Genomic DNA, 119,191 nt, shown 5'->3' on the forward strand with positions numbered 1-119,191 from the left:
ACCAAGAAGGCCCTTGGGCTTGGTTCCAAGTAACTTCACTTCTCCCAATGAGCAAACCGCCAGGAAGGCCTTGGAGTTGGATCTCAGTGTCCAGGCTGAAGGACAGGGGTGGAATCACTCCTTCAGATATACAAGGCCAAGGGCATTTAGGGCTTCAAATGTCAGCACCAACACTTTGAATGGTTCATGGAAATATACTGGGAGTCAACATAGGTCTTTTAGGACTGGTGTTATATGGTCCTGGTGGCCACACCTAGTCACCAGTCTAGCAGCTGCATTCTGGAGTAATTGTAATATCCAAATCACCTTCAAAGGTAGCCCCATGTAGAAGCTCATTGCAGCAGTCAAAGCGGGAGATAACCAAGGCATGTACCATTCTAGCAAGCAAGTTCACAGACTTGTTTTGATTTTCCTCTTCCCTCCCTGTCCCTTTTTCCTTGTGTGCGGTGTACTTTTTCTTTATTGTTGTTGTTGTTACCCTGAGGGTAGGGGCTGCTTTGTTTTAACTGACTATGCATGCTGCTCTGGCAGCCTTTCTGACTACAGTACTTTAGAGTGGGGCACAAATGTTCACACACACACAATATTTTGGATGAAGGCTGTATAGAATTTTAATAAATAAACCTATGAAAGGCATATATATGTCTGATCTGTTATACGTTGGCGGTCAAAAAACCAAAACCAACAACCCAGATCGAGAGAATAGCTTGAATTCCTGTCAGACCTCGCGCTCGCCCACCGCCACCTCTGAAGAGACATCGCCACCTCTCTGGGCGAGGCTCTCTTCCTACCTCGCCCGCCTCCAGCCCATCACCTCACCCTCCAGCCGCCTGAGCAGCCGACGCCGTCGACGAAGACGACAACACCGTCACGGCCGGCTCCGCTGTCACCACCAAACCTCCCCTCCCACTCTCTCTCTCTCTTTCGCTCGCGCCCTCCCTTCCTCCTTTCTGTGAGGCTGCCCTTCGCATCAATCAGCAGAGCGAGGCTTCGGATTGGTCCACGCGCCGGGGCACACACCCACTCCTCCCCCTCAATTCCCCTCCCCCGTGTTACCTCAGCCGGAGCGGCCCCCGCCTCCTCTCCCGTGGTCTTGCTTCGCTTTCTTTCCCCCCTCAGCCATTTTAAACAGCGTGAGGCGGGCAGCGGACCGGCTTCAGTTGCGGGAGAGGAGAGATTCGGTTACGGCAGCCGGGGACAGGAAAGAGTTCTCGCTCGTTCCCCGCCCCACATCACGGTGAGATTCGCCTGACGGCGCCCGCTTCTTAAGGGGGGGGGGGGGAGATCGCTTCCCGCCCATTTTTATTTGGGAGAGATTATTCACCTGCCCACCCTATATATAGGGTACATATATATATATGCCGGAAAGGGGTCGCCTCTGCCTTCCGCCGCATGAGGTGAGTGATGCTGCGTGGCCCTTGCGAAAGACAGTTTGCTTCCTTCCCTCCAGCCGTCGCCAAAGGGGATGAAAGCTTTTTCCCCGGTCGGGTAGAAGCAGGAAGCGGGGATCTCACTTCACCTTTTCGTTGAAAGCTGGCTTTCGGGTCGCATTCCTCTGACCTCGCCTTTATTAACACGCCACCTGCGTTGCCCAGCTTCCCTTTTCTCTGAGCCACCCATTTCCCCCTCAGCCTCACTGACCCCCTGCCCTCCCCTCAGCGTGGGTTGTAGCGGTAGATCAATCAGCTCAAGGCCATCCGATTAATCGGCAGGGGTAGGAACCCCTCCTCAGGTGGCGCTACTTTTGCCTAGACAGGTGTACATCCTCAAAGCCGCTTGCCGGTAGGATGTAGGGGTGTGTGTATGGAAACCTCTTTGTGAATTTGCATGGCTGTGATGCAGCCTAGAAAAGTAAGGATTGCATTCCTCCTCCTCACACTTTTGCTTCTGGCCATACCGCTATATTCCCAAATGGTTGTCCATGAGAAGAAATGTGGTCCTCTGGCAGGGAAAGGGCATGCTGCCTGCCTCCCTAAGCCAGGGTTTCTTTAATCAAGTGAGAGCCCTAAAATTTGTGTTTGTATGTTTAATGTTAATCCATTCAACAGAATTTATATTCTGCTTGGGCATTGAAACCTCAAATATATGTTGTTATTAATGCCATTTTTGTTTGCCTGTTCACCTTCTGAATGTTTTTTTTTTAAAAAAATCAATAAAAAATACAATAACATCAATAAAACATTACAGAAACTCAGTATACATGGCGGCCCTCACACTTGAGTCGTGTGTGTGTGTAACACATACATTTTATACACATTTCATAGATTAATCAGGTAAGTTAAAATTCATACAAATACTCAACTAGTAGTGCAATCTTCTATATGTCTGCTTATTGAGTTCAGGGGGGCTTACTTTTGGTAGGTGGGTAGAGGATTCCAGTACAGTGGTACCTCAGGTTACAAACACCTCAGGTTACAGACTCTGCTAACCTGGAAGTAGTACCTCGGGTTCAGAACTTTGCCCCAGGACGACAACAGAAATCGCACCATGGTGGCAGCGGGAGTCCCCATTAGCTAAAGTGGTACCTCAGGTTAAGAACGGTTTCAGGTTAAGAACAGACCTCCGGAACGAATTAAGTTCGTAACCAGAGGTACCACTGTATTTGGTTTCCATGCAGTACAATTCTAAGTTAACTGGCAGTGTAAAATTGCTGCCTTTGCTGTTTATATGTATGAGTTTTGACTGATTTAGGCTAAAATTTTCTCCCAATTACCAAGGAGTCTACACTACTGAACTGAGAGGGCCTTATTTCTAAATAGGCATGTATGGATTCTGCTACAAATCAATCTCTTATATCTACATATAATTGCTTATGAGGAAAAAACAATGGGTTCTCTTTCTTTTCTTATTTAGATGATGCATTCCTGGGCTGCAATAGGTATCCCAGAAGAGGTCTTCTGTTTTCTCTTGCACAGGCTAAAATTTTTCTTCAGGGAGAACTTCTAGAGGGGTTGCCATGGTAGTCTTATAGCAAAAACAACAGGGTCTTCAGGTAACTTGAAGATGACCAGATCTATTGTGGCATAAGTTTCCATAGTTGATGAAAGCTTATGTGACAATATATGTGTGTGTCATTATGATGCCACAAGACAAGAGGGTGTTGCTAATTAGAGTGCTTGTTTTTAAAATGTTTAATAAATCTGATTGTGGAAGCACCTTTTAGCCAATCAGAATGCTTTGTGCAGTACAATCCTCTCTGCATGTTTACTCAGAAATAAATCCCACTTTGTTCATGTATGTTTAGGGGTTGCATGTAAGTATGTTTCAGGTTACAGCCTTGGCTAATGTAATCACTTAATTGACTAAGGGTGCAGTCCTAAGATCTTGCAGCTGAGGAAGTCTCTGTACTTGATGCCTGTGTAGAGCAGATGTTCATCCTGAAAATGAAGCATGTTGAAGGAGGTATTGAATGTATCAGACCCCCTTGTTCCCTAACATGCCTCCAAAAAGGCCTAAAACTGTGTTAGTTAGCCCTGGAGCGGGTGTATTTAGTCCTCCTATTAGTGTCAAAATGAGGAAATAAAACGGAGAAGGGGAGGGCGTATAACAGAAGGTAAAAAGGTAAAGGACTCCTGGACAGTTAAGTCCAGTCAAATTTGAGTATGGGGTGTGGCGCACATCTCTGCTTTGAGGCCGAGGGAGTTGCCATTTTTCCTCAGACAGCTTTCTGGATCATGTGGCCATATAACAGAACAGGAAGGTTAGGAGAGCCTGGCTCTGATCTTCCTTTGCACAACGGCTTTGTAGAGTAGGCCAGTGGTGTCTTAACTATCAGGTAATTGCTGCCATTGCACCTGCCAATTATTTCTTTCAGCTCCCAGGCATGGTGAATTTTGAGAAAACGAAGCAATTGCTTTCAGAGGGATCCTGAGGTAGCACACTCTGCACTTCTCAGTCAGTACCCAACTTATCTGACTCCCAGGGAACAAAGAAGTCTGCTTTTATCTACCCCCACACTTTCACCCAGTAGAATACGCTCAGTGGTTACGCATGTAGGAGATTTCTAGAATTCTTGAGGTTGGTGTAAACACAATTTGGAATCCAGAAAGCAGGCTTCTGGTCTCATGAGTAACACACCATAGGTCGTCAGTTGCAGTGGTTTTGATTATTGATAATGGACCCTGGCGTGAGGGACTAGTAGTCTGGCATGGAAAGGACAAAGGGCTGCATATCACAGCCCATTTTTAAGGGCTCTAGCACCCAGGTTGGATTGAGTGACAGTTGGTATTTTTTAGTATACAGGTTAGATTTGGCGGGTAACTAGTGTGATACTTTGTCAGGAGATAGGGAGATGGCATAAACCCCAGAGGACGGCAAAGGTTATTGCTTGTGAAAATCAACACTAGATTTTTGTATCTTCCTGCCAGTCAAAACATTCTGTGCGTTGTGGATTCAGGAGTTGGTGAGAGTATGTGTTGGCCTTGCTTGGCCAAAAGGAAATGTATAGAATCATAGAACTGTAGAGTTGAAGGGATCCCAGGGGTCATCTAATCCAACCTCCTGCAATGCAGGAATCTCAACTAGATCATGCACGACAGAGGACTTTTATCTACAAGAAAACTGAGAAATGCCGCACACACATCATGTTTCACCCTGGATAGAGGAAGTTATAAGGGCTAGGTAATGGTGGTTCCTGTGCCATTTATTTCCCTTCCCCAAAATAATAATCTAATAGTCATAACATACTTTGAGACCATCTTAAGATAAGCAGATAATAGCTAAAATGATCTTCCCTTTATCCTGATAATGATCTTGCTTAGAAGAGAAAGCTACACTGTGCTTGAGTTGATGGGCTCATCTGTGAGCTCACTTTCTTTCTGTTGCATCAGAAAGGATGGGTTGTGTGGATGTGGGTGAGGTTGTTTGTGGGGTTGTCATAGGATTTTTCACTTTCAGCAGCACAAATACTTGTATCAACGGTGTGCAGCACTTAAGTTCTCAGAAGGGAGATAAATTGCTGCTATATTATTTTTTAATTGCCTCTTTTGTATATTGTTTGTCACATTAGGCTACATTTAGGTAAGGAGACTTAACCACAACATAATTTCCTATATATCTATTCATCTGTAAACTGATTGAGTTCAATGGAATTTACTTCCAGACAAGAGTGCAATCCTGGGTACACTTAATTCTTGGGAGTACAGCCCATTGAAGACAAAGGGGCTTAACCACAAGTAGACATTCGTAAATTTGTGTGTAAGATATTTATGAATAACACCAATATATATATGTTTTATTATGAATTTGAAGAATTATAACTAACATGGGATATATTTGCAACATTAGGATTGTAATCTGTTTTAAAAGCAATTTAGCTTGTATGGGACAATCTAATTCTTATCGCTGTCTTGGTCAGTGAAATGAATCCCAGGCTATTTGGTAACCTAAGTTGAGAAATTATTTGATACCATGTGTTTTCCCTAGCTAAACTATGCAGAACTTTCATTTCTTGGAAATTGGTAATCATGCTATGATGATCACTTTATATTTATGGACTTTCGAGGAAAGCAAAGTTGGACAACACTGTTAGGAAAGTGGGAGATGTAGAAGCAGAAGAGTAGGAGAGAAAGAAAAGCAGAAATGAAGATTTAGACGACAGTATAAGAGAACAAAAAAAATAGAAGGAGAGGAATAGGAAGGGACGACATAGGTGTGTGGTTCTGAAAAAGTATCACAGTGGAGTATGAGCAGTGTTAGAAGCAGATATAATTATTATTTTTTGCCAAATGGTGCCTTAAACCTAGGTTACAGGCTCACAAACTGAATGTTTAGGCGCCTTTTTTTTTTTTTTACAAGATTACAAAGCTGAAAATGAATTGTGTATATTATCAGTTCCATCTAAAATCTGACGCATGCCAAGGCACAGCAGCAAAAAAATCGCTACTGTGCACCAGCCAGCCAGATGGTGGAGATGTCAGGCACCATCTTGGCACCCAGGCATCTTTACTTGGTAGCAAGTGGTCGGTCAATAGCCAGCTGGAAAGGGGCTAATTTTGAACGCTGAGTATGAGGTGGTCACCTGGGATGAAGTTCATGTGGACAACAGTGAAAAGAAGTGTAGAATTGGCAGAGGAGTGGGGAGGAAAGCATCTGTAAAGTTGATGAAGTGTGGTCAAATGGGGATTGGATCCTGCAAGTTGGAGAAGCATATGCATGCCGATCAGGGCTAGTGGCTCAGATTTCAAGATGTAATCTGAGGCAGCTTATTTCAGGGTATTCCAGATAGCCTTCTTATCTGTAATGGGGTGCTGCAGTGGTAGGGTGAATATATGTGGGCCCATGTTATTTAAGAATATTTTTGTTAATATTAGAGAGATCTATAGAATAGGCTTAACAAAACTCAGCAGCAGATGTTTATTTCATATTTATTTTACTTATAGAATTTCTTACCCACTCACCAGTATAGGGTCCCAGGGCAGGTTACAGCTGCATAGCATGCAATTATAAAAACAGATAAAACTGTTAAATTTATATTATTCTGTTCCATTTGGAACAGTTTTACTTTTGTAATTCTAACAGTTTGCAAGAGGTGGGTCTTGCAAAGAAACAAAAGCAAACCCTTAATTGTCAGTATGTGTTGTGTAGCCATTGTGAGAAATGCACTTTGACTTGCATAGCATTTGGAATGTTGCCTTTATTAGGGCCTCAGGTACGGGTGTGTGTGTAGGTATATGTGGCTTATCACTGCATATGTTCATCACTGTTGCTACACTCTGCTGTAATTGTCATTTCACTTCCTCCTGTCTGCCCCTTTTTTTAGTTCTAGCAGCCTTTTGCATTACCAAATGTTTATATTTTGTTGCTTTTGAGAAAGAGATGTTATATTTATTGTCAGTAATGTACCTTAAAGAGTTATATTCTGGATTACAAACAACCCTGTGAGCTGATTCTGGCCTTTGTCCAGCTAGAGTATCTCCTTCCCAGGAGCTGAATGAGAAGTAAGCAGTTCTTTGTGATTCTTTCCCTGAATCAGTAGCATCTTTCTGGCTTCAGACCAGATGGTTTCCTTTGGTCATTGGTTTTCAGTAGCATAATCTCCTCCCTCTCACGCCCCCTTTGTAGACGCAGCTCAGGAGGCTGGGCTCAGGATGTGGCCTGATGCTGATGTAGCAAGGGAGGGGGGAGGCAGAAAGAGAGAAAGAAGACCAAGAAAATGTGATTCACTGCTTAGCAGCTTCCAAGGTTGCATATTACATCTTGTCTATTATGATAAGAGTGGACACTAAAGTGTTATCTTCCGATTGAGGTAAAAGGCTACATCAGCTATGTTTTGTGTTCTCATATGAACTAATTGATGCATGTGGCTTTCCTTGGTTGGGTAAAAAGTAAGCTTTCTATTTAGTATATACAGTATATATTGGGAAAGCAGTCACTGATACGGCAGCAATTAGCCAATTTGTAGATATAAAGCAATTATTTGAACACCACAGGGTTTAATAGCATTGTCTCATGCAGTACTGAAGAGCAGGACATTATTTATTTTTTACCTTTCACACTATCACTCTTTTGTCACCTTCCAAAATAGGCACGTTAGTATAAGGATATGAAGCTTTGTTATGTCCCAACATAGAGGGATGACAGCAGGATATAAATAGTCAGTTAACTTTTATTCATCAGTGCTACATTCCTAATTAAAGTACCACTGTAGAAGAATGGCAATTAAAACAGCCTTTGTGGTCATCTTTATTTGGAAACTGTCTATCAGACATAATACTGTTTATTTGTACTCTTATGCAATCTATACAACTTTCCCATACTTAATTGTTGATTGAAACCTTAATGGGGATGCTTTCATTGTTATCAATGGACTGTTGTATTGACTTCTCATTTGTATCACCCCCAAATCTAAGAAAAAACTATTGAATGACAAAAATATTAATTACAAAACAGTGTAAGCTATCAAACACTAAAATAGTGTTCCTTATTATTGAAGAATAGCAATCTTAATTAAATGTATTTGGAATCATGATATATATTTGGCTGAAAAGACATAGAAAATAGAAGCATTTGCTCTTGGTTTGAGCAGGTTAATATGTAATGTAATGTAATATAATATGTAATGTAACAGCTCTTGCCAACCTAGCAGTTTGAAAGCATACCACCACAAGTAGATAAATAGGTACTGGTGTGGTGGGAAGGTAAATGGCCTTTTTGTGTTCTCTGACTTCCGTCACTGTTCTGTTGCACAAGAAGTGGTTTAGTTGTGCTAGCCACATGACCCGGAAAGCTGTCTGCGGACAAATGCTGGCTCCCTCGGCCTGAAAACAGAGATGAGCACTGTACCCCATAGTAAAATTCAACTGGACTTAACTGTCCAGGGATCCTTTACCTTTTACCTATGTAATGTGATTATATATTATTACTGGGAGGCGGGGTGCAGAAGGCAACCAACTCTTGTTGCAGGAGAACATGCAGAATAGAACCTTTTAACAAAATTAAAGCTGTTTAAAACTGAAATTTTATACATGAGACCTGCAAGTATAGGGCGGTATGCAGCAACAGTAGCAGCAGCAGCAGCAGCAGCAACAACAACAACAACATCATGGTGTCATCTTGGAATTAAGGCTCACTGAGTTTTGTGGAGTTTGCTCCGACATAAGTGGGAGCAGCTTAAATGGCTGAAGTATTTGTTTAGTTTTTCATGTTATATTTGTTTATTTTTGACGTAGGATTTTGTTTCTAGTGTGACTGGCTTTTCATGGAAAGGAAATATGAGCATAGGAGTCACTTCCTACAAGGGTACTGGATTAACAATAGCTTCATAATGTCCTTGTATTTTAAATGGTGGAGGTGATTTGCTTTTGAGTAGTCATAACTACCATATTTTTTGCTCTATAAGACTCACTTTTTCCCTCCTAAAGAGTAAGGGTGTGTGTGCGTCTTATGGGGCGAATGCAGGCTGCGCAGCTATCACAGAAGCCAGAACAGCAAGAAGGATTGCTGCTTTCAGTGCGCAGCGATCCCTCTTGCTGTTCTGGCTTCTGAGATTCAGAATATTTTTTTTCTTGTTTTCCTCCTCCAAAAACTAGGTGCGTCTTGTGGTCTGGTGCATCTTAAAGAGCGAAAAAATACGGTATTTTGTAGTTGTACAAGCATTATGCTTCCTAGAATGGTTGTACAGTAGTGACTAGCCCTCCTCCTTTTCTCGGACATGCTGATTCTGCTAACGTGAAATATGCAAACACCAATACTTATCTGACCAGATTGTTTTTCCCCTTGCCCTTTTTGAAGCCTAGTCATTCACATCTCTAGGCCATAAGCATGACAGGGCAGAGTCTTAAAGAATGTTTAAAGAACAGGTAGATATTCAGTTATATGATTGTTCAAGGAAGGATGCGCACTTAATATTCTCATGTGCAGTTTCTCTGGGAAAGGATTTAAATAAATGGAAAAGCAGATAAGTAACATTTTATAGATGTTTACTGTCTTGCTTTCTAGAGCTCTTAATCCACCATTCTTAGGGGTTTGGATTTGTCCATATACAGTTGCCCTTTTGGGTTGTCACACATTTTTAGAGTTGAGGCAAAGACTGGTCTGGAACAAAAAGTTTTTTCCTTTTATGATTTCTTGCTCAGTGGAACAATTTCTTAATTTCTTCTTGCAGTGGTTTTTTTAAAAGCAACAATTGGTGTAGCAATAAAATTGCTAGCACATTTGTAAAGCTAAGCAGGGTCCAGTATGGTTTCACATTGGATGATGGTGTTGTTGAGATTTCTGCATTGCAGGGGGTTGGACTATGAGTTTTAGAATCCCTTCCACCTCTATAATTCTATTATTTTAGCACCTTTGGTAAATGGTTTTATAATTTCAGAATAGAAGAGTAGAAGAGTCTTGTAACAGATGCCTCAGTATAGCATTCTCTTCCATGTGCAGAAGATGCATGCATAGAGTACCCATAAATAGATTCCATACTAGTGATGTTAAATTCTTGAGAATAGTCTTTTGGAGAATATTCTCGATTAATGAGAATATTAGAGAATTTTCATTTAAAATAGGAAAATATTCATTTTAATGCATTGAAAATGATATAATTTTAATGCATTGAAAATTATATAATTAGTTAATATACATGTAATATTCATGGGTAATCTTGTTCAGATGGCAGCCAAAACCTGTACAGATGCTTTTATTCAGTGGGGCAATGCAGTGAATTCACATTCTTTGATTTTTTGCGCCAAACTTGAAATTGAAAATTCAACGTGAATGACTCATGTTAATCACTAAGCCTGCCACTAACTGTATATTTAGTAAAAGAACTACAGTGAAAATATATAAGCACAAGCCTATTTGTCACTTGACTTGCAAGTATCAAATTAAAAAGTAAAACATGTTTTATAGTTAAAGTTAAACCATTCTAAGGTGATGGCACCAGTAATTGTCATGTTAAGGTTTGGTATAAGGAAATTCAGTAGTTAAATCATATTTTATTCTTCCATCAGAAAATTTACATGTTAAAGGACAAGTCAATAAATGCAATGTTAAGGTTTGATACAAGTAAGTTCTGTAATAGGCTATCTTGTGCTTCTAATAGTTCTAATACTTAATAACTGTTTTGGTGACTAAAACACAGCTTGATAAACAAAACTACAGTCATACCTCATGTTAAGTTTGCTTCAGGTTGCACGTTTTCAGGTTGTGTCCCACAGCGACCCAGAAGTACCAGAAAGGGTTACTTCTGGTTTCGCCGCTCACGCATGCACAGATGCGCAAAATGACGTCATGCGCAGAAGCGGCGACCCGTGTGTGCGCAGACGTGGGTTGCGTTCTTTTCAGGTTGCGAACGGGCCTCCGGAACGGATCCTGTTCGCAGCCAGAGGTACCACTGTATATGCATACATATAAAAAAGAAGCCATTAATATTAATGTAGAGAAAGAATGACACAATATTTCCATCTTTTCAACAAATTTTCTGAAGCTAGAACATTCTCCTACCTCTTGTTTACAGTTCTCAACATCTGGAGGTTCTTCTGATACTAGGTAAATAGCTAGAGAGGGAACCAAACTATGCAGATTAGGACTACTTCATAGTAAGAATCTTGTTTTCTTTATCTTGTTATGGTAAACATGACCATTTGGCAATTATGCCAAAGAGGGCAACGGTTCCCTCATAATCCTTGTACAGTAGTTTAATGTTGATGTTACAACTGTTACAAACTTACAATAACCTTTTGATCACATGTCTTATTTTTCAAAATTCAACAAATGAAATATGGAGACAATGTTGTGCTTGCACCGGCTATCTAAAGAGCACAAGAGGCTTGTGCTAATCCAATGCTGACTTTAGCCTGAAATTAGTGAAAGTTCCTTATTTTGTGTTTGGAGGAGTTGTAATTGGATTGGTAATCTAGAATGTCCCAATTGAGTTGATGGAAATTTGCTTTTTTAATAACCTACATAATGTGGTTACTTGGTCATCAACTATTGTACAGCTATATATCTTCTTAAGAATATGCTTCATCACTTCCGTAGTCAAGAGGTTATTCTAGGACATCACTGATAAACTTGTGTGCTTTTCCTACAGGAAGTACATTGCTATTGAGCAAGTCCTGTGAAAGCTGTTTTCTGATACGTTGCAACTTAAAATTGCTTATGAGTAATGTCCCTTTCTGCAGGAAGTCTGCTACTGCACCATTTCGGTCAACCCTAACAATTTTGCAATCCTATTTCCTATTGATCTACAATTAGGATTTTATTCAACATGCACAAACTTATCTTTTGTATTTCCCAGTAGTAATTTTAAGCATGCAAGTTGCTACCCCCAATTAAATGTTGTGGCTTGTTCTGAACCAACAAGAAAAAATGTTTTGGAAGGGGTGAAGGGGACAAAGATTACTTTTTCTGTTTCCATTCTGAACACCCCATTAGCCAACCATACTGAGAGCTAGCTTTATATACTGGGACACTGGTAAGCAAGCTACAGAACTAGGTTATTAGGCTGCATCTTGTTCTTTCACAAAAACAGAAGTATCATGTACAGACCATGCTCCAGTTGTTTTGTGCCAAGAACAGGGACTTAAGATAAGGAAATGGTCAAGACATACTGCCCACCTGAACATTTAAGGTAATTTTATACTTGGTTAAAACTGCAAGTAGGAATGACTGAATAAATCTGAGAAGTAAAAAACAATTTGATTGGAGAAAAATTTGAGGGATTGTGTTAAGTGTTTCTGTTCATCATTGCAACAATGAGGGTTCCAATTGCCACCAAGGAAAACTTTGGACAGCTCTATCAGTTCCCATTGATGATATAAGCTTTGCAGAATTGTTCCACTGACAACTCCACTGGCACTTGCAGGAACCAAATGTGTGGAACCTACTACTGATTATTTGATAGTGCTCTGCGACTTCTTTTCCTAACCAGTATGTTGATCCTTCGACTGACACTCCCCTTGATCTGACTCTTTGTGAATGTCTCCAATGATCAGTGTGAACTGCAAGCAGGTGTGTGTGGAAAGCATGATCAGCCAACCACTCCCTCTGCTCTCCCCACCACCATATACACACACCTCACACAGACAGAACTGCCAGGCTGTGTGAACATAGTTAATAGTCTACATTGCAATCATATTGGGTGACCTGCCCATTTTCTCCTTTAGCTTCAAATGTTGAAAGCTAATGTTCCAAATACATAGCTGATTTTAGACTATGTGTGTAGTCTATAAATGAATACATCAGAAAGTGACTTTCTTTTAAGCATGTTTCCGATTCCCCTGGGGATTCTTTCTTAATGAGCAGAGATAGTTTTGTTTTTGTTTTTTTGTAAAAATGCTAATCTTTAGTGATAAGAAGTTGAGGAAGCTCTGTGGCTCCTAGTACAACTTCCTATTCTGCTATCCCAAATCTTGATTTTGCCATAGTTAAAAACGTTGTGGCAAGATGCAATTCAGACTGATGGAATACAGCAGTGTTAACATGGAGAGCCTACAATTTCAAAAGCCCTAGAGGATGACCACCTATGTGATGGATGGACAGTCTAAAACTAACAGTGGGGCTTATGCCGATGAAAGAAGCAAACAGCAGAAATGCAGTGTATCTTAATTTACATTTATGAAAATAACACCGAAGGCAGAATAATTAAAATAGTACTCAAGGTTATTTGCCAATTGCCCTTTGCTCCCAGTTACGTAAAAGTGGGCAGCTTGTATCAATGAAGCAAGAAGGCACATACAATTTGTTTTCCTTTGTACCCAGAGGAGTGTGTGCTAATGATCATACGTCAGTGTGATATGTTATAGCTTGCAGCACTATAAAAACATGACTCTTAAGGCTAGATTTATAAAATGTTACTGTCCGGGGGAGGGGGGGAGGCGTTTATGAGCCTGCTATTGTGGCAGAGGGTTTGGAAGAAGAGAGATAAGGAGCACCATGACTCTTCCAGCAGCTCACTACAGTTCTACACTTGAGTGTGGAAAGGAGGGCTTTTCCCGCAACTTACTTAGTTTCTATTCTGGTGCAAGAGCACAAAATTCCTCTGCCTGTTCACTCGCCAGTGTGGAATTTGTTGTTGCCTATAGTTTCCAAGCAAGTGTTTAAACACAGCTGTTGAAAACCTTGCTAGGTTTATCTAAACTTGCCAGCTAAAACAGTTAACTTTATCCTGTAATTTCTTTGATCCTTGGACTCAATGAAATTGTGCTTTTTGCCAAAATGATTGCTGTCTGCAACCATGTAAAAAAAAAATGTGGCTGACAACTTCAGCAATGGCAGTCCCATTTTTTGCAGCCTAGACCTACTGATTTGTCTCCCTATATTTACAGGATCCGAAAGGGATATTGTGCTTTTTGGGAAAAGAAGAATATTTGCTCCCTAAATTTTAATAGAATTTTTAAAAGCAATACAGACTATAAACAAATAAAAGGGCACTGTAGCTAGCATGATTAAAAATTATTAAAAGCCTACTAGAAAGAAAATGTCTTAACTGCTTGTCTGAAAGATAAGGGGCCAGATTTCATTCTCCACTAACAGTACACTAATATTTTATCACATCCTTTACAGTTCATACACTAGTGACTAGCTATTCAAGATGAACATCATCTTAAGGGTCAACCATGGTTATTAGTCTCTGCTGCAAGACAGATGACTCCTCATTGTAAATAAGCTTTTGGGGATTTATAATACATCATGAGAACATTTGTGGCTATGTAGGAAAGTGCTTAACCATTTGCAGAATATTTATATTACAACAAAACAGCAGTTTCAAAAATGGTCAGTTCAGTTTGACCTTTCAGAAACATCACCATTGCCACGACAAGTATTGACTCATTTCCCCAGAATCGGAAGTAATAGGTCATAATGCTTACTTAAAAAGAAAAACGTATTGTCTTAGTAGGCGTGTTCTTGTAGCCTTATAAGTTTCCTAATGCATATACAGACTAGCAGACAGACTTGGAAGGCTTCGCTTGGTGAGTAGCTGCAGTTTGTGTGCATATTCGTAGTTTGACTTGGATGTGCAAACACCTCTGGTTCAATAGCATTAAATATTCTGATCTTAAACCATTTGTTTTCTTTTTTAAGCTGCTAGCCATTTATGTGTGCAAACGGAACAGTGCTTTAAAAAGTCACATATTTAATTTTTTACCTGCCCTTGATAACGTTACAAATATTTTGTCGTGGACATAAAAGTTTGAACTTCTACAGCTTTGTAAACCTTTACAACTTTGAACAAAAGTACCTTTTAATTATGCAGTGCCTTTCAAAGCCTTCTTTGATAGAAAATAACAAGTATATTTCTGTATGAATGTTGTAATCTCTGGTATCTTTTCTTTCACATTAAACCTTGGAGTGGAGGAAAAAAGCAGTTATGGAAAATGTAATCTTGTCTTCTGCTTATTCCATGTGACGCATTTTAAAAATTAATGATACTGTAACAAGAGGGCCTTCTCATTCTTGTGACCTGTTTTTGCCTCTACTGTACAGGTCATGATTAGTGGGGAGAAAGCTTAACCATGTGTCCCAGTTTTGGCAACATGCTAAGCAAAACCTTGGCTTGGCACAACAGTAAAAAGGACCAGGAGGGAGCAAAGCAACTGCAAACTCCCCTTAGTGAACCTGTGCTATCCTGGTAAACCATAGTTTGGCTTACATTGTTGGGCAAACCAGGATTTGACAGAAATAAAGCTGTGGCTGAATTTTAGGACATTGTCACCTGAACAGAAATAAACAATGTCCTAGAATTGCTGAGTTGTAGTTTCACATCTGTCTAAATTCCACAATGAAAAGTGCACCCAGGGTATGATTTTTTTTGTCTGATCACTTTTAAAGAACCTATATTGGAGATCGAACAAGGATTGTTGTTGTTGTTGTTTAGTCGTTTAGTCGTGTCCGACTCTTCGAGACCCCATGGACCAGGGCACGCCAGGCACTCCTGTCTTCCACTGCCTCCCGCAGTTTGGTCAGGCTCATGTTTGTAGCTTCGAGAACACTATCCAACCATCTCATCCTCTGTCGTCCCCTTCTCCTAGTGCCCCCCATCTTTCCCAACATCAGGGTCTTTTCCAGGGAGTCTTCTCTTCTCATGAGGTGGCCAAAGTATTGGAGCCTCAACTTCACGATCTGTCCTTCCAGTGAGCACTCAGGTCTGATTTCCTTAAGAATGGATGCGTTTGATCTTCTTGCAGTCCATGGGACTCTCAAGAGTCTCCTCCAGCACCATAATTCAAAAGCATCAATTCTTCGGCGATCAGCCTTCTTTATGGTCCAGCTCTCACTTCCATACATCACTACTGGGAAAACCATGGCTTTAACTATACGGACCTTTGTTGGCAAGGTGATGTCTCTACTTTTTAAGATGTTGTCTAGATTTGCCATCGCCTTTCTCCCAAGGAGCAGGCGTCTTTTAATTTCGTGACTGCTGTCACCATCTGCAGTGATCATGGAGCCCAAGAACATAAAATCTCTCACTGCCTCCATTTCTTCCCCTTCTATTTGCCAGGAGGTGATGGGACCAGTGGCCATGATCTTCGTTTTTTTGATGTTGAGCTTCAGACCATATTTTGCGCTCTCCTCTTTCACCCTCATTAAAAGGTTCTTTAATTCCTCCTCACTTTCTGCCATCAAGGTTGTGTCATCTGCATATCTGAGGTTGTTGATATTTCTTCCGGCGATCTTAATTCCGGCTTGGGATTCATCCAGCCCAGCCTTTCGCATGATGAATTCTGCATATAAGTTAAATAAGCAGGGGGACAATATACAGCCTTGTCGTACTCCTTTCCCAATTTTGAACCAATCAGTTGTTCCATATCCAGTTCTAACTGTAGCTTCTTGTCCCACATAGAGATTTCTCAGGAGACAGATGAGGTGATCAGGCACTCCCATTTCTTTAAGAACTTGCCATAGTTTGCTGTGGTCGACACAGTCAAAGGCTTTTGCATAGTCAATGAAGCAGAAGTAGATGTCTTTCTGGAACTCTCTAGCTTTCTCCATAATCCAGCGCATGTTTGCAATTTGGTCTCTGGTTCCTCTGCCTCTTCTAAATCCAGCTTGCACTTCTGGGAGTTCTCGGTCCACATATTGCTTAAGCCTGCCTTGTAGAATTTTAAGCATAACCTTGCTAGCGTGTGAAATGAGTGCAATTGTGCGGTAGTTGGAGCATTCTTTGGCACTTCCCTTCTTTGGGATTGGGATGTAGACTGATCTTCTCCAATCCTCTGGCTACTGCTGAGTTTTCCAAATTTGCTGGCATATTGAGTGTAGCACCTTAACAGCATCATCTTTTAAAATTTTAAATAATTCAGCTGGAATATCATCACTTCCACTGGCCTTGTTATTGGCGATGCTTTCTAAGGCCCATTTGACTTCACTTTCCAGGATGTCTGGCTCAAGGTCAGCCACCACACTACCTGGGGTATATGAGACATCAATTTCTTTCTGGTATAGTTCCTCTGTGTATTCTTGCCACCTCTTCTTGATGTCTTCTGCTTCTGTTAGGTCCTTTCCACTTTTGTCTTTTATTATGGAAATCTTTGTACAAAATGTTCCTTTCATATCTCCAATTTTCTTGAACAGATCTCTGGTTTTTCCCATTCTATTGTTTTCCTCTATTTCTTTGCATTGCTCGTTTAAGAAGGCCTTCTTGTCTCTCCTTGCTATTTTTTGGAAATCTGCATTCAATTTCCTGTATCTTTCACTATCTCCCTCGCATTTTGCTTGCCTTCTCTCCCCCGCTATTTGTAAGGCCTCGTTGGATAGCCACTTTGCTTTCTTGCATTTCCTTTTCATTGGGATGGTTTTAGTTGCTGCCTCTTGTATAATGTTACGAGCCTCCATCCATAGTTCTTCAGGCACTCTGTCCACCAAATCTAAATCCTTAAACCTGTTCCTCACTTCCACTGTGTATTCATAAGGGATTTGACTTAGATTGTATCTTACCGGCCCAGTGGTTTTTCCTACTTTCTTCAGTTTAAGCTTGAATTTTGCTATAAGAAGCTGATGATCTGAGCCACAGTCAGCTCCAGGTCTTGTTTTTGCTGACTGTATAGAGCTCCATCTTTGGCTGCAGAGAATATAATCAGTCTGATTTCGATGCTGCCCATCTGGTGATGTCCATGTGTAGAGTCGTCTCTTGTGTTGTTGGAAAAGAGTGTTTGTGATGACCAGCTTGTTCTCTTGACAGAACTCTATTAGCCTTTGCCCTGCTTCGTTTTGAACTCCAAGGCCAAACTTGCCAGTTGTTCCTTTTATCTCTTGACTCCCTACTTTAGCATTCCAATCCCCTATTATGAGCAGAACATCCTTCTTTGGTGTCACTTCTATAAGGTCTTGTAAGTCTTCATAGAATTGGTCAATTTTCAGTTTCTTCAGCACCAGTAGTTGGATTAGAAGCTGCTTTTAGTTTCAACAGCTCAATCATATATGTGACTACTCAGAAATATTATTGAGTTCAGTGGGGCTTACTTCCAAGTTACATGAGCATAAGAGTAAAGACTTACTATGGTCATTAATGCCAGTGGAGATTTAATGTTGTGCCATAGATACCAAGGGGAAGAGGTGCTGGTGTATTTGAGTCAGAATACTCCCAGTAGCCAGATAATAACATCTGAATTTGATCTCTGTCATCCAATTTAAACTAGACACAAACAGAGTTATAATAGTCCCAGTTTTGCTCACTCAGTCTTCAGTTTTATAATACCATAGCATCCCTGACTACTGACTGCATATATTACGATAGAAGAGTTCATTATTTATAACATAAATAAATTATCCTCTCACAATCCCATTTCAAAGGCAGTTACACTATTAAGAAACTCTATTTTTGGTTCCTAATATGTTTTCTACAAATGATTGCTTTTTAAAAAACCAATTTAGCAGTCCGGAAAGGAGTGAGTGTGTGTGTGTGTGTGTGTGTGTGTGTGTGTGTAATACTGTATATCAGCTAGGCCTGGGCAATATATCCATATATCTGCCAGGACTGGTATTAGGGGTAGATCTCAATGACAGTTTCACTCAGTGGTATATCTCTGGTGAACCCACCTCTGCCTGAGTCTCTTTGTTACCAGCGCCCTGCACGCTGAGGGAAAAACAAGCTGCAGCCGGGCATTGGAGGCAGAGGGACTCGGGAGCAGTAGCAGTTTTACCAGCGATATACCGCTGAGTGACGCCATCATCGCGGTCTGCCCTCATACTGCTGCAGAGGGAGAAACAAGCTGCATCAGCGAGGTGTGATACAGCTTGTTCCTTCCTCTGCTTCAACAAGCCCCCAGTCCCTCTGGCAGATGCACACTGGTTGTGGTTGCTTAGCCAGGGGTGAGAAGACTCCTGCCCTCCAGCTGAGCCTCACCAGTCCCTCTGTCTCAAGGCAGCAGCAGATGCTGCCTCAGCTCCCACTGCTGCCTTTGGACGGATCGGGGGAGGCACGAACAGGCTGCTTCCTCCTCCCTCCCTGTGAGGGAGAGGCAGCCCACCTGCATCTCTTGCCCTTCCCAAGGCAGTGGAGGTTGCTGCCCCAGCTGCCTCCATCGCCTTGGAACAGGCAGAGGAGGTAAAAACGGGCTGCTTCTTCATCCAGGGAGGGAGAGGTAGCCCGTTCGCTCTCCCACTCTGCCCATGCCAAGGCAGTGCATGAGGCAGGCAAACAAACAGAGTGTTAGCACACTTGCCTCATCCATTGCTTTGATATGGGCTTCTTTCTGACATTGTGATATAGATTGCAGTGTTTAGCTGGTGGTATATTACGATGTTGGAAAACAGTTACTGCCCAGCCCTAATACCAGCCACTGAACTGCCTCAACATGAGCCAGTAACATTCTTGTTGCAGTTGTGGTTGTTTTCTAGTATTGCAGGCAGATTCACTGCAAAAATTTGTGTCTGCATTGATGCATCTTTCTTATAGGATTGATGGTTCTGAAGCATAATCAACCCTGGTACTACCTTGGTGATACAGTCATACCTTGGATATCAAACACCTTTGCTCCCAAAGAAATTGGTTCCCAAACAATCAAAACCTGGAATTGAGTGTTCTGGTTTTCAAACAATTTTTGGAAACGGAATATCTGGCGTGGCTTCCGGATGCTCCTGTAACCAATTGGAAGCCATGCCTTGGTTTTCGAATGGTTCCGGGAGTCGAACAGACTTCCAGAACACATTCTGTTCAAGAACCAAGGTATGACTGTACTGCTATCTTATTTTAGGGATGAGAGATTAGGAGTTTGTTGATGTACCCTCCACTCCACTTCCAAAGATGCCCTGATAGAGATGACACATGGTCAGTAGTAATAATAATAATAATTTATTATTTATACCCCACCCATCTGGCTGGGTTTCCCCAGTTACTTCTCTGTGACATCAAACCGGGATATATATATATATATAAATAAATAAAAATATATAAAACTTACCCATTTTCTCCCCAGCAGGGAAATGGGGGTGAGAGGTGGGAAACTTGAATGTACTTGTAAGTAATACTCTATATTGTCAAAAATAGAAAATGTACTCAAAAGTAGTTGAAAACACAAATAACTTTTTACAATTAACAAGGAAACTCTTACAATTTTGTAATATTAAAAATGCTGTCCTTCGATGTCAGAAGTGGAACATGCAAAAGATAAGGTCATGTAGCAGGTAACCATGCAACATAGATGGGGAAACTTTTTCAGCCTGAGGACCACATTCCCCCTGTGGTTGGTGATGCCAGAGACAAAAGTGAGCAGAACTAATGTAAATTTTACTGCATTTGACTCCCCCGGGTCTGAGGTTTCCTACCCCTGCTGTAAAAGAAACACTAATGTGCCCATTGTCAGTTCAGTATGTACATTTTTCTCAGAAACAAGTCCCACTGAGGTCAGTGGTGCTTACTTCTAAATAACTGTGCATAGGATGGCAGTCTGAATGACTGGAGAAAATAAATAGGACGTATTTGAAACAGTGCCCCCCTTTTCTGGTTGCAATTTTAATATCCTACCCATTATATAACATGCTTTGGAAACGCCTTCAAGAGAGCACAGCTGCAATTTTCCTTGCATGCAGTCCCTTCTCACCTGTGGGTACAGGGCTAGTACTTGAATACAAGGCTGTCTTAATTTCTAATTATGCATATGTAAGAAAACTTTCTTTTGTAGTGGATAAATGTATGGGCTAGGTTGTCTGTCTCACTGATTTTACTATGTGAAGCAAATGTTGTCACAGAGTATACTTCTGCTAGTGTGCTTTCCATTTGCTTTATACCATCTGTGCAGCACATGCAGATTTAATTGCACACTTATTCAATGGTGGTCCTAATTAAACGTTTTGAAATTTCAGTCTTTATGGAAGGCTAGTGGCCTAATTCACACAATCAAATCCTAGTTCAATAAGGCAGGGTATGCACAAACTTTAAGCACTAGAACACAGTCCCCTTGATCTTCCTTTTGTGCGAGCACAGAAACAAAAGCTACAGTTTACTATAGTTTCCCTTGACATGCGATCAGGCACTATGATTAATAGGTTCCAAACAAGCAACGATTCAGAAATCAAATGTTTTGATTGCCTGAATGGCATCTCATTGTTGGGCAACATGATCATCTTGTGTTCTCAGTTCTTCTGTTCCAAGAAGCCTTTTGTGATATTGTAGAATTGTAAGAGGTTCAGAAAAGAGCAACCAAAATGATCAAGGGGATGGAGCAACTCCCGTATGAAGAAAAGTTGCAGCATTTGGGACTTCTCTTAGTTTAGAGATCAGGCAAGTAAGAGGTGATATGATAGAAGTTTATAAAATAACTATGCACGGCATGGAGAAAGTAGATAGAGAAATGTTTTTCTCCCTCTCATAGCACTAGAATTCAAGGACATTCTGTGAAGCTGAATGTTGGAAGGTTTAGGACAAATAAAAAGAAGCACTTCTTCACTCAGTACATAGTCAAACTTTGGAATTCCCTCCCCCAGGAGGCAGTGATGGTCACTAACTTGGAAGCTTTAAAAGAGGATTAGATAAATTAATGGAGAAGGCTATCAATGGCTACTAGCTATGAGGTAGCAATACCAATTGCTGAGGAGGGGAAAATGCTATTGTGCTCATGTTCTGCTCACTGGTTTCCCACAGACATCCGGTTGGCCACTATGACAGCAGGATACTGGACTAGATAGGCCATTGGCCTGATTTGACAGACTATTCTTAAGTTCTGGTGTTGCCTTTTTTAAAAACAAAAAACTATCATTTTGTTGAAAAGCAAAATTTGTTTATGATAAATAGCCATATAAAACTTGAAAATTAACAGTCTGTGTAACTTTAAATCTAGAGTTACAAACAGTCATCCCCATCTTACTGTGGACTGAGCAACTTCTGAAGAGTTCTCATTTCTCCTGGAAAAACTGTAAGTTTGAATTTTGGTATACCAATACTTATTGTTGAATATGTTTCATTAACATATCTGTTTTTTATGTACTGTTTTTAAAGTGTTCTGATTGAATTTCCTGTTTAGAAATATATCCTAAATGTAGCCTGTATCTTTCTGCTGTCATATATTGAATGTCTACAGCAGTATTTGATTGGGTGTGTGGTTACTGTCAACCTTTGAATTGGGATGACTAGCAACTTTTTCAAAACAGGCCTTCTAGGTGTTTAAAACATCTGGATCTGAAAGTTTCTCAGGTGCAATTTACCATGCAGTTTTCATGGTAACACTTCAGGTACTGCTTGGAAAAAAGATGAAATAAGATATTTGTGTGACTATTAGAATTACCCAAACTTTTAATAGGTTATGTGGCATTAACTCCACAGTCAGTTGGATATAAGCTTTTTTCATATCACACTCTGTTTTTAACTGGTGGAGTACTCTGAAGTGCACAAACTTTTAATGAGATTATGTGTTTAAAAGCTTTGAAGTGCACTTTTCTTGATGCCAGTGGGTTGACCTTAAATAATATGGAAACAATTAAAACACTGTTTAATGGTGAGACTTTTCCTCATCATTTCAAAAAAACAATAAATGGGGCACCTTTGGGCCATGCTACTTTCTACATTAAGATACCATACTTTTCTGTGTATTTGACGAGGGTTTTTTTACTCCCAAATAAAGTAAAAAATGGGGGGTCATCTTATACCTGGGTAGTGCAGAGGGGGGATGGGTGACTGGTTGCATCCGCGAGCAGGATCTAGCGATTGGGTGGGTGAATGGTGTCTGCTGCAAGGGCTGCTTTGGATTGGCTGCTGCTTTGTCAAATGGGCAGGTTATTAGTGGATGTGGCAAGGGCTGCTTTGGATTGGCTGCCACTTCGGCAATTTGGCTTGCGTTGCTTGCGATTGTTAGCGTTTGCCGGCTGGGTGAGTGATATTCAGTTTGGCATCCCCCCCCCAGTTGCTCAACAACCATGGGCATTCCCCCCGAAAAAGCTCAACAACTCTAAGCCATCTCCCCCCATTTTCTTAAATTTGAGCACCCCAACAACTCTAAGCCATCTCCCCCCATTTTCTTAAATTTGAGCACCCCAAATACATGGGGGCACCTTATAGACAGAAAAGTACAGTATATTTTCATTGTATAGCTTTTTCAGTCTGTCAGGGAGGTGCTTCTTAATAACTACTCTTAAACTTTGCACAGTGCAGTTTCCATCAGCCTTAGTATTGAATGATTATTTATGTTGCTTAGGTAGCCTGCGTTGATTTCAGATCTTTTATTGTGGAATTGGTGCTATTAATTCATTATGAATAGAGATGACAGCACTGAGCCTTTTGCAAACTGCATATTGACCAGCATTGGCCAGTTCTGAGCATCTTAAATGTATATTGCATGAAACTGAATCCTGAGGGAGCTCCTCCCACAGCCCAAAAAAGTTACTTTAGGAGGAGAAGATTGGAAGTAATGGTGGGTGATAGCGGGCCCCTAACCAATCTGCTGCTTCTGCTGCATCTCCTCCATGGAGCCCAAGTGCATGTTTTACATTTTGGACCCAGGTGAGGGAGACAGGGTGGGAAGTGATGGGAAGCACAGAAGCAGCTAAGAAATTGTGCACGCACGCACGCATGCACACACGTGCGCGCGCACACACACTCACACACTTTCTCCAGTCAAAATCTCCCTATTCCAAAGAAGCTTTTCCTGGAGGGGAAGGAGAAGGGAGTTCAGATGCACACATTTATGTATAAATGTAAAGTTAGGCTCTGAATTGGTGTTGCATGCTTTGTCTGTTGTCAGACTTCGAACACAAATTTTCCAGATCTTTTCTTAAATTATGTCATATTGTATCACTGTTCCTCACTAGAGCTTTAACTAGCATTAACATTTCTGCCCATGTGTTTTTGTGTTATGTGCAACTTACTTCTACTGGAGTGTTTAATTAACTGGGGGGGGGGGCGGGCATCAAAACAGGTTTTAAGGAAAGAGCTAATGCAAATTAATGTAATTTACTTGAAAGTCTTGGGACTACCATTTTGTTTTTGGCAAACACAATATATTTTTAGAAGTCCTATTTGGAGCTGTCAAAATATACTTCATTGGAGAGCCATGACTATCACATTTTAAAATGGGAAAACAAAATGAGCATGCCATTATGTGAAAAATAACTAAATTTGCAGATAGCCATGCTAGTTTATCAAGAGAAATGTAAAAGCAACAGTAGTAGCTTTTATTCAGAACAATTCAAATATCAGCAAATACAAAGCAAGCTTTCATTTTTAAAGAATTCACCTTCAGCTAGACGCTAAGCTTAAAAAAAAGAAAGGGATAGGATAGGAGAAAATGAACTTTTGGAGCATGATGGGGGGAATTAAGGTGTCTATAACATCAAAATGTAGCATGTCAATTGTTATATAAAGCTACATTAGATCATGCTCAAAATCTACAAAACACTGTGTTCCACCTTGCTACAGCATGCAGACTTGTGGGGGGAAGGTGTTTTAATCATGCCCTCAGACAGAGGCTTTTAGATAAATGGAAATTATTCATGCAGTACATAGTTAAACTATGGAATTTACTCCCACAGGAGGAAAGATTAAAAGAGGATTAGATAAATTAATGGAGAAGACTATCTATCAATGGCTACTAGCTATGATAGCTGTGTTCTGCCTCCACAGTTGGAGGCAGCAATACTTCTGAATGGCCACTGCTAGAAACAACAGGAGAGGAGAGTGCTTTTGTGTTTGAATCTTGCTTGCTGGTTTCTCACAGGTATCTGGTTAGCCACTGTGAGAACAGGATGTTGGACTAGATGGGCCGCTGGACTTGATGGGTCATGGGCCTGACCCAACAGGCTTAAACTGGTTCTCTTAAACTAGTATACAAGCCACCAGGTGATCCATGTTAAAGGTTGCAGAAAAGTTGAGGATATCTGTAGTTTGCACTTTACTCATTTTTTGTTTTGATCAGAGCCATATTTATCAATAAGGCCAACAAGGCCATGGCTTAAAGCATCATAATACAGTGCTGTTTTTACAGTGTCAATATGGAATATGAAAAAGTGCAAGTTGAAACTCCCAGAAATTTTCAAGTCATCCACACAAGCACAAAGGTGTTCAGAACTGCTGCCGTAGAACCATATTTTTTCCTCCCCACTCCCCCAGCCTTTTTTTTTTTTTGCTGAACATCTAGCAGCTCAGTGAAAGTCCTGGGAAACTGGAAAGCTTTCCCACTTCCTTGTGATATTTTGGTTGACTCTGATAAAAGTTATTGTACCACAGTTGCTTTGGGATTTAACTAAATTAGATTTAAATTCATGGGAAATGTCTTTTTTGGAATATTGGTAATGTGAAGCATTTTCACCTATGGATGTAAATCATATATTTATGTTTCTATAAAAGCTAGACACTCTGTAGGAATTACTATTCCAATTTGAGAAAATGGAAACTACGGGATTTCTTACAAGTCATATGGCTGTTACATATGAAGCACATCTTTTTATTTATTTTTGATGGTATACATGGCTGGCTTCTTTGCTAAATTTCCTCAAAGGAATTGAGGCCTTGACAGATAAAGTTTTACTGTGATTATAAATATGAACCAGAAATTTATCATGTTGCACTATATAATTAAATAACATTTATCAGCTGAGTAATACATGCTACTAGTCTGTAGCTGCTGCTGTACCTTAGAGCAAATTCAATTATCATGATTAAATAATGGGTGCTGCAGAATCTTAATTATTGACATGCTAGTCAGTCATTTAAAATCTATTTTTAAAGCACAGCGTGTTTCATCCTGAAACATCAAATATGTTTATACATCACTTTGAATACTGGGGTATAGCTGTCTGAATTCCTTGTTCCTGAGGAATTTCCTGTCCTGTGGTTCCTCTGCATTAATGCTTCATCAATCTGTCCAAAATAGTCCTTATTCTGAAGCACGCTGCAACCCTCCATTAAGTGTGTAAAGAGATGATCCTCGCTTCTTGCTCCCTCATATCAGAATGTTTTGGGCCCATTTCACAAAACAGTGTTCTGTGCAGCTTCCAGCATTTCCCCTGGAAATTGTGAGGAATATTTAAGAAAGCCCTAGTGAAATGGGAGTGAATGTTGTTCAGTCAGCGCCTATCATTCCTCTATCCATCACTCACTTTCTCCGTTTGCAAATTTAAACCCTAACTCCCATATAGAATCAAAGACCTATGAAGATGGAAAGCACCCTGAGGGTTATCCAGTCCAATCCCCTGCAATATGTCCGTATTGTGCACAAGACCACTGAGGCTGATCTGATTGCATATAAGGATAGGTTTTATGAAACCATGGTTAAACTGCAGTGCTGTTATTTGAACAGAAGAAGCTCCTTCCACATAAGAAGCCAAAATCACATACAATATCTATATTGGCTCATGCCTGAATATTAGGATATGTTTAAGACCTTGTTTCTATCAAACTGTTTGCCAGTCTTAAAGCAAGGTCAGAAGGGAGGCTATGGAAGCATTTTGCAATAAGCAATTGCAACACTTCAGTATTTTGGCCTGCCAAGGAATCTGAATGTACGCAAGTCCAGTAAACAGTGAATTAATGTAGCTTCTGAGTCATAAACAGCACTGCTAAATCCTCTCCTGCTCAAGTAAAAATATTTAAAGAAAAAGCTATGAACTTTTGAACACAATGATGCAATACTTATTTGCTAAACTGGATTAAAAGTATAACATTTTAAGAGTGCTTCTCAAAAATATTTGAGATGGGGTAGATGGAACAAATATTTATTTCAATTTTATTCTCCTTAAAATCAGTTATGTGATGTATATAAGTATGAAACCAGTTTTTTCAACCTCCAGTATCTAGCTGCATTTTATGATGAAACCAATAAAGGATTGAAGCTAACAAACTGTTACTAATTTTGCCTCCTGTTATCTGATTACCTATGATCTTCAACCACCAATAATCTGCTGCTGGCTTCCAGTATTTCTAACATTGCAGTGATTACTCTAAAACTGAACCACCTAAACCTTCATTCTGCTTTTGTCTGCGGCTGCTTCCACTTTTGTCGTGCAAAAAACTAAGGCACTTCGAATCACTGAAGGACAGGAGACAGAAAGCCATCCATTATGAACCCTAAGCTAGGACTACGCATCTTTCTCTTGCTTCCTGTGTACTTGTTGATAAATCTGTACAGTGCCCTTATATTCATTCCATGGTATTTTCTTACAAATGCTAAGAAGAAAAAAGCTATGGCGAAGCGATTAAAAGCTAAACCCGTCTCGGACAATCCTGGAAGCCCATACAGAGCCATTTCACATCTTGAGTCATTAGCCACTATAGACTTGCCTGGAGCAGACACTTTGGACAAATTGTTTGACCATGCTGTTGCAAAATTTGGGGAAAAAGATTGTCTTGGAACAAGAGAGATCCTGAGTGAAGAGAATGAAATGCAGCCCCATGGAAAAGTATTTAAGAAGGTAATAACTTTGGTAAATGTTTAAACACCATTAATAAGGTATTTTTAAAAGGTTGATAATGTCTTAAATATCTTACTTGCAATGAATTGGGATCATTTTTTAAAGCACTTGGTATGTTTAGAGGGTCTTGAAATCTATGCACTTTATTATTTGTTATACTATTCAAATAGTAAGTTCAGGTTTTTAAAAAAACATACTTTTTTGTTAAATTAGTAATAAATAGGTCAATGCTCATTTCAAAAGGCATCACCCACTGTTAAGTTACTTTGTCAAGCAAACATAGATATGAAGTTTAATACTTGTTCCAAGTATTGGAACTATGTGCTTCAGTCGGAAGATATTTACTTTGTATATATTTCAGTGGCATTTCTATTGCCATGTGGATTGTTGGCTGCTAATCAAGGGAGAGGATTCTAAAGTACTTCAGAGAACAATGTTATTGAACAAGCTGTATTGATATAGTACGAAAACATCGTATTTGCACAGACACCTTACTGGGCAGGTTTCTTGGCACTACAAACACAGCTGGCCTATTTTGAAAGTTACCTGCATTTCTTTTAGACCAACATTGTGGCTGACTTTCTTAATGATGAATAAAATATTTAGTTTTTAGGCATTCTTGTTCTAGCAAATACTGTCTCGTGTTATATTGATCAAGTCATTCAACAGTATATTTTACTTATTTATTTAGGAGCCTACTAACCAAAGTTCTTGTATATTAAACAAGTGTTTTACTCTTTAACCAGCTGATCTTAGGAAACTATAGGTGGCTGAACTATGAGGAAACTAACCAGAAACTGAACAACTTTGGGAGAGGATTAGTTTCACTTGGGCTAAAACCAAAGAGCACAGTTGCTATTTTCTGTGAAACCCGAACTGAATGGATGATTGCAGCACAAACCTGTTTCCGATACAGCTTTCCTCGTGAGTATTGATGCGTTATCTGGCATATATGAGCAAGTTTGTGGAAAAATAGGACTCTGATCCCCAGGCTCCTTGTTCCCTCCTTTCCTGGTCCTATATTTCCCCCCTCACTGCAATGTTATCTCCTAGTTATCAAAACAGGTATGTAACTTTAAAATACAATGCCAGAGTTTACTGTCCATGATGTTTCTGTGTAAAACTCAAATGTACACAAGGGTAAGCACAGTCATCATTTGGAAGTCTCTTGATTTGCATGAATAGTCACTGTATTTTTCTTACAAACTTCAGAATTTTGCATTGGTATGTCAGGTTTATTCTACTTTGGGATAGTGGTGGGTTTTTTTTGCAGTAGATGTGAAACATAAAATGAACATGAAAAACCAGAATGCTTTTACTCATTCCTCAATGCAAAATAATTGATGATGGCTAAGGAAATACAGATTTGGTTTTAGCTTTTTTTTTTTTTAAAGCAATCTCCCCCTTTCTGTTAAACAGTTGTTACTTTATATGCGACCCTTGGAGAAGATGCAGTAACCTATGGACTGAACGAATCTGGAGCATCTTATCTAATCACTAGCACAGACCTTTTAGAAGGCAAACTCAAGGTAAGTCTTGATGAGATATCTTGATATCTTGATGAGATATCTCCCTCGACTGTCCTCGGGTCCAGTATTGGACCACTTCGACCGGATATCCCCAGCCGATGTGGACAGACTCCTCCGAACTGGAAAGCCCACCACCTGTCCTCTTGACCCGTGCCCGTCTTGGCTGATTAGAGCGTGTCCAGACAAGGTGTGGGCCCTCCTGGGGGATATCATCAATTTGTCCCTTGGCACGGGGACATTCCCAGGGGAACTGAAGGAGGCAGTGGTGCGCCAGCTCTTAAAGAAAACATCATTAGATCCTTTAGATCTATCCAATTACCGCCCGGTTTCGAATCTTCCATTCCTGGGTAAGGTGATTGAGAGAGCGGTTGCTGAACAGCTTGGTGGGTTTCTGGATGAAACATCGGCTCTGGATCCATTCCAGTCCGGCTTCCGCGCTGGTCATGGGACCGAGACGGCTCTGGTTGCCCTAACAGATGATCTTCGTAGACAGCTGGATCGAGGCGGGTCGGGGCTGCTGATTCTTCTAGATCTGTCAGCAGCTTTCGACATGGTTGATCATGAACTTCTGGACCACCGCCTTGCCGACGTGGGGATCCAGGGCACAGTCCTTCAATGGCTGCGCTCGTTTCTCTCTGGTCGGGGACAGAGGGTGGCGCTTGGGGGGGAATTGTCATCGCGCCACTCCTTGGTGTGTGGAGTACCTCAAGGTGCGATACTCTCCCCGATGCTTTTCAACATCTTTATGCGCCCCCTCGCCCAGCTTTTTCGGAGTTTTGGGCTGGGTTGCCATCAGTATGCTGATGACACCCAACTCTATCTGTTGATGGATGGCCATCCTGACTCGGCCCCAGACACACTGACCAGATGTTTGGAAGCTGTGGCTGGATGGTTACGTGGGAGCCGGTTGAAGCTAAATCCTTCGAAGACAGAGGTTCTGTGGCTGGGACGGGGCGATATGGGATTGGGGGGGCAACTCCCATCTCTTGCAGGGGCGCAATTAGTGCCAGCACCGTCCATTAAGAGTTTGGGTGTAATCTTCGACACCTCCCTTTCCATGGAGGCACAGATTGCAGCTATAACAAAGACGGTATTTTTCCACTCGCTCTACGTGGGGCTGCCCTTGAGACTGACCCAGAAACTCCAGCGGGTGCAGAATGCTGCAGCGAGACTCCTTACGAGGTCTTCGCTGCGAGATCACATTCACCCGGTGCTATACCAGCTGCACTGGCTCCCGGTGGAGTACAGGATCAGGTTTAAGGTCCTGGTTTTAACCTTTAAAGCCCTATACGGCCTAGGACCCTCGTACCTATGGGACCACCTCTCCTGGTATGCCCCACAGAGAAACTTACGGTCTTCAAATAAAAACATCTTGAAGGTCCCAGGCCACAGAGAAGTTAGGCTGGCCTCAACTAGAGCCAGGGCTTTTTCGGCTGTGGCTCCGATCTGGTGGAACACTCTGTCACAAGAGACCAGGGCCCTGCAGGACTTGACATCTTTCCTCAGGGCCTGCAAGACAGAGCTGTTCCACCAGGCCTTTGGCCAGGGAACAGCCTGACTCCCTCCCTCGGCAATCTTCGCGGAGCTCTGGCCCAATGGTTGCCAGTGGCTTGAATTAATTAATTTTATAATGAATAATTTTAGAGTGTTGTTTATGCTGTACTTTTGTACTGTTTTATTGTTGTTAGCCGCCCTGAGCCCGGCTTCGGCTGGGGAGGGCGGGATATAAATAAAAATTATTATTATTATTATTATTATTATTATTATTATTATTATTATTATTTGGTATAAATAATATTAATCTTGCAAACGATATGGGTTGGGTTGCTGTTAAGTTTCATGGAAAACTAATTCAACATTAGGCTGAAATTCTGGAGATCGTGTGGACTAACTTGTGGCTATGTGTATTTTGTAGTGGGGATGCAAAGTATTGTCTTGGCTTATAAATCAGTGGGACTCTCAATAAATTCCCTTCATTGAAATTATTTGAAAATTCTAAACAAACAAGTAGTATATTGACCACCATGATTTGGGCACAAAGCTGGAAAGCCAAAGTGGAAACAATATTGATAGCTTCTCTACCTTTTGTGCAATGTTCATCTGAAGGTTTTCATAGTTCTAGTATGAACTAATATATAAAAATATGCTTCCATTTGGACTGGATGTTTAATGGGTGCAGGTAAGGGGAGTAGATTTTTAAAGCACTGATACTAGCCCAAACCATCATAAGGATAGAGGTATCAAAATAAACAGGCAATATGTTAAGATCCTTTTCTGTACACTGTGTAATCAACCTTCAAATATTTCTTCATCAGAATGTTTTGTCAGAAATCCCCTGCCTCAGACATATCATTTATGTGGACAAGAAGACTATCAATAAGTCAGACTATCCTGAAACACTAGAGATCCTTAGCATGCAAGCAGTAGAAGAACTGGGAGCCAAATCAGAAAACTGTAAGTGGACCATGTGAAAGGCTGTCACAGCTGCTTAAAGTTATAAAACACTTCTTTCACTATAGTAAGCAAAGTTGTAAATATATGTTAATCATAGGGAAGAAGTATGAAACTGTAAGCTGTTTAAAATATAAGCTTCTCCCTCAGTATTGTATGCACATGTGTATTTATTTAAAATGTTTCTAGCCCATCCTTCATCTATATTGGGATAGGAAACTCTTTTCAGCCCAGGAGACACATTACCTTATGGGCAACTTTTTTGGGAGCCACATAACTGTGGTGGTGGGTCCAGTTGCAAAAGTGGGCAAAGCAATGGTGTGACTCTTACCCTTGTACAGTATCTTACATTCTAGCCATGAGATTTCTGTAACTACCACACATCTCTTCAGCCTCCTTTCAGGCAAATGGCATTATCACAGTTCAGTAACACATTTCAGCCCAGGATAAATGAGTAAAGGAAGGTTTGGCCTGTGGGATGGGTGTGTTCTGGAGAGTGTCCCAGGGGCCAGATAGAGAAGGCCACATTTGGCCCTTGGGCTTGCAGTTGGTTCCCCAACATTGATCTCTATAGATATGAAGGTGAAGTACAATATATACTGTACAGTACATAATAGAAACAAGCCATACAATAATCTTATAAAACCCTGCATCTGAATAAATAGAAGCAGATATAATCAAAGTACAGTAGCAGGTAAGATCAAACTATTAAATTCTTAAAATGCTGTGTCAAGTAAGTCCTTACATGCTGCTGAAATAATAACAATGTCACCACCAGTTGCACTGCTAAAGAGGGGGCATTCCACAGGCACTCTAGATTGGCAATTCTCATTCCAGTGAGTAGAGTATTAAAATTTTGATAATCCAATATTCCAGGGATGGGGTCCCATTTGGTCCACCAGGCTGACAAATTTTCCAAAAACCATGCTCACCTCTCCCACATTGATGTCATATGTGAAGTTGGATGTAGGACAGGCAGATATGTGGCTGGATCAGCTGCAGAAAGCAGGACTGAATTCCCTGTGCAGGGATTTTAATTCTGCTTGGTCGCTGTCTCCCTCAGTTCCTACGTCTAAAGCTTTGGTAGGTGGACAGAATAATTACCCCAGGGTATATTCCATACTTGTCCTGTTCTGGTCCCACATATGAGCCCACAAGGCAAGGCAAGATTGGTTCTCACAGCACCAAGGAAGACTAGTGAACAATTTGTTCTGACAAGGGTTGGAAGTGAATTGAAACCTCTTGTGCCTTTGCCTCCAATCCACCTCTGTTCTTTCCTTCTTGAGGACTAGAGTTTTCTTAAAATACTAACTCTCTGGCCTGAAGACAGACACATCTCCTGCAGTTCATGGCTTATCACTTTGTGTAGTCCTTGTGGCACTAAAGTGGTGAGGTAGTGGGAGAAGCGTATAGGCCCTCAGGCCCAGGAAATACACCTATAAGAATACTGGATTTGGTTTTATTTCAGTCTTGCTGCTATAGGAGCTAGTTCAATGGGCTCCTGCCTGCAAGCCTCAAATTAAGTGGTCCTAGCATCAGGCTCAAAGCCAGGAATCTGGTCTGGTTCCTTTGCTAGTGACACTGTAGCCTCTGACCTGGTGCGCTGGTCACTGCTGGATTCCAGGTTCATAGCACCACTCGCATTCATTTTAAAACTTGCCTCATAACAGTCACCTTCAGTGGGAGAGCTTTATCCTGTTCCTCTGTGCCTGCATTGGAGCAAAGCATCAGGAAAACAGCTGAACCTTCCAGATGTCAGCCATAAGTTGATAGTTCTTTCAAGTCCACCTGAAGCCTTGGCAGAGGGGCAAACAAAGCACCCAGTCAACCAGCTAATTTGTCAATAAAGATTAAGCCTATTTTTCACCCATAGCCAGAACCATGCATCCTGTTCAGCAGGAATAGATATAATCAAAACGACACCAGCAGGGTATGGATCCCGTTCCTGAGAACTATTTGAGCCCTTCTCCAAGCGGGATACTTTTGATTTAACATCAACATAAAAATGGCATGTAGATGTGTCACATATCTTAGTCTTTCACTACTTTCTTCCCAGTGAGATTAAAGTTGCTTTGGAAATTTCCATTGCTAGAAAGAAGCCCTTCCAATTAGTTCTAAGCTAAGAGACAGAAACTTCTGGGACTTTTTGACCTTTTATAGGAATGCAGATAAGAGTATTCTAGTTTTGGTTTCCCACACAGAGAAAGTACTTACAGTCAAATTTCTTCATAAATTTTGTTTATACCTTGTTTTTCAGCTAAGATTGGCATCAAATATAAAATACAGTTTAATTCATTTTCTGTGATGTACTGATCTGTAATGCTTGTTGCCCCTGATCTTTTTTCTAGTAAATATCTCTCCAAGTCGACCTACTGCCACAGATATGGCCTTAGTAATGTACACCAGTGGCTCCACTGGGAAACCTAAAGGAGTGATGATGATGCATAAAAACTTGATAGCTGGAATGACAGGACAGTGTGAACGGATACCAGGGTTGGGGTAAGCATTTCCTGTTTTTCAAAGATGTATGTCAAAAACTCAAACTCCATTTTTAAAGACAACACTGTCTTTCTGTAATCATTTATGGTGCAATCCTGCTTTCTCCCCATGGAGGATCAGGGCACAGCAGCATACCTGTCAACAGCATGGCAACCAGAGGAATTGGGCCGATTAATGCCTTTTTGGTGCTTCCTCTCACCTGTCACTTAGCAATGATTAAAGTTCATGTGGGTGGGTGGCACTTGCTGTTAACTGCAGCTACTGATGGACAAGCAAGGAGGGAGGGTAGAAAGGATTAGGTTGGCCCATTCTAAACCCTCTTCCTATCACTTTCCATTCCTTTCTCTATGTGTTTTTACATCCTGCCCCCAGCAGATGTACTCTGGCTGAATCATTAGCATGAGACTTAGCTGACAAGGACTAGAATGGGTTAAACAGAACAGTGTTCAAAAGAAGAGATAAATTAGTCTGTCTAGATAAAAGCTATGTGCTTTTCCTAGGAAATGTTATTTATTGATCCTAGGTTCATACTTTGGCTATTTACTTGCTTCTTACTGGATTATAACCTTACACCTTGGACAGGATCATTCTAAGGCTTTACTACAGCAACAGTAGTAATAGAGTATTTAACTCTGATATTGCTAAAGTTAAGGGGGAGACATAGGAGTGGAAAACAAACAAACCCTTTATAAAACAGAGGTCTGAAATGTTTGAATACTAGTCTGAGGATTTTGTAATAGACTTTTTGGGCATCATATATGGGGCCCCACCAAACTGCTAGATATGTGGGGAGAAGACCAGACAAAGGAAACCTAAGTGCTGGTGGCTGATACTTCACCAGTATTTTGGAAATTGGGTACATCTTGGAACTGACATGAATGCACCAAAGGGAAGGTTTATTTTTTTTTATTGCCTGGAAGACTATTGGTGAGGAAGTGGGAGAATAGAAACAGACTTTAAATGGAAACCTGTGGTAGCCTTAAGAAGGGCAATAATAAAACAACAGTGGAAACCTATTTTAACCTGATGTCTCCAAGCTGGAGAGAATACTCTGCTTGAAAATAATTGACAAGTCCAGGAAGTTGAATAGTAGGTTCAAAATTCTTTCCATTGGTGAGATGTTTTTAAAGCTTTCATCTGTTAAGTAATCTAATTTGCCTGGCTATATGTTAGAGAACATAGATCCAAGAAGCCCTCAATTATGAAAAAGGAATGTAGAATAAAAACTGTTTTCTGTGCTTTATAAAAAGAGGATTAGACAAATTCATGGAGGGCAAAGCTATTGGAGGTTAGTCTCCACAATGGCTATGTTATACCTCCACTGTCAGAGGCAGTATGCCTCTGAACAAGAATTGCTGGGAATCACTGGTGGAGGAAGTGCTACTGCACTAAAGTGCTGTATGCAGGCTTCCCATGGATATTTGGTTGGCTACTTTGAGAACAGAGTCCTGGACTGGATGGGCCTTTGACCTGATCCAGCAGGGCTCTTTTTAAGTTCAGATAACCTGCATGCTATACTGAATCACATAATTTTTCTCCTTTAGACCCAAGGACACATACATTGGCTATTTGCCTCTGGCTCATGTATTAGAACTGACAGCAGAAATTTCCTGTATTACTTACGGCTGCAGGATTGGATATTCCTCTCCTCTCACACTATCAGACCAGGTAAGCAAATGTATTGACCTATCCTGTTGGTTGTTCAGAAAGAAAGAAATGTATTAACATTCAGTTGAATTAACACAACAGTTGTGAATAGCATGGAGATGATTAGCAATCCTAGACTCGCCACACTGAAAGGTTCAAAGTGCAGTAGTGGCTAGTGTAGGAAAGTGTAACATCCAAAAAGGCACTTAGGAAACCTTGCTCGGGAAACTGGTTTTAGAAAAATCTAGTTGAACAGCATGATCCACCCCTCACCACCCATAGTCATCTTTAGGATCAGCTTTACAACTAAATAAAAAGAATTGTACCCATCCATAGCACTCTTAACAGCCTGCCCACATATATGTGTATATAATAGAGTGTCTTGAGCAGGCAAGCCCATCAGTTGCTTACCCTGACATACTATAATATGTTGAACATGCAATAAATACAGTGGTGCCTCGCAAGACGAAATTAATTCGTTCCGCAATTCTCTTCGTCTTGCGAGTTTTTCGTCTTGCGATGCACGGTTTCCCATAGGAATGCATTGAAAATCAATTAATGCGTTCCTAGGGAAACCGCCTTCAGACCAGGTCCGGGGACAGTCTGTCCCCCGACCTCTTCTGAAGGCTGGGGGGGGGGGGACAAGGGCTTTTTTCCCACTGCCAGCCTTCAGACGGCTGTTCTGAAGGCTGGCGGTGGGAAGAAAAGCCCTTCTTCCCACCTCCCGCCCTGCAAGCTCCGGGGACAGGAGGTCTTTGCTGCCGACCGCCAGCATTTTAAAAGCCCCTGCTGTCCCGGGGCGATTTTAAAATGCTGGCGGGCGGGAGCGAAGTCTCCGCTGCCCCGGGGAGATTTTAAAATGCTGGGGGTCAGCAGCGAACGCTTCGCTCCCGCCCGCCAGCATTTTAAGATCGCCCGGGGCAGCGGAGAAGTCTCCGCTGTCCCGGGAAGGCAGGCGGGGGGAGCAAAGACTTTTGCCACCGCCTGCCTTCAGAAGAGGTCCAGGACCTCGTTCCGATGCCCGGCGGCAGGGTGCGAGGTTCCCGCCCCACCGCCCGGCATCGGGGCATCGTTCCGATGCCCGGCGGCGGGGGGAGAGGTTCCCGCCCCACAGCCCCGCTTCGGAGCAGCGTTCCGAAGCGGGGCGGCTGGGGCAGGTGTTCCCTGGACCTCTTTTGAAGCAAGCGGCTGCGGAGAGAAGCGATCTCCCCGCAGCCGCTTGCTTCAAAAGGGGTCCGGGACCTCTTTTGAAGGAAGCGGCTGCGGAGAAAAGCGATCTCCCCGCAGCCGCTTGCTTCAAAAGGGGTCCGGGACCTCTTTTGAAGCAAGCGGCTGCGGAGAAAAGCGATCTCCCCGCAGCCGCTTGCTTCAAAAGGGGTCCGGGACCTCTTTTGAAAGAAGCGGCTGCGGAGAAAAGCGATCTCCCCGCAGCCGCTTGCTTCAAAAGGGGTCCGGGACCTCTTTTGAAGGAAGCGGCTGCGGAGAAAAGCGATCTCCCCGCAGCCGCTTGCTTCAAAAGGGGCCCGGGACCTCTTTTGAAGCAAGCGGCTGCGGAGAAAAGCGATCTCCCCGCAGCCGCTTGCTTCAAAAGGGGTCCGGGACCTCTTTTGAAAGAAGCGGCTGCGGAGAGAAGCGATCTCCCCGCAGCCGCTTGCTTCAAAAGGGGTCCGGGACCTCTTTTGAAGGAAGCGGCTGCGGAGAAAAGCGATCTCCCCGCAGCCGCTTGCTTCAAAAGGGGTCCGGGACCTCTTTTGAAGCAAGCGGCTGCGGAGAAAAGCGATCTCCCCGCAGCCGCTTGCTTCAAAAGGGGTCCGGGACCTCTTTTGAAAGAAGCGGCTGCGGAGAAAAGCGATCTCCCCGCAGCCGCTTGCTTCAAAAGGGGTCCGGGACCTCTTTTGAAGGAAGCGGCTGCGGAGAAAAGCGATCTCCCCGCAGCCGCTTGCTTCAAAAGGGGTCCGGGACCTCTTTTGAAGCAAGCGGCTGCGGAGAAAAGCGATCTCCCCGCAGCCGCTTGCTTCAAAAGGGGTCCGGGACCTCTTTTGAAAGAAGCGGCTGCGGAGAAAAGCGATCTCCCCGCAGCCGCTTGCTTCAAAAGGGGTCCGGGACCTCTTTTGAAGGAAGCGGCTGCGGAGAAAAGCGATCTCCCCGCAGCCGCTTGCTTCAAAAGGGGTCCGGGACCTCTTTTGAAGCAAGCGGCTGCGGAGAAAAGCGATCTCCCCGCAGCCGCTTGCTTCAAAAGGGGTCCGGGACCTCTTTTGAAAGAAGCGGCTGCGGAGAAAAGCGATCTCCCCGCAGCCGCTTGCTTCAAAAGGGGTCCGGGACCTCTTTTGAAGCAAGCGGCTGCGGAGAAAAGCGATCTCCCCGCAGCCGCTTGCTTCAAAAGGGGTCCGGGACCTCTTTTGAAGCAAGCGGCTGCGTAGAGAAGCGCAGCCGCTTGCTTCAAAAGAGGTCCGGGGGCAGCGGGAAGCGCTTCCCGCTGCCCCCGGACCTCTTTTGAAGCAAGGGGCGGTGGGGAGAAGCGATCTCCCCGCCGCCCCTTGCTTCAAAAGAGAAGACCCGCTGTCCCCGGGGCAAGCTTCGTTTTGCGAAGCAAGCCCATAGGGAAATTCGTCTTGCGAGGCAACTCGAAAACGAAAAAACCTTTCGTTTTGCGAGTTTTTCGTCTCGCGAGGCGTTCGTCTTGCGGGGTACCACTGTAATATTTATCTTGCTCACTAACTGAATAGCATGCACAGATCTGTGATGCCAAGAAAAGTTTTGCAGCTCCCTTATTGTGTGAATAAATGGATTTAAGCTAGGTTTCAAAGAGCACCACTCCCCAGTATTTTGCCTCATTACTTAGTTGCATCAAGGCCTGCAGATAACTACATACAACTTTGCTATTTCTTTTAGGATCGAAAAGTGTATTGTTAGTGGGGTTCCTTGTGTTTTTGAGGTTCATTCTCTTTCACTGAATGGAATAAAGTAATTGTTTTTTGAATGTGGCAGACTTAGGGCTATTAATGTACTTTTAACTGAGATTCTCATACTCTTTTCTTGCAGTCAAGTAAAATTAAAAAGGGAAGCAAAGGAGATTGTTCTATTTTGAAACCAACATTGATGGCAGCTGTGCCCGTAAGTATTGGTTGGGACAAGTGGCTAGTAAAATACTTTTATTTTCCATATATATTTTTTTTAAAAAAAATTATTAAGTTTTCCAATTTAACAATCTAATAAAGGCCACGTTAAAGATATTCCGAATTTTAAAATAATCAAACAGTCCAAATATTAAGCCAAATCATAAATCTTTGTTTGACTTCCAATGCTCTGAGGTCGGAGGATTGCCATCATCTCACATTTGCGCTGCTTTCTTAATTAGTCCAGGTGGTTCCCATAAATCAATCCGATGTTAATCCTTCGTTCATTTTCACAGCCTCTGAGTTCGTCCAGCAAGCAAGTTATATCAAAACAGTATGTTTCTGTGTGGGTGTTTATTTTCTCCCATGTTTTTCACTTTCGCTTCTTCATGCCAGTTGTTACCCAATACAATACATCCCAAAATGGAGCAAATCTGGCTTTCTGCCAATTGTTACAGGCATATGTCAAACCTTTCCGTTTCGTCTCATACCAGAACAGAACAGATAAGCCTGTATTTTGGCTAGAAGCCTCAATTCCCATCTTCCGCTCTTAACAGCCCCATTAGAATTAATTGCAACTTCGTAAATCTTTTCCACACAGTTAATAATTAGCTCAAAATTATATCAATATTACAATACAGTCCAGTCTCACTTGCATACATAATCAATCGATATTCAGACTTTCCAGGGGGATTTGCCAAGTAAAATAGCAAATACGCAGTATATCAAAAAGAAACAAAGGTGGCTCCCTCTCCCCCCACTTTCCGTTCCGACATACCAGTTTCATAGTAAAGATAATCTCTCTTCCACTCGAATCATTTAGCTCCTCAGTGGCTGAATCAGTTGGCAGAGTAGTTTATCTCCCCTCACTCAGAGCATGCTCGTTAATTAAGTCCGAATTATCATCTTAAAAAACAGGAGTTTCTTAGCTCATGGTGGCAACTTTGGAGAGTTGCCAAAGAGACACACAGTGTTTTCCACCCAGCGCCCCCTCATTCCTACCAGATTGGGGGGCAGGTGTTGGGCGATCTGCGGATGAAGCTGCCCCCCCCCCCGGCCCTGGGGTGGTTGGGAGGATGGTTACTTCCACCTCATCCTCAAAATATCCTGCGCAAAACGGCAGAGATGTAATCAACAGCCTCCACCATGGCAAGCCAAACCAGAAGTCTCCTTTTATTTTCCATATCATTCACTCCCAACAGCCTCAACACTAAGAAGTAGAGTGAATCTGTATGGTAACTTTTTATTTTAATTTAGTAGTTAAAAGGTACAGTGACATATCTTCCCCAATAAGTGTGTACATAGGATTGCAATCCAATATATATATTATACATTTTAGAATTATATTTGGTCCTTGAGTCTGGGATATTTGAGTGCATGATTGAGTGCAAATAATCCATGCTATTACTATAGATATCTTAGCAGCTAATAATTTACATAGCTGACTTGCTGTTGAATATAGGCAACCTAACTTATCTTCATTCCCTGCCACCACAAAATATTGTGATTTTAACCAGCAATTGAGGCTGCAAAACTATGTCCACTTTCCGAAGAGTAGGTGCCGTTGTATTTTACTGGGATTTGCTTTTGAATAGATATGTACATGACTGCACTGTGAAAGACCTAGTGCAAGCTATGGCAGAAAGTCCAACTTGCAGAAAAAGAACTTACTTCATTAAGTTTCATGAGCGTCCCATAAGTCTGACCCATATAAAGTAGCATGCTCAGAAAATAAAAGTCAGTGCTGGGGCAATTGGAAAACTCCTTTATGAGTTGTTGTTTTTTTAACAAAAAGAAAAGAATGGGGTGGTTAGAACTGCAGACCTTGAAGGTTGTCCTCAGATACTATAGTGATGCAAATTAGACACTGTTGTAACTATTTCTTAAACATTAGAAACCAATGTGCTATACTAAAATCTTGTTGAAATAGCATAGCTCAGAGGGAAAGGGAGGAAAGCTCAATTTTTCCATTGTGCATTTCAGCTTGTGCCTACGCAGAATGGCTCCCGGCTAACATTGACCATAAATAGATTAACTAGACTGTACACTAAGCATTGCACAACTAAGGAAAAACTAAGCTGTTTAAAATGAATGAGATTCCTGTTTCCTGTTGCCTTTTTAGATTGCCAGACTGTACTAGTATAAGCAGGAATGGTATTTTTTCTCGACACTCACCTTTATAAAAAAATATTTCTATAGGAAATCATGGACCGAATTTATAAGAACGTCATGAGCAAAGTTCAAGAGATGAACTATATCCAGAAAACACTATTCAAGATAGGATATGACTATAAATTGGAACAAATAAAAAGGGGTTATGATGCACCTTTATGTAATTTGTAAGTATATTTCATATATGTGCCAGTTAATATGTTAAAGCTACAAGTAATTATATAGCTACGAGTAATTATATAGGGAGCAACAATTGAGTAAATGCATTTCTACTAATTTTGTATTCTAAAGAACCAGTGCAAGAAGCACCCCAGATATGGTCCTGCTGCTGTACATCCTCAAGTGTATCTGAATAATTCTTATGTAGGGGTTAATCTATTGCACTTTAGGCTACTACTCCAATATCATCTAGGTTGCGAAACCTTTTTAACCTTTCTACCAGATGAAACATTTTTAGTGCTAGCACTCAACAAAGGGCATAGAGTGGAAGTTAAAACCATAAAGTTTTCTCCTGACATTTCAGTGGGGTTTGGATGAATGCATTGCAGTCAGAATGTGCACATTTGGATTTGAACTGCACAGTCTAAAGCTGGTTTGAAACACAGCCATTATTATTGGGTGTCATGTAAATATGCCTCCATTTAGTTTCTTAAAAATGGGACGGCTAGCCACTGCTGTAACAATAGGGCATAATCCAGATCACATTGTTTGTCAGGAAGGAGATCTTGGAATTGCACATACTTGTTTATTAATGCTTGTTTCTTTTCCTTTAAGACTCTTATTTAACAAGGTGAAAGCACTCCTAGGAGGGAATGTACGCATGATGCTTTCAGGAGGAGCGCCCCTTTCACCTCAAACACAAAGATTCATGAACATTTGTTTCTGCTGTCCTGTTGGCCAAGGATATGGGTTAACAGAAACCTGTGGAGCAGGGACAATTACTGAAGGTAACAATTTAGGGTTACATCATCTCTGTTTCTAGGAGGTCGGTATGGGTTTCTGCTAAATACCGTATTTTTTGCTCTATAAGATGCACTTTTTCCCTCCTAAAAAGTAAGGGGAAATGTGTGTGCATCTTATGGAGGGAATGCAGGCTGCGCAGCTATCGCTGAAGCCAGAACAGCAAGAGGGATTGCTGTACAGCGATCCCTCTTGCTGTTCTGGCTTCTGGGATTCAGAATATTTTTTTCCTTGTTTTCCTCCTCCAAAAACTAGGTGTGTCTTATGGTCGGGTTCATCTTATAGAGCGAAAAATACGGTGATTGAATTAACTTTTCGCTGGTTGTTTTTTATCTAGTCTCTATACAATGCTTCCAAAGAATCTGTTTGTTGAGCATTCATCTGATTTGTTATCTTAAATGTATGGGTAGGTTACACAATGTTGCATCAAGCAGTTGTTATCTGATGATTTTCAGTCATTTTCCCATTGCTTTCTTTACTACAAAAGTCTTGTTTTGTTTTATTTTGGAAGTGGGTTTGTTGCACAAGACCACCAAATCCACTTTAATTGCATTAGTTGAATTTGCCTGTTTCTGCTTGAATATCATCCACAAAACAGCAACAGTCTGGAAGCACCTAGAATTTTAAAATGGAAAAACTCTTTTGGCTGTTGTCTTAAATCTTTTCTGATTTTCCTCTAGTTTCTGACTACAGCACTGGCAGAGTAGGGGCTCCTCTAATCTGCTGTGAGATTAAACTGAGAGACTGGCAAGAAGGTAAGAGAGCACTGCATGTCCAGTACAAATTACAGCAGCACTTTCCATTTTTCAGTTACTAATATAATGCACGTATAAACCCTGAAAAACTTACCAGTCAAACTTACAGACCAATCCTATGCATATTTGTTCAGAAGATAATTCCAGTTAAGTTGAATAGGGCTTGCTTAGTACAAGATGGCTGTGTTAGCTGCAATTGTATGCTCACTTACTGGAAATAAACCCCATAATTTTTTTTTTTTTGGGGGGGGGGGTCCTTAATTCTGAGTAACCATGCATAGGCCAGAGTTGGTGTCATCTTCATGCCTGTCATGTAACAGGCTCAATTGGCTTGGCATTAAAAGGGGGGGGGGAGAGCATTGTAGGCATTGGTCATTCCTAATAAAGGATGGCATTTTGTTGTCCCTGTGAATTTGGTATCTTGATACAGTTAATCATTGATGTTCACTTCTTCAGTACAGCATTTTATTTTTATATAGCTTTACTGCTTATTTTTATAGCCTGCTTTATAGCTGCTTTGCTTTATTTCTCATTGATTGCAGGAAAGCAAGAACTATAATTGTTCTTGCTAATTATTTTATATTACTTTTTCAGGAGGCTATACGAACAGAGACCAACCAAACCCTAGGGGAGAGATTATAATTGGTGGACCTAATGTCTCAAAGGGATACTTCAAAAATGAAGAGAAAACAGCAGAAGATTTCATTGTTGATGAAAATGGTCAACAATGGTTTTGCACTGGAGACATTGGAGAGTTTCATCCTGATGGCTGTCTGCAAATCATAGGTGCCTTATCTTTTTCTCTGATTGGACTGAAGTTTGATACTTAAACATTTAATATCCAATGTGTGTTATACTGGAGAAGATCTGTAGAAATCAGTGGACTTAAATAGCTTCCATTTATTTCAGTGAATCTACTCTGAATATGATTTGGTTGGATTTCAGTCACCCATTGTATTATGTCTTCCTGTTATACAGGAGTGTGCTATATTAGAGCCCTAACCAAATTCTGTCTTGCCGTACATCTTAACAGAAATTGTTTTAATCTTGACTTTAAATTTTATGTATACATTTTTTACTTTGGCATCGAACTCATAGTAGAGTCCCTGTTGCAAAGGCAAATCCCTTGTCACTTTGAATAACAAAATGAAACATCTGATTGTATATTGAGCTTTCTCCTAACACATGGTGTAAATGGAAATATTTATCTGGGTGTTTGCTTCACAAATACAGTAGGACATAGTTCTGAGTAAAGATGTATAGGATCAAATTGCATGCTCTCTCTAAAGCACCATTTCACCCAATTATTTCCCCAGATCGCAAAAAAGATTTGGTGAAGTTGCAGGCAGGAGAATATGTATCGCTGGGCAAAGTTGAGGCAGCTCTGAAAAACTGTCCACTTATTGACAATATATGTGCTTATGCCAAAAGGTAGGTTTGTATGAATTTGTGTGCTCATAAATTTGATTTGCTGGTCTCTGGGAGGCTTTTAAAAAACCCAAATTACTTTGAAAAGCAAAGTAGCATATTTAATTAAAACGAGCCTTGTTCTTTACTATCTAAAGGCTTTCTTGCATGACTATAGAATTGCAGGAGTGGAAATTAGACACAGGGCTGCTTCAACAGGTTTGGAGCTGACACACATGCCTTTCCCTAGCTCAGGTTACAGGTACATTAAGTTGGCACAGAGAAACAGCAGCTGTTAACTCTCTCATAGCTCTGGAAAGAATTGCTGTATTCCAAATAGGTAGCACCTGAATGTCTCCAGCATTTTACAAGTAAAAAGCAACCCTCTTTTTCTTCATCTTTAGTCTTTATATAGAAATGAGATAATTAACAGCAACAGACTTTTCCTATAAGTAGTAGAAAAACATGGGGATGTATTTTCCTTTTTTTTCCTTTTTGAGAGCCAGTGTAGTGTAGTGGTTAAGAGCAGTAGTCTCGTAATCTGGGGAACCGGGTTCGCGTCTCTGCTCCTCCACATGCAACTGCTGGGTGACCTTGGGCCAGTCACACTTCTTTCAAGTCTCTCCGCCCCACTCACCTCACAGAGTGTTTGTTGTGGGGGAGGAAGGGAAAGGAGAATGTTAGCCGCTTTGAGACTCCTGAAGGGGAGTGAAAGGCGGGATATCAAATCCAAACTCTTCTTCTTCTCTTCTGTTCTTACTAACACTTCTGTGTTGGAATTGTGTTGAATCATACATGCGCTCCTTTGTTTCTTTTCAAGACTATTAATCAAACGTTGTGATAAATGAGTTGTCTCCAGTGGTTTATATCCAACTAAATTTTACTTAGAGCTGACCTATTGAAATTAATGAACCTTTTAGTTGTTGCCATTAATTTCAGTGTGTCTACTCTGAGAAGGACTAGCCTTGGATACAACCCACACTATAGATTTGAAGGATTGGAGTACTTTTCTAGCTAAAGCACATAGAAGCATATATTTTTTGCAAGCAAAGAAGTATGATTATGGGTCCTGAATGAATTTCTCTTGCATTCTTTTCTAGTGACCAGTCTTATGTCATCAGTTTTGTGGTTCCTAATCAGAAGAAATTAACTGCTCTTGCTGAACAGAAAGGTGCAACTGGCAGCTGGGTGGACATCTGTAACAATCCAACAATGGAATCTGAAGTCCTGAAAGAGATTAAGCAGATGGCTAACAAAAGTAAGCAAACAGCTATTTCTGGGTATCAGAATACTGTTGTAATGATACAAAAGTCAGACCTGCCAACAAAATGATGAGACTATAGCAGGAGTGGAGGACCCTCTTTGGCGCAAGCACCACATTGAGCCCCACAAGCTTTCTAACTGGCCCTCAAGACTCTTCCATGCCACTGCCTCTCACCCCAGGCCATATATAGCCTTATTGCCTAACCCCACTCATGCTTGGGGTGTCAGCCATGCCTTCATTTTGGGTTTATTTTTAAAATACACCCCTAGAAACCTGTTTTCCCCAAACATAGTGACATTTTCCTCTTGTTTCCATGCTGGTTCTGTTTCTTTGGGTGGCAGGTGAGAAAAGGTCTGGAGAAACACTTTTTGGTTACTTGCCATAGAAAGTGGGGGATATTGTGTGACTCTGATTGAAATGCTGCCTTTTAGGGATCCAATTTTCTCCTCCTCCCTTTCATTTTAAAAGAAGTTGTACCGAAATAGCCCATGGGAATTCTGTATTCAGCTGTCCAGGACTGCCATCCTTCCCATTCCCAAGATTCCAGCTCCTGGATGCATGCTAAATACACAGCTTACTTGCAACATTGCTGTGCTTCCTTTTACTTGAAACTTGCTGCGTGGTATTTAATGCTATGAACTGTGCCAAGCAGTGTAAGCCTAGTACTCGAGCACTGCAGCATAGCTGAATGTGTTGTGGGCATAGCAAGAACTGTACTGCAGAGAGAATTCAAATTAAGAGTTTTAGGAAATGGGATCTGATTAAAACCCGAAAGCATTAGGAATAAAGGCAAAAATGGACCCTGACCTGGGTTCTCTCTCAAAATGTAGTGACTGGATATGCCATAACTGTTCAATAGATTTAAATATATTGATTACCGGGGTTGGGGAACGGTCAGTTAAAGTTAACTGGGCTGTGTAAGGGTAGAAAAAGCAGAATTGCTTCTTGGGATACAGACAGCCCTTGGGAACATCCTAATTCATTACTCTCCTGCCATCTAGTGGCTATACGTACGCCATTTTTTTTTCCTTTAAAAAAACAAAACACCCGCAAAACATTTAGGCTTTATTTAATTCAATTCATTTATTTTGCCTCATATTTTTAGCAAAATTCTCACAGCAGTTACCAATTCAAGTTTATATTAACATACTATAAACAGTAGAGAAAATAGTGTAAAACACCAGTTTATACAGTAATGTGTTGACAAAAAACAACAATGAAACGTAATGAAAGAACAGTATGGCCATTCCTACCCACAGAATAACAAAATTAGTATGTTCATATGGGAACAGGCAGTCTTTTAATAAGTACTTTCTTAACAAAAACTGGTACATTTTAAGCAGGAGCTTTTAAATTAATTTCTTCCATGTTGGCAGTTAACTCATCATAGCTTGCTTGTTCCTACAGCAATACAAACAAGTTGTTAACCAATTGCTTTCCAGAAGTCCCACTTTAATTCATTGTAAGCCAAAACTGGAATTCCTTCTTGAAGAAGCACAACACACCGAAATTAATGTTTATTACATTCTGGCAAAATCAGTAGCCTTAATTTTATTTCAAAATTTGTTTAAATGTCTTGTTATATTATAATGATAATTTAAAATTAAATATACTTATTGAGTTACATTTCTGCTCACACTTCAGAAAAGCAGCACATGAAGATCTGCTTTCTTAAATTAATTTATACCATACTTTTCTATATTACCTTGAATTGATCCTGTAAACAAATTAGCAACCAGTTAAGATGTCTAAGGATTGGCATAATTTGATCTGATCTGCTTGCCCTGGGCAAAAGCTTGGAAGTACAGTCATACCTCGGGTTAAAGTAGCTTCAGGTTGAGCATTTTCGGGTTGTGCTCCGCTGCGACCCGGAAGTAACGGAACACGTTACTTCCGGGTTTCGCCACTCACGCAGATGCTCAAAATGATGTCATGCGCAGAGGCGGCAAATCGCGACACACGCAGACGTGGGTTGCGTTCTGCTCTGGATGCGAACGGGGCTCCGGAACGGATCCCGTTTGCATCCAGAGGTACCACTGTAAACAAAATGCTTTGGAGGTTTCTGTATTGAGTAACCAATATGCATATTTACATTTTTAAAAAATTAATAAACTAAAATTCATATAGTCTAGTCAGTTCCCTGGTGCTCCTTGGAAGATTATCGGTGAGGGGTTCTTCAGTGAAATTAGCAGCAATGAGTGATGTTCACTTTAAAAAAAAAGAAACCTACTGCAATGTGCAGCTGCAGGAATGTCTTGGACATATTCTTAGTCACATGTGAGTAAAGCCCAACAGACTTGACCTGAAAATGCAGAATCTGCTTCAATGCATGAGGTTTCCATGGCAGACATTCAGGAGAGCAGTGATGAACAAACATCTGTGGTAAGAGTTCCCTGAAGCTTGAAAATCAGTGTTGTTTCCTGTGTTAATCTAGGTAGTAAAAGCTCTCTCTTTACTAGACTTCACACAGTTGAATATTTTGTGCAGGCCATGTTCATGAGCACATATCAGTTGAGTATTAAACCACTGTCATGTTTCCTAATCTCCATTTTTCACTCTCCCAAATTGATCCTGCAGTGAAACTTGAAAGATTTGAAATACCAGTCAAAGTGCGGTTAAGCCCAGAGCCCTGGACACCAGAGACTGGGCTAGTCACAGATGCTTTCAAATTGAAAAGGAAAGAGCTGAAGAATCATTACCTCAACGACATTGAGCGAATGTATGGCGGTAAATAATCTCCAGACATCGGGAGTCAAGATGTTGTGCAGGATTCCTTCTAAAACAAAGCAACAAATGTCATTCCCCAAACGCTGGCTATAATTATAAATGGAGAAGTGGCATTTTGTGAAATGGATGAAAGCTACACTTCATTTTCAAGAAGGAACAATACTGGCTTCCTGAACTGTACTTTCAAGATGCTGTCCAAATGACTGACCCACTGCCGTAGTTTCATTTGATCACTCCCAGTAAAGAATGGATGTGTCCATATGAAACTCCCTCACTGGGTAAACCATTGTTTTTATCTTTTTATATTCTGGCTTCCCTTACTCATAAGGAATTAAATCATCTTTAATAATTTCACCATGATGATTTTCAAGTGGAGGAAAAAATGAGCTTGTATTTAATTTATGTGTTGTATATGGAAAAACTGAAGAAAGAGTAAGCAGAATGAAGCTTATACTTTCCAGAGTGCTGCTCATAAATCTGCAATCTCAGGTCCTTTGGTAGAGAAAGTAGTTTCTTTTAATTTGACTGTCATTATGTAGAGCTAAAAGACAGAAAAAGATGTTTCTCTCTTGAATGCTACTTTCACACAGCCAAAAACAGACCCACAATGATCCTAGCATGCATCTGCTTTGCACCATGCATGTGTTTGGTAAACACACAGCAATTTAGTTTATTAAAATGTAACTGATCAGATTTTTTTGGAACAGAAATGTTACCACAGGGTACTGTGGGGTTTTTTTGATAGTTAAGTGAATACACATTGAGTGCAGTTGGCCATAGTTTAGGCTCCTAAAAAGCACACTTTAGCTGTGTGGAAATACTCTGGAAGAAGAGACACCTGTGGTACTTTTTATGGTATTAAAGACCCAGTTTCATTTTGCCCTACACTGAATAACTGTAAAACTAGCTTCTGCCCTTTATTGATCACAGACCACATCATTCGGTTCATAAATTTAATGTGGACGGGGCAAAGAATGCACTACTGGTGAGATATTACGCTTGCCAGTTTTTCAGTGTTTTTAGTGTCTAAAAGGGAAACAAGTACACTTCAGAGCTGATCTGTAATCCATATTCAGATGCATCCTATCTGCTCCTTAAGGGTTGTGTCCTATACTATCACAAGGAGACTCTCCCTATTCAAACACCAAAGGATCTAAAAATCCTTTTCTAAATGATGACAAGTTTGTGATCTTTACCACCTCCAACACTACGCTGACTTCCAATGATAATGCAGCATCCATAAGTTTTCAGATTATTAGCACACTCCCTTTGAAATCAATGGGACTAAACAAGTTTGATGGCTACAGTAGTCTCTGTTTTCTTAAGCATACACTTTTACTTACCAAGTATGGTGAATTGGGATCTCTGCCTGCTCTTCCAAGCACATCAACACCAGAAATTAAGTCCTATGGGTTTTTATGTTATTTTTTCCCCTCTGAAAGGGCATTTCTATTTCTTTTAATACACCACACAAGTCATATGTAAAAGCTTAATTTTGTATTTGTGAGTGATGAATTTGGTCTTTGGAAGTTTTTGTTCGAGGATGTGTTTAAAGGGAAAATACTGTATTTAAAACTTCTGTTTTGTGAAAACGTTTGTTTAAAAACTGGAATTCTTGGTGTGTTGAGAAGAGAGTAAGGCAGCAACTCTCCTGTATTTTGTGTTTTGTGTACTGCATTCAGCTGTCTCTTACTTTTTCCCACCCCCTTGAGTTCGTGCTCTGGACTTTTATATCCTTGCTAGCAGTTCACACTTGAATTAGAAATGCTGTAAGATGTGGCAATTCTTGATGCTGTTCTATTTTGCACTTTTTTCTTAATACCTTTTTATACATTGCTTCCAGTTTTGTACAGCTGTGACCCTTGATTGCAATGTGTCATACTTTGACTTGGCTCTAAAAATATTTATAAGATAGATTTCTTTTATTCATAATATTTAAGTGTGTATATTATGGTCAAAAGAAAACAATCCAGTATTGTTTCTAAATGATGAAGGGATTTTTGTATGAAATGTTGTTCCTGTACTCAAGATTTGGGCAAGATTTCCTTCTATGAAGTGTATGTGTGGGTCAGTCAACCTTCAGAGCAACAACAAATCACAAGTTTCAGTTATTGTCAAACCTATTGAGCCATTGTTCTGGCCAGAACTTGCTGTTCTGTCTTTAAGGACCAATTTTAATTTTTGAGGCACAAGGATAGTTTAGACAATTTTTCAACCATCCTTCTCCCATCAAACCAGCACACTGCCAATTGAACTTGTCGAGTCCAATCTGAGGGCTGCTAATGTATGACGAGTCCTACATTGGGACCAGAAAAACGCCTCTTGGTAGTTCCTCACTAAACACATACACTTGTTTACATAAACAGGAAATCCTTCCCCTATTGATTAAGGATCCCCTCCCCTGAGCTCATTGTTGAAGTCTACTATATTCAGTATGTGATAAAAATTGCTCTTTCTTAGACACAAATTTGCTATATTGATTTCGTCAAACACGACAAATCTTTAAACAACAAATGTATGGAGTTAATAGCTGTTGTGTGCTTTTAAATCTTAACAGCAGCTTGTGGTGTTTGTTTAGAATGCACTGAGTATATCTCTGACCTATATAGTCTCTTTGCTCTGGTGTTAATGTGGCCTTTATTGACTAACCTCATTTTTGGTATTCATGAAGATCTATTTTTAAAAGTTCCCACTGTGAAAGTCTCGCAGTTTTCTTCCACAGCTTAAGACTCATCATAGTTGTTTTTTGTTTTTGTTTTTGTTTTTGTTTTAAAGTCAAGTCCATATAAGATTCACATGACTTTCTATTCCATAAAATACATTTACAGCACAATCCTTTACATTTCTATCCAGGAGTAAGTCCCATTGAGTTCAATGGAACTTACCCGCAGGAAAGTGAATATAGCCTTAACTAGGTTATGCAGCCCCTGCAGCTTACATCCTATGTAATTACTATAGACAAACTAGTGAGGGAACACATTCTGTGGAACTCATTTGTTTTCAGTTTTCTAACCTCCATAATTTGAATCCCTGCATACCAATACACTTTCCCAGCAGCTACAGATGGACTGTTACATAATTTTTAGATACCGCCTACATTTTCATATCTTTGTCTTGGAATGAAAAATATTCTAGGGCTTTAGCAAGAAACTGCAGAGAGATAAACAAGAGTGTGGGGTTTTTTTCCTTTTAGGGAACCTGAAGTAGGCAGAGCCCAGGCGATGGTACTACAAATAGAGGCCCCCCTGTATCCAATGCCTCTAAGGCTATGATTTGCATGAAACAGTAAGCCAAGCTTTAGCAAAGTACTTTTTCCTGCTGTGCCAAACTAAACCAAGATTTGGTTTTACCATGTCAGCTGAATTGATGTTTAAGTTCTCTCACTAACCACAAGCTAAAGTCAGGGTTGTTCTTGGGTATAGCTTGCTGTTACCGCAAGAGCTTAAATACAAGTCCCCCAGTTGGGACAACACACTAAGCCAAGCCTTGGCTTAGCTTGGCCTATATAGAAAATAGTAGATGGGAACAAAGCAGCCACATGCTTCTCTGCAGGAGGCTGCACATTTACGTAGTCTTGCGAAACTTGTTTGGCTTACTATGTTGCGCAAACCAGGTCAGTCGCTGATTGGAAGGCTCCTTTTTGTCGCTGGAAAAAGTATGAAATAAGCCCTAAAATCTTCCTAAATTGATGCTGGGATAGCTGGGAAGTAAGAGTAGACATCAATAAATTTGTCAGTTGAGTTGCAGATTTGTGGCTGATTTGTCTGTTCTTTGCTCTTTCTTTGCTTTTTTTATTAGATTCTCCTTTTAAAAAAATACACCACTCTTCAGCCAGAGGCTTCTAGAGCATAATAGAAAGTTTTCAAGAGTGAAAACTAGCTCTAAGTGGTTCTTCAAGAACTAGCTTGTAAAAAAACACCTTGATATCAATTAATTAGGCACTAAGTCACCAAATTTCAGATCAATTTTCTTTCCCATGTGTGAAAATATAACTGGAATATGCACGTCTTTAAGGAACTAGCATTTGCATGTTTCAAGGCAAGGTTTTGTGGAGAGCACATACTGGCTTTTACTCAGATCAGTCAGTAAAATGTGGCTATTACAGAGAATAAAGCTTGAGAGAGGCCCTGGTTGGTGTTACTGAGATGACATCTTAATAGTTCATATTTAATTAAAAAAATTTAACTATGGGGCTGCCTTTGAAAAGGAGGAAAGAAAGAAAGAACATAATCAAAGACCCTTGCTTGCCTTTAATTGCCAGCTATGACAAAAAATATTAACTTTCAGCTATGTCATTGTGTTCCCTATAATTAGATTTGCACTGCCTCAGTGCTTGAACAGGAAATAAGCCAAAGCAAACCACCTTATACATTCAAAGATTTGCCAAAACAAATGAAACTGCTTAGTATTGTCTGAAAACACATTATTCTGGCTATAGACATGTGAGTTACTAAGAAATGTTGGCTGATCATTTTATGGGTGGTTTCTGGCTACTGCGAAGAAAACCGCATGCATTCACAAAACGTTATAAAACAAGACAAGTTACTCTCTGAGGTCCCATTAGAAGTTGCTGAAGACAAAGATGTATGCTTGCACCACATGGTAATTCTAGCTGTGAACCAAAATTTAAATAAGAGTATCTTGGTGGCATAACAGAAGTTGGGGATTAGCATCACTGGACACCTATGAAGGCTCCACCATTGTAGGGTTATACACTACTGATCACTGGAGCTTGCATATTTTCCTCAATTAGAGGAGAAGGTAAAGTAACGTCTACATGCCTTATTTGCTCTCTCGGTACTGTTGATTAGGCCCACGGGGAAGTAAATATATGGACAGTGAACAGGCTGGAGGCCACCAAGGAGACCCCCCCCCCAAAAAAACCCCCCAACAACCTGGACCAGCACTACTGAGTGGCACAGGTAGGGCAAAGTGGGGTTAGTAGGTTTGCCTATGCCATATCCTCCTTCTGCAGGGGCTGTGGTTGTGATAGTTCCAGCCTTGTTCTGAAGCAGGGAACCTTATGCACTCCTGGAGGTGCTCTGTATTTTAGAACCCAGATTTTCCAGGATTCTTTAATTTGGGAAACTTCCCCGTGTACAGAAGCATCCTCACTTCAGATTACTTTGCACAAGTTGAAGGACAATAAGAATAGCAGTGGGGGATGGAGTTAGCACCTTAATCCCTGTCAGGGGTCAGCAAACTTTTTCAGCAGGGGGCCGGTTCACTGTCCCTCAGACCTTGTGGGGGGGCAGACTATATTTTTTGAGGGGGAGAATGAACAAATTCCTTATCCCCACAAATAACCCAGGGATGCATTTTAAATAAAAGGACACATTCTACTCATGTAAAAACACGCTGATTCCTGGACCGTCCATGGGCTGAATTGAGAAGGTGATTAGGCCGGATCCGGTCCCCGGGCCTTAGTTTGCCTACCCATGCTGTAGACCCTGCTCATGTGTTTACTTGAATACCTAAAGAGTTTTTGCCACCTTGCACTAGTCTGGCACTAGCACACTGAGGATTTGAGGTGGGGGTATTAAACACCTGTTTCCATGATGTGATGATCAGCTTATGTGAGCATTGGGACCAAGAGACCGAGCACAAATCAGCAAACCTCTGGGTTTCTGCCACAAACCAGGAGACCTTAAGACTAGCTACTCTCAGCCCCAGGTTTGCAATATGGGGATATTGCCACCTAACTTGCGGAATTATTGTGGGGATTTCAACTACCTAATGCATATGGAACTGAAGTTGACACTCCCACGGAACCAAGATGCCCCAGTGTAGCCACTGCTATTATAGCATATAAACTCAGAACTGAATTCTTAACGTTACTGTGATTATGCCAGCCTTTATTGGTCCTTCTTATTGCAAAAGAAAATACAATAGTATTTGTGGAGAAGAAATTCAGAGGCCTTTGGAAGTGGAGAATATAGTGCTAATGAGGGCATTTGTTTTAATATTGTGGGAGAAAAAAAGTTAACTCCTGGCTACATGCTGAAGTCCAAAACCTGATCACCCTACCCACCCAGCAACCGATACTCTTAGTTTGGATCCAAAGATAAGGATGTTCATGGAAGGAAAGTTTCCTGCCCCCTCCTCTTCATCCTGCCACCCCCTGTGACCCCCACAAATCTCTGAAGGGTTAGGGGACCCTCCTGAACAATATGTGATGGAGGCACAGACCCAGCCAATGTGGCAGGTGGTGGTGGCAGCACAACAGGCCCCACAACAGTTTCTGGGTCAGCATAGGTATGCCAGGTCCCACTGGCTGACACTATTTGCAAATGTTTTTGTTGGCATGGCTGAGCAGCAAGACATCTAATGTCATTTTCTACAACAAAATGGTGCTTACTCACAAGTATATTTGTGTATCATAAAGACAGCAGAAGCAAAGTCCCAATTTATTCCTACAACCATGATGGTGCTGTGATTTAAGTGAGTTCTTAAACTCAAAACCACCTGTTCATATATGTCTTTTTTATTTATAGTATTTTTCAGCCATCCATTTGGCCCAAAGGCATACAGAGCTCCACAAGCTGCCCCTTGTTAAGAACAGGTGCCAATGCAGTTGTGGTCTGAGCCTTTTTTGGTCATTCTGCTGCATTGCTCTGTGCATGGAGGAACTGTGAGTTGGCTGATGGAGAACAGATCTAGCCGCTTTCAGCTCAGCAAGTCCCAACCTCCAAATTTCTCCCATATATTAACAAAAGGGAAACTAAAGGAAAGAGAAAGCAAGATCTAGAATTAGCAGTGCATGTCACAGGTTTCTGCTAGTTAATGCCTTCACACAAACAGCTCTTGACACCTTACCTTAGCCCTCCATATGTTGTGCACTACAACTCTCATTAGCTGCAGAGCCAGCACATCTGTGCTGGCCTGAGGTGGGGGGTCTGTTATGCCAAACATCTGTAAGGCACTAGGTTAGGGAAGGCTTGCTCAGGCTGTAGACCTGATTCCTCAGATTTGAGTGGTAATTTGTAAAATGGGAACAAGAGAGATGTGCAACCCATACTTATAAGGAAGTGGGTTCAAAAGGCCTTACCTTCTTTTGTGAAATATTGGGGCTCAATACCCAATACTGTGGGTTCAGCCTGGATGTCCAATAAGATCCAGACTCCAACTGTCAGTCAAACAGGATGTTTATTTAGACATTGCAAGACTGGTGCAACACAACCTCAACCAGCAAATAGTTTGGGGGGGGGGTCACACCAAATATGAAAAAGCACAAGCATTTATACACTTACAAGCAAAGGGAATCAAAGGGGCAGTTATGTTCATATAGAGCAGTACTGTATTTATATCAGCTTATACTGGTTTAATCACAACTTGGTTATCTTTCCCAACTTTGTCCTCATGTTAGAAACTCAGCTAGGTGCCAAATGGCTCCTTATACCAGGGTTACAGTTGCCAAAATGGAATGTCTCATTGCCATTTGGGGGCAGAACGGCTCTAAAGTCTTGTTCAAATGATGGACTGACTGTGATTGATTCTTGCTTAAACATCTGTCTAGTTCAGATGACAACCTGGAGCTAGATTAAGAGCTTTGAGAACGTAAAGAAGAAAAGTCACTTGATTCAGGCATGGTCCACATATATATTGGCCTGTTCCAACCTCTTTTTCTTAATGGTTTCATGGACCATTCATAATGTAGGGATATTCTTCACAACTGTGAGCAGGACAGTGTGTGGGGTAAGTGAAAACAAGTTACAACAGTTAATTTTAATGTTGTTGACTGCTCCTGCTCAGGCTGCACAGAAAAAAAGCATTTTGGTTCCTGAAATTCATTCTGATCGTGCAGATAAAATATAACTGATAGAATTCTACAGGTCGTGGGGTTACTGTGTTAAACCAGTCAAGATCCAAGGATCCCCTGGCCTGGTATGCACTTCCAGATAGTCAGGCACAATTTTGCCACCCAGGCATCTTCACTTGGTCACAAGTGGCCAATAGCTAGGTGCAAAATGTGTCTGGCGCCTGGCTCATTTCGAAATCTGGTGATCAATAAAATGACTCCAGGCAGCCCGCAAGCAGGGATGCAGGATCTGTGGCCCTCCAGAAGTTGCTGAACTACAGCTCCTATCACCCCCAACCTCAGGCTATGCTGGCTGGTGATGATGGGAGAGCCACAGGTTTCCCACTGCTGACTTAAAAGCAGTAGCCCTCACCTACTGTATATCTGCCACAAACTGGTGTTCAGCCTTGCTGTGCCATAAAGGTAAAGGTAAAGGGACCCCTGACCATTAGGTCCAGTCGTGACCGACTCTGGGGTTGCGGCACTCATCTTGCTTTATTGTCCGAGGGAGCCGACGTACAGCTTCCGGATCATGTGGCCAACATGACTAAGGGGCTTCTGGCGAACCAGAGCAGCACACGGAAACACCGTTTACCTTCCCACTGGAGCGGTACCTAGTTATCTACTTGCACTTTGACATGCTTTCGAACTGCTAGGTTGTCAGGAGCAGGGACCAAGCAACGGCAGCTCACCCTGCTGCGGGCATTCGAATTGCCGACCTTCTGATTGGCAAGTCCTAGGCTCTGTGGTTTAACCCTCAGCGCCATCCACATGCCATAGTGAGTGGTAAACTGCTAACTTGTCCCATAACTAATAGTCAAGGACAGATAGTCATCTATTTAGTAATATGAAGGAGAACTTCCTTTCGTCTCTCCAGTAGCTACAGCAAGTAGTTTGAGGGAAGCTCTTCCCAAAGCCTTACAAGGCAAAAGTTTACGGGTGAAACAAGGATTCGATCCAGCTTGGTGATTGTGAGTCTTAAACATTCCAGATGAATTAACACAGAGGATAGCTCTGGGTTTTAAAATGTCCTATCTATGTCACGCGACCTTTATTATTTACTGCATGTATGCATAGCCTACACAAAAGCATCTAGGTGACTTCGTTAAAAGCAAAGTGCAATAGCAATGCATTTCCTCCCAAAACAAAAACAAATCACAAACAGCCAACAACAAAAATCCCTTTTAAAACTCAAATCTGGATAAATTGCCAAAACCACATTCAAAGATCTTACAACCCCAATAAATATTTCGCCACCACCTGAGGTGGGCGGGGGGTGGAGAGAATAACAGTGTTTAGTTTTTTACAGTTACCTTGAGAATTGCAGCACACATACACCAGGAAAAAGAAAGGCGGGGAAAAGACTCCTGCTTCCCTGGATTCTAATGTATGTCTTAATTTGGACAGTTTGACGGGAGGAGAGAGAGTATTGTGCTTCAAACAAAGAGTAAAGGTAGCCGTGTTGACAGCTAAGAAAAATTCCAAAATCCCTACTAGGTCAGTACTTTTATTAGACCAACCAAAGTATCACAAAATATTGTGTGTATTTCCCCACTAGTGTGGCTAATAACCGCTTGGGCGGCAAGGGAGATTTAGATTGTAGAAAATGGTGAAATGCAATGGTTCCTCTGCATTGCCAGTCCACGTTGCCCCCCCCCCCATTAAAAAAAATGTCCAAAGATGGAAGAGTATCCTGTGGTGATGCTTGGCAGTTGAGACTTGAAGTGCATGAAACTTCAAGCCTGCCTTCCACATGCACCAGGAAACAGTGTCAGAGCACAAATTCTACATGGGGAAGATCCCTTTGGATAGGGCTGCCATATTTCAGTCATTCCTGACACCCACAAAATTGTTAAGAGTCCATCCAGATCTGGAGGGCCACAGGCTCCCCAACACTGGTGTAGGCCAGTGTTTCCCAACCTCCGGATGGTGGCATGCAGGTGAGTTGCAAAACTCACACAAGTGAGTCATGAGCTTTATAAACAAACCCTAAATAAGCATGGTTTGTAATCCTTGACTGGTATGATGGGCTTTTTTGTTCATGTACTGTATTATAATGCTGCATTAGCACTTGCAAATGAATGTCACAACCCCCAAATCTTGCATTTCGACCCTTGAAAACCGCTGTCTGGTGGCTGGCAGCAGGGAAGATCCAAGGTCCAAAATGTAATGTGATAATAAACTGATGGGTCACCATACCAAGTAAATTGGGACTTATGGGTTGTCATAGCAAAAAACTTGGGAGCCCCTAGTGCAAACATTGCTTGGCCTGACAGACAAATAGTCTGAACTGCAGCTGCCTATGGGTGTCCCTGTGTCCCATCTGGTTTTGGCCCTTCCGAAACCACAGCAACTGCAAGCCTCACTTGCAGAGATCATGGGTGCCACCCCTCACTCCCAGGTCCTTGGTCATACAGCTTGTTCCATTTTCCAGAGAGTGGTTCTGAGGCTGGTGGAAGTTGTGGTCCAAATCATCTGGAAGGCACCAGCTTGGAAAAGGTTGCACAGAAATTTTCTCAAGCATCATTGTGCACATTTATGCAAAGCAACAAGAAGAGACCCAATAAGGATGCCCTTGCCCCTCGCTTTTCATCTGCACCACCAGAATTAAAGCAAAGTTTTAGACTTAGAAAAACGATGATGACTGCTAAACCTTTTTTTAAAAAAAAACAAACTGATGGATCCATACCCCCAACACACCTTCGCTGAGGGTGATAGGTAAGGGGGGGGACTCAGATCTCAAAGCAGCAGCACCCCCCAAAAATTCAAAGGCACCTTCCCATATTTCAGTTCATGGGCGAGTGGGCGGGGTGGGGGTGGGGGCAGACCACTGGCAATATCATAAGGCAGCCAGACTCCAGGATTGCCAGTTAAGGAACAAAGAAGCTTTTTAGAGGCGGAGAGACTCTCCCCCACCCTGCCCATCCCCCTTGGAGAGTTCTGGGTGGCAGGCGGCCGAGAGAGGGGGAGAGGCAGGCGCCCCCTGCTTTCTCCCGCAAGGGGGTGGGGTAGGGTAGGCTGCAGACGCCTTTGTCCCTCCAGCGCCAGGCGAGAAGCAGATGGCCGAGGCGTGAGAGGCCAGCAGGCAACGGCTGTGTTGCTGCTGGGTGGGCGGTGCGCGCCTGCAAGGAAAGGGGCGCGGAGCAAGGAGGCCAAAAGGGACCAGAGGCTAGCGAGCGTGCCAAGGCGGCGGATGCAGGGGCCGATGAACTGCAGCGAAAGCCTCCGAATCCAGGTCCTCCTGAGTCGGCTCTGGCAGGAGCTGCACGGCGGCGGCGGCGGCGGCGGCGGCGCTGCTCCCAATGCCATCCGCAGAGGCAGCAGCCCCCTCGACGACTCACTCCCGGCGCCAAGCCAGGCGACAGCGGCGGGCAGCAAAGCGGGCGCAGACGACGCTTACCTGTACATCTTGCTCATCATGATATTCTACGGCTGCCTGGCCGGGGGCCTGATCCTGGCCTACACGCGCTCCAGGAAGCTGGAGTCCAAGCACGACCCTTACCACTTGTACATCGAGAGCGACTGGACGGCGAGAGCGGGAAGCCTGGGAAGGGGCGCGGGAGGACCTGGAGCGAAGCTGGCAGTGGCGGCCGGGGAGCCTAGCCTGGGCGAGGGGATGCCAGCGGCTGCCGGCGGGGAGAGGGGGAGCAGCGGCGACGACAGCGAGCATCTGTGAGAGAGGAGAAAGGCTCCGGAGGAGGATCGGATCGGCCCACCCCAAATCTGAAGAAGTTCTTTTGGGGGTGGGGGATGCGGTCCGCTCAAAGGCTGGAATTCTGAACTGCGCCTCTCAGCTCGGCGGGGGCAAAGAAACAACAACAAAAATTAACCAAGCAATTAGTTCTGCCGCTTCATTTGCCCCACGAGGAAGCCGCGTGCAAGCTTTGAATGGGGAGGCAGATGGCGCTAGGCAAAAAGACGGTTCGGTGCTCAGCGTTGTAATTAGTCTTAAGCGGAGGGAGCGTTGTGCTGTGCAGGTATATATAGGTATTTACACCAGCGGTACAGAACCTGTCCCCCCCCCCCCGGATGTTCCCACTAAGACTTCCAGCTCCTATGATTCTTCCGGCGTAGCCATGTGCTTTAAATGCATCTGGAGGAAACTTAGGTTCTCCATCTCCAGGTTAGACTGTGCTGACTGCAAAACAAATCAGTGGACACATATGCCAGAGGCCATGTGGTGGTGGAGTTAACCGTGGGATGCTCTCCCTTAGAGAACACAAGTCACCAGGACTGGGATCCATCTCTGGCTCTGTTTGGAAGACAGACAGGTTTATTGGTTCCCTTGGGAGCTCGCAGGATGTAAAAGTCTGCCTGCACACCATACATTTAAAGCACATTCCGCCTCCCACAACCCAAAAGAATCCTGGGAACTGTAATTTGTTAAGGGTGTGAAGATAAGATTATTTCAGAGTGGTGGGCACTGGAATGTACTTTATATTGTCCAGGCAGCCCTGTGATGGGGAACATTTCATATAAAGTATGTGTAGCTGTTTTGCTGCTTAACATCCATTTTTTTTTCTTTGATGATGGGTTTTGAGTTAAAAGGTGCCCACCACACTGGAAAGGAGAGGATAATTTATCTTAAAAATATCATGTTACAATGAGTTTTGGCTGTGAACACACAAACCCTGCCATTCAAGCAAATACTTTTCTGGGGCCCTGAGTTCCAAGCTTCTCTCTCCCCCCACCCCCAACCGCCCCCTGCAACCCTCAGCAGCTGCACAGCCCATCAATAGTCCTAAGAGGAGGGGTGCTGGCCAGGGAAACAAAGAGAGCAAGCCATGCCGGTTGGAAGGGGTGTGTGGGTGTGTGCTGAGGCTGGAGACCTGGTATGACACCGCTTTGGATTTTAACAGCACAAACCTTTTGTTCCCTTTAATTGCCCCCAGAGGAAGAGAGGACCCCCTGCCCCAGAAATGAACACCAATGCCTCTACTTTTCAGTAGGGGTGGTGTGCTACCTCCAGTCTTGCATGCTCTGCCATTTTCTCTTCAGCTGGAAAGTGTTCTGGATCTCTTGACACAGCCTTAAACAACCTGGTGTCCTCCAGGTGTTTTGGACTACAACACCTATCAAGAACAGTCAGTAGAACCAGCTTGGGAAAGGCTGCACTGCATCAATAATACCATTAGGTATCAGGCAAGATTTTTTTAGGTGTCATATTTTAAAAAAACAACCCCCAAACCCCCTTTCTTATGCTTTTTATAGTGTTTGTATTAAATATCGCAAACCTCCCTGGAAATTATGAATTAAAGGGCAGCAAAGTAACGTTTTAAATTTAATTAAAAAAAATGCTAGGTCCTGTTGCCAGCATCTATATGGATTGTCTTCTCCCCAGTCTAGATTGCCATATTTCAAAAAGTAAAAACCAGGACACCCCAAAATTGCTTTTTTTAATACCAGTGGGAAGATTTTTAAACAAATGAACTTGCCTTCAAATGCAATGTAACTGAGGTATGAATGTCTTCTGCTGACTTCTGTGACTTTCTTAGTGTCTACAGTCTCTCTCAATGTGTTCAATGGGGTATGTGTGTGTGTGTATAGAGAGAAGAGTAAACCCCATTGAACTCAGTGGAACTAACCTCTAGGTAGACATTTATAGAATTGCACTCTAAGGCTGTAGTCCTAAACACTTATTAATTAACACATTGAGACTTACCTTTGAATAACGTGTATAGGATTGCACTATAAGTTAGTTGTGCTGAAGACCCATTAAAATCAATTGTGACTTAGCAAATTTGTTTGAACAAGATTTAAGTGCAACTAACTTAATCTGGTTCCAGTTCAATGATAATAAATGACAGTTGTAATTTGTGGTTACTGGGAAGCAAAAACATTTGGCTGATAGCAGGGACCTGTTATAGTCTCTCTTAGGTATTTTACTGGTTGACCTTAAACTTCAGCCTAAGTCCACTATCAACAGAATTTTGCAGCTCCACAGTGATAATAAACTACTACGGTATTTATTATCCTTGTAAATGATAGTCATTTTCAGTAACAGGGAATTTTCTGTTCCTTTGATAAAGGTCCAATACATGTCAAACACTGTAGTGCATTTAGAAATAAAGAAAGCGAGTGCTTGTTTGTTCCTGTCGAGAGAATAATAATCTGAAATGGATTAATATTTTGCCTGTTGTGTTCATGGACTTTGGAGCAATTTTATACCCATGTATAGACTTTGATACACCTCATGTGTAGACCTTGATACACCTAGCAACTGCATGTATTTGTGAGATGGGAGTATTTGTATTTCCAGTGTTTTGTTTTTTCTACCTTGATTTAGATTAATATACCATTCCTGTGACTTTTTCTAATTACTGTATTTGTGACAAGTTACTGCAATGATTAGCTTTCTACTACATTTCCGAGAGGCAGACTTCACGTGCCCCTAATTTTGTTGTCCTGGTTCACTCTTTTCCCACCTGCATTTGGGACTTGATGTCCCGCATAAAAACATAAGAGCCTGCTGGATCAGGCCAAGCCCCGTCTAGTCCAGCATCCTGTTCTCACAGTGACCAACCAGATGCCTGTGGGGAACCCACATGCAGGATTCATGCACAAGAGCACTCTTTCCTCCCATGGTTTCCAGTAACTTGCATTCAAAAGCATCGCTGTGGAGGCAGAGCATAGCTATTGTGGCTAGTAGCCACTGGATAACCTTGTTGAATTTGTTTAGCCCTTGTCTGGCATCAAGAGAATAGGGGCAGGAGTAGCTGTGAGTGAGCAAGTGACTAAGCCCCAGTTCCCTCTACTGTTAAAAGAGAGTACTAGACATCAAGGTTTCAAGAATGACATTTTGCCAGGGTGGGTAATCTGATTTTCCTGTCCGTAGGCCATATTTCCACATACATTACAACAGCCACATGCATCGTAACATAGTTCTAAGGCCGAGCTATAATGAAGTGGGGCAGGCAGGAAGAAGGTGGCATAAAATGGGGCAATGGCAAAAGCAAAATAGGCAGAATTTAGGAGAGGAAGGTAGAGCTGGGCTGGGGGAAGATTTAGGACAAATGAGGAAGCAGGTGGTGTAAAGAAGGATGAGCCATGGCAAAAGAAGGCAAAGAAAAAGCAAATAAGCTGGAGAGACCCTTCCATGAATGTAGCACCTCTTTATAGTCATGTTTCAGTTCACATTCCCACAATTTGGTGAGACTCTTGCATATGTAAAAGCTTCTGGATGGAAAGATTTCTCTAATACAGTGTCTTTCAGAAAGAACATTTTTGAAAGGCAAATTATATAGTCCTGAGATTTGGAGGAATCTCTCCATATGGATATGTAATTGATTTTTTTTATAATTTTGCATTGTAAAAACCAAATAAAAATGATTTCAAAAGAAAGGCAAATTATATTAATGGGCCTCACACCATTCTTCAGTTGCATATCCTTTGAAGCTTCTGTAAAGTAAAAAATAATTTAATTCCAATGCCATACATTTATGGTTGAAAGTATGCATAAGGTTTATGTACATTTTTTAAAAAAAGGTTTATGTACATTTTACCGTACCGCATACCCAGGGGCATTCTACTTTATCACATAGGACTCCTGCTAATACAAAGACAAATGCCTGCACAATGAAACATCAGGAAGAATAAATCACATGCAAATGCACATGTCTTTGTCAAATGTTTTTGAGTTAGCAGTAAAGCATTATGCGGTAAATATTCTTTTTTTAATAGCCTACAAATTGAACAAAAACAAAACAAAACACTGTTACAATGCTGTGATTGGGGTCTTACTATAGACTAAGAACTAGATAAAATTTCACAGTTGTCTGAGGTGTCACTCATCATCTTGAGCCAAACAGTCCAATTCTACACATAGAATTATTCTGAAGGCTGCACAAAATATTGATTAATCACAAGAGGAGGCTTTGTCTTTCAGATGGTTCAGACAGGCCATCCACAGACAATGTTTTTCTCCCCACTATATAAGGCTTAAGGCACTTGAGGGGGGCTCTTTCTCAGGAGAGGCTGCCCAACACTATTTACTGCATAACATGGGATTCCATCACATCTATGAACAGAGGCTTACTGCCTTTCAGCAAATGTGTGTCTTTTGCCACAACCTCGTCCACATTAAGCAATTCATCTCATACGGCGGAGATGGAAAAATGCCGCCTTTGCAGTAGCTGCAACCTGCGCCTCCATGGAGAGGGAGGCGTCGAAGGTTACACCCAAACTCAAAGGGCCCCACACATTTGTACCATCAAACACACCCAAGTACAACTTCACGTGGGAAGAAAACCCAATTGGCCTAGGGTTCTACCTTGTGTGGAGCCCAAAATGAGTATGCAGATACTCATATAGGGCTCATTCACACAAACCACCAGGTGGCTGGCATTTGTGGCATCATCAAGAGGGATGGCTAACTTGCGTGACCCAGTGAAATAGCTTTACGTGTTTTCAATACATAGAGGCCAAAGGATGACACCCACCTACACCCATGTGCTAATGAACCCCTAGAGCGTGGGTATGGCAGTAGCATGAGACAAGAATTCTTCAACATTTTCAGCCCCCAAAACCATAAAAATCTATTTTTACTGCTTCTGAGGCAACCTCCCATCCATACAGTCTAGGGAACCTCCTACTAACAGTGCTTCAGTCCTACCTGGATTGAGCTTCAGTTTGTTGGCTCTCACCCAGTTCGTTACTGAGGGAAGACAATGGTCAAGTACAACCACTGCCTCACTGGCAGGTGTGAAGGCAGTATGCTGAGCTTGGTTGCTGGCAATGTACTCCGGAGTTTCATGTAGATGTTAAACAGCATGGGGGATAAAATTGAACCCTGAGAACCCCACACTGAAGGCTCCAAGGTGAAGAACTTCCCAAGCATCACCCTCTGGAAACCACCACTCAAGTACAACGGGAACCACCACAAAGCAGTGCCACCCACCCCCAATTTGTGTTGGCATGCAGCCAAGGAAACGGGGGCAATTGGCAGGCCCCCAGCTGGCTTCAGCCCACCGGCCGGTGTACCGGGGCGAACTCCAGTCCTTGGTGCAGCATGAATCTGCGACCTGAGCTTCAGAAGCTAGGGCATGCTACTCAGCAGAGTAAACACCGCACAAACAGAAGAGGCGGGAGAGGTTGTGTGAGGATATTTACAAGCAGTTTATTCAGCGTACATCAGGACAAAAGGAAACATGTCTAATCTCCTTCGTGTCCAAAGCAAAAAAGCAAAAGCAATACACAAATGGAAGTTCCCAGCATACTGTGCTGGAGTGTAAACTGACATGTGACACACAACAATCATGCCTGTTCCTTAAGGTGGAACAGAATATTCCAACAATTTGGACAGCTGCTCCAGGATACCATGAGGTCAAGAATTAACAAGGAGACATTTTCCGTCTCTCTCCTAACAGTGGTCATCATACAGGGTGACCAAAACAGTTCCTATGACAAAACTGGGCCTAAATCTCAATCGAAATGTATACAGAAAATCAGTTTCTTCCAAGAGCACCTGGATCTGATCTGTGGCCACCCACTCCAGGGCCTTGCCTAAGGGGAGATTAGGAACTGGCCAATAGTTTTTCTGAGTCCTTAGATTTTCCGAGTTCAGTGAGGGTTTCTTAAGGAGTGGCTTTCTTAAGGAGTGGCCTCCTTCAAGCAGGCAGGGACCACCCTCTCTTGCAAGGAGACATTAATCACCTCCCTGGCCCAGCCACCTGGCCCCTCCCTGCTAGTTTTTATCAGCCAAGATGAACTAAGGTCCAGAATGCAAATGGCCGTCCTGATCAATCCAAGCACCTTGTCCACATTCTCGATCCTTACCAACTGAAACTCATCCAACACAACAGGACTAGACAGTGCTCTGGACACTCCTTGGTCACCTCTGCTGTAACAGCGGAGTTAAGATCCTGGTGGATGCAAGCAGTTTTATTATTTGCAAAGCTAAGTGTCTATGATGTATTCCAGCTCAAGTATTTTCATGGGGAACCTATATTTAAAGGTAGATGCAAAATGTAACCAAGTTTTAATATGCTTGGAGCAATCACCATTGGGCATTACTCTGCTACAAAAGAGTCAAAATCTCTCTTCCAACCCCCCCCCCCTTTTATAAAAATAATATATATTTTTTTATGTAGCCAGTAAAATGGTTACATACAAACTCAACATATCATTGATAAAACAGCACAAAGCAACATAGTGTAACAAAAGCAGTTCCAAAGCAGCTCAAAAAAATAGCCTCGGGGTGTTGAGGTCTTCCTAATATCTCTCCAATAGCTTCCTTTACTAGAAATACATGGAAGCCCAGAGACAATTATCATTCTCCTTCACACAATCTTATCCCAGCTGTACTTATTTGCACCAAGATTTTCAGATTCTAGGAAGACTTAAAGTTGGTCAGGATCTGCATCCTCACCTTGTTGTTACAGCTATTTTTATTTCTCACCAAAACAAATACAACTTGTGACAGATAGTGCTTGTATACAATGTGTATGAATGAGTCATCAATGCAAGTAAACCATAACAGTATTTTCCTATATTGATTTAAATACCGAAGCCCCAGACAGCATTCTTAAATAAGTAAGTTTGATTTTTGCTGTTCTGAAGTTGGTAATTCCTGGCAAGAGGAAGTTTCTTTCAAAGAGAAGGTACTTTCTCATATCCAGAGTACGACCATCTTGAAAGCCAATTATCTTGTCCAGAGGAAGTATAGCCAACTGCTGCTCTCCACTAATTAGGGCAGTCCTGGAAGCGGAAACAGTCACTCGCAATCTTCCACACTGTGTTGTTGTTTGTGGTTTGTGCTGTTAACAAGAAGTTCTGATTGAAGTACTGCTGCTTGCTCCCATCAAATTTGACAGACCCACATGTCACAACAAGGATGGTGTTATGGTTCAGAGTGGCTTGCTCTACAGAAAGAAACAGAACAGAAGATATTAAGGCATGCCAGTATACCACAAGCCTACTTTTATACAGAATTTCTATCAAGCATTTCAAAGTTATTGCTTCTTCCTCCTCTTTCTAACTAAAACACCTGTAAAATGCAACCAACAATACAGTCAGTATTATAGAAGCTTGCAGTGCAACCATGAAACAGGTATGCGTATGTGTGTGAAACTCAAGAAGTATTAGTAAGTTCATCTTGTTATTATACTGTTTAACCCTAGGATGGCTAACCTGTGGCCCTCCATGTATTGTTGGACTCTCATTTCCCAGCATAGCCAAAAGTCAGGGATGATGAGAGAGAGAGTCATTGGTGCCACAACTTACCCACCAATGGTTTAGTCCAAAGTGCCACTTTACAATGTTCTATGGGTGTCTAGAAAGCAGCTTCTACCAAGTCAGAATATTGGTCCACCTAGCTCAGTGTTGTCTACACTGAGTGGCAGCAGCTCTCCGGGATTTCAGACAGGGAGTCTATCCCAGTACCATCTTGAGAGGCTGGATCTGGAACCTTCGGTGTGCAAAGCAAATGCTCTGCCACTGAGGTATGCCTCTTCTCTAACTTGCCAACTAGCAAACTCCCCACCACCACCATTATTCGTTATTTCATTTTCAATATGTATATATCCAATAACAATACTTTTGTTGATAGTTTAGAAGTAAAAATTAAAACCATAAAATACAAAAATTCAACATGAAAACAGAATCTACAAAAAGAGCAATAATTTCAGTGCTATTTTTCGCCATCCTGACTATGTTTTGCTTGTTACTATGCTATGCATACTTGTTTTATAGAAGTGAGTCATGGGCAACTTACACCTGCTAGGAGCAAAGCCCCAATGTCTTTCACTTGTGCTGCATCAGGTAGATTTTGGGCATCACATGGCAGGACAGAGTCTCAAACAAAGATGTGCTCTCCCAAGCCCACATTCCTCGCATGTTCACATTTCTGTTTCAGAAACATCCACACTAGTTTAGTCAGGTACACAGAATGGAAGATGGCAGGATCCCTAAGGATGTGCTCCAGGTGGAGCTGGCTTCACGGACTAGGCCTGCTGGCAGCCTGACTCTATGTTACAAAGATGTCTGCAAATGTGACATGGAGGCTGGGATTGCCACTGTATGACAATCCCTTACAGACAATTGCAATGCCTGGAGACAGACAGTCAGGCTGTGTGTCCACAGCAGTGACCAGAGGATGAATGACCACTGAAAGGAGCACAAAGAGAAGAAATGCCACGGTGCACCTGCAGCAGCAAAACCAAACATCTTCATCTGCCCTACTGGACTCTACAGCCAAAGCAGGCGCTGTAACTCTCCAGTGGTTTGACTTTACCCCCAAAGGTGAGCTCTTCAATTATCTCCCTAGACAGATGGATGCTAACATTGTAAACTGCCCTGTGACCCTCAGATGAAGGACAGTATAGAAATTTTAAAAATAAAAAATATGAAATAAGTTGGGCAAAGGACTGTTCAAAGAAGCGACTTACGGGAAATTCAAATTAATCTTTAAGGCTTCTAAAAACAATTATATTCAGGTTATGTCCACACCAGCACTCTTTGTACAGTTCATAGGATTTTGCTCTGACCTGTCCAGCAGCCTTGTAAGGTGGCATAGGAACTGATGTTCTAAAAAGCATACTGTCCAACAAGACAATGACTTATCCCCAACAACAGCATACAAATCGATATGGCTAATTTGACACAACAACACCCTTCCACATACATACAACCAAACCATGCTGCAACCAACTGAACACAACCAACCAAGCTCTGGACTCTCCAATCTCTCACAATGCCAATATAAATCAATAACTATATAAATAAAGGACCTACCCATGAAATGCTGACACTGAAACCCTGCACAATAGAATGAAAAGACCACTATCCCCCCAACCCTCTCCCTCCTTCTTTTTCTCCCCTGTTCCCCCTAAGTCTGTGACAATAGTGTCTCATACCGAATGTAAGCAAACTGTGAAAAAGACTCTATGAGTTGAAAGTGGAGACACTATATGTACTTTTCCTTTGTTTTTTTCCTTTGTTTGTTTTATATCACAAAAAATATTTAATAAGCACGTTTTTAAAGCATGTTGTCACACTTTTTGCAATAGTTTTCTGCTTGAGCTACAAAGATCAGCACAAATAGGAACAAAGCTGCTCCTTGCAACCTTTTCCAAAAGACCATCAGGGACACTATGGATGCTTTTCAATTTCTACAATTTTTTGGAAGAATATGCAGAAACGTCACAAGAACAGATTGGGTAGACATAATTTAACCACATAATTCAGAAACGCAAAGAAACAGCTGAAATTTCTGAAACTGGAATGATTGCAAGTTACATAATGTGAAAAGGTTAAATAATTCTGCTTACATATTTAGAATCAAGCTATCTTCCCTGATTTGTGGGCTACACTGTTTGACAAGGCATCTTACCATGAACAGGCTGGCAATCAAATGTGGTAACTTGAAAATCACTTGAAGGCAACATTTCAAAGAATTCTGCAAGTGCTGCTTGCCCGGATACTGCATTCCCATTCCAAACCAGGGTCGCTTTGTCCAGGTAGAGTTTGGTCAACACCTGAGAAACATTAGGCAGCATTACATGAACTCCAAGGGGAAACTGTGCTTTAATTACAGCACCCCTTCCCATATAGGTTGCTGCATCCAGATACAGTATTTACATTTTCCCCTTTCCTTTAGGGTTTTTTATTTTTATTTTAAATCTGAAAGGCTTTTTAAAGAAGTCCCCCAACAAAATGCACAGAGTTGCATTAAAGTCTTGTAATTAACACACCCAAATCAAAGCACCAAGTATAGGATGTGGGAGGCCTTGCTTGGCAGTAGTACACTGGAAAGGAACTAGGTATCTTAGCTGATCACATTCTAAGTATGAGCAAACAGCATGATGCACCTGCTAAAACAGTAAGAGAAACAACCTAACATTAAGAACTGTTTTAACAGTGAAATAGACTGTTTTGGGAGGCAATGAGTCTCCTTTGCTGGAGGTGTGTAAGCCATGTGTTAGGGATGCAAGAAGTTGCACCCTGCATTGCAAAATCCTACAGTGAGCTGGGACTTGGCTTCCAAAGTCCCTTCCAATTCTTTGGTTCTATGTCTACAGAAAGGTGAGCCTCACTGAGTTCAAAGGGAGAAACACTCAGATTAAGTAGCTACCATTTCATGTCAACTAACTGGAACTGCTCAGTCATTGCTTCCACACTTCTGTGTACCTGTTTGCACTATTTATAACACAATCCCATACATGTCTATTTAAACACCACTGCGTTCAATAGGACTTACAGGCAAGTGGTATAGGATTGTAGCCTTTGGATGCAGTCCTTTACAGATATTCTCACAGAGTAAACTCCCACTGAACATATTTTTGAGTAAGCATACAGAGGATCAAGCTGTTAAGAGACAGAAACAAATGACATGTGTTTGAAGGCTGTGTCCATGACAACATGGAATGATCTAATAATCTCAGCATGTACAAATGTGTATATTAGCACAAATAATATCAGCACATACAACATCAGAACTCAGATATGTACTTTGTGAAATGCAGTAAATAATTCTTCCAAAATAACCAAACCCCACACCAAACACAAAAGCTGTTGGGAATCTACATACCCGTCTCCTTTTATCCATGGTTTCATAGTAAATATTTGCAAATTCTTCAGCAGCTCTGCAAGCTTGATCCACATAGGTTTTAAAGTTCTAAACATAAAAACACAGCTCAATGAAACCATTTTCGAAGGGTGTCAACAGTAAGGTAAAGATGTCAGATGCAGAGAAGGGAACTCCATTTTGTAAAGTTTTAATTGATTTCCTTTTTGTTACATACAAGAACTAGGGAATACATACAAGAACTGTTTAGGGAAGCTTTTAATGTTTAATAGGTTATTGTATTTTAGTTTTGGTTGGAAGCCGCCCAGAGTGGCTGGGGAATAAATAATATATTATATTATTATTATTATTATTATTGATAATGGATAGAAATCTCTTCCATAGTTTTGCTTTGTTGTAACCCCTTCCCCAAAGCCATACAACTTTATATAAGTGACTGGCAGAAATGACCTATGACTATGATTTTGTCGACCATAATTACATGAAACAGTCCCAGACAGTATCAGCATAAACAGAGGAAGAGAAGCAGCAGTGAAGTTATGCCTTCAACTATGTGCTAGGAGAAAGGCAGCAAAGGGATTGTTTCTTGGGGGGGGGGGGGGATGTGCTCCTACACCAGGGGTCTGCAACCTGCGGCTCCGGAGCCGCATGTGGCTCTTTTACACCTTTGCCGCGGCTCCGGGGCAGATACTAGCGAGGGGAGGAGGCGCATTGTGCGCCCCGACACTCCCCACTGTGGCGGGCGCTGTACTGGCTGTGACGTCGCATGGGGGCGGTGCATGCGTTAGTCACGCACCGTCCCGACGTCACCTTCCCGCCCGCTGTCAGATCGGACATTAAGGTAAGAAACAATATATGCAGTGTTATATTTGTTCTAAATGTCGCAATGGTTTTGCGGCTCCCAGTTGTTTTTTTCCTTCGGAAACGGGTCCAAGTGGCTCTTTTTGTCTTAAAGGTTGCTGACCCCTGTCCTACACCATGAACTTTGTAGTGGGCCCTTCTCCCGTGATGGTCACCTAGGACCACATACTTGTTTGTTCCACCCCTCCCCATTCCATTCACATAAGAAGCCTGTAAGATTTGGCTGAGAGAGAAGGAGAGCACACTAGTGGCCCGATATCTCCCAGTGCCCTCACAGCTGAAACTCTTGAACAAAGCAACCTCCAAGGAGCCGACCTCATTTGCCATTGCCTCTGCAGCACCGGAAGCCTGGCAATACATTCCTTGGAAGCCGGTTCTTCCGCCCGTTGGTCCTGCCGCCCGAGGAGGTGGCCTCACATTGCCTCATGGGCCGGCCCTCCACTTAGGAAGTCGCATGTGTCCCTCCCTCCCTCCCAAATTTATCAACACAACGAACCCGGTTAGGCAGGCAGAGGCTAGGCCACCCTAAGAGCTACGCGGCAGGGCGACCTGAACCCACGTCCTCCGTCTCGGGGACGACACTCTAACCACTGCCCCGCGCTACCTCCTCAGCTTCCACTCTTACCACAGATGTAGTAGCCATGTGGGCGACGTCCCGCGAGGACTGAGGTAGAGAAGTGAGAGGCCAGGCTCGCCTTAGGGGCAACCTGCTCCTCTGGAGGAAGCACGCACAGGGATTGGCTGGAAGAGAAGCGCGAACAGTCAAGACGGACCCAGGAGACGGCGAGACAGGTAGGCGGAAACGGAAGCGCGGTCTCCGAGGAAGGAGTTAATTCCGCTATAGAGGTCCCGAGGCCTAGAGCGGCACCGCTCTAGGAAGAGATCCTGGCAAAGGGGTGGCTTCATGCGTCGGCCAGAACTTCCGGCCGCCTGTCGCTATGACGACGAATGACAAGGCCTTCCGCTGCGTTTGGGCTCCCCCCCCGGTGTTCCGGTTTAGCGTAACTCTTTCTCCCGCCCCCTCCACCACGTGCCTTTCCTGCTGCTTAGCTCTGCAGGTTCCACTAGCTTCACTCCAGAAAGGCAGTCTGGCGTAGTGGTTAGGGCGAGGGTGGCGAGTGCGCGGCCCTCCAGGCGCTGCTGGACAGCAGCTCGCATAATCGCTGCCCGTTGGCGATGTTGGCTGGGCTGATGGGAACTGGAGCCCAGCCACATTTGGAGCGCCAAATGTTGGCAAACCATGCATTAAAAAGAAACACACACGTACAAAGAATCCTGGGAACTGTAGCTCACCACCTAAAGATCTGCAGTTCCCAGAACGTGGGAAACTATAAAGTTACCGGGATTCTTTGGAGAGGAATGTTCCTAAATGTAGCGCGTGTGCTCAGTCTAATCCTTAGCCGACCGTGTGCGGCATGAGGCTTTTTTACTCTGTGAGTGAGCCCGTCGCTTCCTCTTTCCGCCGAACTTCACCTCGCATGGCTGTTGTTGTGAGGATAAAAAGGAAAGAGAAGGAACCAAGTGTGCTGTCTTTCGCTCCTCAGAGGAAGGTGGCATGCAAATGTAACACATGAAATTACACTCCTGGTCACCTATTGCCACCACAAAATGTATAGCGACAAACTTCTACTGGGCCTCAGCTGAATGTCCAGGACCTTTGTAGGAAGACTGAGCAATATGTTATTTCGGCGTCCACAACTCTTTAGCGGCTCATACAATATCTCCCTTTTATCTTTTAAATTCCAAAGAGCTAAATCTGCCTGCAGATATGGAAAATTCCACCTTCTTTTTCTGTTATGGTGCTAAGTGGGGATGCAGCAACGTGTAAAATTACAGTAGAAAACAAATCTATCCCAAACATCCTTTGGTGGGCATAAATTAGTTGGTTCTTGAATTCATTTTTAAAAATATTAAAAATTTATTATGACCATTTCATTCCTTTCCCAACTTTTTCTGTTTCTAACTGTCTTTTAAGAACCAATAGGGGGCATAGGAGTGCTTTGCATTGGTAGAAACTGAAAAATGAACTGCTTTTGCTTTAGGATAAATAATTACAGTAGAGACGTGAGCTCCAGTGAAACTGATGTTAACTCAACATAACTGCTGATTTTCCAAACCAGCTAATAAAAATAAGTGGGTAAAAAACTAACCAAAAAGGTCTGGATGACCCAGAGACGGGGTGGGTGGCAATTTCTAAGAGGGTGTTTATTTTACCTCAAATTCTGGTTACCAAGATTTCCAGCTGTTCAGCAGGCCCCTAGGGTGAACATGTGTCTTACTTGTGTCTTACAGAGGACAGTCCTCTATTATGAAGGGTTATAAGAGGATGAGATGGTTGGACAGTGTTCTCGAAGCTACGAACAGGAGTCTGACCAAACTGCGTGAGGCAGTGGAAGACAGAAGTGCCTGGCGTGCTCTGGTCCATGGGGTCACGAAGAGTCGGACACAACTAAACGACTAAACAACAACAACAAGAGGACAGTCCTCCGTCTGAAGGGTTGTCCAGGGCAAGTCCACTTTAAAGAATAAGAATCCTAATAATAATAATAAATTTTATTTATATCCCGCTCTCCCCAGCTGAGCCAGGCTCAGAGTGGCTAACATTAACATAAAATCAGACAGTCAACTAAAATACATCCTAAAATCAGATCAGGATCAGAATACAATCCAATTAGATGGCAACCTGCAGATTAGGGTTGGGGACCTTAAATGCTCACCAGGCCCAACTGTTTGTGCTTTGAAGTTAGCAGCACCCAGACAGCAGACCAAGAGGGCAAACAGAACACCTGGTCACAGGTGAGATACCTGGTGATAATCAGATTCTCACGTTTCTATTATGATAGCAAATTTTCTGATAATGCATGCATACCTATAAGTTAACATATGCAAATTTTATGCAAAATGGTGCCTTTCGTCTTCTTTGCTGTGATGCAGTTCCTCCTCAGTCTTTTTCCCTGCAACAGTGCTAAAGTGGCTACCGTATTCTTTGATCTTCAGCAACAACAAAAAACGCTTTTCAGAGCATGGATAGCTATTTATTATACAACAAATGAACATGGAACTTTACAGCGTGAGTGACATACAAAACAAACAAGAAGCTACTTTCATTCAGTTGGAGTTTTCAGCCTAAACTTTGGCTCTGTACATATTACCGTTTACTCTGGCTGCAGTGCACTCCAACCACTGGTGTTCTGAAGCTGTGTACACATGACATTAGCCACAATCCATATTTGTCCTGTAGTTTCTTGAAAAATACAGCATTTTCTGTCAAACCAGATTCCATCCGATTTGAAAATGTAAGTCACATTCACTTTGCAGTTAAACTGATGTATGTACATTTCAGGCAACCATAGCCCATGCACAGATGGCAGCTTCACTGAATAGGAGTTTGCAGCGGCAGGAGGGGTGTGTGTGGCAGGCATGGGGAGGCAAGTCAGGTAAAGCACATCAGGTGAATACATTTCTGCCCTACTTGGGCATGTGCAGCAACATGCAAATATGAATTGAAAAGCAGCATGGGGCGCGGAGGGGGTGACCTTGTTGCATTTTAAGTCACTAATGTACTGTATACATAGCCTTTGACAGAGGGGAAGACAAGAGCTGACTCGGATACTGGCAGATTTTCGAGACTTAGTATGAACATCTCGGCCAATATGAGTGGGGCTACCAGCTTCGGTGCTTGTTGCCATAGCATCTTATTTTAAGAAGTATTTTATAGTTGGCCCAGACATGCACGTGCTTACAGGTGCACGTTTTTTAATTTTTTACTTTTAAAACAAAAATGTGCTTATTTCCAAGTAAATGTATTTAGCATTAGCCCAGCAGAAGTAACCCCTGTTTTATTTGTCTACTCTTGGGTGTGTGGTTATTTCGGTGTGTTTAAATGCAAAACTGCACATCTTAATGCAGGGTTCTTTCTTAAAGTAGTGTTTAGGGATGTGGGAACCTGAGGGGGTGGGAAGAAGAGAAAGGTGAATTAGAGAATCAGAGAAGTTGGAAGGACCACCAGGGTCATCTAGTCCAGTCTCCTGCAATGCTGTCTAAAGGGGGACCACCCATAAGTTCAGAGTCTAACTCTGCTTCTGGGAAAGAAGAACAGCAGGAGCAAGGAAGAGCAGGACAGACTTTTGGAAATTCAGTCATACACACCACTTGTTTTCTACTGCAGATTAAGCCACCATTCAAGACAGAGCATCAGGGTTTAGCTGAAAAGTTGGCAATCCATTACTGATCATGAGAGTTATTGGCAACCTCTGTTGCTGTTTAAAACCACGATTTTCCTCTCAGTGGTGCAGGAGGTTACCATGGGGGGTGGTTTGTTTGTAAGGAGCTGATTGCAGAAAAGGAGGGTGAGGGGAGACCTGGACATGGATGTGAAGGTGAAAATAGGTGCAAAGCGTGAGTGCAGAACAGAAGAGAGAAGTGGCTTCAGAAATGGGGTTGGGATGGTGAAAAATGAGCTTAGTAGGAAAGGGAAGCTCTAGGAGGTTAATGTGGGGGAAATTGTCAGGGATTGGTGGGCAGAATGAGCAAGGGTCCAGGCCCTAGCACTGAGATATTTTTGTTTGTGTGCAGCAAAATAAGAATGGGAAAAACAGGGTAAAAAACAACAACTTTTATTTATCTCACTTCTCAATGGTCTCTGCGACAAAGGGAGCCATCTCTCTACACAAAGGAATAATAGAATCTCATGCTGGAAGACACTTATTAGATCATAGCCTGTCTCCCCGCCAGTCGGGCAGGATTGTTCCTGACAACAGATTAATAGTACCATCCACCAACAAGTGTTGCAAGCAAACAGATGATCTTTTCTTTTGCTTGCTATTCTTGTAGAGAGAATATTGTCATTTTAACAAGATTTTGTTGTTGTTGTTGTTACTACCAATGAAATACTGTTCCTTAAAAATAAAATCCTGCAGATACCTCCTCCTGGATTGTTCCTAAGTGAGGTTCTGTCTTCTTCTCAAGTCTGTGTTTCCTTCCTCTGAGTTTGCAAGAAGTTGGGAAGGAGACCTGGCTTCCAAGCTACTTCAATGGAGCCTTCTCATCCCCCAGACAGACTAATGCCTGTTAAAGGAGTCAACAGTGGAAATGTCCATCCCATGTGCTTGCGCGCGCGTGCACACACACACACACACAAACACACACAGACCCACACCCCAAACTTTCTGTTTACCAGGGCTGTTTCTGAAGCAAGTGATATATTTTTATTTTCAGATGATCCATTTCAACCAAACTTTAGATGTTTTTAAAAAAAATGTTTGATTGGATGTACTCTTTTATAATTTTACCACCTGCTGTTTTTAAAGTCTGTTTTTGTTGCTAATTTTTAATGAACCACATCTACTCTTTTGCAGAGCTTTTCTCTGTCTCAATTTGACTCAAGAAAATCACACTTTTATAGTTCAAATCGGGGAAGATAAATACAGTAAATGGACAAAAGTACAAAGATTCACAAAATGTTTAGGGGTATGCGTCCCCCTGCGCCCCCCCAGAAAAAGAACACTGCTCTCATGTAAACCTCTCTCTCCACCTGTGTGTGGTTATATACATCTAGCCATTGTTGTTGTTCTTGTTTCTCTCTGAACTTTCTGTAATATTCACAGTTAGCACCATATTCACAGCCATGAATGATACATTAACTAGGATTAAATATATCAGATATATGTCTTTAAGAAGGGTGCAGAATAAATAGTACACCCCTGTTGGCATTCTCTGTTGATGTTTTATCGTGTTTTTAATATTATGTTGGGAGCCGCCCAAATCCAGCCAGATGGGCAGGGTATAAATAAATTATTCTTATTATTCTTATTAACCATTTATATTATATATATTCTTTACAAACTTAATAAGAGGATTCCACTTATCTTTAAGATTTTCTCTTTTTTGTATACCAGCTCTCTGATTAACTGACAGGGCACACATATCTTTTGAAAAGTAAATCTAATTGAGTCCAGTGGGTCTTACTTCCAGGTAGTAATGGACAAATTTATGAATTGGTATGGCGTTTCCTCAGCCCAGTTCCTAGTTTTTTTAACCTTAAATTAAACCCCCCGTATTTCCACATATATATATATTTTAAAAGAAACCTCATGAAAATTCAATAGCATTTTACTGCAATTTTCTCCAAATATTCACATTTTTAAATGTAATATACACATTTTTGCAAAGCAATTTCTCCTAGTAAAATGCACTTTCTTTATGTTTTGTTGTACATTACTTTCTCCAGTATAAACATTTTAATGGAGGAGTTCACTGTAAGATTTGGAGAAGTGTGAATTTTGAAGGATGGCTGTTTCTTTTCAGTTCACATACTGTTTTGAGAAAGTGCAAATTAGGTAGGTCTGCCTTTAAATGGAAACTGAATCCCCCCATTCCCCGTTTGATACCAGCACTTCCCTTAAACAGGGTTGAGAAGATTGGGAAGGAGAACAAAGCATCATGATTGAGACATTGGTTGCCACCACTTTGGTACGTGGTGAATAGGCCGTTCCTATAGTGTGGGAGCAAAAGCTCACTTTTCAGATTTCATTATTCTATATGAATTAAAACCAGGTGGATATAGGGAAGCCTGCTCTTGCAGCATCAACCTGCTTAATGCAGCCCTGGGTGCATACAGTCCTACAGGGACTCTGACCTCTGCACTGTTCCGCCTCGAATTCTTCTCGTTCCAGAGGTATAGGAATGCAACAATGTTTAGTAAACAGCTTCTCCAGCAAACAAGGCCCAGGAAGTGTATCAGTATGCTGCAGGACTCAGTGAATAGGCACTTTCAGACTGTCATTATTTTGCAGGAGGGATTCAAGCACGTGCTGGAAATTTAGGTTGGTGCAAGTGAAGTGGATTAAAGGGCTCTGTTGCAACACCCCTATACAGTGGTACCTCGGGTTTCATATGCTTCAGGTTTCATACGCTTCAGGTTACAGACTCCGCTAACCCAGAAATAGTACCTCGGGTTAAGAACTTTGCTTCAGGATGAGAACAGAAATTGTGCTCCGGCGGTGCAGTGGCAGCAGCGGGAGGCCCCATTAGCTAAAGTGGTGCTTCAGGTTAAGAACAATTTCAGGTTAAGAGTGGACCTCCGGAATGAATTAAGTACTTAACCCGAGGTATCACTGTACCTGACTTTTTGCAGTTAGGAAAGTGGTGAGGAAATGCAATAAAAAGTGTGGGATAACTGATGGGAAGATGTATAATAACCTCTGTGAAAACAAATTGGGATGAATGCTCATTGTCATATATCCTCCCTGCATACTAATTAGAATGAATGCTCAGGAAAAGTGGACACAGTATAACTTCTGTGCAAGTTTTGTACAAGCAAATCAGCATGAATGTCCTGTGACCCTGGCGTAACAAATCCAGGCTTTTCAGAGTTAGCAAAGCTATGATGGAATGCACTGGGAAGTGTGAAATGAACAAATGATTAAGAAGATTGTGAACAAACGCTGCACAAGCAAATCAAGATGAGTGTTCATTGTCGTATAACCTCCCCGCACACTAATCAGAATGAATGCTCAAAAAAGTCCAGACATGGTCTAATCTCTGGCTCTACCTCGGGCCAACAAATCAGGATGTATGGTCATAAACAGGTTATCTGGAGGAGTTTGGTGATGATACATTAGAGACAAGCAGGACCCAAAACAAAATGTTGTGGTTGTATCCCCCTTTCTTCTTGTGGTTCAGGGCTCCAAGATAACATTTGCTACAAGGAGCTCAGGCATTCCACTCCCACCCCCACCCTGCAAACCAGTTTTCCACTTTTATTTCTCAACTGACCCTTAACATTCTGTGGCTACTCAGGTATGTCCAGTCCTCATTGAGCTGGAAGTGGCTGAGGGGTTGTGAGGGAGGAGAATTGACCGCAAACAAACAGATAAACCAAAAACCTCTCTTCTTCTGCAAATGAAAATACATTTTGCTCTGAAGGCTTTTGCCATCCTTCATAAACCCACCAGGGGGAGACACCTATCAGCGGGTGCTCCAACTTGTGTCACAGTTTGTTACGATCTGCCTTTTCATGAATTTTGCTTCAGTAAGAGAAAGAATAAATACATATGTTATTTCTGCATATTGAAAGCCATTGAAATAGAACCCAAGGTATAAATTCAGACTTAAATGAGTTTAAATGTGCATGTGGGAAGGTATTTGTGTTCCATCAACATCTGAGCTGATGTAGGCAAACTGGTGATGCTGGTGAAACACTTGTGTTCTCCCCCCTCCCCCCCCCCAAGAGGTAATAATATCAAGATAACCGAGAGCTGAATGTTTGTTGGGTGCTTTTTATATTTGGATAGTTGTGATTAATAGCTTTAGTTTTCCACACATTGTGCACCGTTTTTGAACAGGATGGAATCCACCCCACAGCCATATGAACTGCTCTCAGCCCTGCCCAAATCTATTTTGACACTGTTTCCATTCCATTTTGAATATATTTTATTGGAATTTGGAAGAAGAAAATGTGAAGATTAATATCAGGTATTAGTAAAAAGCCAATCCAAATAAAAACACAAATCAGAAAGGAAAAAGGAAAAAAGAAGATGAGGAGAAAAGGAGAAAGAAAAAAAAGAGGGGGGGGGGGAGAACTTCTGATTCTTCATTTGTCAGCTGCATGTAGAAAATTATTCAACACATCCACCCCAGAATAACACTCAACCAATCTACTATCTATAAACCAATATTATCTTCAGTCCTCAAACCCAGATATCATAAGTTCATGTGATGAATTTATAAAAGTTCATAAAAGTTTTCCAGTCTTTAGTAAATGTTGACAATAATTTTTCTCTGATTAAGCACTGTTTTTAAAGGGGGGAAAGGCCCAAGCCAGTGGGCATTTGGTGGGGTGGCACAGGCAGGGTGCTGCATCGCTGCTGATTCCTGAGAGGGAGAGGGGTGGTGTGCTCAGCATGGTGTGAACGCAGAGGCATTGAACTGGCTACACTTGCACCCCACTAAGTTCCCTGCACTTCCCACCTCTGCTCCTCATGAAGCAGCAGTGATGCTCAACGTTGGGAGAGCAGATTATCATCAGTACCCTACCCGTGCACTCCACCGACTGCTACTCTGTAGTAGGGCACATGCTTCAATCCCAGGTTCAATCCCTGGCACTACCACTTTAAAAGATTAAGTGGGAGGTGATGGCAAAGACTTCCAGGGACTGAGCTGTGTTCACACTCCCGTTTCCTTTGCGCTGCATTCCCAGCATTCCCATAACGCACAGTGTCCTGCACCTTCTTATAAGATGCTACTGATTAATGTGTTGTTTCTCAAACTGGCTTCACACTGCTTGGAGTCCTTAAGCCATTCGTAATTCATCTGTAAACATGATGTGAACACCTTTGCATAGCGTAAAGGTCTGCCTTGCCCTGTCCCTTGGTGTGCAAAACAGAAATGTATTGAAGCCCTGCTGATGTGAACAGCTGGGGGGGGGGGGAGAACAGTGAAATGCACCAGGGTGGGGCCCCCAACTCTTTGTTTAAAAAATAGGAAGTGGTTGGTTTATAGCAGAGTTAATAGCATGGATCTACCCCGACCCTCCACTAGTTCTGTTTCATTCACTAGCTGCAAAACAAAACAAAACAAAACAAAATATAAATAAAACACACTGAGCTCCCATTTGCAAAGGAAAAAAAACGCTATTTGCTTATAGTTTTCTCATATTTACAAGGATGGCTTTGGATGCTAAGCCTACATGGCTGCACCATACAGGAGAGTGTGAGGAGTGAAAAGCTTGCAGGTTTAGTGGTAAACCACAAGCTTTATTTTCCCTGACTATCTGTTAGGGCTCATCCGCACTTCCACTTGACCTGAGATTTCTAGGCATAGTTCTGTGATTTGGAGGCATGGGTCTTAGAAGAGTTTATCTTTTGTCCCACCACTTTCCCTGGGAAAACCTGCTGTTTACAGCTGACTCAGAACCAGATTCAATCCATGGAAAACCCGATTCACATTATTCTGATTCCATTTCCATGGGGAAAGTGGCAGAACAACAACAACAACCAACGCTCAGACCTTTGCCTACAATGCCTAGAAATTGCAGCACAAACAGAATTGTGTATGAACCCTTAGTCTCAGCCCTGCCCTCTGCTGACTGGAGGCATGCAAGGTTGCCTATACAACTTCACTGTGCTCTAAGGCAATAATGCGAACATACCCTGAGATCCTGGAGATCAGCTGCTAGTCAGAGTAGATCAGGGATGGGGAACATGCTTTCTTTCCAGATGTTGCAGGACTACAACTCCCATAATCCTGAATGTTACATATGCAGGCTGTGGTTCAAGTCATTTCCCCCCTGCACCTCCTAGCTGCTTTCCCCTACTTGATGCAGCAAGCATATGACTGGAACCTCAACTAATCATAGAATGGTAGAGTTGGAAGGGACCCCAAGGGTCCTCTAGTCCAACCCCCTGCAATGCAGGAATCTCAGCTAGGAAAGTACTGCTGTTTGGGTGTGGGTGGGGTTGTTTGGCATAAGCAGAGAGTGGGAGAAGGGTTAAGCACACCGCCCCCCTCTCCACCATTTCTCTGCTGCAGATCCTTTCCCTCTGCCAGCATGTGTGCTCAGGGACGCGGACTTATAAAAAATATTGGGGGGGCCCGGGAAAGCTCATGAATAATAAATAAGCTCATGAATATGCAAATAAAGTGGCGCCGCCTCCTCGTGAGCGAATATGGGAGAGCGTGCTGCGCCTATTAATCAGCTCCAAAGGAAATTGGGTGGAGCTTTTGCTCGGGAGGGAGGGCAGGAGGCATGCAGCCCGCCCCTCCCTGTGCATTTTGGGCTGGGGGAGGGGCGGCGATGGCGCTCTGCTGGAGGGGCGCCGGAGATTATTGGGGGGGCGGAGCCCCCCCAAACGAATTTTTGAGGGGGCTCGGGCCCCCTCAAGCCCCATGGAGTCGGCGCCTATGTGTGTGCTGCTTGTTGATCATCTGATTATGGGTTGGGGAGAACTCAGTAGTCCACCCCAACTCATGCAGACTTGATTTGTTTTCTTATTTTTTATTATTATTATTATTATTATTATTATTATTATTATTATTACATTTAGATCCCACCTTTCCTCTGAAGAGCTCTGTGTGCTGTGCAGTTTTCCCACTCCCTGTTTTATCCTCACAAAAACCCTGTGGAGTAGGTTAAGGCTGAGATAAAGGGACAAGCCCAGCAAACTCCACAACTGATCAGGGATTTGAACCCTGGTCTCCCAGGTCCCGATCCTACACTCTAAGCACTATCCGGGGAGCCAATTTAAAAGTCAAACGTGAAAGTGGTCTGGAATTTATTAGGCATCATAGGCTCCTCCTGGCTCCGTTCCATTGCTAACCCCTGCTGAGTACATAGTTTGACTGCCAACACCCCGTGAACAACTAGCTTACTGTCTGATCAAATGCGACGGGACCATGGAGCCCCAGGGGTTGCAAGATTTTCCATTTGCAGCGTGGCACCTTATATTTAAGAGACATTCAGTGACACATTTTGTTCTTTGCCAAGGCCTTTTGCAAAACACAGTGACATTTGGATGGCTTTATCTCTGTTTTTAATGCACTTAACATTGCAAGGCATTCAGGACTGCCAAGGCGGATAAGGGTTCAGAGAATAAAATCTTATTAGCATAATGTAAATGATTTCTGATAACTGTTTACCAACTGTGGGCACCTTGTCCTTTTGAGTGGTTAGTGAAATTCCTTGTGACCTCAAATGTGAGCAAGAAAGCCAAAAGTTAATCTGCACTTGAACCCCCAACACCCTGGTAATGGGTCCCATTGTACTGTCATTATCTAATGACATTAGGAGTGAATTGCACAATGTGCATTTTGATCCCTATGTTTCAGAAGCCACCCATACCAAAGGCAACACACAGACAGTCCCCACCATTTAAAAAAATATGATATTTTAGGGTCACTTCCAAACATCTTTTGTGTTGTGCGTTTATGATTATTTGTGTTCATATTGCTATTGGGATGCTCATTTGTGATCCCACTATCAATACTGATTGCTGCTGCAAAAGGGTTTGTGGTGGTCACACTGGTTCATTTCCAGTCAATGCATATGCTGCTGAAATCCCGTAACTCTGCTATTGTGTTAAAAAGAACATGCCACAGAAGACACTCATGATAAAACATCAGACTGGAGAGGCACAGAATGGTAACCAATTTGTACAGAGAGCAAAAATATTTCATTGACCTGTTCTAGGGGTGGCACAGCCACCAATGTGCGATGTTTAATAGTGGCAACCAAACATTAGTACAGTAGTGCTGTTCAAATGTTTATTTAAAATATTTCTATTCCTCCCCCTTTCAGTCCTGAGAGCCTGCAAGGTAGCTCACAGTTTAAATTAGGACAACGTACAGCAGGGGTGGGGAACATCAGCTCCTGGGGCAAAACGCAGCCCCCATACCCCTCTACCAGGTCCTTGGGACTCTGTGCAACCCATTTCCCCAAGGCCACACACCCCTCACCAGCCCCGCCTCACACCATCCTTGAGCTGAGTACTGAAGCAAAAGCCAGGATGTTTTGCATGCAGAAGGTTGTAGGTATGTGGCATGGAGAAAATTTCATTGCCCATGTGACAATGAACTGCTGAATATGAATCACTTGCCATTTGATGCCAGTGCAGTTCTGTGTTTTTGATGGTTTTTAAACACACACACACACACACACACACACACACACACACACACATTAATTGTAAGTCGCTTGCAGACATTTCAATGTAGTAAGTAACAAATCATCATCATCATCATCATCATCATAGTCCAGAACATTATGGCTAGAAGATTAGCAGGAATCCAGTGAAGAGATTGTATCTTTCGTGCCTGTATTGAAACAATTCCACTGGCTCCTGGTAAGTTTCCATACTCTGGATTGAGTGCTGGTTTTAACTTTTAAAGCCTTATATGGGCTAGTTAGAAGGACCCAAATACCTGTTGGACCACCTTCTCTCCACATCAACCTACATCTCCACAGAGATTGCGTGGTGAGTTCCCGCCTCCCCCCTCAGAAATAAAGACACGAGACACAAGAATTCAGGTTAATGGGTCCAATTAGGCCACAACTCTATTGATTACAGGAATTGAGCGGTATTGGCCTTAGGCATTGGTCCTATCAACTATCAACTAACCGGCTTCAGCCCACTTGCTTGAAGACCAGTAAGGGTTAACCACCAGTAGGGAGAGTCCTGCTGAGGCACGTCAACTAGGAGCTCCCCCTGGAGTTACCGCTTGGGGGCGTGCCGTGGGCCCACAGCTCCATAGGCTTAGGACAAGGCCACGCCCCCCCCCCCGGAATCCTTTACTGGACTACCCTTTGGTTTGGGGGAAGGTGATGGCGCTACCTTCCCCCCTTAATCTGCATAACAATAGAACAATACCCTTACCAATGCCTAACCGCCAATACCAAGGAGTTGTGATGGATTGCTACGAGGTAGGCGAAAACCAAGTGGCTGGTGCCAATTCTCCCACATCAACCTACATCTCCACAGAGATTGTCAGGGGAACCCTTGAGCTGCAGATGCCGCCATTTTAAATTTGGAGTAGCTCATATTTTACTGCCTGTTTGAATCAATCATTCCTGTTTGAGTTTGTTGTGCTAGTTCATATGCTAACTTTTATTATTGTTGTTTTAAAAAAATGCACGAGGAACACAAGTTTATAACTTATGTAAACAAATACAGTTGCTCAAGAGAGAAAAAGTGTACAGTGGTGCCTCGGGATGCAAACGGGATCCGTTCCGGAGCCCCGTTCACATCCTGAACACAATGTCAGACGCAATGGCGCATCTGCATGTGCACGGGTTGCGTCTTGCCGCTTCCACGCATGCACGTGACGTCATTTTGAGCGTCTGCGTCTGCGCGAGTGGTGAAACCTGGAAGTAACATGCTCCGTTCCTTCCAGGTTGCCGCGGAGTGCAACTCGAACGCGCTCAACCCGAAGCACATTCAACCCGAGGTATGACTGTATAGGCGAGTTTGATCAAAATTCATTTCACCCAATGCTGGAAGCAGATAAGTAGTATACTTAGTCATTACTACTGTGAGGGAGATTTGCTATTTTGTATCTGATATGAACAGTTAGGAACATAGGTCTGTAAGTCTCAGTATTGCCTACTCAGGGCCAGATTTAGGTTGATGAGGCCCTAAGCTACTGAAGGTAATGGGGCCCTTTATATGTCCAACTGTCCTTTGTCAACAACAAACTGTCGCAGTTTTTTGTGTTGAATATATATGTGGTAATTTATGGACCTAATAGGTATCTAACTAGTGATATTTTAGGGAGCAGGCTAGCAGGCGGGGCCCATTACAGTGGTCGCTCGGGTTGTGAACATGATCCGTGCAGGAGGCACGTTCACAACATGCAGTGCCTGCGCACACACGGGTTGTGATTCGCCACATCTGTGCATGCGCAAAGCATGATTTAGCGCTTCTGCGCATGCGCAACCACCGAAACCCGGAAGTAACCCATTCCGGTACTTCTGGGTTTTGGCGTGTCTGTAACCCGGAAAAATGCAACCTGAAGCGTCTGTAACCTGAGGTATGACTGTACTTACATTATAGGAGCCTACACAACACAAAACACTGCTGCTGTATGTAGGCTTTATTTTATTTGTTTTTTATCTTATATTTTGGAAATGTACATCCAGGGTTTTTTTCCCTTTAAATTTTGTGGGGCCCCCAAGAGAGTGGGGCCCTAAGCTATAGCTTGTTTAGTAAATGTAAAGGGACCCCTGACCATTAGGTCCAGTTGTGGACGACTCTGGGGTTGCGGCGCTCATCTCGCTTTATTGGCCGAGGGAGCCGGCGTACAGCTTCTGGGTCATGTGGCCAGCATGACTAAGCCACTTCTGGCGAACCAGAGCAGCACATGGAAACACCGTTCACCTTCCCGCTGGAGTGGTACCTATTTATCTACTTGCACTTTGATGTGCTTTCGAACTGCTAGGTTGGCAGGAGCAGGGACCGAGCAACGGGAGCTCACCCCGTCACAGGGATCTGAACTGCCGACCTTCTGATCAGCAAGCCCTAGGCTCAGTGGTTTAACCCACAGCGCCACCCATCTCCCATAGCTTGTTTAGCTTATACCTAAATCCCGCATTGCTTACACTGACTGTAGCACTTCAGAATTTGAGACGGGACATTCGTAGCCCTACCTGGAAGTGCTGGGCATTGAACCTGGGGCCTTCTGTATGCAAAGCAGATGCTCTGCCATTTAATTATGGTCTGTTGAACTATGGTCTATTGTAACTATAGTGAAAAGAAGCTATATTGGCTGTTGTGCTATCTTTATCTGATTTTAAGCTCTGGCCCCAAAGGCAATCAATTTTGCAATTGTTTGATGCAACAAGAATGCCCAGTAATTGTATGAAAACATACATGTGTTGGCAGCTGTTTGAGATCCTTACCTCTGTACCCCAGTCCGTTCAGCTGACTCTACAGCACAAACTCAACATACCTCAGCAATCTTCTTAATGGGGGCTGCTGTAACTTTAATGTAGATTAATTAGATTCTTGCCATAAGGATAAATACCCAAAAAACGGTTTCAGGAACATAAAATGCAATCTGCCTCATTCCCACTCATTACACAGATTACAAAAACATTGATTGAAAAGCAGTCAAATTTTATTGGCAAAAACAAAGCACCTATTCTTGTCTATTAAGATGCTTGTTAAATTATATGGAAAGTGAAGCACATCGTCTTTATGTTTGCTTTCTTTAGCTTGGTAGTTTGCTAATTTATAATCTGGAAACTTTTGGTCTCTCTCTCTCTCCCACCTCCCTTTATGACCTGCTGAGATAACTGAAGGAAATTACCAGGAATGTTTATGCAAAGTGACTGTTCTGCATTGCCTTACCTTACGTGGCAAGACCCAGGCAAAATCCTTGGGTGTCTCCAGACTCATTTTGTGGGTGGGATTCAAGGACATACCAGAAACTTAAAAGAGTTTTTTGTTTTTGTTTTGCACACAAGCCTCTTAATCATAGGATGGTGCCTTACAGCACATCAAAGCATTGGTCCATCGAGCTCAGTACTGTCAACACTGACTGGCAGTGACTTTCTAGGGTTTCAGGCAAGGACTCTTTCCCAGCCTGGGGGATTGAACCTGGGTCCTGCTGGGGGCCAAACAGGTGGGAAAAGTGGCAGCGGAGATGCCTCTGCACTGTCCCCCTTCCTCACAACTAGTGTTGTTGTTCTTAGTTTTTCTTTTTATGAAAAAGGGTGCCAGTACTCTCCATGAAGTTGTTACAGTAAGTCCCACACTTTTAACATGGGGTGGGGGGTGGGGAGGATCAATCGCTGCTGCTTGACATAAACCTAGGGCTTCAAAAAAAGTTCAACTTCTGTGTCAGGATTTTCACTTTTTGAAATATGGCAATTCTACATAAAGCAGAAACAATGGTTGGGTGCCATGTTCGCCTTCCTCTTACCATCATATTCAAATTAAACTAGCCACTAGCTGCCCTACCACAACATCCAACACCAGCTGCCTACAGCAACCAACTCACTCTCCCCAACATTAGGGCTGGCTCTGCATCTGTCCCAGTGTTTCTTCAGGTCTTTAAGGCTTCAGAAATCGCACCTCAATAGCTGCTGCTTATCTATTACTGAGACATGTGGGGAGCGGCTGGTGGAATGGGAGAAGCATTGACTGAACAGCTTCACTATTCCATCTTGTGTGAACACTCCTTGTGTACATTTAGTTATAACCAGAAACCTTTTGCAGTAGAATAGAAGCCAGTGAAACAGTCTGAAGGAAGATTTTTTTTGGTGCCAAAACAGGAGCAGAGCTACTTGGAACAGACAAATCACGTCTGAAATAGAAAATCCACCAAGTGATATGTAGCGCAAGGTCAACAGCCTCCTCTTCCTGAAGCAGTAACTCATGAATATCTCTGTTTCCAATTTCTTGCTCACCACATTTTATTTTATTTTTACAAAGGCTGTTCCCAGAAAAGACGATGCCCCAATACAAATGATGAAGACATTTGATATTTGAAATTGTTTGATTTACATGTATTATTTTCTTCATAAGCTTCCTAGTCTAATTTTTGTTTGATTTGGGCCACCTCACAATGTCCTTTTTTATTGCATATTCATTATGATTTGTGCTCAAGATGCTATTGGGCCAGTCATACATAATCCCCCTTTCACTACTGATTGCACTTGCAAAAGGTGTGGGGTGGCCACATTGCTTTGTTTCCAATGGGGTACCTCCCATAACTTCCTGCTGAAATCATAACTTTTATGCCACAAATGTTCTTGTATATTTTGGTTCCACTTTTGTTGCGCTGTAGCCTTTCTAAAGAGCAATAATGTGGTCACTCTGGGGAAGCATCTCTGAACAGACTGAAGCAGAATAAATCCACCACTAATGCCATATTATCATGTCAAGGACATGTTGCAGGAAGATATTCACATAAGAAAACACCAGTCTGAAAGGTCCTTTCATGGAGCATTTAAAAACAGCCAAACAAATTAAGGTACATTAAGGTGAGCAGCATTCGTGAACATCTTTAGTAGAAGCTTCCCTTCTGAGGCTATATTATCTTCTGTGACGAGACAGTCTCTAAGGGAGCAAGCCTATGCCCAAGAAGCTAGTATAAAGCAAGCCAGTGTGAAGTCACATCAGTCCTGCAGTGGGACTGCTCTGCTGAAGCTGGTAGAGTGAAAGCAAGCCTCTAAAATAGTGTTTTACGCTGGATTGCCAAGTTACAGTCTAAATCCCCTCCTCTCTGGTCCTGCCCCCATAATGCCCTCAAACACTCCTTTCAAGGTACTGTACTTACACTTGCTCTGGATCAACCACTGAGTCAGAGATCTGCTGCATCCTAGCTGGTCATCCCAGCAGAACTTGCCATAGGGGACTGCCCCCATAGCGACTTGAGAAGCTGCTGTACTGATACTGTGGATTGCAGTTTATAGACTGGGGGATATTGTCAGTGCTACTTTTCTAGAAAAAGAGGTGCCAGAACTCACCATGAATGCCTTCTTTGTTCTCTTATAATAGCAATGGCACCCACTGGAGAGGTTCTGGAACTTGGTTCCGGTGAGTTCTGGATGAAAAAAAGCCCTGTATATCTCCTTGGCTCGTGGGCTGCATAACTCCATGCCCTCCAACATATATGCCCCTAGTCCCTTGTTGCGATCCCTTTCATATCTTTCTAGAGCTGTGTAGCTGTGCCAGTTAGGGATGGAGGAGAAATTCATTTCGGTTTGCATTTAAAGGCAAACCTACACAATTTGCACTTTCCGAAACAGTAAGAGAACCAAGGCACAATCTTTCCTTCAAAAGTGGCACTTTCCTGAATTTTGCAACACAGTTCTCTAGCCAAGTAAATCAGTGTGTGCAAGAATGCATATACTAGGGCTCTGTGTGCTTAAAAAGGCATATACTGTATTAGTGAAAATAACATACAAAATGCATTGTGTTCAGGGAAATTGCTTTGCAAAGTTATGTATATAAGGAGAGATACACACTAAAATGCTGATGAATTTTCTTGAGGACTTAAAAAATATATCATAAACAGATATGAAAATACGGAGAACTGAATTTAGGACTGGGAAAATGAAAAACCAAAGTTGACATATTTGCTCACCCCTACCTAGTCTGGCCACCATTAATAAGTGGCAGATCTTGGCTTGACTTTTTAAGATCTGCATTGTTTTCAATAGAAATATATATATATATTCAGAAGTGCTCATCATGGATCAAAATCCATGTTGGTTACTTATCACTTTTAATCGCTGCAAAACCGGAGACCAAATGATTTGAGCTTTGGGATATGCCACATCTCAGCCCTTCTATACCATGTTTTACTTGTATAGGTTGATGTAACCAAGTCAAATAATCACATACAGAAATGCTATAGGAAAGAATCTCCAGAAATGCCATCATGACAATAAAGTACGTCTCTCTTACAGCATTGTTTGGTTCCAGAGAAGTGCACCTGGGCCTTACAACTGCTCAAACATGTTCCATCTGCAGCAACAGCTGTTTGCTCAATAGTGTTCACACACAAACAATTGCTTGCTCAATTTGTAGTTAAGCAGTCAGTACTTTGGTTGAAATATTGGAAAATGTCATGTTGTACTTGGATGTGGAAGACTCTTGCCCTGCCTTTGGAATGCCTTCTTGCCTCAAGGGCTTAGGAAATGCATTTTGTCCTTGGCTGCCTCTGTATTGGATTTCAAAATTGTTTTTATATATGAAATAGATTTAATAGGGTTCTCTCTTTTTTGGTGTGTGTGTGTGTGTGTGTGTGTGTGTGTGTGTGTGACAATATTTTAATAGTTTTTATTGCTGACGTTTTAACTGCTAACCCGCTTTGAGATGTTTTGTAGGGAGTGATTCTTAAATGGAAATAAATACCTAAATGAAATTTAAAATGTAATTAGAGCATATTTCACTCTGCTCTGTTCCTTATATTAAAGGCAGATCTAGAGGCTATTGGGAATGCAGGGCTACTGCTGGTGGGGGGATTTTTCTATCAAGTTTCCCCTCTTCATAAAATGTAGGGTTGCCAGACCCTCCAGGTCTGACCTGAAGTCTCTGGGTTTGCCTTGGTGAGTTAGGGACTTCCCCCTACATGTGAAGACTGGCTTTGATGTATTGAGTGGATAAGACCAATAGTGGGCCCAATGGTCAAGAAAGAAGTTTCTGCATGTGCTGTAGAGGTTAAGTGTGGAGCAGATGGGGCTCATCAACCTGGAATGGTAGCTCATCTAGGAGAAGGAAATCTCTGGTCCCAAACCTCCACTGCCTTGTGGGATATGTTCAGGAGAAGAAAAGGCTAAGGAGTAAACCCTACACAAATCCAAAGTAGAGCCCCTAAGAGGGTTGGATGGCACCCTGCACTCCACCTTCGGGCAACTCCTGCAGCCAAGCTGGTCCCAAACGTATTGCGCTACTCTCCTTTGGACCACACCAGTGAGGCCAAGAGGGGGATTCTGTTGTATGGGCAGCCCTGGACCTCCATACACACTGCCCAGGTTTCTGGACTGCCCAGTGCTGCTAACACAGATGTTTAACCCCTGGAGGTGCACTCCATTGTCTTTCGAGACAGACAGGTGCCAATAGCAACAACATCATATAGCTGTGCATGCAGCTTTCCATCTTCAGCCTGGAAGGAGCTGGCAGCAAATTATAGCACAGACACTCTGGGGAATCTGCCCTCCTCCTCTCCCCTCTCCCAATTAACCTCCATTTGTTTTGTAACATAGCTCCTGCCTGAGCCAATTCATTGTAAGCAGCAACTGACACAAGCAGCCTACCTCAGCAGTGAAAATCAGTACCCTTCTAGATCAGCATGCACCCTTTGCTCACACCAGATTTAAGCAATCATTCCCCACAGAGATCAGTCTGGAGACAACTCTTGTTGTCTGCTTTCAACTTTATTTATTACATGTGATTTACTAGGGTTGTTTAAAAAAAGAAAGAAATGTGGTTTTGGATTCTGGATTGTATAAGAACACTGAAATAGCAACTTGATCCCTGGGCCTAGAAAAACCCAGTTGATATGGAGATCTTGCACAACAAACCTACTCCCCGCCTCCACCCCTGGGGACTTTTTGCAATAAGGAAAGTGATGGGGAAATGTGCTGGAAAGAGTGGGGTAACATTTGCTAATCTAACCTTTCCACAAACAAATGAAAATGGATGCTCAACAAAGCAAATCAGGATGAATGCTACAGTAGAGCGGTCATCTGGAAGTGACAACAGAATGGTTATTGCACTATTTCTCATTGGATCAGTTCCTATTGGGGGAAAACAATGTATTCTTCTGAAGCTATGGGGAGCTTGTGTAATGTTTGGGCAAATGGTCAAGTCCCAGCCTAGAACTCTCAAAGGTGTAGTCTATTGAGTCAAGTTACCCAGGACCTTAATGGCACCATAAAAAGGAACAAATCATTGCGGCATAAGCCTTTGTGGACTAAAGCCCACTTTGTCAGATGGGTGAAGTGTCTAACTCTTCATACATCTGACAAAGTTGGCTCTCATCTTTGAGACCTTCTGTCACAATCAGTCTGTTGGACTAGAGATTCCTGAAACAACAGTGGTGTAATAGCTTTTCTTGCGACCAAGTAAAAATTTGTCTGTTTAGTGAACATGCTTTTGAGTTCCCCAGAACTCTTTTTCTGGCTGAATTGTTCAGCAAAAGCAAACCAACATGGAAGATCAGGCAAGAAAAGACAATGAATCCCTCCACACTCTGGTTTATAGTGTACTTAACCTAGCTTTCCCCAGCTCTCAGGTCTCCAGATGTTGTGGGTGAATACTCCCATCAGCCTAGCCAGCATGGAAGCATGTGGAGGCCACCAGGTTGGGGATGGCCACTATGGTACCACTTGGGAGTAATCTCCACTGGACACTTTGGGACTTACTTCTGTACCCCAGGGGCAGCTAGAATGCGTACCTCCAAGGGTGGTTGGACTACAGCTATCATCATCCCTGACTGTTGGCCATGTTGGCTCAGGATGATGGGAGCTGGACTCTAACAATATCTGGAGGGACACAGGTTAGCTACTCTTGCTATACCCACTTACCTGGGAGCAAGATGCACCTGAAAAAGAATATCGTAGAGCTAGAAAAGATGCAGACAAAGGCAATGAAAATGGCCAAGGAAGTGAAGCAGCTACCCTGTAAGAAAAGGTAACAATGTAAGTTTTTTTCTTAATTTGGGGGGAAAGGCAAGGAGGATCCTGAGTGGGAAAGTTCCTTTGTGCTCAAATCCTCCTTGTGAGCTTCCCATAGACATCTGGTTAGCTACAGTGAGATCAGAATTATGGGCTAGATAGTTCTTCCGCCTGATCCAGCAAGGCTGTTGTTATGTTCTTGTGCTTAGATGTGTGCTGCTAATATGGAGAAGAAGATATGTTAGGCAGGTGTGCAGCAAAATCCTGTGCATTTTCATTCAGAAGTAAGGCCCACTGCTTTCTCCCAACTAAGTGCATATAGCTTTGCTACTTATTTGTAGGGGAACAGTTAGAGTCAGAGGCGCCAGCCAGGTGATGGGGAGAGGGATGTCACACATGTGAGCATTGTGTCTTCCTCCCTAAGCTGGGCAGAAACTTTCTGGGCTTTGGAAAGGTGGCAGGAGGGCTCTTGGACCTGTTGGAGCATCATGCCTCCCTCCCTAAGTGGGACAGAAGCTTCCTGGGGTTTGGGAAGGAGGTGCCAAGGAATCATTTAGGGGACTGGCCGCATGCTAATGAATCCTGTCCATATTTGCTTGGAAGGAAGCATGACTGAACTCAATGGAATTTACTTTTAAATAGCCATAGTGCTCCCTGTTCATGAAGTTAGATCTGGGAAAGCTAACCTGTTGTGCTTTGTAGTTGTTGGACTACAGCCCCCATCATCCCCATGTTGGCTACAGGGGCTGATGGGAACTGGAGTCCAATAGCATCTAGACAGCTCCATGTTGATTACCTCTGGTTAGATCGTGCTAGATACAAGACAAGCTGTACTGGAACATAAAAGTAATTTGGAATCTGCCTCTGGGATTACCGGTAACTTGAACACATGTTGAAACAGTTCCACCTCTCGCCAACAGGTGGCACATAAGCAGCACTTGTGGATTGACTTTGACACATTCCGTCGGGATGACAGCATCCTTCATGTATTGCTACACCCCTGTAACGATTTCTGTGTAAGGTCAGAACATTCTATGACTACCAAACAATATATGCTTTGAGTTTTAGGTCGAACATCTATGTGGCAGTCATCATTGTGTCCAACTAAAGTCTAAAGGCCAACATTTGGTGCAATATGTTTGCCGTCCACCTAGAGCAGAACTTTGGTTTCATTTCGTGAGAGGGAGGTGGGGTGGGGTGCAGCATGGAGAGAAGTTACAGGAAATGTAACTGAAATATGAGAACGTCTTTAATAATCTTGAATTGGTTGCAAAGAAAGCTGTTTGTGTGGAGGGAATATGGTGGTCAGCACATTTTTTCATTGTTATAAAAAGAAAATTGAAATAAAGGTGAATGCTAAATGTTCATGAAATACCTGAAGCCACAGTGCTAAGCACACTTACTAGGAAGGAAGATGAGAAATAGATGTGTATGTGTTTTATCTTATATGTGTGTGTATTTATTTTCTGAATAAAATTATAGATTGAACTTGCAGAATTGAGTGGGATGGTGGAATTTGCTGCAATCACATCTGTGGAAGCAAATAGCAGCTTGGGTGGTTTTTTCCAGGAGGAAAATGATATGTGGGACTGTGATTTACTTTAAAATGGGAACTGAGTCTCACCTGTGGGCGAGGGAGGAACAAATCTGTCCATTTTGGTTCTCTCCATTTCTCATTTTTCTAATATTAATTCTCATTCTACACATTTCCACATCAGTCTAGATTAAAAAAAAACTCTCATGAAAATTCACCAGTACTCAGTGCAAATTTCTCCCAACACAGAGACAATTTCCCCCTAATATATACACTCTTTTTTGCTGAGCAATTCCCCCTAATACAATGCATTTTTGTATGTTATTTTCACTAAAATATACATTTTTGCTGGAGCACAACAACATAAGGTGGGTCACAGTTTGTCCAACCCTGTCTTAAAGGTGCCACAAGACAGGAATCCGATGACTAAATGATGATGACAATGCTATACTTCTGGATTGACAAGGTGCACTTAGAAATTAACCATATCCTGTTTCAAAAGCCCAGGATAAGGTAGAATGTATATTCCAGTGCTTTTCTAATCCGTTTCCACATTAGGGGACAACATAACTTTCTAAAAGTTTGAATCTAAGTAATTCACTTCTTGTTACAGTCTGATTTGAATGATGTACACATTCAGAAACTGTAGACCTTATACTGGGCCAATGTTGGCCTTCTGATGAATGGCAGTTGTTAATGTACTAGAGCGTACAGAACAGGAATGAACAGTAGCAGGCCATGTGGTGGGGCTGTACCACTCGCTTGACCTCCCTTAGGCTGAGTCACTGCTGTATTTGGGGATGAGGAAGTGCACCACAACTGTGATATCAGTGTGGTGCAAACCTACGAGCAGAGCCAATCCAGCACTCCTCCCAGCACATTGCACCACCATGACTGCACCCTGGTTTGCAATGACATCCTGGCTGGGTGGGGGGAGTTCAGGTAAGCAGTGCATCCCTACCATGCTGTCTGCTGCTAGGAATGGAGAACCTGGTGCCCTCCAGATGTTTTTGGACTCCACTTTCCATCAAGCCCAGTCAGCATGGCCAATGGCCAGATGTTATGGGAGTTGTAGCCCAACAACACCTGGAGAGCCACTGGTTCTCCATCCCTGGCATAGAAGGGGGAATGTGATGTTCTAGGAGATGCAGAGGAGCCCCAAATCAGGTCCATTCCTGCCTACTCCCCTACTAGTTGCTAGCCAGGGCACTTTAGCTTCATGGAAGAGTCCGATTCTGTTCCATGTCTTACATTGCTGCCAGACATGAAGCCAAAGAGCCCAGAATAATGAGATGAAAGCCATGCTCATGAGCTCCTTATAGGAGTGCACTGAGTCTTTCCAATGTAACATTAGAAAGCCATAACGACATTAAGCCATAACATATTGGCTCAATGGAACAAACAAGGAGATGGTAAGGACTGTGCATCTCCTGCTTCCCTAATGTCATGAGTTCCCCTTGGCGGGAAACACAGAGCAGGATGTACTATGGTGCAATCTGAATGGGTGGGAATCGTGGAGGGAGTGTGAGCTAACTGAAATGCTGAGGCAATGGTAACAACGGCATCACACATTGTGCCACCTTTTGCCTTGAAATACATCAATGTATCCAGATAAGAGGAACAGGATGTTGCTTGAGACCAGCCATGTAGTGAAGTCGTTTCTCTTTTAGAAATATGGGAGCCTGAACTGCAGGTTACAATGTTGTGTCTGCATACACTGCAACTGTCCTCATAAACTAGGATTTGTCCAAGCCTTGAGGAAAATCTAAATTGCTGGGATTTCAAAAGCACAGTACAGCAGGGCAAAACTAGGCTTTATTTCACCCAGGTCAAAGACCCAGTTTGGCTGGCGTGTGCACACATTTGCGTGCACATGTACACACACAGGCTGGGAGTCTCAATGGTGCCCCTCTGGGCTAGCCCCCGCCATAGCTATGGCTCTGCAGCGCAGGCACTATGCTTTGGCTGCTTGTGATTGTTCAGCCAAACTGAGCAGGTCTGAACGCACCTGATAAGCAGATGGTTCAGTCCTGCTGGGTGCAGGGGTCTGCTTCATCAGCGCCTTCCTCACAGGGCATGGTTTTGGGGGAAATAGCCTCATGGGCCAACTTGGACCTCCCAATGAGCCAAGGTTGGCCTGCAGGTCAGAGGTTCCCTACCCCTAGCCTAAGGCAATATCAGCCATGGACTCTGCCAAGGCACTGAGGTCCCAGCTGAGTGCTCGCTTTTGTCTTTTCTTGGGGTCTAACTTCCTCCTTCCCCACCCTTCCCCAACCTAGTATCCTCCATATGTTTTGGACCACTACAACTCTCATAATGGTTGTGCTGGCTAGGCCTGATGGGTATCATAGTGCAAAAGCTTCTAGAGGATGCCAGGTTGTGGAAGGTTGTGCTAGCAGTTAAACCTTATAAGGAAGAATGCATGTTCTTTGTAAGTACATGCATAGCAACACACACACACACACACACACACACACACACACACACACACACGGCAGCATACAGCCTGTCATTTAACTCACTCCAGCTGCTAAGGCATATTTTGAATTCTTTTAAGGATATATTTAACGCAAAGAGGAAACACATTCTTGGCTTTTATATAAAGTGGGGGACAGGTCATTGCAGAATTAAACTGATGCAGCAGGTACAATGGAACTTTCACCAAGGTATAATAGGGAAGGGTGTGTGTGCCTAGGCAATGATCCTTGCTGTGGAGGTCAAGATGTTGACGAACATGCTCATGTTTTTATCTGGTGAGATGCTGAAGGATATAGGACTGCGTATCTAAGGCTGATTGAGGAACTTTCAATGTCAAGGTTGTGAATGTCCGTCAGTACATAATACGCTTTCATAACAACAAACAGGCTCTGGTTATCTTCCCTATTTCATGTGAAAGAATCCATGCATATTTCTCCAGCAGCTGTTTCTCCTCCCGCTCCTCCTCTTCCCCTCCTTCCCCACTTTCTTCTAATAATGTACTTGGGAAAGCTTTACAGACAGCAAAATAAAAAAATCCAGGTGATGATTAAGATTCAATTTCTGGGTTTTGGGCTGAGGTGCTGCATTAAAGAGGTCCTGAAACGAAGGAGACCTGGACAGCCATTGGCATTCATTGTTGGTTACCTGTGAAAATCATTCCAGGGCAACAACTAGCTTGTTTCAATTAATGTTTAGAGGTGTGTTTATGGGAGAAGGGGGAACAATGATAATAATTATAACAAAGCAGGGTTAATTCACTTGAATTCATTGTTGGTACTTGTAAAACTCATTCCAGAGTAATCAATTTGTTTCAGTTAATGCTTAAATGTGTGTTTGTGGGGAGGGGAGGAGGAAGAAACATTATTATAACTATCAATTCATTTGAATTCATTGTTAGTGCTTGTTAAAAAAAATCAGATTCATTTCTATTAAGGTACATGTATTTGTTTGCCTGCCTGCCCAGATGTGTCTCCCCTGCTGCTGAATGTAGTATATATATTGTTCTATCTATCTATCTATCTATCTATCTATCTATCTATCTATCTATCATCTATCTATCATCTATCTATGTATCATCTATCATCTATCATCTATCTATCTATATCTATCTATCTATCATCTGTCATCTCTAATATATATTGTTCTACACCACCCCAATCTCTGATGGCACAACCATAAATAAACATATGGTTTATTTACACATATATACAGCCTACAATGGAGGGGTTCATAGTATCAATACCCCAAGAGCTTCTCCCACAGCTGCAGCTATGGATTCAAACAGGCATCAGCCATGGCTCTGACCACTCTCTCCAGCTTGCTGCCTCTACCAGACTGCAACCTTTTTCTTCCAAGTCACATCCCAGCCAACTCTAAACTCTGGCTTTTGTTCTTCTAACTAACTCTGAGCTGAGGGAAAGGCTATCTGGCCCAGAGCCTTTGCCTTTGTAATAACTTTCTTAATGGCTCACCACCTTCCTTTTGTCCTCCTAATGGCTCATCATCCCAGGTGGTTTCCTGGTCAAGGAACTGGCCTGGCTTATATTTTAATATTTGCCTTGATTAAATTCTAACACCTACTGCAACATAAGAATTTAGGGTGTCTAGCACTCACAAGCTCATTCATATATATATATATATATATATATATATATATATGCGCATGTATTTGCTGCTTGTATCCCCCACCCTGCTGATGAGTGTGTTCTATAAGTGCATGTGTGCAAATATGCACCCGTGCATCTAAGCAAGCATGCACATTGGCATGTGGCCCTCAGAGAGGTGGTGAACCCTCAATGTAGCTGTCAAGCTGGAAAGGATTAGCTTCCCCTAATGTAGCCTTTGCCTGAGCCTGTTTCCATTTTCCTTATCTAGTTTTCTCTCTGCTTTTTATAGTGTTCTCCTCTTAAGGTGATATTTTCCCCAATATTACTTTGATTATTTCCAGCTCTCCTGCCTTTTGCATCCCTACAGTAGCTTGGAAGCAGTTGTGAAATCCTATTTCTGCTTGTTCCTCTGAAGAACTTTGGAGAGATTTATCTAGAGCTCACATGGAAACTATGATGTTGCAGTGGGAAATCTCTGCATCCCGCCCCCCCCCCCAGCCTCGCCACTGTAGAAAAGATCTGTTGACAGTTACCAGGCATGTGATGCTCATGGATCTTTCCTGCGTAATCCAAGTGGCTTTTCCATTCTGATGTAATGCTCTCCACATATGGAATCATTCCAGAGCACCCTCTTGAAGGAGGAAAACAAATACATTGTGTTGATATATCAGTTACCACCTCATTATACACACCCTTTCTATTATGACTGTTGCGCTTGAGCTGTCACTAGGTTTGACCTCTCATTCCAGGGTGGCTGTATATTTTCATAAAATGCATTCAGCTCCATATAGAGTTAGTTTCTCAGGTTAATAACTATTGCACCTTTAAAAGAGAGATGAGGGTTGGGGGGGGGTCTCACTAAACAAGTTGTTTTACATACTAGGGGGTAGAAACTTTTTCCAGACTGAAGCCCACATTCTTTTGTGGGCAGCCTTCCAAAGGTGACAATCCAGTGGCCAATGGGTCCAGAGGCAAAAGTGGGTGCAGCAATGGGTATGACTCCAACCCTTTTCATACAGTGGGCTACATTCCAGTCCTGTAGACTTCAGTGGTTTCTGCATTTACACACACCCATTTCAAACAAACAAGATGAATTTTCACAGTCTGAGGACACATTTCAGACAGGTAAAGGCACTTGAGGACAGCATGGATCAGGGTCCTAAAAGGGTGGCCTGGGGAGAGGGGTGTGGCCAGAAGACCACATTTCTTAGGGAGAGTCTAGAGGGCCAGAGGCATGCCCCCTGCCCCCGATTCCCCCCCTTGGATTTAAAGGTTCAACTTTTCATATTTATGCACATAGGGTCATCTCCAACATCTCCTACACAAAGTAGACCCACTGAAATCAATGGGTATACTCTAACATAGTTGGCCACAACCAGTGCTTTTTTTTTCCTAGAAAAAGAAGTGTCTGTACTCACCATGATCCTCTTCCTTTGCTTTTCTCTCTCACACACATATTCTCACCCACCCACCCCACAATTAATTAAAGCCCCACTTTGTGCACCCCTCCCCCTTCTTCAACCTACCCCCCCCACCTTACCCCATCTGCTCTATCCAGCACCCCATCATCCCTCCATCCCCCTTCTTCTTCTCCTCATTTTCCTCCTATGGCTTGCCCCAGTCACAGAATGGAGGACGGTGGCACAAGAAGTAGAGGCTGTTGCCTTCTTCTCCTTCTCTCTCTATCTCCCTCACTTCCCCCCACCTGGCAGACATGGAAAGAGTGAGCAGAGATGAAAGAGAACCCAGGTGCTCACAGTGCAGCGAGGTAGCGGCATGGCAGCTCATCCAGGGGAGAGAGCGCATTGCAGAGTAGCCAAGGGGGGTCGGTGCAACCTGTTAGACTGAGAGCGGCAACTAAAGTCCTGAACAAGGGCCTCATTTTCCTCACCACCTCCTGAGCCTCCTGCTTTTCGCAACCCCCCCCCCCCTTTTAGCCAAGGTTGCTTGCTTGCTCTCCCCACCCTCCATTTGCCCTTATTTGAAAAAAGTGGGTGGTTTGCTGGTACTCCATAACATTGAGTACTGCCAGAAAAAAAAGCACTGAGCCTAACACACACACACATTTTCTCCATTGCTTGTCCATATAACAAGATGCTTTGCCAGGCTGCATGAAAAGAAACCCTACCAACTTCCATGTTGATTCCTCCTTCTCCTTGCGAATGAATCCTTCAATCAAGGAGGAAGTTGTTACTCTTCAGAACTTGCCTTACACATACAGGCCAAATGGAGCTGACACTCTTGGGTTGTTTAGGGAAGTCTTTTGGCATTTAACAGCTTCTTTATGTAGCCTGAAAAGCCAGCTACTTACTGATTCATGGGGCTGAATGGGACTCTGACACTTCCAGTAACAAAGTACTATACCTTCAATGAAACATTGTCTTCTTGAATATAACAGTACATATTTGCCAAAGCATGTTTTTCTTTTTTTCTTTTTTCATCCCATCCTGGGCGTCACCAGGGACCAGATTAAATTCTTAAATGGAATGGATTAAATAGAGACACTTGTAATAATAACAATAATATAGCAAATGCAAACTTATTGCTGCCAATTCTGACATGCTGGCAACCAGTGCATAGCTAAGCCAAGGAGGCAGTTGTATTGACATTTCATAAGACACCCTCTTTAGACCTGGAAGATTGAAATAACTATATGCCCAGTTGCTAATAGCCCCCTTTTTGACAAGGTCCTTGACAAGTTGTTCAATTCTAGGCACCCTGGGATGAAGCAGATTATCTAGATCAGTGTTCTCCAACCGTGGGTCCCCAGAAGTGGAGTTTGGTGGCACCTAGACTTAGTTGTGAACCTGGGCAGAATCTAAGAGGTGACATGGGCAAAACCTAAGAGGTGACCCCTTGCAAATATATAGTGAACACTTAAGTAGTACAGTTGTTCAAATGCTTAACACCTGAAAGTGTCTAACCTTCTTTCAGAAGGGGTCCCTGCTGTCACACTTGCTTCTCTGCAATCACCTGTCTGGAACTCCAGTTAGAGAGAAAACATTTGAGGAAATCTAAGCACCACTTCTCCATATAATGAATTTTTTTCTGATTGGATAAGCAGAGAGTTGAAGTGCAAAAGACTCTCATTCAGTGGAAAGGTATGACTTTGGGTGACAGGAAAAAGACTATGCCTTTGGGGGTTCACAAAGGTTTTTTGGGGGATTTCTCAGTTTCTTGTTTGTTTGTTTTTCTTTTCCAATCTCCAGTTCAGTTCTTCACATTCTGACATCAGGTTGCAATTTTTAAAAACCCTCATGAAAATCTATCAGCATTTGAATGAGAATTTTTCCTCACATGTGCCGTTTCCCGTAATAAGCACATTTTTGCAAAGCAATTTCCCTCAGTTTTATGCACTTTTGTATTTTATTTTCACTAATATATGCATTTTTATGCATATACATATGAGCACACATGAACTGGCTGGTGGACTGCATTGCAAAAATTAGTGAAGTGTGAATTCCAAAGGATTTGGTTCACATATTGTTTTGAAAACTGTGAGGTTTGCCTTTAAATGCCATTTGCCTCCTACCCCCAGCTCACATATACAAACTAGTCTTCCCTTCTCATATCCAGGGTTACAAGGATCCTCTTCCATGTTAACCAGGCGGTGGAAGCCAACAACCATTTCTGTGGTTTCAATGCCACCTTGTACCATTGCTGCAATCACTTGAAAAGGTGACGATCCTTTGATGTGCTTCCAACTGATTTTCTAGTTTAAGCTTAAAGCCTTGACGCCCTGATGCCAACATTTAATGGGCCTTTTTCTTTTTTTGCATGACAGGATGTGAAAGATGTTTTGTCACTGAGGAGCACCAGAACATTTGAATAGAGCAATTCAACAGTCTTGAACATTGTCCTAAATACAACCCGCAGTGATTCAGCAATGTGAGAAGAAAGACTGGTTTCACATATTTCTTTTCCCCCTTCAGGGCTCTGCTTTTCAACCCTAGGTTGAAGTCTGATTTTGAAATGAAAGTGAGGGCTGGGAATGAAGCTGGGTTGGTGGTGGAAAACACAGCATTAAGAACATAAGAAGAGCCCTGCAGGATCAGGCCAAGGGTCTATTTAAACCAGTGTCTTGTTCTCAAAGGAGCAACCATATGCCCAGGGGACGCCTGCAAGCAGAACTTGAGTGCAGCATCACTCTCCCTACTTGTGAATCCCGGCAATTGGTAATGGGTCCAGATTTCAGTGCAAGACATTCTCCATTATTCTAAGAAAAAAAGAACGTGAGACAAACCTGTTGGGTCAGGCCAATGGCCCATCTAGTCCAGCATCCAGTTCTCACATTGGCCAACCAGATGCCTCTGGGAAGCCGGCAAACTGGGCGCGAATACAACAGCACTCTGCTCACCTGCAATTCTCAGCAGATGGTATTGCAGAGGCATAATGCATCTGACCGTGGAGATAGAACCACCAGCAGCCTTCTCCTTCATGAATTTGTCTAAACTTCTTTTAATGCCATCCAAGATGGAGGTCATCACTGCCTCCTGGAGTGGAAGTCCTTTCTTTTATCTGTCCTGAATCTTCATAGGATGCCCATGTGTTCTAGTGTCATGAGAGATGGGGGACGACGACTTTTCCCTACCCACTTACTCCATATAAACTTTGATTATGGCTCCTCTTACTCATCTTTTCTCACCTCCTCCTCTTCCTCATTTCTGCCACTGCCACATTCATGCACTCTCTTCTTCTGAGCAGAGCCTGTGTCTTCTGCTTGCTTCTGTTACTGTGCATTCACTTAGAGTGGGATGGTGAACACTCTGAGACATCAAGGAGGAGGTAGAGTAGCAGCAGAGCCAATGGCCCCCACTAAGAGGCCCCTTTTTCATTGTGCTTTTGTGCCCATGATGGTGTCAGGCAGGCGTGCCAACTTGAATAAAATATTGCGGGAGGCAATGCCCATTAGCTTTTGGGGGCAGCCACCTCAAATAGTTTATTGGGGGGGGGGGCAAAGGGACCTCTGCCCCTACAAGTTGGCTCTTATGGTATCAGGGCAGTTATACACGATCCTGCTTTCAATATGGCTTCCACCTGCAAAACTTTCAAGGTGGACATGCACCTTCATTTCCAATCAGTGCATCTCCTGTAACTTTCTGTTGAAATTCTGCAACTTTTCATACCACAAATGTAATGGTGGCAGGGAAGGGGGTTGTATTGCTTTTATTGTATCTGACTGGCACAAGCTGGGCACAAGGGAAGACAGAAAGTTTGCAGTCAGAGTGAGGTATAATGGCGTTCTAATGCTCATGGATGCTTCCCATAGAATCATAGAATTGTAGAGTTCAAAGGGACCCTGAGGGTCATCTAGGGCAACCCCCTGCAATGCAGGAATCTCACCTAAAGCATCCTTGATAGATGGCCATCCAAGTTCTGCTTTAAAAGCCTCCAATGAAAGAGAGCCCCCCACTTTCTAAGGGTGTTCATTCCATGGTCAGCCATGACTGAGTACACCTGTATGCATCATGGGAGAGCTATCAATGTTTTTATCTCTGTCAATTGTCATGTGGCTGGGAGAAATTAGAAGCAGGGCTCAATCCATCAGCTTTGCCAAAAGCCCAGCTCTATCAGGTACCTCCGGAACTATGCAAACCGGTTGTTATTAGAGCAACTGTTTAATAATTGGTGCCTGAATTTGCTTTCCACGCCCCCTGCTCTTCCCTCCCTGTCCCTTTTCCCTTGTGTGTCAAGTTTTTTGTTTTTAAATCTAAGCCTGCATGAAGAGAATGTCATGTTTTAATCAATTGCATATAAGCCACTCTGGGAGCCATTTTTGGCTGAAGAGGAGGATAGAAATGTCGTAAATAAATAAGCAAATAAATGTTAATGTTAATAATAATTTATTTATACTCCGCCCATCTGAGTGGCTCCAACAGAAAATTAAAAGCATAATAAAACGTCAAACATAAAAAACTTCCCTAAAAGATGTCTTCTAAAAGTCAGATAGTTGTTTATTTCCTTGATACCTGGTGGGAGGGCATTCCACAGGGTAGGCGCCACTACTGAGAAGGCCCTCTGCCTGGTTCCCTGTAACTTCACTTCTCGCAGTGAGGGAACTGCCAGAAGGCCCTCGGCGCTGGACCCCAGGCTGGATGATGAGGGTGGAGAAGCTCCATCAGGTATACTGGGCTGAGGCCGTTTAAGGCTTTAAAGGTCAGCACCAACACTTTGAATTGTGCCTAGAAACATACTGGGAGCCAATGTAGATCTTTCAAGACCGGTGTTATATAGCCTCGGCGGCCACTCCCGGTCACCAGTCTAGCTGCCACATTCTGGACTAGTCAAAGTTTCCGGGTCATCTTCAAAGGTAGTCCCATGTAGAGTGCATTGCAGTAGTCCAAGGGGGAGATAACCAGAGCATGCACCACTCTGGTGAGATAGTCTGCGGGCAGGTAGGGCATCAGCCGGCATACCAGGTTGAGCTGGTAGACAGCTGCCCTGGACACAGAATTGACCTGTGCCTCCATGGACGGCTGTGAATCCAAAATGACTGCGCACCTGGTCCTTCAGAGGCACAGTTACCCCATTCAGGACCAGGGAGTCCTCCACACCCACACCCTGCCCCCCACAAACAGTACTTCTGTCTTGTCAGGATCCAAACTTGATTGTGCCTCTGTTTCTGCAAGGGTCTCAGGAAGGCATACATGGAAATCTCCACCTGCTGCCTTTTATTAGCACAACAAACCTGTGGTTTTAAAATAAATCTTAAGTTGATTAGTAAAAACAATTAAATACATTTAAAGATTATTTTAAAAATAGTAGTTAAAAGAATTTATTTATTTATTTCAAACATTCATAGCCCACTCTTCATCAAGTGCTATCAGTGCCAGAGTGGGGAACAAAGTAATAAAAATAAACAGAGAAAAACAATATACAAATATATAAACAGGACCAATAAAGAACTAAACAATTCTATCATAAGGTAAGCAAACAAAATTAAAACATGCCAATGTCTACGTGCCTGAAAGAGTACCAGCGAAAGTGTCTATAGATGGGAATCCCAAAGTCTAGTTGCTGGCACACTTTAGAATGCCCTTTGATGACTTCGGAGTATCCTTAGGCGGTGCTACTGAAATGGGAACGTGCTTTTCTTTCGTTTAAGGCACATTTCCAGTGGAATAAGAAGTACTAAGCAAACCCTATAAAATGTTGCTTATCTCTCTTGCTCGTGGTACCTTTCATCCAGAGAGCCAAAAGGAGACAATAAATATTGCCTCAGCGGTTCCATCCCAGCTGTTGCATTCCAAACACACCAAGTACTCTGCTCTCTTCTGCCCCTGAAGGAAGTTCTTGCCAAACAGGTTTTAGGTGCATGGCCTTTTCGGCAGGCTTCATCAGTCACGTATAGACCCAGGTACTTTTCCACACTGGTCAACCTCCATTGACCTAGGAGTCTCAAGGCAGAAGAACCACATAGTGCAGAAACCAGTGCAGTGTAGTGGTTAGAGCAGTGATTCCCAAACCTTTTCAAGCCAATGCCCCCCTTGGTTCCATAAAGTTATCCCCCATGCCCCCTACCCTATAAAAAACATTATTCAGAATAGCACTTTGCATGACCCACTAACAACACTATAAAACTCAAAATGCTAACAATTATTTGCACATTTATTCAAAATCCAATTAAAACTGTTAAACTGATTTTTGGTGACAGTGGTGCATGTGGTCATCACCACATTTTGGAAGGAGCTTAAAGGAGTCACCCCAACATCCTGGTATAAGAGAGTGTGGTGAGCAAACCTTACTGAGAAATTAAGGCAAACACTGAAGCTAACAAGAGTAATGAAACAGAAGGAGACAGAAGATGGAGAATTGTGAGACTTTATTACTCACACAAATACATTGGAAAACAAAATACCAGCCCCAAAGGTTTATGCCAGTATGTAGACAGTATAGCAAAAGGTTCTTTTTATTTAATTTTTGTTATATTTTACAATCCACTACTACAATAAGGGAATAGCTGATGTTATACTACAAACCAGGGTGTCCCTGGGAAGAAAGTTGGTAGAGTTTGTTAGGATTTTTTGGTGTACTTATTTTGCTGTACTGTATGGAGTAGAATGTTCCAAAATGCCTGACAAACAACAACAAAGAATATTAAATAAAAAATAATAATTTGACGAGCATTGGACGAAGACTTGGGAAACCAGGATTCAAATCTCCATGGATCCCATTAAGTGACCTTAGGTCAGCCATTATCTGCCTAACCTTCTATGCAAGGATGCTGTGAGGATAAAGAGCACAGATAAACGAAAGTCCTTCATCATGCAGCACATAGTTAAACCCATAGAAAGTAGTGATGGCCACCAACCTAGATGGTTTTAACAGAGGATTAGACAAATTCATGGAGGATCATCAGGCTCTCAATGGCCACAGGCTCATCAACCTCCACAGCGGAAGGCAGTAATGCTTCTTAATACCATTTGCTGGGAACCGCAGAAGGGGAGGGTTCTCTTGTGCTTGGGTGATGCTCCCAGGCTTCCCATAGGCATCTGGGTGGCCACTGTGAGAGCAGGATGCTGGACTAGATGGGCCATTGACATAAGCAGGCTCTGCTTATGTTCTTAGGAGAGGGGGAGACATGTCCACACCACATTGAGCTCCTGGGAGGAAAGCTTGGATATCAGCATAGCAATCTACGATACATTTTGGACACCTGTTTGTTTGCTATGCATTTGGACACCTTTTAAGATACCACAGCCAAATTTAGCAAGGTGGTTCCTGAGATCGAGGAGCAGGCTTTCCTCTATGTTTGGATGCAGCTGACACCAATTTGAATCAAGATGGCAGACTGAGTATTTAAAAAAATAAACAAATGTCCTGGTTTTAACCACTGACTGATTGTACTGACTTTTTGGCTTCTGAGAATTCCAGAGCAATGCTGGGAACAAAACTGCTCATAACTAATTAGAAGAAGCAAGGCGAGGGTGTAGGTAGGTCATTTGGAGCTTTAACCCATTCCTTCCCTACTGAGGCTTTAAATCCCCCTCCTTCCAGATGCAATTTTCTCAAGGGGGGGGGGATTCCAATTTCAGTGGTGGTGTGAGAGGGATTTCCCCACCACCACCCATGATTTCTGCAAGAGAGGAAATGGTTAAAGACCTCATCCAGGTGCTTTGCTTCTCAACCAGGACTGGAAGGGGCTGTGGCAGCAATTGTCTTAAACTATACACAGGTTTCATCCATACTCACCTTTGTTCCACATTTCTAGGCACAGGCTTTCTGGGTCTGTGAGGTGGGGGGTTTTTTTGTGTGTGTGTGTGTGTTTGCCACACCACTTCCACCATAAAAACACACTCATTACTGGCAGTCCACGGAAAACGAGAATTGCTGTTTGCTCCATTTACAAAAGGTTATACAGAATCATAGAATTAAGTATGGACAAGTCCTTTGTTAAATATTTTAACACAGTTAATGTAATGCGCAATTTGGTCTGGAGCTCCTTTGGATTTAATATAGTTCCATGGCAGGACTGGACAAAGGACCATCCAGCACTATTGACCTTTTGCACCGAACATCCAAGTAGGCCAGGAGCAGTAGTGGATCACCTCTTTCAAGTTAAGGGAGCTGTGTGTGCATTGCCTGAGATCTTTAAACTTCGGAGCTGGCACTGTTCATGGAGAAACTACTTGGGACTAACTGTGGCCAAGTGAAGAACTGGATAACTGGAGAGTGGGGAAGAACTGTAACTCAGAGGTAGAGTTTCTGCCTTGCATGTAGAAGGTTCCAAGTTCAATCCTAAGCATCAGGAGGTTGGGCTGGGAGAAGCACCTGCCAGAAACCCTGGAAAGCCTCTTCCAGCCAGTGTAGTAGACAATACCGAGCTAGATGGACCAATGGTCTGACTCAATGTAAGGCATCTTCCTATGTTCCTATGTTCTTGGAAGTTATGATGGATCCACGTAAGGTGGAGAAATGCACACTCTCCATTTCAGGAAGGGCCATAGCCTGCACTGCATGCAGAAGATCCCAGGAGCTGGGAGGGACACTTGTCTGAATTACTGGAAAGCCTCTGCCAGTCAGTGTAGCAGGCAACACTGAGCTACTTGGACCAGTGGTGAAAGGTAGTTTCCTACATTCCTAAATTAGTCTTCAGTTGGATTGAAATGGAGTCCAGTTCAGATCTACAGTATCTTTATTCCTTCCTTGGTTGCTAAAACAAATTTTGATTAGAATATATTACAGATCTGCAGTGTGGTCTCCATGAAAACCCTCTCCTCTGCCATCCACATCTTCCTTAAGGAGCTCACACCAACCTTTCAAAAATTCAGTGTTGCTATTTCAAACAGTATCATTCCTCACTGACCAAAGAGGACCCTCAGACTTTACACAGGAAATCGTTAAAATTCCTCATATTCCCAAAGCAAATCTGTTAGACCTTCATTCCAATTAGATTTTAAGGAATCTTAAAAATAAATAAATTGCATAATGCAAGGCAAAGTTTAAGAAACCACAGACTTGAATTCTCTGGCAACAGACCACCCAGGACATGATAAGAAAGTGATGTGAACTGTGTCCAAATGGGGTTCTGTTTTTGCCGCAGCTGCAGAGTGCTCCCAAGTCTGATCAGAGCACTGGCAGAGAGGTTAATGCTTTCCCTGTCCGCCATTTTCTTGCAAAAAATACTTCCTTCCAGTTACTTTGCTCCCATCAGAAGAAAAAAATAAATGGACCTAGCACTTTCCCTGCTTATGGGTAGTAAGGCAACTTTAAGAAAAACTACCTGCAGTCAAAAGGATTAAGTGCCTCTTGTTAGCAAAACCACTTAAATGGCACAGAAGGAGCCCAGAGAGAAAAGTCCTGATAACATTTTACTGAGTAAACCAAACAAAAACTGTGTGTGATTGTACTTCTTACTTCAGGCCTTGTGCATAGCAGGGACACAAGCAACCAGAGTTTTTCAGAGTTTCCCCTGAAAAAAAGCTCTGCATTTATGGCACTTTAACCATCATGAGTTCCCCCAAAGAATCCTGCGAACTGAAGTTTCTTAAGGGTGCTAGGCATAGGTGCCAACTCCCTAGGGCCCTGGGTGCCCAAGCACCCACAAAATTCCCCATGAAGAGGCCGGGCACCCAAAAATTTCAGTGCCAGGGACATGCATGCTGCATGGCACCCACGGCCCCGGGCACCCACGGTTGCGGGGCCAAGGAATGTTGGTGCTAGGAATGTTAGCTCTGTGCAGGGTTCCCTTGAACAAACTTACAGTTTCCAGGCACCTTTGGGAGAAGTTGTGACAGTTAAAGTGGTAAGTTCTTAAAATGTAGGGTGTGGATGTGTTACTCTTTGGTTCCGACTACTGGCTTGTCCCATGCCTCAGGATTCAGCTCAGGCCACTGCTCATGGCCGAGGCCTGACAGCACCTGCCTAGGTGCTTAAATCAACACCAGAGGTCCTGTTCTGTGTAGCGCTGGTCACGGGGGGGGGGGGGGATAAACAGCCACTACAGAGCTTTTTCGGTTGTGGCACCTAAACTGTGGAGAACCCTCCCATGAGAAGCCCCATGGCCTCATCATCGCTTTCTTTTCAGTTTCAACAGACATTTGGGCTGCATATTAATTGATTTGGGATACAGCTGCTACTTATTTGTTTCATATTTGTTGTGAGGCTGTTTTCCCTTTTTGTGTTTTAATTGCTGTTTCACACTTGCTATATTATTTTGCCTTTAGCTGCTCTGAAGGTGTTTTATTGGTCCAAATTGTAGGATAAAAATATGTACAGTGGTACCTCGGGTTAAGTACTTAATTCGTTGCGGAGGTCCGTTCTTAACCTAAAACTGTTCTTAACCTGAAGCACCACTTTAGCTAATGGGGTCCTCCTGCTGCTGCCATGCCGCCGGAGCACAATTTCTGTCCTCATCCTGAAGCAAAATTCTTAACCCGAGGTACTATTTCTGGGTTAGCGGAGTCTGTAACCTGAAGCATCTGTAACCCGAGGTACCACTGTATTGAGTTTCACTCCTGTAGTCTTTTCTTCTGTCTTCTACCAGATTTATTGTTGAATTTGTATTTTAATTCTAGTTCGTTGTCTTACTTTTTTGTGGGTTTTTTTTTTTTTAGATCAAAAGGCAATATATAAGAATTTTAACTAAATAAAATCAAAATACATACAGGGCTAGTTTCCATATCATGCTAAACCATGATTTATTAAAACATATATGAACAGGAAGGAGCCAACAAAAACCACAGGTTTGCATGGTCCCCCTACCCTTCATGTGTGACCAAAGTTAGGTTCCCCAAACCTCTGGAGCAGATTCTGAGGATGGACTGGGGCCTGCAGTGAAGAGGAGAGAAGGGGAAAGTTCCATTGTGCCAGAGGAAGTTTGAACTTGAGCAAAAGGGCAGTGTTGGGCCATCCATGGTTTCTGAAACTGGCTTGTTAGATTAAACAGAGTTTGCTATCAGCCAAGGCCCCTGATCTGGATAACACAGTAAACTGAGATTCAAGGTAAGTGAAACTAAAAACTGACCAAGGCTATTTATTAAGCAGCTTAAAATACAGCGAGGTCATTTTCCCCAGCTGCGCTCCAAGTCACATTTTTACATTGCTGTATACATGAGGGAGGAAGCAGGGGTATCTTCACCCAATATACCGTACATTACCTGATTTGTTTCCCCATGCTTGCAACACTACTGAACCCCTATCCATGGAGCTTTCATCTGCACATGTGCTGTAATTTGTGCATGCGCAACGGCTGTCTCAAAGGTAGACACACCAGCTTAACCCTGATGTTGAAATTTTGGGAGGTTGGATAGTTACAACAGAATGGCCTCAGGGGTGGGGTGCACATTTATATTTATTTATTTATTTTTATTTATTTATTATTATTATTACTTTGTTAAAATAAATAAAATAAAATAAAATAAAAAGGGGGGATGATTCTATGCGAAAAACCACAACACTAGCCCTTTTGAGTCAGTCCCCAAAGGCCTCTTGAAATAAAAAGGTCTCCACTTGCTGGCAAAAGGTCAACAAGGAGGAAGCCACTCTAAGTCCTCTGGGAAGGGCGTTTCAAAGCCTGGAAGCAACCAGAGAGAAGGCCCTCTTCCACATCCCCACCACATGTGCCTGTGAGGTTGGTGGGACAGGGAGAAAGGCCTTCCCTGAAGATCTCAGAGCCCAGACAGGTTCAAATGAGAGAATACAGACTTTCAGATATGTCTTTTGGGTCACTGCCTCTGTGCAGCAGCTCATCGGACTGGGCTGTATGGTAGAGCAACACTGGTGAGAGTCGATCTAAGTTGAATGTCCACACCAGGGGTCAGCAAACTGTTTCAGCAGGGGGCCGGGCCACTGCCCCTCAGACCTTGTGCGGGGCCGGACTATTTTTTTTGGGGGGGAGGGAATGAACGAATTGAGGGACGCGGGTGGCGCTGTGGGTAAAAGCCTCAGCGCCTAGGGCTTGCCGATCGAAAGGTCGGCGGTTCGAATCCTCTCTCTTCTCTCTCTTTGTGCTGATCAGAGCCTTTCAGAACGAAAGGAGGTGAGTCAGCACTGAGGATCAGTTCCTAGGGTCATTCTGCAGAACATGTGCAGGAAGAACACTGAGGATGAGTTGTTGCTCATGATCCAAAGCTACCGTAATCATTTTGGAACACCGCAAACAAAGGGTGCTTCAGTTTCAAGGGAAAGGTGTGCAAGTTCCGTGCAATGGAATTTCAAGGAAAACACACACACCAAAATATTGGAGTCTTCCAAATCATTTGTCTGTGTGTTTGCACAGAAAATAGGTCAAGTTGAAAGATGGCATTCTGCACTGATCATTGCAACACACCCCTAAGTATAGTTACTGTATAATGATAAGACTGTTGTATAAGAAAGTTGTACAATCATCAAAGGGGGTGTGGCTTTGAAGGGACCATACACTTCTGAATTTGCCACTACAACCCCTGGTTGTAGCTTTTATGAATTGATAGATCCTTGCCTAGTCCTGATTTCTCCGGTGAAACGGAGGACACCAGACATAACAGCAGAAATAAAGAGGCAGCCAAGAAAGCCTCTCTTCTGCAAGGACATTTCAAACGTTTAAGCCACAAATATTCCGTAACATAGCTGCCTTTGTTTTGACAGAGCTGTTCCAGGAATCACCACAAGGAAGTAGTAAATTGGGAAAGACTTGTCATAAATGCTTTTACATGCAAATCCAACAGACGGTGCTTACGCTGAGGGTGTGCATATCCACATTCCACTTTCTTCCCCAACAAACAACAAGGCAGAACTACTCATGAAAGTAACACAGATTCTCTGTGATGTGGGACAGATTACAAGGCCATCAAGTATCCCAGTTCTCTCTTTTTCCAAAGGCCCATTACACAGTAAGATGTAGAGATCATAGAATGATAGAATGGTAGGGTCAGAAGGGACCCTGAGAATCATCAAGTCCAAAGCCCTGCAGTGCAGGAATACACAGTTGCCCCATACAGGGATCGACCCTGCAGCCTCGGCAGTATCAACACCATGCCCTAACCAACTGAGCTATCCAGTAGGTGAGTGGTGAGGAACCTCAGGTCTGTGGGCTAAATTTAGCCCTGCAGCTCTTTCTATCCAGCCCTCAAGGCCCTCTTCAGACCACACCTCCTCACTCAAAGCCACACCCCTCACTGAACCTGCTTCACACTCTCCTTGATAGTTTTTGCCTGGCTGGAATGTGACCTTGGAGTCTGATAATGCCTTGGAGAATAAGAGGCGGTTGCATGAATGGCTGTAGACAGTAACCTAGTTAATAAAGGTAATTTCCCCTATTAATTATTCTGCCTTCTTTTGCTTCTAGTTCTGCCCCCCCACTGGCATCTGCTCCCCACCCACCCCGAGGGAATCGCAGAAGGGGCTGTGGCCCTCTAGCTGAAAATAGGGTCTCTTGTGAGTTTCCTTTTGAAAGTGTTAAAATAAACTGGGGTGGTTTGGGATTGGGATTGGGGAAGAAGGTTCAATCAGAGGCAGATCTAGCACAACCTCATTTGCACTTCTTGTTTTCTTCTAAACTCACAATTTGTGGTTTGCCTCCTTTTTGGGGTGGGCAGATGGGAAACAGTGCCCTCTCCCTTTGCACCGTTTTTGCAATAGAAACCGCCCCCTCCTGAAGCTGATGTTTGCCCCACAGGGAGTTGCATGCCTGGGCAATATCAGTATGTAGAGAATAAATCATGCCTGGGGTGTGTATGCATGTGTGATCTTTCACTGGGAAATTTCCTAGATCTCCTAGCTCAGACTCTCAGTAAGAGAGAGGCATGTAATTGAAAGAGTTTGGAACCGGTGGCAGGGCTGGTGGCAGCATTGTTGAGCGTTCACCAAGGCTCATATGCCTGCAGAAGGCTCCTCAGCCTGTGCCCACAGTCTCCTGGTCCTGATAATGCTGCAGCCCCTCATTGCTGCCTCTACCTGTTCACACTCCGCACCCACCCCGACCCCTGTTTCATAGCGTGCAAGAGTCAGTAGATTAAACAGCAGCCTTTACTTCTCCCACTGGGTGGTTGTGAGGACTGAGCTAAAAGGATGTGGTGGAAATAATGACAGAGGATGCCCCCATCAGAGATGGTGGCTCAATCCTCTCCCTTAACTGCCAGAACATCAGACTGCCTCAGTGGGAGAGATGGAAAGGAGGGCTCACTTAATCAGTTCTGTTGTGACCGGTCAGCTCCATCAAGTACCTCCTGCCCAAGAATTGACAGCAGGTCATTATAAGAACAACTGCTTTAAAACTGGTGTCTGAGTTGGATTTTTTCCTCTACCCTCCCCGTTCCTTTCCCCTTGTGTGTTGTGTATTTTTATATTGTAAGCCTGTGGGCAGGGACTGCCTTGTTTTAATGAATTGCATGCCAGCCACTTTGGGATGCTTTTGACTGAAGAGTGGCATACAAATGCTCTAAATAATGGCCTAAATAAATAAGTCCTCCCCAACCCCTGGAGATGGCACTGATATTATATGCCTTTTGCATCTAAGGTTAGAAGTCCTTGATTCTGATTATGTTATTTTTTAATAATACATACATACATGTATATAAACGATTCCTTGCAAGATCTGCTGTTCGGTTTAAGACTTTATTACACAAGGGGTTTTTTTCTTGTTCAATTGAACCTAAAGCAATTAACCTATTTCTTGATTCAAAACTAATTGTCATATGCCCTAATTAAAGAGGAGGACTAGCACCACAACAGCTGGAACTACTGCATTAAGTGGATGTGGCCACATCCACACTATGCATTTAAAGCACTACTGCACCACTTTAAACAGCTATGGCTTCCCCCACAAAGTGCTGGGAATTGTAGTTTGTTAAGGGTCCTGAGAAAAGACAACTAATTCCTCTCACAGAGCTTAAATTTTCAGAATGGTTTAGCAGTTAATCCCTCTTCCCAGGGAAAATCTTTTTGGGGAAAGCCAGGACTCTAAAAGCAGGATAATAGTATCTTATATGTATGGTGCAGATGTAGCCTAAACATCAGAGCTGAGCCAGGAACCAGGAGCCAAAAGTTGTGCTAGGAGTGGTGGCGGTGGTCAGTATTAAGGGATCAAATTAGGAATCAGAACCAAGTAGGAATGGAGAAGGATGGCATTTTGGCCTGCATATTGGTCTGCATATCAATTTGTAATTATTCTTCAGATTTCACCCTTCTCTGAGTTTTGTGGGTTAGCGGAGTCTGTAACCTGAAGTGTCTGTAACCTGAAGCATATGTAACCCAAGGTACCACTGCTGTAAAGCTCACCAAAAACCAACAGGCTACTATTACAGTGGTACCTCGGATTAAGTACTTAATTCGTTCCAGAGGTCCGTTCTTAACCTGAAACTGTTCTTAACCTGAAGCACCACTTTAGCTAATGGGGCCTCCTGCTGCTGCTGCCGCACCGCCAGAGTACGATTTCTGTTCTCATCCTGAAGCAAAGTTCTTAACCTGAGGTACTATTTCTGGGTTAGTGGAGTCTGTAACCTGAAGCATATGTTACCTGAAGTGTATGTAACCCAAGGTACCACTGTATAAGCGCTTATGCACCAACACTGGATGGCGATGAAGACATTAAAGAAAAATTTTACTCTCAGCTGGATACCGTCCTATCAGAGACACCTAAGGTAGATAAAATTATCCTCCTGGGTGATTTTAATGCAAGAGTTGGGCAAGATTTCTGTGGCCTGGGACAATTGGGAAAGAAGGAGTTGGCAACAGCAACCAGAATGGCATCTTACTTTTGACGATATGTGCATCACACAACCTTGTTATTACCAACACACTCTTTCGAAAGAAAAATAAATTTAAAACTTCATGGAGGCATCCTCTGTCAAACCACTGGCACCTCTTAGACTATGTTATTGTCCGTGCTAAAGATTGCCATGATGTGCTCCTTACCAGAGCTATGATGAGCACCGACGACTGCTGGACAGATCACCGACTAATACGCTCCACAATAGCTATCAAGATTATACCTCAACACAGGCGTCAAGGAAGGAACCCAAGGTGGAAAATGAACACTCAAGCCCTTCAAGATCCCATTAAGCGGGATTGCTTCCAAATGACTCTTAAGGACCATCTGCTTTCAGAATTCCCTGATGACATCGAGGAACACTGGACCAAGCTAAAAACATCCATTATTGCAGCCTGTGAACAAACTATTGGATAACAAACCAAGAAACACCAGGACTGGTTTGATGAGAATGACAGTGAGATTGAATACATGATTGACAAGAAAAGGAAGGCCTTTCAGATCTGGCAAAGAGATAGAAACTGCGCCACTAAGAAAAAACCTATGCCAACACTAAGGCTGAGGTTCAAAGAAGAACCAGAGAAGTAAAAAACACCTGGTGGATAAAAAAAGCTCAAGAGATTCAGCACTTAGCTGACACTCATGATGCACAGAGCTTCTTTAAAGCCACAAAGACCATCCATGGCCCAATAAATCATGGCATATGCCCCCTACGCTTAGCAGATGGTACCAAACTTCTAAAAAATAAAGAAGCTATTGCACTGTGCTGGAAAGAACACTACCAACATCTTCTTAACCACAACTCCCCCATAGCTGTTAAGATCCTCTCACAAATTCTGCAAAAACAAGTTAGAGATGAGCTTGCAGTATCTCCAAATCTGGGAGAGTTGTGTACAACTATTAACCAAATGAAAAACAACAAATCCAGTGGACCTGATGGGATACCTGCTGAAATATTCAAAGTGGGTGGAATTAAACTTACCCAAAAACTTCACAAGCTCATAGAAAAAATCTGGGAAAGAGAAGAGATCCCAGCAGACTTTATGGATGCCAAAATTATCAATCTCTTTAAAAAAGGTGAGAGAACTGATTGCAGAAACTATCAAGGCATCTCTGTATTAGCTGTGGCCAAAAAACATGAAAACTGTGGTACCTTGGTTCTCAAACTTAATCCGTTCCAGAATTCCGTTCCAAAACCAAAGTGTTCCAAAACCAAGGTGCACTTTCCCATAGAAAGTAATGCAAAATGGATTAATCCATTCCAGACTTTTAAAAACAACCCCTAAAACGGCAATTTAACATGAATTTTACTATCTAACGAGACCACTAATCCATAAAATGAAAGCAATAAACAATGTACTGCAGTCACACAATCAATCAATCAATCAATCAATCATCTGGTATCTGAAGAAGTGTGCGTGCACATGAAAGCTCATACCAATAACAAACTTAGTTGGTCTCCAGGTTGCTACTGGAGGAATTTTTTTATTCTGAATCAATCAATCAGAAAAACAAAACAAACAAAAACAAAACAAAAAAGAGCTGCAAAAACGCAAAATAAAGACCAAAAGCAGACAGACCTCAGTGTAACACTCAAAACGGAAGTGCGGCACTCAAACTGGAAGTGTAACACTCAAAACGGAGCACGTTTAGCTTCCGAAAAAAGTTCGCAAACTGGAACACTTACTTCCAGGTCTGCAGTGTTTGGGTTCCAAGTTGAGTACCAAGGCATTTGAGAACCAAGGTACCACTGTAATTCTTGCATACTGTACACTTTATTGTAAATATATTATAGACAAATCATATGCTGATATACTCCGTTTTTTTAAATAACAAGCATATACAGTGGTACCTTGGGTTACAAACGTTTGGGTTACAAATGCTTCAAGTTACAGACTCTGCTAACCCTGAAGTAGTACCTCGGGTTAATAACTTTACCTCAGGATGAGAACAGAAATTGTGTGGTGGTGGTGGCGCGGCGGCAGCGGGAGGCCCCATTAGCTAAAGCGGTACCTCAGGTTAAGAACGGTTTCAGGTTAAGAATGGACCTCAGGAACGCATTAAGTTCTTAACCAGAGGTACCACTGTAAACTAAACACAACAGTGCATATAACTCCCTAAAAATTATCACCTATTAATTTAGGGCTTATCCAGATATCCCTTTTGCACTGGACTTGCCAGCCTTTAATACTCCATATCCATGTCGGTTTTTTTATTTTTGTCCCAGCCCTTTCCCCAGGAAAACCTGTGTTTTACCACTGAATTGGAGCAAATGGAAAAACCCAATTGCTGTTTGCTCCAATTCAACAGTAAAATACGGGTTTTCCAAAGAAAAGCACCAAGACCAAATACACAAAAAAGTTTAAAAACTTATACTCTTACAGCCAGTAATTTCAGAGTTGTCAAGAACAGAATCTTTCAGCTATCAAAGGCCTTGGTCCACCAGGAATTTTTTTTTAAATTCCTCCTAAAAGAGACAGATGTAACTCACCAGGGAGGGTGTTCCACAAATGGGAGGGGCTGCTACTGAGAAGGCCCTGTCATGGGTCAGCAGCAACTGGGCAGCATATTATACATATTAATACATATAAAATATTATATACACACAGAGAGTATTCTTTGCATATAATTTTGTGTATAATTTTCCATATAATTATTTTTTAAAAAACAACAACAACCACCTGATAATTCACTGGAGGCTCCTGCACAAGCTCAATGCAAGAATCAGTCCAGTGCATCAGGTTAGAATGGCCAAAATCCATGCAGGAATCCATTTATAATGGATGTTCCATCTCTAGTCTATGGTGCATGAGGACTATTAGAACACAAGAGGCTCAAGTTTGTACACAAAAGGCTCCAAACTGCTTCTCATAGTATTTATTAGTATTTGCTATAAGAAAAAAACTGCTCCTTATGGAGTACCTAAGAGCCCATATAGAGTCCTTTTGTAGGTTCTCTATCGGTAGGAGAAAATTACAGAGGCCAACCAGAGAATATTTAGAAGCAAAACAGGTAGTAAGCCTGATCTTTATTAACTGTTGCAACAGGGTGCTCACAACCATACGCAGGAGGCAGGAGGGACCCCGAACAATGGTGTGCAAGCCCTTATATAGACATTTGAAATTGCCCACCCTGGAGCCCAAGACCACCCCTCCATACATCATACATACATCAGAGAAGGGGCGGTCTACAACAGAATCCTGTCAGGCAGGAAACCTGTTGATGGGTTTACTTGGCTGTTAATGGGTTTACCTGGAGATTCTTTTGTGATGATAACTACTTAATTCCTGAGTCCAGGTCACAGGCTCGCCCTATTCATATCTTAAATGTGCCCTTAAGGCAGGATTTGTGAGCAAAGAGACAATGTGGAGGTTTTATTCATTTCTTCCCTCCTTGCAGAGAAACATTTGAGGTCAATTTGAGAGAGACAAAATGGTTTCAGGGCTTTTTCCCTGTACTGTTTCAGACATGCGGTTTATATATTTATGTATGTGTTTGCTTGGTACATTTTTTTTTATATCTTAGACCTTAGAATTCTCATAACATTATTATTATTCTTCTTCCCTGGAGAGAGCTCTTCCCGGATCTCCCTGACCTTAAGTTGGAATCCATTTCCTTGGGATAGTCCCCAGCTTTCCCGTTAAGGGCTGTGAATAATCATACCAGGCTCCTTTGGATCATGGAAGACCTTGCTTGATCCTGGATACTCTGCCTCACTTGCCCCAGTGTGAATTCCCTAGCCTACAATGATACTACCAAGAATTCAGAGAAGAAACAGCGAGTGTGTT

At 42.7% G+C, this 119,191-nt stretch overlaps 3 protein-coding genes and 1 long non-coding RNA gene across 10 annotated transcripts; 3 read left to right on the top strand and 1 right to left on the bottom strand.

The window, feature by feature from the left end:
* Window positions 1–1,059: 1,059 nt before the first annotated feature.
* Window positions 1,060–51,540, top strand: ACSL4 (acyl-CoA synthetase long chain family member 4). Of its 6 annotated transcripts, none has more exons than XM_028714266.2 (16): window positions 1,060–1,237; window positions 21,708–21,782; window positions 26,772–27,267; window positions 28,014–28,191; window positions 28,687–28,796; window positions 31,112–31,250; window positions 33,596–33,746; window positions 35,291–35,414; window positions 38,436–38,507; window positions 40,709–40,848; window positions 41,456–41,628; window positions 42,322–42,396; window positions 42,991–43,182; window positions 43,713–43,827; window positions 44,904–45,061; window positions 47,645–51,540. In XM_028714266.2, the coding sequence occupies exons 3-16, from the start codon at window positions 26,917–26,919 to the stop codon at window positions 47,800–47,802; spliced, it is 2,136 nt and encodes a 711-aa protein (XP_028570099.2). In that variant the 5' UTR covers window positions 1,060–1,237; window positions 21,708–21,782; window positions 26,772–26,916; the 3' UTR covers window positions 47,803–51,540. The 6 variants fall into 6 exon arrangements, with proteins under 6 accessions (XP_028570099.2, XP_028570101.2, XP_077778464.1 ...); XM_028714268.2 differs by having other exon boundaries at window positions 27,028–27,267; XM_077922338.1 differs by having other exon boundaries at window positions 27,031–27,267.
* A 6,915-nt stretch (window positions 51,541–58,455) lies between these two features.
* Window positions 58,456–61,909, top strand: KCNE5 (potassium voltage-gated channel subfamily E regulatory subunit 5). Its single transcript, XM_028715097.2, has one exon. It carries the CDS (start codon window positions 58,786–58,788, stop codon window positions 59,266–59,268), a length of 483 nt encoding a protein of 160 aa, XP_028570930.2. The 5' UTR covers window positions 58,456–58,785; the 3' UTR covers window positions 59,269–61,909.
* Window positions 61,910–64,682: 2,773 nt separating this feature from the next.
* On the bottom strand, window positions 64,683–71,732 carry NXT2 (nuclear transport factor 2 like export factor 2). 2 transcript variants are annotated; one of them, XM_028715216.2, is made up of 4 exons: window positions 71,600–71,732; window positions 70,117–70,203; window positions 68,920–69,064; window positions 64,683–66,451 (listed from the first exon to the last, which is right to left on the bottom strand). In XM_028715216.2, the coding sequence occupies exons 1-4, from the start codon at window positions 71,615–71,617 to the stop codon at window positions 66,273–66,275; spliced, it is 429 nt and encodes a 142-aa protein (XP_028571049.1). In that variant the 5' UTR covers window positions 71,618–71,732; the 3' UTR covers window positions 64,683–66,272. The 2 variants fall into 2 exon arrangements, with proteins under 2 accessions (XP_028571049.1, XP_028571050.1); XM_028715217.2 differs by lacking the exon at window positions 71,600–71,732 and adding an exon at window positions 69,787–69,893.
* Window positions 71,632–75,941, top strand: LOC144326149 (uncharacterized). Its single transcript, XR_013391307.1, has 2 exons — window positions 71,632–71,766; window positions 73,267–75,941. It is a non-coding gene; the product is annotated as an uncharacterized LOC144326149 (long non-coding RNA).
* The last annotated feature ends 43,250 nt before the right edge of the window (window positions 75,942–119,191 follow it).

This window comes from Podarcis muralis, chromosome Z (genome assembly GCF_964188315.1).
Source record: "Podarcis muralis chromosome Z, rPodMur119.hap1.1, whole genome shotgun sequence".
Classification (NCBI taxonomy): domain Eukaryota; kingdom Metazoa; phylum Chordata; class Lepidosauria; order Squamata; family Lacertidae; genus Podarcis; species Podarcis muralis.

What these genes read in the sequence shown, in the direction of transcription:
- ACSL4 (XM_028714266.2), top strand. Translation starts at nt 26,917, where the DNA reads ATGAACCCTAAGCTAGGACTACGCATCTTTCTCTTGCTTCCTGTGTAC. An exon ending in ATGGAAAAGTATTTAAGAAG is followed by an intron (nt 27,268 to 28,013) that starts GTAATAACTTTG and finishes CTCTTTAACCAG; the next exon opens with CTGATCTTAGGAAACTATAG. An exon ending in GGGAGCCAAATCAGAAAACT is followed by an intron (nt 31,251 to 33,595) that starts GTAAGTGGACCA and finishes TCTTTTTTCTAG; the next exon opens with TAAATATCTCTCCAAGTCGA.
- KCNE5 (XM_028715097.2), top strand. Translation starts at nt 58,786, where the DNA reads ATGCAGGGGCCGATGAACTGCAGCGAAAGCCTCCGAATCCAGGTCCTC.
- NXT2 (XM_028715216.2), bottom strand. An exon ending in CCATGGATAAAAGGAGACGG is followed by an intron (nt 69,065 to 70,116) that starts GTATGTAGATTC and finishes AATGTTTCTCAG; the next exon opens with GTGTTGACCAAACTCTACCT. An exon ending in TGATTGCCAGCCTGTTCATG is followed by an intron (nt 66,452 to 68,919) that starts GTAAGATGCCTT and finishes TTCTTTCTGTAG; the next exon opens with AGCAAGCCACTCTGAACCAT.